General features: G+C 32.4%; 3 protein-coding genes across 4 annotated transcripts in view; all 3 read left to right on the top strand.

The window, feature by feature from the left end:
- The first annotated feature begins 427 nt into the window (after positions 1-427).
- LOC127719002 (tubulin delta chain-like) lies at positions 428-27,041 on the top strand. The gene is made up of 12 exons (XM_052225097.1): positions 428-615; positions 3,001-3,096; positions 6,429-6,481; positions 6,833-6,911; positions 11,375-11,433; positions 12,460-12,601; positions 13,102-13,254; positions 21,077-21,172; positions 22,354-22,426; positions 22,915-23,059; positions 23,980-24,140; positions 26,925-27,041. Exons 1-12 carry the CDS (start codon positions 521-523, stop codon positions 26,991-26,993), a joined length of 1,221 nt encoding a protein of 406 aa, XP_052081057.1. The 5' UTR covers positions 428-520; the 3' UTR covers positions 26,994-27,041.
- A 10,540-nt stretch (positions 27,042-37,581) lies between these two features.
- Positions 37,582-52,334, top strand: LOC127718989 (uncharacterized). Of its 2 annotated transcripts, XM_052225073.1 has the most exons (7): positions 37,582-37,701; positions 45,041-45,225; positions 47,326-47,774; positions 48,472-48,640; positions 49,989-50,185; positions 50,743-50,770; positions 51,476-52,334. In XM_052225073.1, coding segments are annotated over exons 2-7 (939 nt in total). In that variant the 5' UTR covers positions 37,582-37,701; positions 45,041-45,131; the 3' UTR covers positions 51,478-52,334. The 2 variants fall into 2 exon arrangements, with proteins under 2 accessions (XP_052081033.1, XP_052081034.1); XM_052225074.1 differs by lacking the exons at positions 37,582-37,701; positions 45,041-45,225 and adding an exon at positions 45,597-45,637.
- Positions 52,335-113,571: 61,237 nt separating this feature from the next.
- LOC127718976 (uncharacterized) overlaps positions 113,572-114,510 on the top strand; it is a 3,834-nt gene continuing 2,895 nt past the window's right edge. The window contains exons 1-2 of the mRNA XM_052225050.1: positions 113,572-113,880; positions 114,338-114,510. The exon at positions 114,338-114,510 is cut by the window's right edge and continues 1,006 nt beyond it. Of these exons, the coding sequence (XP_052081010.1) occupies positions 114,355-114,510 (156 nt within the window). The 5' untranslated portion in view covers positions 113,572-113,880; positions 114,338-114,354. The remainder of the gene's footprint in view (positions 113,881-114,337) is intronic.

A 114,510-nucleotide genomic window follows, 5' to 3' on the forward strand; every position in this document is an offset into this window, starting at 1 on the left:
ACAAAACAAGTCAAAATCCATGATTTTGAAAAAAAATAAAAACTGTCACTCATGTTTTTCGAAAGCAATTGCAGGATGACGAATTGTAGGATAGTTTTTCGCAAGAGAATAGCAGGATGAGAATTGCTGGATAGCTTGACACTAGTTATTACACTTTACTACAGAGTTCGACTCGTCAGTAACCTGGAAGAAAATAATTCTTTCACATTTTTCATGTCAACAGCCTTTTACGTCCGACTATACAGTTTTTCTCATTGTTGAGGGCCATACGGTGGCATATTATTGCTTCATTTGAACTCATGTGATAGTTGTCTTATTGGCAATAATATCACATCTTTTTTTTATATTTTTTTACTAAAACGCGGAAACTTTTTACCGGTTTCAATTTGAATTTTTTATTTTATGTATAATTTAACTTCCGGTTGAAATTGAGATGTTTTTGATCTGTTTTGATTTAAATGTAAAGTCTGTTTTGCTAGACAACGGCAATGTTATGAACAAATGAAGATTTTAACTGAAGATGTCAGCAGTATTTCTACATGTCGGTCAATGCGGAAACCAAATAGGAAAGGCTTTCTGGAAGAAAACATCACAAGACAAAGCTGTTCATGAGGGGTACACAAAAAATATCAACTATTCTTTGACAAACTGTTTGTTACACATGGACGGGATAATACAGACACTATTCTCATATTAATTAATCCTTATATACTATGTAAAATACTTCCTTTCTGTACATGTAAACAGTATGACACTCCATGCACTCGGTTATAATACACCTTATCGCTATTCCCGGCTGACCCGAAAATCAGTCCCGCTTGACATATTGACGTCATACAACAATCACTTTTCCATTGTGTCGTCAGATATTTTATATTATGAGGTCAAAATTTTACGGGAACCTGTGTGAAGTCCAGTAATGGCAGGCAAATAGCGATAAGGTGTATATAACTTTTGTCAGGGGTCAAAATTAATTTTTTAAGGCCAGTAGCCAGCTGGGCTACTAGACTTGAAAATCAGGTAGCCCAGACAAAAAGTTAGTAGCCCACATTATTTCACTTTCACCAGTGAAGCCCACGAAGCGGGCTGAACTAGGTAGGGGGGTTTGGGGGCATGCCCCCCACCCCAGAAAATTTTGAAATTTTAGACTCAAAACCCTGCATTCTGAGCATACCTGGAGGTGATTTAGAGGCTTGGGAAAATGTAAATGTTGTCTTATTTTTGTTGTTTACTTCAATCAAATTTAATAAAAAAAATATTTACAAAATGGGAATCTTCATGCCCAGTGTACCAATTTTTTTACATATCTATTTAAGACAACTAAAGAATTCTCTGTCCTTGAAAACATGTAGATGATAGATGAAATATTTAATTTTATTTCTATAATAATCTAATTTATTAAATATCTTGGTCGATTTATTTTGCATAACTATGTGCATTTGTAAACAAATGACCCCCCTTTTTTTCTCTCAAAAGACTTGTACACGTATTTCAAAAGCACTGTCATAAAATTGATATTTCCTCTGTTTTTCTATTTTGTGTAAACTGTTCAGTAAGTAGGAAACTAAAATCAATTTGAACTAATGTTATTTATTTGTGGTCGACAATATTCTACTTTCGTTTTTGACCTTCATTCTCTGGACACCACATGGGCTTTGAAAAGGGAACTACAAAAGGTACTGTTTTCCAGATTCTTAACAATATACTTTCTTTTATTTGACTGATATTATTTCATAACATGCTATTGTCATCTTCTCTGACTTTCTTCGCTTCCGACAGGTATTTGATCGCTTCATATTGCCATGGGCAACTGGGCGACCTTTAATTTTTTTCCCTGTATGTATATTTCGGAGCACTCCGACATGTAAGTAAGTAAGTAAGTAAATTTTATTTAGACATGAACTCCAATGTCCAAGACAACATGCATGACATGTATGCAGTATGGGTTTATTTACAAGGTTATTTACAAAGTGGGTAAAGATACTATTAATTTAACCCTCTTGCTGCCAGTAGTTTTTATTAAAGATTGCATTTCATGTGCCAAAAATACGACATCTCTACGTTGTTGACGTCACAAATCCAACAATGGCTTCATTCTTTTAATGACATCATGCCCTAATGACCATTACATTTTGGAGCCATTGAAGAAAAATATTGCAGTGTTTAATTTTCAGTCTTTTATTTGACATGTTTAAATGATGAGAAGCTTGCATAAGTTTAAACATGTATGTGTCGTCCGTGTGGGCACATGTGTACCTCAGGCAGCAAGAGGGTTTAATATTTTAATATCGTATTACTATTACATGAAGCCTGTTGGTAGCAATTGGCAGGCACTTATAATTAGTCATACTAAATTAATCATCACGTCTTGAAAGGCTTTTTTTTTAGCCTTCCTGTCGATAGTCCAAATAATTATCATGATTATGATGTCTTGAAAAGATTTTTTTTTTATTTGCTTTTTCCTGCAACAGGAAGGCGTCAAAGCAAAAAAATAAAACAGTCTTTCAAGACGTCATCATTATTTGGACACACTCAGTCCAACATTCTTCACTTCCAGAGATTTTAACATTTCAAACTCTATTAAATTTTATTGTCCCGAATTTCCAGAACATTCCATTTATATTAACTGAAAATACAGGTTTACCAAATTTTACTGAGTTTGAACTTTGATGTTTAATACTTTCCAGAAGTGATATATATATCTGGGAAAATTACTTAATCGTGGACATCATTTTGAAATCAAAGTAGATCTGGGCACACCTCAAATGGTACATGTATCTTATCTTATTTTACATGTATGATTTCTGTTGGATATTTCTTGAAATATTTTTCACCAATATTAAAGCTCACAAAAATTAAGACTTTTGGTTTTACATTCACCTAACTTTTTTTATGAAATCCCACATGCATGCATTGAGATAAAAGGAGTGAGGCTTTGCTAATTCATTTGTCTTTTTGTTTTACTATCACCTAAGTCTCTTTTTTTTTTTGCTATTTCAGACACACTTTTATACACCCTGATGGAAAACAAAGATCTGTACATGTAGATAGTGAGCCAAAAGTTGTACAAAAGGCTTGTAAAGGTCTCAAAATAAGGTGAGTAAATGAACATAAATAAGTGCAAAAATGAAGGACTAGAAATTCAGAAATGTTTGCTTGCATTTATTATTGTGATTGTTGATCAATAAACACAAATACTGTCTAAGGGGAGATTATTTATTATCGCGAATTTTAAATTAAGTTTTAATTTTTTTTTATATTTAGGACACCTTGATCTTAACACAAGTTTCACAATAATTAAAACATGGCAAAAGAACAAGACACTATAGAAATTAGATGTGATATAATTGCAAATGGGTCAATATCCCTAATGCGCCTCCAATTGAGGAACACAAAAGGTGTGTGTTAACAAAAAATCTCTGTGTAGTGATATTGGACATGTTTCAATTTTTAACAAGTGACTGAGCTTAACCATTTGTGTTTATCTGGAAAGTAGAGGACCATAGAACACTGGTGTCAACGTGATGATCGTAACTGCAATTACGATCATCCCAATATGGCGGACACAAATTTAGGGAAATTTTATAAGGCCGATTTTTCCACTTTAACAGCTTATTTACAGATTGGCATTATGTCAAGAAACAAATTTATAAGCTTTGCCATTGAAGGTTTTTTTCCTACATGATGGAAAAGCAACAAGAAGAACGAAAATCGAGATACAAAAAAACACGATAATGATCGTAACTCTTATTTATTTTTATCAACGATGATCGTAATTTTTACTTAAGATGATCGTAACTGTCTTTTCCAACGAAGCATTTTTTAATAAGTAGAGCTGTATGGTATGCGAAAAAATGTACATAATCAGCTTATATTGTGATAATAATGGGGGACGATTACTGTAGGGGAGGGTTATATTGATTGGTATACGTGTGAGTGCACAATAATGGTTATGATTTTGCGAGATTTCGTACTTTTTTTTATATAGTTTTATATTAAATTGCATTGGGGTAAATAACTTTATAATGATTTGAATATCTTATATCAATAAGGTATTGGAGATTTCATATTAATGACCAGTTTGGTAAAATTTAAGATTTTTTTTCAATGGAACAATTTGTAGGGACAATATTACCTTTCGAGGACCTGATATGTTTTTGGGGAATTCGGACAGATATAGGATTAAGAGGTGTAACCATATCTGTTGAATGAAAAAAAGATTGAAACCATCAATAAAATAGAGGTTGGAAAATATAGCATTACGAAGTGTAACCATATCTGTTGAATGAATAAAAAAATTGAAACCATCAATAAAATAATTCATTGATATTTTTGGCTAAAACAACTTCTTTCTACTAGCTACAAAAACACGTGTCATATAACCGTAAGTGTAAGGATTTAAAGTTTGAAAAACCCGGAAACTTATATGAACGTATATACCATTTATTTTAGCTTTTCCTTCATTACAAAAATAGCCTACCCGTGATAAATATAGGCAACAGTAGTCCAGTGGCGGATCCAGAAATGTTCATAAAGGAGGGGGCACTGACTGCCTATAAGAGGGGGCCCGCTCCAGTCATGCTTCAGTGACTCCCTGTATAATCATCCAAATTTTTCCCACAAAAGGGCGGGGACCCTGGCCGTCCCTCTAAATCCGCCTCTGTATACTACCAATGTTTAATAGCCATAGTTTGATTAAGAAAATACAAAACCAGGCAACACGCTAAAACCGAGGTAAACACATCAAAATAATGTAACTTCATGCCTACCATTACTTATTTCTAAAATACTCAGTAAAAAGTTTTGGCCTGCAATCTTAAACAGTATCATGAGGATGAAATTTATATTTACTTCATATAAACGTATTTCATTTTGAATGTTAACTTAGTTACTCATAAGAAAAAAATATTGATGACATTTGCAAATAAGCCTGTCAATTCCCCCTTATGTCATTTCTTTTTGACATATTGCGGTGCTCATTTTGTTCAGTTTCAAAATAATACTGTTTTCAGTTATACCAATATATCGTGACTGCTAAATAGAATGCTCATTTAACGCATCGTAAATTGTGAGTTACGATCATCTTTATATAATAACAAGTCCGAGTTACGATCATCCATAGCCGAAGTTACGATCATCATCGTGTTATTTTGTATCGCGATTTTCGTTCTTCTGGTTGTTTTTCCATCATTTTGGAAAAACATATTCAATGGCAATGCTGAGAAAGATTTTTCTTGACATAAAACATATCTAAAAATAGACTGTTAAAGTGGAGAAATCGGCCATATAAAAGTTCCCTAAATTTGTGTCCGCCATATTGGGATGATCGTAATTGCAGTTACGATCATCACGTTGACACCAGTGATAGAATAAATATGTAAAAAACTATGGAGTTATTAGATGTATTCAAAGTTTTAAATTTTCAAAGAAATTATTGTGTGCAAAAAGGGATTTTTTACCATGAGGAGCCGCATCACGAAAGGATTTTCGGGGTATGCGAATTTACGGAAAAATGAATCACACTTCGTACCCCAAAAATTTAACCACATATGTGAAAATGTCTCAGCTTCGAAACCAGCCATCATACATATCCAAGTTTACGATATGGACTGAGCTAGAGAAGAAACGTTACCATTACCGCGTATGTAGAAACAATTATGCATATTGCCCCAAATGAGACAACTTTCCACCAGAGACCAAATGACATAAAAGCAGCAATTATAGCTAGGTCACAATACAACCTTCATGAGCAAAACCCACAACTGCATAGCAAGCTATAAAAGGCCTAACATAACAAATGTAAAACAATCCATTCGATAATACTAACAGCCTGATATACCTAGAAAAGAAAAGAAAAACGATATACAGCAACAACTACTAATTTACATATCGGTGGTACCATAATGCTTTAATTTAGACCCCCATCCTTTATAACTTGAAATTTACTAGTACTCTGTATAAGCCATACTGTCCATCAAAAGTCATGACCACTATCCTTTCAGTCGATCCTGATTCTTTAAAATGCTCTTAGGGAAGATATTGCCACTGATGGTCTAGGTTCCTGACTTTGTCAATGGCCCCATCCTTTATAACTTGAAATTTACTAGTACAGTGAAACCTGTTTTAAGAGACAACTTAAGGGAGAACAAAAAAGTGGTATCTTAAATCAGACAGGTGGTCTTTTAATACAGGTTCAATGTACTACAGAGGGATCTAAAATTTATGGTCTTATAATACAGGTTTTTACTTAATACAGGTAATCTAAAGCAGGTTTGACTGTACTTTATATAAGCCATCTCCATCAAAATTCATGAACACTATCCTTTCAGTCAACCCTGATCCTCCAAAATGTTCTAGGGAAGATATTGCCACTGATGGTCTGGGGTTCCTGATTTGTCAAGGGTCATAAATATTTTTTTTTTTTTCAGAGATGGAAATATTGTATCAGGAAAGAGAGGAAGAGGAACAAATTGGGCATTAGGTATATATATATCGCCATGACAATGCAAGAGTTGTCTCCCTCTATTCAATCACTCTTTGAATAACTGTACATGTATGTAAATTCAAAAATATTTGCTTGCATTTATTTGTGTGATAGTTGAATAATAGCTGACTGAAAACTGCTGAACTGAATTCCACCAAATTTATAGTAATTCCTTTGCAGGACATGAAAGCGTACATGTACATCTGCTATTTAATTTGGCACTGGCTACAGTTACATGGAAATGTAACAATAATAAAAAGATTTTACATCATGTATTATTTGGGGATGATCAGCAACACATTTTTTTCCCTAGAAAGACTCACAAAGGTTTCCTTGCATGATTTATAGGTTACCATGGACTTATGAAGAGTGGAGAAGATCACATACTAGAGGATACTGCAAACCAAGTCAGGAAAGAAATTGAGAGGTAACAATATTTTATTGCGAAAATGTGATAACAATACATGTAGTATTGCTATAATTGAAATGTTGATTTTTGTCTTTTGATCTGAGATCGAATGCTGAATAATTTTTCAATTTATAGTAACTTTTTACGTTGCATTGATCAAAGGAGATGTGTGTCATCCACACAGTACACCTAAATACATAAGTAATGGTCCTTTATACGTGTTATACAGCCCTAAAGCCCAACTGACAAGTATTGCACTGTAAAGCAAGGTCTTAATAACTGACTTAATTCTGAATTCCAAACACAAGTAAAAAAAACTACAAAAAAAACTATAAAAAAAAACTATAAAAAAAAGCAATTATGTTGCCAACAAAACTTGTGCCTAATTTTTTTTTTCATTCGCTGTTTGGTTGTTTCGCAAGATGTCGCTTTGATATTTGGTATATGATATCGAACAGTTTATGCGCTTTTGAATCTGACCCTATTAAACTGAACACTTTTTCTTGTTAGAATTATCTCCCCGAACATTGTTTTTCTTGTGTTTGCTACTCCGTCGCAACTGTTAAAGATTACGACAAAATTATTTCACCAAGTCGCTCGTTATATCCTCAGGATGTTGAGATAGGTTTGGACCTAAGCGTTCCGGAGACTCCATATATATGAGAGTTATTTCCCCTTATGCATTGGATATAAGTGATATGCATTTGTAACTGGTAAACCATAAGTGATAGAGACTTAGGGTCTTTTGATTTGAGGTCCTAGGTCCAAAAAAAAGAAAATTAGGTCAAGGTCAAAGGTCAAAGTCATTTTCTAAATTTTGATTTTGGGTTATTTTCACTTCTTTTCAAAAACTGCATAAGATATCGACAATATATTTTTACTAAATTGTAACTTGTGACATGTCATAAACACATACATTTTGGTTGAAAGGGTACACTAAAATCAAATTGGAGTTTTATCCCCTCTTGTATTTAAAATAATGCACATGGTGATATAACTCATTAACCATATATTATTAAGACCTAGGGTCTTTTGATTTGAGGTCTTAGGTTTATGACCTTGAAATTGAGCTCAAGGTCATAGGCAAATTTGACGTTCTAGATTTTGACCTTTGATTTTACCTCATATGTATACATGATAAAGCCATAGGACTTTTTTGCATTAGGTTGCATGCCATTTGACCTTGAAAAAGCCAATCGAAAGTGATCTTGTGTAAACCGGAAGTAGCTATTATATTTTGTACTTATTTCATGTAAAAGTATATAGAACCAGATATTTTTGGAATCAGTGTCATGTAAACTATCAAATAATACCGGAAGTGACATTTTTAAAACCTGAAGTAACAAAATTATCTCCCTTATTTAAGAAAAAATTGTGTAGAAACCATATATTTTGAGAATCAGCTTACAATAAGCAGTCAGGGGACTTATTGAAATAAATGATTTTTAAATCACTTATTTAAGTAGAAAATTCAAAGTTTTGTCACAAATTGTGATTTTGTAGTCTTACCAAAATTTTAAACACATAGGTTTAGATAATATCTTTTCATTAGTAAAATTGGAAAAAAATAACTTTTTGCTTCTTTTAAGCAGCAAGGTTTGTGCCTTTGATGACATCATTTAGCTGCAAATTCTATTTTAGTTGAAAAAATGCTATAAAAATTGCTTTACATAATGAACTGTTACTTTCTTAACAGATTTTTCCCAGCAGTGGGAGTATTTTTCCTGTAAAATTTAAGGTTTCATCTTATAGATTATGTAATTTAATTCTACTGTTCGCTATCAAAATTTCACTGTTCGGGGGTGTTGAAATTAGTGGGGGTTATTAAAATAATGATACTTAAAGAAGTGATTTTTTGGAAGGAAATTGAGGTATGATACTTAAACAAGTGATTTTTATGTCATTATCCTAGATTTAGTACAAGGTCATCACCTGACATGACCCAGTCATCCTATCAACACAGATGTTGGTTCTGATAATTTTAGCAACATAATTAGTCCCTGGATCATTAGTATTCTATATTTAAAGCTACAATAAAATTAAATCACTTAGTCTAGTGATTAATTTGTTTGCTCTTTGAACAATTGGTTTTTATTTTTGTCGAGCCTTGGACTTTAGTCGAAAAAGTGAGACATAGCGATCCTACATTCCGTCGGCGGCGGCGTTGTCGTCAACGGCGTCCACAAATATTCACTCTGTGGTTAAAGTTTTTAAAATTTTAATAACTTTCTTAAACTAACCTGGGTTTCTACCAAACTTGGACAGAAGCTTGTTTATGATCATAAGAGTATCCAGAAGTAAATTTTGTAAAAAAAAAAAATCCATTTTTTCCTTATTTTACTTTTAAATGGACTTATATTTTCTGCCAGGAAACAACACATTCACTCTGTGGTTAAAGTTTTTAAAATTTTAATAACTTTCTTATACTATTTTGGATTTGTACCAAACTTAGACAGAAGCTTGTTTATGATCAAAAGCTAGTATCTAGAAGGAAATTTTATAAAAAAAAATAAATCCATTTTTTCTGTATTTTACTTTTAAATGGACTTAGATTTTCTGCCAGGAAACAACACATTCACTCTGTGGTTAAAGTTTTTAAAATTTTAATAACTTTCTTATACTATTTTGGATTTGTACCAAACTTGGACAGAAGCTTGTTTATGATCAAAAGCTAGTTATCTAGAAGGAAATTTTGTAAAAAAATAAATCCATTTTTTCCGTATTTTACTTTTAAATGGACTTAGATTTTCTGCCAGGAAACAACACATTCACTCTGTGGTTAAAGTTTTTAAAATTTTAATAACTTTCTTATACTATTTTGGATTTGTACCAAACTTGAACAGAAACTTGTTTATGATCAAATGCTAGTATCTAGAAGGAAATTTTGTTTTCTTCCAGTTAACATTACATTCAGTCTGCAGTTAAAGTTTTTAAACATTTATTAGATTCATAAACTATCCTGGATTTTTACCAAACTTGGACAGAAGCTTCTTACAATCAAAAGATAGTATCAAGAGGAATATTTTTATTGATTAACTTCCTCATTTTTGTTGAGCCTGCGATTAACAGAAAAAGTAGGCGAGACACTGGATTCCGCGGAACCCTTACAAATTTTTTTTTTCTTCCGCTTAATTTTTCTTTCGCTGTTTTGTACTTTCAAAAGATGTCGCTGAGATTTTTGGTATGTGATATCAAACAGTTTATACGCTTTTGAAAATGACACTGCTTAATTGAATAATTTATTTTGTAAGAGTTATCTCCCCGAACACTGTTTTTCTTGTGTGTGCTACTCCTTCGCAACCGTAAAAGATTACGACAAATTTATTTTACCAAATTGCTCGCTATATCTTCAGGATGTTGAGTTGGGTTTACATTGAAGCATTCTGGAAACTCCATATGAAAGTTATTTCCCTTTTTGCATTTGATATAAGTGATTTGCATTTCTAATTAGTAAACCATAAGTGATAGAGACAAGGTTTTCAGATTTGAGGTCCTTGTTCCAAAAAAAACAAATTAGGTCAAGGTCAAATGTCAAGGTCAAATTCTAAATTTTGATTTTGGCTTATTCTCACTCCTTTTCATAAACCGTACAAAATATCGACAACATTTTTTTTATTAAATTGACATTTACAACATGTTGTAACTCCTGAATTTTAGTTGAAAGGGTGCGTATACATTAAATGGGAGTTTTTGCCCCTCTTATATGTAGAACTATGTGTATAGTGATATAACTCAATAACCATACATATTAAAGACCTAGGGTCTTTTGATTAAGTGTTCTTGGTTTATGACCTTGAAATTGGGGTCAAGGTCAAAGGTAAATTTGACATTCTAGATTTTGACCTTTGCTTTAAATTCATATTTATGCATTATAAAGCCATATGAGCTTTAAGTTACAAGCCATATGACTTTGAAAAAGCAAACCTGAAATGACCTTGTGTAAACCGGAAGTAGCTACATTTTAGACTCATTTCATACAAAAGTGTGTAGAAACCATATATTTTTGGAATCAGCATCATTTGACACTGGAAATGACATTTTAAACCAAATTTTCATATTTTCATATCAAAATAAATCGTTAAAAGTGGAAAGACCTTCAATTGTTCTCTGAACAATTGGTTTTTAATTATTAATTATTTTGCGTGGGATATACATTTTAGTGGATTTTGTGGGTAAAGACGAACTCATATTTTAAGAGGCTTGGATGCGGACTGACAAAACCATGAAATCAATTTTACGCTAACATTAAATTTTTCAATCCAAGAAAAGTGGTGCTCACGAAAATGAATTAATCTACAGTATTTACTCTTTGATTAATTTATGTATAATTATTTACATCAATATTTCAATATAACCCAACAACACAGAAAATTCAAAGACCTTTTAGAGGTCAACAAAATCTGCAACAGTAAGTAATTAGGCGCATATACAGTATGTCGAAATTACCTTATTTCTCAAGAAGTTTGTTTATTTTTTTATAGATGTGACATGTACAGTGGTTGTATTATGATGCACAGTTTGACAGGTGGTACAGGGTCAGGTTGGTATTTGTTTGTATGTACATTGTAGGTACTACCTCTCATGTAAATGAAGCCACAACATTTTGTTATCTCCCCTTGTACATGTCCTTTGAATGTAATTTTTTCCCAATTCCAAGTTTCATCAATGATGGGATTGATTTTTGGCTGAAACTGGCTTGTAAAATTATAATCTGCATAATGATATATCTACTTTAAAATAAAACACTTGTTTTTTTAAATAATCTACATGGGCATTTAATTGAACATTGAAGTCCATACTTTATTAAAAAAATTAAACGTTTCAGCAACATATATTTCACAACTGTTTTTTTTTTCATTAATTATCATTTAACGATATATTTCATGATGTACAATAAAAGGACAAAGGGAGACATCCCAAACCAATCACACTGCCTTATGATGTTATTTTTGTTGTCTTTTTGTGATTTGTGGAAATATCAAGCACAACTTTATAAAAATCTATATATTCTTAGAATAGAGGCAGTCCAATTATTATTCCTGTACCGTGGGGATCTTTACCAAACAGAACCATACATACATTTGTATATTTTTAGGATTAGGATCTTGTCTGTGTGAGACCATGATGGAGGAATATTCAATGAAACATTTGATTTCCTGTACCGTGGGGATCATTCCCAAATAGAACCTTACATATATTTGAATATTTTATGGAATTAGGAGTTGTCTTTGTGAGGCCATGAAGTAGGAATATCTAATGAACAATCTTATTTCCTGTTCTGTGGGGATCATTCCTAAACAGAACATTACATAGACTATTATATTTGTAGTATTAGGATCTCATCTTTGTGAGGCCATGAGCGAGGAATATCCCATAAATCCCCTGTTTCCTGTTCTGTGCAGCATCATTCCTAAACAGAACCTAACATAGACTTGTATGATTTGTAGGATTAGGATCTCGTCTGTGCGAGGCCATGAGGGAGGAATATCCCATGAACCATCTGATATCCTGTACTGTGTAGCATCATTCAAACACAGAACAGAACATAGACTTGTATATTTTGTAGGATTAGGATCTCGTCTGTGTGAGGCCATGAGGGAGGAATATCCCATGAACCATCTGATTTCCTGTACTGTGGCACCATGTTTGACAGGAGAAAGTCCATTACAGAACTATAATGCTTTGCTAACACTGTCATATCTTCAAAGGTAAAATTACAAATACTATAATGTTGGAAATTTTGTGTTTAACTGAATCTGATCTTAAAGGAAATTAGGAAACAAGAAAACAAAACCTTGGAATAGATTTGGTTCTAGAAATTCCAAAATTTGAATGCACAAAAAAATTAACAGTTTTAAAACATAGATTCTTTTTGTGACCATAATTATGTGGTTTCATCTTCATTTTCATCAGTGTATTTCTTGATAAAATGAAAAAATAAAAAAACATATTGCTGTTAAGGACTATTATAAATCAATATTATTATTTATTAATGCCCCATTTAGCTGATATAAACTGGTGTTATTTTTGTTTTTTATTTATTGGCAGTTTCTTTGTTTCCTACATTTTAATATATATTTTTTCAACTGTTCCTAAATATTTTATCAAAAAATTACAGCCAAACTATAGATATTTAGTAAGTTTCATGATCTTTTACAAATGCAATTTTTATTTCAGAAATATATTTATAAAGACGATTCTATTTCAGGAATACTGACTGTGTTGTTCTGACTTATAACGATGATGTTCTCGGAAAACTGCAGAGAAAGATGGAGAGTGTTTCTTTTGATGCCATGAACACCTCTATAGCATCTACTCTAGGTGGGGTATTCCTGCCAACAGATACCATGACACCAAAAAGGTTAGATTGTCTCCACTTACACAAAGTTAAAGTGCTACATTGATGCCATGAACACCTCTTTAGCCTCTGCTCTAGGTGGGGTATTCCTGCAAATAGATACCATGACACCAAACAGGTTAGATTATCTACCCTTATATGAAGTGAAAAGGTTTCTTTTGATGCCATGAACACCTCTATAGCCTCTGCTCTAGGTGGAGTATTCCTGCCTACAGATACCATGACACCAAAAAGGTTAGATTGTCTCCTCTTACACAAAGTTAAAGTGCTACATTGATGCCATGAACACCTCTTTAGCCTCTGCTCTAGGTGGAGTATTCCTGCCATTAGATAGGCTAACACTAAAACAGTTAGATTATCTCCCCTTACATAAAGTTAAAGTGTTTCTTCTGATGCCATGAACACCTCTATAGGATCTGCTCTAGGAGGAGTATTCCCGCTGACAGATACTATGACACTGAACTGGTTTGATCATCTCCCTTTATGTAAAGTAAAAGTATTTTATTATGCCAGAACATCTCTATAGCATCTGCACTAGATGGAGTATGTTGGCTTAAAAATACCATGACACCAAAAAGGTTTGATTGTCTCCCCTTACATCCATTTGATACCATGAACACCTCTTTAGGCTCTGTTCTAGGTGGAGTGTTCCTGCCAACAGATACCATCACTACAAAAGTCTAAAAGTCTGAAAAGACCAGTTTTTGTCTTAATTTGCATGAACTTTTACTCGACATTCTCCAAAAGTGTGACTTGTGTCTTAATTTTTCTTGACAAATTCTCATTTATATTAAATTTGTATGAAATTTACTCGACATATTCTCGACATTCTGAATATGGTCTTAAAATTTCTTGACAAATTCTTGACATTTGAATACTGTCTTGAAATTTCTCGACATATTCTTGACATTCTTATTTTTTCTCAGTATGGCTTGACATATTCTGAACATTTTGAATCGTGTCTTAAATTTACTTGATAGTTCTGAGTTTTACAAATCATAACCAATATTCATGATATAACTTTAATCTTTATTTCTCTTTATATGATATACTGTTGTTTCAAGTTACACTATTTTACAACAAAAATAAAAGTTGGGCATGTAAAATAATTGAAAATTTGGGTATATAAATATTTTTACAAATGCAAATATGGCTATGAAATCTAAAGTTTAAATAATTCAAATGTGGGTGTGTTGATATAAAACAATTTCAATGTGGGTTTTTAAATACAATTACAAATTTTGATTCCTAAATCTTATAAATTAAATGATTCAAACCAATCATACTGTAGACATATTTCATTCTACATTCATAATATTCAATGTTGATATGGTAAATAATTATTATACCAAAATGTGGTTTATATAAATAGCAAATTATGATGATATACAAATCATTCATTTAACAGAAGAAAAATTTGTTTAATGTCATCTGTTGGAATATATTAAGTATTACACATGGACAGGATGTTCCCCATAAAATTAAGGTATTCCACACCCCAGAGTACACGCAACTGTCAAATAGAAGTTATTGCTTTACCTGTAATCAGACATACAACTTATCAGTTGACCGACCATGCCACTACAATTTAAAAAGTTTGTTGATAGATGAAAATCATCATTTTGATGAATAAAAATTGAATTGAAATGGATTTTCTTCATCAAAATTATGAAGTTAATTATTTTAACATAAAAACAAATTGAATAATTCCCAAAGATTAAAAGAAAATTATTATCTACTCCAGGAATAATAAAAAAAATGTATTTATAATGGGTCCCATCAATGATTTCTATAGAAATCATCGGTCTTATGAAATGGTTCTCAAACAGACATGCATAATATAGATCTAAACATTTTTTTCTTTTCAGGAAGGAGAAAAATGTTTTTGGGTTGTTCTAAAAAATGAACAAGGTTTTTGAATCAAGATGGGAACAAATTCTTTGACCTAAACAAAAGCCCCCCCCCCCCCTCTTTTTTTAGCCACACAAACCCAAAAGATGAATTGTGGGGTCCAAAAGAGATACAAGACACCTATTTTAGTAAAGCAAATTTGACTGGCAGTTTTGCGAACGGCAAAAATCTAAATGCTGTTTGTCAATACCTTCGACTTATATTCCAAGTGAAAACAATTACTTTTAAAAATGTTTAATAAAAATAAATCAAAATTAAACTACATGGGGGATTATTCAGGGTATTCCAACTTAGTTGCACCAAAAGGGTATCTTACTATACCAAATTAATCCTTGATTCTTCAAAGTTTAGTTTAGCCATAATAAAAAGGAGTATATAACAGCAATAGAATGTCATAAACAGTGCAGAATAAGTCTGTTCACATTTCAGGCGAAATTTATACTGTTGAGATAGTGTCAAGACATATTTAAGACTGTCAAGAATGTGTCGAGACATATTCAGACATTATATAGAATGTCAAGAATATGTCGAGACATATTCAGACATTATTAAGAATGTCAAGAATATGTCAAGACAGATCGAGACAAATTTAAGACAGTCAAGAATTGGTCGAGACTAATCCAGACTCTTATCAGATGATACAGGAAGTGTCGAGAAATTTTAAGACAATGTTCATACTGTCAAGACACTTGTCAAGAAAAATCAAGAACCTTATTAGACAAATTCATACTATGTCAAGAATTTTCAAAAATTATTCAGACAAATTAAGAATGTCGAGTAAAAATTCAGGCAAATTCAGACAAAAACTGGTCTTTTCAGACTTTTTTACTTTTGTAGTGCATGACATCAAAAATGTTAGATTATCTCCCCTTACATAAAGTGACCATGTTTCTTTTGATGCCATGAACACCTCTATAGCCTCTGCTCTAGGTGAAGTATTCCTACCAACAGATACCATGACACCAAAAAGGTTAGGTTATCTCCCCTTATATAAAATAAACATGTATCTTTTGATGCCATCAACACCTCTATAGCCTCTGCTCTAGGTGGAGTATTCCTGCCAACAGATACCATGACACCAAAAAGGTTAGATTGTCTCCTCTTACACAAAGTTAAAGTGCTACATTGATGCCATGAACACCTCTTTAGCCTCTCCTCTAGGTGGGGTATTCATGCCCACAGATACCATGACACCAAAAAGGTTTATCTCCCCTTACATAAATTGACCATGTTTCTTTTGATGCCATGAACACTTTTAAAGTTTCTGCTCTAGGTTGAGTATTCCTGCCCACAGATACCATGACACCAAAAAGGTTAGATTATCTCCCCTTATGTAAAACAAAAAGTATTTTTAGATGCCATGAACACCTCACTCCACTGTATTTTGGGAATTTCCAAAAAGGTTAGATTGTATCGATCCCCTAACATCAAGAAAAAAATGTTTCTTTTGATGCCATGAACACCTCTGCTATATTCATAATATTTAGGATATATCTGCCAAAATATCCACAAACACCAAAAAGGTTAGATTGTCTCCCCTTACATAAAGTAAAAATGTTTCTGTTGATGCCATGAACACCTCTATAGCCTCTGCTCTAGGGGGAGTATTCCTGCCCACAGATAACATGACACCAAAAAGGTTAGATTATCTCCCCTTTTACATTAAGATTGTTTGAATATCACTTTTTTACATATTTATATAAACAAACACTTTAATTTCAGTATGTTTACAACTACCTTATGTTAATTTGGTGAAGTACCAAAAGATTGGATTTGTTATCTAAGTAGAAAAGAATTTGTAAAATGTTGACATGAAAAATAGCTTGAATTGTCTCCCCTTACTCACAAATTTTTTGTTTATTGTACTTTCTTTAAAGATTAAAAAATAAACATTTTTCACCATAGAGATTTATTTCATTTCACCTTACATAATACAGTATAACAAAATCACAATAAACACAAATTCTTAAAAATAGTCCCCTCATGTATACTAAGGGGCATACATAGTTTCTACTCCAAATCTATACGACATAGTCATATGCTTACACTTTCAGGTTTGATGCATTCTTCCCTTATATAAAAAAGCAGGTTTGATGCATTCTTCCCTTATATAAAAATGTGTAGCAAATAATAACCCATTAAAAACAAGCTATATACTGTCAGTTCTTTTTAAAACAAGGAATAGATTGCTTTCCCTTATGTTAAAGGATGTAAATAGTCTAAAAACATGTTCACATGCTTACACTAATTAAAAAAAAAATGTTGATTGTATCCCCTGGCACTTAAAATGATAAAAAAATGTTGTCCCTCCTCATAAAAGATTTGATTCCTTTTACAAAAAGTTTTTAAAAAGATTTGATTGACCCTTGTTATCTGACCCATAATGAGGTGTTTAAAGTTTTTTTCTCAAATCTACAATAAAATTATAACATCTTTCCTGAAAAATGTTGATTAACTATGGGACACAAGTTTAAATTCAGATATGAAGGGTCACCTCTTACACGATGTCTCCTAAAACATAAAAAGAGGTAAACACAGTCTGTAGAAACCTATGAAAATAATCACTGCTTCCACTAAATTTTTTTAAATCAACTCCCCTTACATGACAAATTGGGTAAACAGCAAGTTTCCATTTAAAAACTTTCAACCCTTTAACATGTTAAATGACAATAATGTATAACATACATGTCAACTGACCCGTATCCTGCGGGTATGACCCGAGATTTTTAAAAATCTGAGAAGACACCCGGGACACCCGCCGGGTCGTTAAATAACCTGAGAATTCCGAAAATAACCCTTTTTCACCCGGATTCTGGAGCCTTCAGACTCATAGTCCAAATAATTATGACGTCTTGGAAGGCTATTTTAAATTTTTGCTTTGACGCCTTCTGTCAATGTAAGGTGTCAAAGAAAAAAATATAATAGCCTTTCAAGACGTCATAATTATTTGGACTATCAGACTCATCTCTTTTGAAATACCAGCAAATTCGTAATTCTTCCATGAACAGGAAGTTCAACTAGGTGTGTAAACTGTCAGATTAAATGACCCATTAAGTGCATGGCTTCACTTGACAGCTTTGGTGTCAAACACACTGTTAATGAACACCAATTACCTTAAGCTTTATGTCGTAAATAATATGTGTATATCGAAATTGTTTTACAAACAATTTGAGTTACTTCCCGATTTTTGTCACCATTCACAATATACTCCTTAAACTTATGTTTTTTTTTTGTAAAAGGAATAAATCTATGGTGAATAGAATGCAAATGCATATCAAAATAAAGTTTAAAATTACTTAACTATGTGAACATGTTTCGGAAAATGTTTGATTTAGATTATAAGAAAAATGTCACCTAAATACTGAAATTCAGCTCGAAAAAGTTCGTACGGGTTATGACCTGAGATTTCATTCTTCAATGCAGGTCATGACCTGCATTTTCATTGTCATAGGTTGACAGGTATGTGTATAAATTAAACAGTCATGGGTTTCATCAAAGAGTTTTAAATGATCTCCCCTCACACCAAAAAAGTTTTAACTGATCTCCCCTCACACCAAAAAAGTTTTAAATTGTCTCCCATTACTTTAGAATTGTGTACCAACTCTGACATGAAACCATAAAAAATGCATATATTGTCCCACTATGTTTAAAAAAAGCTTTAATATAGTCACTCCCACAACAATTTGAATTGCCTATTATATAATAGCATAAAAGCAGATTATTTTTTATGGCTTTTTGAGCTCACCTGAGCTTTTCTCATCACTTGGCATCCATCCTCCGTCGTCGTCGTTAACATTTTACATTTTGAACTTCTTCTAGAGAACTACTGAATGGAATGAAACCAAACATGGCATGAATGTTCCTTATGAGTTGCTGACCATGTTTTGTTACTTTTTAGCGGATCCATCATCCAAGATGGCCACCAACAGAGGACTTAGTTTAACATAGGACCCTATGGGAAATACATACAAATGTCTTCTTTTAGAGAACCACTGAATGGAATGAAACCAAACAAAGCATGAATGTTCCTTATGAGGTGCTGACCAAGTGTTGTTACTTTGTAGCCGATCCATCATCCAAGATGGTCGCCAGTGGGAGACTTAGTTTAACATAGGACTCTATGGGAAATACAGAAAAATATGTTCTTTTAGAGAACCACTAAATGGAATGAAACTAAATATAGCATGAATGTTCCTTATAATGAGGTGCTAACCAAGTGTTGTTACTTTTTAGCCGATCCATCATCCAAGATGGCCGCCAGCGTGGGACTTAGTTTAACATAGGACCCTATGGGAAATACATACAAATGTCTTCTTTTAGAGAACAACTAAATGGAATGAAACCAAACATAGCATGAATGTTCCTTATGAGGTGCTGACCTTGTTTTGTTACTTTTTAGATATCAATCATCCAAGATGGATGCCAGCGTGGGACTTAGTTTAACAAAGGACCCTATAGGAAATACATACAAATATCTTCTTTTAGAGAACCACTGAAGAATGAAATCAAACATAGCATGAATGTTCCTTATGAAGTGCTGACCATGTGTTGTTACTTTGTTGTTGATCCATCATCCAAGATGGCCGCCAGCGGGAGACTTAGGTTAACATAGGACCCTGTGGGAAATACATACAAATGTCTTCTTTTAGAGAACCACTGCTTGCAATCAATTTGAAACTAATTACTATGTCATAAATGTTCCTTATAATGAGGTGCTGATGAATTGTTATACTTTGTTGCTGATTTACTGTTCAAGATGGCCACCAGAATTTATGAAGTATGGGGCCAATATTAAACCAAATTTGGCCTCAATCATTATTTAAGTATCTGTTATGATTTTTATCTTCTTTTATATGATTTCAAAAACCCAAGTAGAGTCAGGTTAGCGACACAGGCTCTTGAGAGCCTCTAGTTTTGTTATAACTTACTTCCTGTAACATATGATAAACTATGTATCTAGACTGTAGAGGTTACAAGCTTGAGAGGAGGTAATCAATGTATGGGTAACGTTTTTGTATACTGTGAAAGTAGTTTTATTCGCGGGGAACTAATTTTCTTGGTTTTCGTGGATGACTTTATCCACGAATTTAAGTGTCCAACGAAATATAATAAATGTTGTCCAAATCAAAACATGGTTTGACTACATGGATACGGGCATGCCATAAAATCTAGAGAAATTGGAATATCGCCAAATGCACTATGAACTACAACTGCAGGCAGAATTATACCCTAACAAATATATTTAATCTTTAAACTACAAATTTCAATCTTTAAACCTATAAAAATATTTTCGATCGATGAAAGTCAGATTTCCGGTGATGATATGCTTTGATAAAGTGTTCATTTTATATCATAATACTTCTCATGTTGAAAGTAATAATTTCATGCTGGGCTTGCTTTTGATCAGAATTAATTTTACAATTCAAGGTACATTTATAGCATATGTTTAATTAGCTGTTTATTTAAGTGACATGTTTATGACCCAATTAACACCTTTGATGGTCTTTAATCTGTTGATCACTCGATCTCTGGTTAATTAGTGTCATCACTTCTGATTACACGTGTGCAACAATTCAAATGTTTCCTTCAATCAGGACAATTTGTAATCACAGATGAAAGCAGTTATTTTATTTCAAATTTGTTAAATGTTGTCAGTTTTTAAAGGCATCCCAGTAAGTGAACATGAAAACCTTACTTTGAAATGTCCACAAATTATTATGAAACAACATATGGTTATTATAAAGAATCTTCGTTTCTGATGGCTTCAATTCTTCACTCGATTTTTTTTCTTTCAGAAAACTAAAATCCACGAATTTAAAAACCCACGAATATGTAACTTTTGCTCAAACCACGAAAATTGATACCCACGAACTAAGGTACTTTCACAGTATACCTTTATATTTTTATTTTGTAGTGGGCCAAGTATTGGTATGGAACCTTGGGAGATGATAAGATCTGTTTGTCCACTGCCTGCAAATAAATTTGTACAGGTCCATCATATAGCTAAGAGGTAAGTTAGACCATGTATTTGTACAGCTCCATCATATACATGTAGCTAAGAGGTAAGTTAGACCATGTATTTGTACAGCTTCATCATATAGCTAAGAGGTAAGTTAGACCATGTATTTGTACAGCTCCATCATATAGCTAAGAGGTAAATTAGACCATGTATTTGTACAGCTCCATCATATAGCTAAGAGGTAAGTTAGACCATGTATTTGTACAGCTCCATCATATAGCTAAGAGGTAAGTTAGACCATGTATTTGTACAGCTCCATCATATAGCTAAGAGGTATATATGTTGATTAAGTCAAACATTTTCTGTAAATTCAGAAATTAATGAGTGCATTTATTGGTGTGATTTTTAAAGTAGGGACACAAATGCAAGATTATTTGTGCTATTTTAACATGTTAAGGATAATCTGCGTGCAAATATATGTATCTGATATCAAAATGTGAGTTCTTATTATTGTGATTCTCACTCAGTCACATTATTTGCAATGATAAAAAACTCACAATAATTTTTAAATTTACAGTTTATAAAGGCATCCTCTGGACTGAATAAATGTGATGTGATAACAGTTGAAGAAAATTATTTTTGGTCAATCAAAGGATGTCTAAAATTATTGCAAAAGGATCTTTATTTAGTAGTTTTAGGTTCACATATAGTGGTGCTCCAAATTATTGGAGATGTACGTATACTAATCAAATGTGTAGATATAAGAAGATGTGGTATGAGTGCCAATGAGATAACTCTCTATCCAAGTAACAATCTATAAAAGTAAACCATAAAAGGTCAAGGTATGGTCGTCAACACAGAGCCTTGGCTCACACCGTACAGCAAGCTATAAAGGGCCCCAAAAAATTACTAATGTAAAACCATTCAAACGCAAAACTAACGGTCTAATTTAATTAAAACGAGAAACACTTATAAACCACATAAACAAACGACAACTACTGAACATCAGATTCCTGACTTAGGACAGGTGCAAACAATTGCAGCAGGATTAAACGTTTTAATGGTACCAAACTGTCTTCCTTTTCTGAAACAATAGTGTAACATCACTACATAGAAATACACACTATACATGTTATATTTTTGCTATTACAGTAAGCTGTCTTGGGCAGGATTACAGAAACAGATGAGGGTGTATACTAACCAAACATACATTACAATTTTATTTATTACAGTAAGTTGTCTTGGGCAGGATTACAGAAACAGATGAGTCAAGGCATTAGACGGCACGATAGCAAAGGAATTGTAGTATCCTTATATATAATTAGTATCAAGTTCACAATTAGGTTTACAGAAAAGAGAATAATAGCAAAAAAAAGAGGGGAATACAGTAAAATAGGCAGAAAACTAAAAAAGCTGACTATTTGATTGATAGTGCCGAAATTTAAAGAATAGAGAACAAAATATAAAGTGTAAGTGAAATGCCTAAAAAAATTAAAGAAAACAAAAATGAAGGACACATAAAATAGAAGATGTGGTATGATTGCCAATGAGACAACTCTCCACTAGACCAAATAACACAAAAATGTACAACTTTAGGTCACCGTACGGCCTTCAACAATGTGCAAGCCCATACCGCATAGTCAGCTATAAAAGGCCCCAAATTCACAAATTATATGCAGTCTTATGAGACCACTTTTACTCTCCCTTGGGTGGTCTGTTAAAACAGATTTCACTGTATATAGTTAAATGGATTCAAGAGGAGAGGAACATATATTTTCCTTATCAATCATCAGTTTGGTAGTATAGGTAATGTAGTGATAGCACGAGGTGACAGTACAGAGACATTTTATCCTCAGATGACACAGGGGCTGGATAAAAAGTTCCGTAAATCTTTCAACACTGTCAGCTGGAATCCATTCCCTATAGATATCTGGACTGGTATGTGAAAAAGAATATAGATATAAGAAGATGTGGTATGAGTGCCAATGAGACAACACTTCATTCAGGTCACAATGTGTAGAAAAAAAACAATTATAGGTCAAATTTTAATTTTTATTTTAATCTCACGGCTTGTCAAGCAGTTTAAAAGTTAAAAAGTTTTACCCATGAGAGAATAAAAAAAGTATTGTATCTAATGAGAAACATCAAAATAAAAGCCCACAAAATTATTTAGTCCCAAAAAATACATATCATGTAAAAAAGACAATTTTAACAGTATGATTGATAACTGTCTTACAAACTTGTTAAACATTATTTACTTTCACCGGTTCAATTAAAATATAGTAATTAATTGAACTATTTTAGTCTTTTGATATCATAAAGTCATCTATGTCAAAACAGCTACCGGGTACTCCAATTCTTGTGTTGACTTATAATGGAAAACATACACCATTTATCCATTAAACATTTTTGACAAAACAGTTACTGTGGATTCATTTATTTTCGTGGGTACCATTTTTTGTGGATTAAGGAAAACTTGGATGTCCGTGGATATTTAATTTTGTGGTTATGCCGAGCTCTGCGTACTATCCTAAAGAAAATAATTATTTCTTTGAACATTTAATTTCGTGGTTCCCCTGTACCCACAAAATCAATGAAAATTGGTATCCATCGAATAATAATGAATCCACAGTACACTGAAATTTAAGGTGTCTTTTGAAAGAAAACATAAAAAAAATAAATTGCAATTCAGAAATAAACAACAAATGTTCTTGTCTTTTTATAGGAAACCATGTTAATTAGGTATTAAACAAAAATTAATCAACTGTTCAGGAAAATATTTTTAAGAATGAGAGAAGTACATACATTATGTGTCAGTAAAAAATTTATCTTATATCTTCAATAATTTATTGTTTCAGCCAAGACCAACAGTATTGGACCAAAAGACACAGCTTCGATAACAGTAGCATCAAATTCAGAGTCAATAGTAGAATACCTCGAGACAGTCTATGAAAGGTCAAGGGTCAAATTTGCTGCAAAAGCTTATCTCCATTGGTACAACAAATACGGAGTAACCAATGTAAGTAGGATAGTGTTTAGATGGAGTAACCAATGTAAGTAGGATAGTGTTTAGAAGGAGTAACCAATGTAAGTAGGATGGTTTTTAGATGGAGTAACCAATGTAAGTAAGATGGTGTTTAGATGGAATAACCAATGTAAATAGGATAGTGTTTAAACAGAGTAACCAATGTAAATAGGATGTTGTTTAGATGGAGTAACCAATGTAAGTAGGATGGTGTTTAGATGGAGTAACCAATGTAAGTAGGATGCTGTTTAGTTGGAGTAACCAATGTAAGTAGGATGGTGTTTAGACAGAGTAACCAATGTAAATAGGATGGTGTTTAGATGGAGTAACCAATATAAGTAGGATGGTGTTTAGACAGAGTAACCAATGTAAATAGGATGGTGTTTAGACAGAGTAACCAATGTAAGTAGGATGGTGTTTAGACAGAGTAACCAATGTAAGTAGGATAGTGTTTAGATGGAGTAACCAATGTAAGTAGGATGGTGTTTAGATGGAGTAACCAATGTAAGTAGGATGGTGTTTAGACAGAGTAACCAAAGAAAATAGGATGGTGTTTAGACAGAGTAACCAATGTAAGTAGGATGGTGTTTTACTATTCTTTTAAAAAAAAATACTTCCAACACCCAAGTATTGTCATTGATATAGATGTACTAAAAATCAAGGAACATACAAAACTATATAAATTGAAAGGACATGCCAGTAAACAAATTCCAATAAACAATGGTACACACATATCAACCAAGATATCTATTGAAAACAAGAAAAAAAATCAATTATGAACAACTAATGAATGGAATACATACTACAGATAACATGTTTAACGAAACATGTTATTGCACATCACTTTGCAACCATTTGTCAGTAATTTTTTTGGTAAATGCACGTTTTTGAATGATAACTGAAAAGTTTTCAAAATTACTGAAAATTTGATAGATTGTTACTGATTGTGTCAAAAGGAGGTTGGCATCTATGCACTCGTTGAATATTTTTCCCTCATTGAATTTTTCAATTAGTTATTCTATAAATAGTAGTTTATTAATTGTATCGGTTCAAGGTAAAACTGAGAATGGAAATGGGGAATATGCCAAAGTGACAACAACCCGACCAAATGGCAGATAACAGCCAAGGCCACCAATGTGTCTTCAACGCAGGGAGAAAGTGTTTTTATGATCTCACTTTCATCAGGAATGCTCAAAGTCAAATATTTGAAACCAATAGATGTTTTAGTATGGAAACTTGTGTTGAGCTATATGACAAAAAGTTACAATAGTGGATTAACACATGTCTAATGTCTAAAAGGGACCTCGGTGGCTGAGTGTTATAAGTAGTAACTACTGTAATCACTAGCCAGTCAACACTGAGGTTGTGAGTTGGAACTGGTGCACTAGACTCCAATCTTAATTGACTATGATTGTCAGCTTCCCTATTTAAGGTCAGTGGTTTTCTCCAGGCACTACGGCTTCCTCCACAAATAAAAACTGGCCGTCACAAAATAGCCCCATAGCGGTGCTAAAAACGTGTTAAAACGCAAAAAAATCAAAAATCAAATCTAATGTCTAAATATTTAATCAATGGTAACAGATATTCAGCTAATCATCGATGTCAAGGAAAAACAAAGAATAATGAAGTAATTGCTTTTGAAATCCTGGTCTGAAATAATTTTAAGCAGCAAACAAAATTATTTTCATTTACCTGTGTATATAACATGTATTCTATTTGGCGGCATTTTGTTCAAGGTTAACATCATTATATCATGTATATGGCGGCATTTTGTTCAAGGATATATGGTTGACTTTCTGAAATTGTTTATTATCTCACCCCTTATTGATTTTGTATTTACATTGTGTCATAGATCTAATACCGTTCAGTGTATATTCACTTGTTTGTTTTCATATGTCTTTTGATTGAGTTATACCATTTCTATTGATATTTTATAGTGATGTTACACTATTGTTTCAGGTAAGGGTGAATGTTGGTACCTTTTAAAACGTTTAAACCCACTGCATTTGTTTGCACCTGTCCTAAGTAAGGAACCTGATATTCAGTGGTTGTCGTTAGTTGATGTGGTTCATAAATGTTGCTCATTTCTTATTTATAGATAAGACCCTTGGTTTTCCCGTTTGAATGGTTTTACACTATTTTTTGGGCCCTTTATAGCTTGCTGTTCGATGTGAGTCAAGGCTCCGTGTTGAAGACCATACTTTGACCTATAATGGTTCACTTTTTGAAATTATGACTTGGCTTGAGAGTTGTCTCATTTCACTCATACCACATTCTTATATCTATGAACACACTTAAGGATGTACTTAGGTGAAATTAAAAAAATCTAGAATTTAGAATTGATACTATAAGTCAGAAGAGCATTAAGTAAAGGAACAAAATAAGCTAAAAATATTGAAAGGTTATGGATTTCCTTTCAAGATATTTGAGTTTTAAAAAATGGCGGGAAAAGGCTGACTCAGACTTTTATCTTATATTTGCATTGGTATTATTTGGGTCTCAAATCGAAAGAAAAGAAATCTAGAATCTGCTTAATTTTTGGTAAATGACCTTTTCAGAGCTATTGAAGTCTTATTTGAAAAGAAAAATGGGTGTTATGGGGCAAAATATTTTACCCAGTATTGAAGGAAGAATACCAAGGAGTCCGAAGATCTGACACAAATTCCTAAACCTCACCTAAGTACATCCTTAAATGCATTTTGAATTCAACATTCAAAGCTAAAATATGAAATAGCAGAACAGTGTAATTTTTTAAGATTTGATTTTTATCTTTTTCAGGAGGATTTTGAAGAAGCATTTGATGTTGTTGAAGACATTATACAGAATTATAAAAGTGCATTTTCATGAAATATAAATAAAATTTATGATTTTAATATTCATAATCATCAAAACAAATGTGTGTCTTATGTATTTATGTTATTTGTGTTTTTTTTTAAAACCTTCTATATAGGCGTATATGACAAAGTTTCTGTCGTTTTTATGTGCACTGTGGTTTTTAAATGTTTTTTTGGTTTGTAAAAAAGAGAGCCTAAAAATACCAAAGAACATTCAAACTCGCAAATATATCACTTATTATGAGTAAATCTGTCTTTAAGATACTATGTAGACCAATTTTTATACCCCACATTATTTATTGCATCGGGAATAATGTTTTTGACCTGTCCATCTTATGTCTGTCCGTCCGTCCGTCAGTCAGTCCTCATCGCAACTCCTCTGAAACTACACAACAGAATTTCATGAAACTTTGTAGATAATAAGGACATACTATGTAGATGTGCATATCATGGGAAATTATGATTCAATTTTTTTTTCTAGGAGTTATGCCCCTTTGAACTTATTTGCCTCAATATACTACTGCAACAGTTTGTCATCGCAACTGCTCTGAAACCACACAACAAAATTTAATGAAACTTTGTAGATAATAAGGACATACTATGTAGATATGCTGCATAATGCATATCGACAGGAAATTATGATTCAATTTTTGTTCTAGGAGTAACACCCCTTTGAACTATTTTGCCTCAATATATACTACAGCAACAGTTTGTCATCGCAACTCCTCTGAAACCACACAACCGAATTTCTTGAAAGTTTGTAGATAATAAGGACATTCTATGTAGATATGCATATGGACAGGAAATTATGATTTTTTTTCTACGAGTTATATATGCCCTTTGAATTTAGAATTTTGGCCTAAATATACTACTGCAACAGTTTGTAATCGCAACTCCTCTAAAACCACACAACAGAATTTCTTGAAACTTTGTATTTTATGAGGACATAATATGTTAATGAGCATATCCACAAGAACATTTTTATCAGTTGGCTTTTGTAGAGTTATGATAAAATTGAGAATGGAAATGGGGAATGTGTCAAAGAGACAACAACCCGACCATAGATCAGACAACAGCCGAAGGCCACCAATGGGTCTTCAATGCAGCGAGAAACTCCCGCACCAGCAACAAACAAAAGAGCTATGTCAATTGGACATGCTTTGATACTATATCTGCCCTTGAATTTTTACTTGATAACATTTGTGTTCGCTTTGGAGATTCCGTATATCGTCAAGTTGTCGGAATTCCAATGGGGACTAACTGTGCACCACTTATTGCGGACCTGTTTTTGTATTGTTATGAGTTACAATTTATGACTTAAATCAGCAAAGACCCATCGAAACAACATCTGATTGAAAAATTTAACAATACTTTTAGATATTTGGATGATATATTGGCTCTCAATAATGACGACTTCAGTATGTATACTAAAGAAATTTATCCTGTTGAACTTACTTTAAATAAAGCTAATACTAACAATAACCACTGTCCTTTCCTCGATCTTGATATCTATATCATTAACGGGAAGCTTAATACAAAAATTTATGATAAAAGAGATGATTTTTCATTTCCTATCGTTAATTATCCATTTTTAGATGGTGACGTTCCCTTGTCACCATCTTATGGTGTTTATATATCTCAACTTGTACGATTCGCTCGTGTATGTAACAACGTATTAGATTTTAGCGAAAGAAATTTATGTATTACTGAAAAATTATTACACCAGGGTTTTCGATATCATAAACTAGTCAAAACATTTACTAAATTTTATCATCGGTATAAGGACATCATTCGTAAATATAACTCAACATGCAGACATCTTATACGTTCGGGTATTTCACATCCAATCTTTTATGGTAATATTCTTTACAAAGCACAAAAATGTCAGTATTCACCTCAAAAGCTAACAAAACCTTTAAACAGACTTACTAAGAAGGGATATAGTTACGATACTGTTGTCAGGTCATTAAAGATTGGATATTTTGGCTTTAATATTGATTCACTTATAGGGTCTTTGCATCGGAATTAAACATATTTATTCTAAAACCAGTTGTTGGCATGACACGGGTTATGTTTTTCTCATATATTATATGACGGTATAATACTAAACATCTAACAGGAGGGATTGTGCCTGATATTCATATGATGAAGACATAATCTTTCAATCAGTTTAATTGAGGTCTGGAGCTGGCATGTCAGTAACTGATAGTAGTCTATTGTTATTTATGTATTATTGTCATTTTGTTTATTTTCTTTTGTTTCCTATTCTGACATCGGACTCGGACTTCTCGTGAACTGAGTTTTACTGTGCGTACTGTTGTACGTTTGTTTTTTCTACATTGGCTAAAGGTATAGGGGGAGGGTTGAGATCTCAAAAAACATGTTTAACCCCGCCGCATTTTTGCGCCTGTCCCAAGTCAGGAGCCTCTGGCCTTTGTTAGTCTTGTATCATTTTTAATTTTAGTTTCTTGTGTATAATTTGGAGTTTAGTATGGCGTCCATTATCACTGAACTAGTATACATATATGTTTAGGGGCCAGCTGAAGGACGCCTCCGGGTGCGGGAGTTTCTCACTGCATTGAAGACCCATTGGTGGCCTTGTGCTGTTGTCTGATCTATGGTCGGGTTGTTGTCTCTTTGACACATTCCCCATTTCCATTCTCAATTTTATGAGTCTTTCAACTTAGTAATATGTTGTGACTGATCTAAAATGGAGTCCAGTTCGATATTATTGACGATTTTCACTTTTTTCATTGATCAGTGTTGCATGCAAGTAGTTATGTCCTCTTCTTAAATACTATAACCAATAGGTCAACTATATTTGGTCTGTGGAATGATAATTATGTGTACATGTCTGTCTGTCAGGGATCCTTTGACCTTGACATCAAGATCATGGTTCATTAATTAATATTAAAATTTTTCGGTTTGGTCTGTTTCTTTTATACTATGAGTAACTGGTCATTTATGGTGTATGAAATAGTTAAAAAGTATATGTTTATGTCTGACTTGGTTTATCTGACCTTGACCTCATTTCCATGGATACTTGATAATGTTTAGTTTAAATGATACATATAACACTTTATCGTTAGTAATATCAACATACACTCATTCATGGTAAGTAAAACAGGCGACACATTTCATCTTTTCGGCTCTTGTTTTCATATTATGAGTAATAGACCAACTGTGCATTTGGTGCATGGAATGACTGTACTCTGTACTTGTCTGTTGAAGGGCTCATCTGACTTTTACCTATTTTTTATGGTTCAAAAGTCAATCTTTGGTTTTCTTGGATTGATTTGTTTCTCCGTTTCTCAAGTACACTATGAAGTACTATGGAGTAGTATTAGCAAATGTTTAGATGTGTTTTGTGTATGGAAAGACTGTTTCTAGTGCAATTATTTTGTATCAATGGTTCTGATTGGATGACAGTAAGCGTAAAATTCTCTATCTCCTTGTCTGAAACAAAGGAAGCCGACATTTTGAATTGCGGAATGTATTGACATGTAATTTCTACAATAATGAGCAAAATAACTCACATGTTGCACCTAAAAATATTCTTTTTATCAAATTTTATTACATTCTGAAGCGGCCAAGAAGCCAGAAAACGCTCGGTGCATACTTATGACGTCACCTAGTTTAGGGACCAAAGAAGATAACATCTTTTCGCAGAATTTCTGAAATGAAAATTTAATACTGAAATCATGATTGAAATTTAATTATGAATTTGTTTTGCATTATAAAAGAAATGACTGTATCGTATTTGAAGCTTTGCGGACGTCCATAGTTAGTTTTGCTGTCGCAAATACCCGTTTACCTGTCTCCGCTACGCGTCGCCAGGTAAACTAAATGTGCGACAGTAAAACTACCGATGGACGTCCGCAAAGCTTCAAATACGATACAGTTATCTCTTAAATGGTGTACTTGGTCGTCTTGCAGATTTCACCGAAGAAAAACTGACAAAGCCATAGCAAAATACCGAAAGACGACTTACAGAGAAATAATTTCCATAAAACACTACGTAGACAATAAAAGATTGTGAAACAAAATAATAAAAAATACTAGGATGCATGAAATGCTACGGACGGGTAAGATGATCCTGATACACTAGTGGCACCTGTCAAGTTGCTCTGGGAAGTACAAATTATATTACTTGTCGAACTTAGGGTCGAACTTGACTTGATTCTTGACTTACTCAAAACCTTAATTCGAATTTCAACTATCGCTCTAATTCGAACTTGAACTCTAACTCGATTGGTAGTCAGTCTCATCTTGATGTATTAAATTTTCAAAATATTCGAATTAGCTCTCGCCGCGATATAGACTTTTTGCGCTCATGCGGCGTAAAGCAAACACCAATCAATCATATTGATGTATCGTGCAGTGAAGAAAGGTAGGGTTTTATACTTTCATTTTATTTTCAGTTTATTAACATCGAAATTTGCAATTGTATGTCCTTGAAAACTTAAATTATTGGTCATTTAAAAAAGTTTTATTATTGAAATGGTGAACGTTGCACATATGTTACTGGGCATTTTGTATGGATCAACAACAGTCCACAATTGGACATGATCTTTTATTGGTACGAATATTTTATTCTTGCTGTTGTCCTTTTGTCCATTCCATACTTTTCATTTGATAATAATAATTAAATTCATATATATGTCGCCTGCACACATTAACCGTATAACCTTTGCTTGTAATCTAGCAGGATAAATCAAATAGGTTATCAAAATCGTAAGAACAGGTCTGGAGCAAAAGGTTATCAACATAGTAAGAACAGGTCTGGAGCAAAAGGTTATCAACATAGTAAGAACAGGTCTGGAGCAAAAGGTTATCAACATAGTAAGAACAGGTCTGGAGCAAAAGGTTATCAACAAAGTAAGAACAGGTCTGGAGCAAAAGGTTATCAACATAGTAAGAACAGGAGCAAAAGGTTATCAACATAGTAAGAACAGGTCTGGAGCAAAAGGTTATCAACATAGTAAGAACAGGTCTGGAGCAAAAGGTTATCAACATAGTAAGACATGTCTGGAGCAAAAGGTTATCAACATAGTAAGAACAGGTCTGGAGCAAAAGGTTATCAACATATGCCACTTAAACTTAATCCTAACGTCCACAAACATGAGAGTTGACCTTCTGTTATGTTGTCTTACTGGTATGTACGGGCACACAATTTTTTGTCAATATTTGCATTGAGCATGTTGAGGCAGTCTTTTTTTTTAAAGTGTTTAATTATTTGTATGCCCCCGAAAAAAGTCTGGAGGTATATTTAAATCGCCATGTTTGCTTGTCGTTCTGTCTGTCTAATTGCAGAACACAACTTGGAACCGGGTCAACATGTTAAAGGTGGGATATTTGAAATAACATCATCGGCGGCAGCTGTGACATCAACATTTAGCATGTCTGTTGTTAAGTGATTTTTTTTAGAAATCATTAACTTTGTTAAACTTTCCTTCTTTTAAATTTGGAGAAATTTTTTTTTATGACCAACAGACAGTAACAATAGCAAAATTTGAAATTTTTTTTGTCAATTTTTCCGTAATTGAAGGTACCGGTAAATTTAGAAATTTTGAATTGATAAACTGTTTTTTTCTCCTCATTTTACTGTTGAATAGACTTTTGTTAATAGTGACAAAATTAACTAGCTATTTAACAGGATTTACATAAGGAAATGACTGTACCAAGTCAGAAATATGACAGTTGTTTTTAATTCGTTTGGTATATTTGAGCTATTGATTTTGCTATCTGATAAAGGACTTTCCGTTTTGAATTTTTCCTTGGAGTTCGGTATTTTTGTTATTTTACTTTTTATTTATGATACTTCAAACTATGAAAAAAAGTTGAATCTGTTTTATGTAGTTGAATGTCAATTTTTATTATAAAACACGTGTACATGGACTTAATTTTAAAAGAAAATACTTCATATTATCGAAATCTTCACTAATGTACAGCTATCTTTGAGGAGTTGTTTAAATTCATATTTCCACGCATTCATTTTGGTAAATCGGGAGCGCATCCAGATCTAAGATTACTAGTTTAAAATAGTTCTTACATATGATTGATTAGCCTATGGACAATTACAGAGGGACATGTAATATAAATGAATATTTGTAATTGAATTACGTTTGTTAAGGAAGACAACTCTTACAATCACTAATGCTTTTCATTTGACAGATTTAAGATGAAAGGTAGCGGAAAATGCCGAGGTTTGCCGATTGTAAGTCATTTGTGATAGCAAGAATCTTCAGAGTTGTTATGAATTAACGTGAAATCGAATATAATCTGTGTTATTTTGAAGTTAAGAATATGTTGACATAAAGGTACTAGTGATTTATAAAATTTAAATCCGTTCACAAAGTTCTATTTTCAAAATGCCTTGAAAAACAGTTATATTTTACTTTGAACAATTTTAGATGTTTCTAACTTTCAGGGCTATTTGCCAGAGTGACTGGTTTAATAGACTGGGCAGCTGCTATAGCAGCGGCTGGAACGGCTGCCAATGCTGTAAATGCCGGTGCAAGTGTACTTAATGGCCTTTTAGGTGGTTCCGGTTATAGTGTTGCCTGTACGGTGTAAGTAGAAAACTGGACCAAATACCCTTTGATTTACCCCGAATCATACATCAATGGTGTATTATTGAAGCTCCACCGGTGGTAGTGAAACCAGGACAAAGGGAAGCGTTCGTAAGTAGCAGACTCTCAAGACCGGTTTAAATGTTTCTCTTTACTATTAACACAGGGAGATAGATGTAGTATGATTGTCGATGGGGCAACTATCCACCAGAAAGCATCAATGAATCACCGTATGGCCTTCAACAAAGAGTAAAATCCATAAAGTATAGTCAGCTATCGCAGTCTCTGACATAAAAATAATGAAAACATATTCAAACGAGAAATGGTCTGATTTATGACTAAACAATAAACGAAAAACAAATATAACAATCTGCAACCAACGACGTCCACTGAATTGCAGTTTTCTAATTTTGGACAGGCACAAAGAACATTACGGGGTTATTATGTTTTCATCATATTCATTATTCAACCCTCCACTAAAAGTGGTGTAACAAAAAACATCAGAAAAAACTGTTTACATCAATTCTTAACTGTTCATCAAAATCTGGTACCCATTTATAAAGGGAAATAGAAAAATGTGCAAAATGTGATGTAAAATACGGAGAATATGTATGTCTTACATTAAACTATAACTCTCAAGGGTAATTTTTACTGTTTCTTTCATTCTGGATACAGAATTTTTTTCCCCATATACCGTCTTCTTACTCCAACAGTAGACTTAGTGATTCCTTGTCAATCACAGTTAAACATAGATTTTGCAGGAGAAACAACACTAATTGTTTCCAAAAAGCTTCTTTTGCATTTATCATGTTTATATTTACAGAAAATGAGCTTTGGTTTTATTGTGTGACCATGAACAAGTACAGTCACAGAGGGCAAATTTTCCCTATAGGGGTAAATTCCGTTTAAATCTCAGATTGATTTCAATGCAAACTACTTCTTGAATAACATGTATACCTGTTTTACCTAACGAAATCAGAAGCTTTCATATATCATTCATCAAAGTACTAATATAGCCCGATCTTTTACAACTAAAACAACATGCAGCATTTTTGGACCATTCACATGACATTTTTACAAACACTGTAGATTCGCACAAAATACCTACACTGACATCATTACTTTTCAACCATGTAGTAAAAATAATAAGTGCATTCAATATTCAATGATTCAGCTATCAAAAACTATTTACCAACCAGTGGAGCACAGGTCATCTGTTTTATACAGAAAGCCCCACCCCCGCCCATTCATCCCTCCCAAATAGCTGGTCCGTAATGCCGTGTGTTTATTTACTGAATTTACCCCTAATATGATCTTTACGGGGTCAGTAAATTCCATATTGGGTGAGAGCGAGCCCCAATGTGTAGTTTCAGTTCAGTTTTTTTGTTGTTCCGTTGTTTTCCTCTTATAGTTGATGTGTTTCCCTCGGTTTTGGTTTGTGACTCGGATTTGTTTTCGCTAAATCGATTTATGACTTGAACAGCGATATACTACTGTTGCGTTTATTTACTGACCTTGTTTATATCAGATAAGGTCACTAAAACTCTATGTGACGAATTTATCTTACCGACTTCTTTAATATGGAAAGTTTAGACGTAGTTTGATATCACAATTTTCACAAAACATCAAACAGAATTAACATGAGTAATATACAACGAGAAAGTCAGCGTCTCTCAGACATGTTTATGTCTAAAAGCATGAACCCGTCATAATTAAATAGATTTACAATGTATGTTAATTTGAGTTTTTTATAAGAGAAAACTTACTAGCTCTGCTACTTACCAATTATTTGAAATGGACATCGCCCACTGATTGTGTAGCTAAACTATAACACGTCCACTGACCATATATTCAATATCCACGGTTCCCACGTGTTCGCTTTTAACCAATGTTATTTTTAGAAATTTATAGGAGCTAACATAACGAAGGACACATGAACGTAAATGTACACACATCGTAATTATCATTCTTTCTGCATAACACATAAAGTACCAAGCAAATATATGTATTGTTACCCAAAAACTATGCATTTCCTTTCGATCACATGAAAATTAAGGATATTCATTCTACACTTTTCATGGTCTTGAATTCTTAAAGTATGACAGTTGTAAATATAGAGGTGTCCTTTGGGTGTTATACTGCCAAATAATAGAACTTCACATCCGGCTTCATACGACAGAGGGTCGAACAATAATATTCAACTGAATTTGAGAGTGGTAGGAATTTAACCCAGCATTTCATTTCAGGAGAAAAGTCTGAGTCATAAACATATATCTGGGGTGTCTCAAATACATGTAATCATTATTTTTAATTTGGTGTGTCAATAAAATATTTTGGAAACTTGAGGTTACATGGTTACTAAAGCTTTTAAACTGGAAAAAGGGGGTGACAATTTGATTGGTTAACTTCCATTGAGTGGTTTTTATCTTATATGCAATAAAATGTATGTGATATTTTGTCTGTAGTACTGGACAGGATAATACTTTACTAATGCCAAGTATATCCTTATTTAAAACAAATATAAATTCTTCCAATTTTTTGAAAAGTGCGAATTTAACATAGACAAATATCGGAACATCAATGGTAGTGATACTTCTTTATATGGCAGAGAAAACATCTCACATCAACATGTGTTTTTTTCAAATAATTTCCTTTTCGATGCATTTCTTTATACTATATTCTTAATTTTAATGATAAAGTTATACATTGACGGCTTTGGGGATTTCCTGTGCACAATGATATACGATCAGTGTCTTTACTTAGTACACTGGTCATTTTTGGGGCCCTGTATAGCTTGCTGTTAAGCTTGAGCCAAGGCTCCGTGTTGAAGGCCGTACTTTGAGCTATAATGGTTTACTTTTACACATTGTGACTTGGACGGAGAGTTGTCTCATTGGCACTCATACCACATCTTCTTATATCTATCTATGACTAATATCAAAATCATTTGTAAGGCTGCAGGTGAGGCTCACCATTACATGCTAACTGTTTCTTCAAAACGCTAACTGTTATAAAACGCAGTTGTTTGAAAAGTACTTAAAAAGTGTCTGGGAAAATACATGACTTTTAAACCAACATTTATCAAGTGAAAAGTTAGCCTTTCAAGACCGTCATATTCATGATAATTATTTGGACTAGTATTGTGAAAATAATTGTAAATTTTGGATCTCGTTTCATATAATTGTATGAATTTCAAGATTATATATACGTCACAAAAATACATCACTGTTTGCGGTGTGGTGTGCTGTTGTAAAAGGAAGATGTCCGTTGTTATTCTGCGGTTTACATGTTGAAATGTACTATTATATTATTTATTTATGCGTTTATCTATGTTGAGTGTTCGTGCGTTTGTTTGTACTATATTCCTGTCACGTCCTGTTGTCATTTTAGCGATATTTTTTTAATATTGCTTTATAAGCGGGAGGTTTTGCTAGCCATAAAATTAGGTTCAACCCACCATTTTTTTCTTAAAATGTCCTGTACCAAGTCAGGAATATGGCAGTTGTTATCAAATAGTCCGTTTCTATGTATGTTGGCGTTTGATATTGTTGCACTGCAGTGTTTCTGTTGTTTCGTTGTTTTCCTCTTATAGTAGATGTGTTTCCCTCGGTTTTTGTTTGTAACCCGCAGCGGTATAGTACTGTTGCCTTTATTTGACTCCGTACTCACTTCGTATTTTATCGTCTTTTTCCGTAAGTTCACTCTGTCTGATTTATTTTTACCCCAGACAGTTGATTATGATGTGTATTTGATTCTTGATTTGCATTGGCCACAAGTCAATTGTTATGTCAAATTTTACTTCATTTCCTCTGATCTGATGTTACGAAATCGTGAAAACTATATCTCTCCACTCTCTACAGTGAACTAATTTTAGATCTAAACCAGCTGGAGTGAAGACATATCGTATTCTCGAGTATAATCTATATTAAACTAAGTAAAAGCATTGATATAAATATATCACATATCATTTACATTGTACCAAATTATTTAAATATTGAGCTATTAAGATTTACTGAAGTGTGTCAATGCTTGTGATAAGATAAGACCTTTGTAGACGTTTTACATTTAAAAGTGTCATCAGGAAGATTAGTTTTTTTAACAATATCTTGAGAAATTCAATTCTGGAGAGGAGAAATTTTATGGACATCGGTAAGTTATTCTAGCATAAAACAACCTTAATTTCTACATTCAACGTGCATATTTTGAATCTCTTGTGTATATACTCTAATAATATATTAAACACTATCATGTATGGATAATTTGAAGATTAGCAAACTCAATAAACTTGATTTTTTTTTCGAACACTATGATTTATCATTCATTACAAGCTAGCTAATGACCTTTGCAATCCTATGGGAATAAACTGTCCGCCTCTCCTTGCCGACCTCTTTTTATGTTCATATGAGTCGGAATTCCCTCAGACAGTTGTCGAAAAGCAAGAATTCTTTTTATTGGTTTCCATTAATATATCCTCTAGAACTAGAAATTAAAAAAAACAACAGACACGGCTTCCTCTGTCACATTTTTAGACTTATACCTCGAATTTGACATCAGCGGTCATCTCAGTACCAGAATCTATGACAAAAGAAACGATTGTAATTTTGTAATTATCAATTTCCCCCACCATAGTAGCAATATACCAACTGCACTTGCATATTGGATAAACATTTCCCAACTGAATCTGTATTCAAGAGCTTGCAGCTGCTACTCAGACTTTGTAAAATGTCACCAGTGTCTGAGCAGAAAGTTGATGAACAAAGGGTATGTCAAAGAACCTCTCATCCTTTTTCTAAGAAAAGTTCATCGAAAGATACCAAGACCTTGTTGATAAATATTCCGTATCAACTTCACTAATAATGCACGACGGTCTTGAAGTATAAATTATAGGTACTGACGTTGTTTATCATCTTAATAACGTGTTATATTATTCTTTTATTTGTCTATGTATATTAATACTTTTACTGTTTGGTCTATTTTTTTGGTAATATCCATTTGACGTGGCTCGGTACTTATACGTCCCGTCATTGTGTTATTGTGCTATGGTAAATTTTGGTATTCTTGTCTTTCGTTTTTGCTAATGTGCTTTGTCTTAACATGCTATATGCCTTTTTGTTTTTCTTTGTTGACCTATTTGTTTGTTTTTATAGTGATTAAGATTATAACACAATGCTGACTGCAGGACCCCAATTTTTGATATTTTACATATTATGTCTGTTTGTTTTGTTCACATATCGTTGTCAATATAACGGAATTGTATGCAACTGTCATATAAGTGACAGGTTTAGCTAGCTATAAAACCAGGTTTAATCCACCATTTTCTACACAAGAAAATGCCCGTACCATGTAAGGAATATGACAGTTGTTAGGCATTCGTTTGATGTGTTTGAGCTTTTGATTTTGCCATTTGATTAGGGACTTTCCGTTTTGAATTTTCCTCGGAGTATTTTTGTTATTTTACTTTTTGTCGTGTATGTTATCCTTTACATATCTAATAATCAAAATATATTTTAAAAGAAGCGTAAGGCATCGAAGGGATAGTCAAAGTCATAAACCGAAAAGAACTGAAAATGACTTGATATAAAAACGAAAACGACTACACACAAAGAACAGTGTACTTAAACACAACATATAAATCTCAGAAATGATCAACACGAACCGAACCAAAATTGGGATTGACCTCATACGCATTGGAAAAGTAAGCAGATTCTTGATCACACTTGGCGCTTGTCATGTTGGCCTTGCAAGTAGGAACATTTATCTACCTCTTTTGTTGTTTTTGAATTACCTTGCAAAGCGTTCTCTTGCATTTTATATGTATGCACTAGATACTTTAAATAACCTCGAATTTTCTTTTATTGAGATAAAACCTTCTCATGGAAACACTAAAATTTCATATAATTCATCATTATTGCATCATTGCTACCTATAAATATTTGCATTCTATAATAATGCATTAAATTGCTAAAAAAGCAGTTGCCACACAAATTTCTAATGTGTGTCATTATTTCCTGTGCTTGTTTTTGATCGTCTACAATATATAATATTGAAATTGCATGAGCAATATAAATCTTAAGATGTTTCAACATTTTTTTCAACCATATTTGAACAAGTATCCACCAACAAATATAAAGGCAAAGTTAGTATTACTTAGTCAATACAGAAGAAGTGCAAATTTAAACTGTCAACTTGTCACTAAGTTAATCCTTTATTTGAAATCTGCTAAGAGCATACATTATACATGAATGTTTAATGTTTTTCTATACAAACGAAACAAGTTGAAAAAAATGTAGGCCTTTATTACATTTAAACTTGACAAACAATAATGTGTTTGGCAAACACTGATCATATTTCTTTTTAATCATTAGCAGGTCAATTTAAATGAATGGTTTAGGTCTACTACTCGCTCAAATGATCTGATCGTTGAATATGTCACGGTCAAAATGTTATATGTTTTGTCTATTAATTACATAGAAACCATGTTCAAGGACTCTTTAAACATAATATTTTAAAACTTTATCTTGCATTTATTTGCTAAAATGATTGAGAATATTAAACACAATTTTCCATTTTGCTAGAAAAATGTTGTAGTTACAAAATAATTTTAATTTCTGTTAAATGTCATATCATGTGTGTATGCATGTCATCGTTGTCATTGATTATATTTTCTAGTTAAGTTTGAAAAAGTGCTTTACTTTTAAGTCCCGCGTAGACAAAACGCCCGACTGGAGTTATAAATCAGTAATCTGTGATCTATGCTGATATTTCGTCATTTGTACATAAACGGAGTTAAAAAAAACTTTGATTTCGATGCATTTGACCTTGTTCTTGGTTGTGAAAATATATAACAAAACATTCAGTCACCCAAAACCAGAGAGGGCTTGGCACACTTCATATAGACTAAGTCCATTTTAATCTAAAACTTTTTCTAAAGTATTATAATTTGATCAGCCATACATTGTAGGTCTGCTGCAGCGAACACATCTGCCCTATCCAACATGTGGCAGTCTACATTTGTAACTTTCCGTGTCAGTCTAACCACTTTGCAGAACCAACTGTTTTGATTATTTGTTAATTTGGTTTTGTCCCTAATATTCATGAATTGTTTTGCACTAGACGGAAAACAGACAGCCATCAATCAATGTTATCTTATACAAAACAATAACTTTATTAGTATTAGCAATAGTATTAATACATTTGACTTGTCTACACTTTACACAATTATTGCCCATTCCCAACTAAAAGACAAATTCGAAGATTTGGTCATGTTTTGTTTCCAATTGTTATCGAGATGCTTAATTTTCTTGATTGACAACATAATTGTTAAGTGTGGAGGACGTGTTTTTCCAAAAAAAAACAATCATTTCCATGGGAACAAACTGTGCTCCCCTTTTTGCCGATTTATTCCTTTATTCAAATAAGGCTGACTTCTTATAAAGAAGGGAAAAAGTTAAAGTATCCCTATATCACTTTTTTCTATATAGATGATCTCTTACTAAATGATTCAAAATGTGGTGACCTTTGTTGAACGCATCTACCCCATCGAACTTGAGATAAAGGATACAACAGATACAGTTAAATCTGCTTCATATCTTAACTAACATCTAGAAATCGAAAATGAGGGTCGATTAAAATAAAACTTTAGGACAAAAGAGATGAGTTCAGCATCCCAATTGTGAACTTTCCATTTCTATTTAGCAACATCCCAGCAGCGCCTGCATACAGAGTATCTTCCAGTTGATACGATGTTTCTTTGATAAAGGGTAGCTGCTCACAAGGGAACTATTTAACCATGAGTTCCAAGTAGCGAAGTTGAAATCATTCCTTCGTAAATTGTATGGACGCCATTACGAGTTGACCGTTATGGAAAGTCTGTTTCACAGTTGACGACGGATATGTTCCATTGTCGTAATTACAATCTCTTCCACTTTCCCCAAATGCGACCTACCGAATTAGACATATTTGTACTATATGAACAACACTGAGGGTGCCACATGTTGAGCAGGATGTGTTTATCCTTCCGGAGCACCTGAGATCACCCCTTGTTTTTGGTGCGGTTCGTATTGCTCAGTCTTTGGTTTTCCATGTTGTTTTGTATACTGTTGTTTGTCTGTTTGTCTTTTTCGTTTTAGTCATGGCGTTATCAGTTTTATTTCGAGTTTGAATGTGCCTTTGGTATACTTCGCCTCTCGTTGAGAGAACAAAAGGGAAGAAGAGAAAATTTACACAACATGTGTATATCTCTTTCAAAATACCTCTTGAAAAATACCATGAACCGCTCACCTTAATCAAATGGACAGCTGTCATCAAATTTTACTTGAAAATGACCCAAATGCTTGGTATCCATCTGCTCAATAAATAAGAGAAGCTTCTTGTGTTTCCAAATAACCCTTAATCAAACTTCAATTGTAAATTCTTTCTTTTTCGCGCCTTCCGTTTGTCTACGCTCATGTGCGTTGTGACTAAAATAAACCGTAAAATCTTTTCATGGGCAATTTAATCTTTTCCCCTCCAGGGATATTCATTTGTTCATTTGAAGAGATTTGCATGCGATTCTATTCGGACAGGAAACAAATATACGGAAAAAATACTGATGCACAGCGAGTAGGCTATTTGATGTAAGTTCATTTCTGTTTCATATGTGTTCTTTTTCGTGAAAATTGCAAGCATTTACATATTATACAATATTAAATGGAATGCATATTTTAAAATAAATAATTACGGTGAAAATGTGTCCCCCACGGTGCTCGTTATACGCGATTTTTGCTTCAGTGTGCGTTCACCTGAAGACTTCCCTTCACCAAACATGTTAATTTAAAAGATAACTTTCAGAAATTACAAAATCAATTGTCATTAATAGAATGTAGATTGGTCAAAGATCAGGATGAACGTTTTTGCGGAGAATAAGTGTTTCACACGCTACATCTATTATTTAATGTTCAGGGTCTTATAATGTTAACATTAAGTTGCATATTGACAAAAAGTAAAACAAGTATATCTATTGAACTATTTATATAAAATCAATAGACGTGTTACGAAAAAGTATATACTTGACACTGAGATTGACAAATTAGACTTTAAATGTGGGGACTGTGTCAAAACATTGGTTACCGATTACAACAGGTAAAATTCAATTTGCGTGATGTTAACCAGGTATTTACACACTTCTTTCGTTCATTTAAAATTATATTAATTTAGAATGATTATTTTCTGATATCATTGGTTATGTTTATAGGACGGGAAATGTGTAATTGTGTGCGGGGGAGGGGGTTGATCGTTATTCAAGTATGCATTTCTAGATTTGAAATAAAAAATCACATAATAAGCCAGTTTGATTTTTTAAAAATTAATTACTGTTCTTCGGGCATAATTACCAATCTGACACTCAACTACTTAATCTCGTCCTGAAAAATGCATGAAATATTTGTCACTGGACGAACAACAAACAACAAACAACAATCAATCGATCTCTACTAAACCCGTATAAAGCTTCACAGTCTGGTCTGGTTGATTTTGACTTTGAAAGTTTTGAAGCGGCTAATAGCGTGTTCAACATATACCAGAAATCCCGAACGATAATCGCAAGTTCACTTTTTACATTATATTCTTTCTGCTCTTGGTCTACATGTAGCTCTAAGTTTACGACGCATATAGAGGGTACCGAGCGGAGAACGACATGCGATATAATTTATTGCCTAAAATGACAAATTCCAAGGGGAAATCTAATTCCATAACTGGTTTATTGAAGGTAGTAATTAAACTGTTGAGCATCATCCTGTTTTTCTATGAAACTACTGCGTTTGAATTTTACCAAAAAAAATGTACATGATTCTTATATATGTATATATTGTCCACAGAAAAACATGCGTATGTCAGGAGCCTCTGGTTTTTGTTAGTCTTGTATGTTGTTTAATTTTAGTTGATTTATATGTTTCGGAGTTTAGTATGACGTCCATTTTCACTGAACTAGTACACATTTTTGTTTAAGGGCCAGCTGAAACCCTACCTCCGGGTGCGGGATTTTTTCGCTGTGTTGAAGACCCATTGGTGGCTTTGGGCTGTTTTATGCTCTTTGGTCGGGTTGTTGTCGCTTTGACACATTCCCCATTTCCATTCTCAATTTTATTATGTTTAATATGTATGCAATGCCGGTATCTGGAATAAAATTGTACCCGAGGCTCCGTGTGTGGTCTAAATGGCATGACAGTTGCTATCAACTGCCCCCGAAGCGCTGTGGGCATTCAATCCCACCAGCCACGTAGTTGTCGCAATTTTTCTATGGTCGACTAGGAAGTATTTAGTGTATTGATTTCACAAAGAATTGGTATCTAAGCATGTATTTGTGCACTTGAAGCATGAACAGAAATCTCAAATAGAAATATGCTGAAATATGTATTTAGGATGTCAAACAGGCGAAAAACGAGTGACATTTGACATAAAACCCTTTCAAGAGGAATTACAATTTCAGTTTAAACTTTTTTTCCTATGACTTATTTAAGAAACAACATGCCTTAGACTTTTCGGACTGGTTGAAAGGCTTGTTAAACGTGTTAGACTATTTCAGACCTCAAAACTACAATTCGAAATGTTTTAAAACTGTGAATAAATATGATAGGATGTCTTTTTCTAAAGATTCTCATTTCGTTGGGTCGAACCAGCAACATTTTACATGAGAATACTATAAGGGAAATTAAGCTTTTCCTGAGTAGGCATTCTCTATGTGCCTGTCCCAAGTCAGGAGCCTGTAATTCAGTGGTTGTCGTTTGTTGCTGTATATCATATTTATTTTTCGTTTATTTTGTACATAAATCAGTTTTTCTCGTTTGAATAGTTTAACATTTGTCATTTCGGGGCCTATTATAGCTGACTACGCGGTATTGGTTTTGCTCATTGTTGAAGGCCGTACGGTGACCTATAGTTGTTAATTTCTGTGTCATTTGGTCTCTTGTGGAGAGTTGTCTCATTGGCAATCATACCACATCTTCTTATTTTTATATTAACAGATTATTATATTATAAAATCATTCCCACGGTCTAATAAGGGCAAGCGAGGCTATAGAGGTGTCATGTTGGTCATACTCCGAAAAAAGGCAAAGTATATCCAAAATGAATCCATAAAAGTATATCGATCATAGCTTTTTTTTGTATTAATTGAAAAGATCTCTATCATTCAAATACGCTAAATAGTTACATTTGTACATATTAAATGCATTCGGGGCCTAAAATATGTCTGTCACTGATGAGTCTTATGTAGACGAAACGCGCGTCTGGCGTATCAAATTATAAGCCTTGTACCTTTGATAACTATTAGTTGGTCTTAATGTATGATATTTTGGAATATCAGAGATTTCCTCCCGTCAAAAAGGTTTTTGTGAAAAAGGAAAAAGCAGTTTTTGGACTTGGAAGCCCAGCGACACTATGTATAACAAATATGTGTAATATGATAGTTTTTGGGATTGGAATTATAGCTTTTGTATTAATTATATTTGCAGTTCTTGTTTAAAATTGTGAAGGACAGGAATATCTCTTCCAAAGATAAATGTTTAAACGAAAAGAAGAATATGATATATTAAACATTACAGAATGAACGCACAAGCTGCAGGAAGTCCATTAACACGGATAATTACACCTGGTTTACAGGGACAAGACGATCAGAATAAAGTTCCAAGGATTACAGGTACTCAATAGGTTGTGAATAACACGTGTACTCTTATTGTAAAACATGCAAACCTATTTACATTATGATAATTAATTTGCATTGCAAATATTGCATGCATTTCTGCATGAGAAAGAGTTTATCTTATATGAGTATGTTTTGTAACAGAACGACACAAAGAGCAGGAGTTTTAAAGTGCCAGTAAACAAGAAAATGTATAGAAAGACTTGTACAATTGTTTAACACATTCTAATCAGTCTTAGCTGTTTATTCCACAGTGCCGCATGTATAAGAGAAAAACAGAAAATAACAATTTTAATTGTTGGGTTTGATCTAGCTGGGCATCTTAACCACGATCCCAAGACACTAGGCAAAGAGGCAACTCCGAGACTATTGAGTTGGTTTACTTAGTCCAAAATGTATGGTAGCAAAAGTGTGTATAGCTTTAACATGTTTAACATATAGCTGAATACAAAACACTTTTGGATAAGCCTGACTTTAAATCAGTCAAGGATACAGTTATACAATTGTTGTTAACATATTTGAAGATATATGTTATAATAACCTACAAGTTTAAGTAAATCCGTTCCATTTAGATTGTGTGATCAATATTTTTATAATCTCTCCATACAAGTTACTAAATATTGTTACTAGCATTTGTTTTACCAATCCTATAATATGAATGTTTTTGGAAGGCAAAACAACCCTAGAATAATTTTTTCATTGTTTTCGCATCACTTTTAAACAAGTTATTTAAACGTTGATTTTAAGAAAATTATAACAATCGAAACACAGATGATACGTAATTGTGCAAAACCTTAAAAAATTCTTCTGGAGGCTTGTAAATAGGCAATATTTTGAAGAAAAAAAAACATAACAAATATGTTTTCATTGTGCATGGAATGGTATTTTTATGAATTGTAATGGCAGATATTTAAACACTCTATTAGAACAATGCTATTAGGTAAAGTTGTTGAAGAGAAAAAAAAAATTCTGAGTTATTTAAGTGAAGAAAAGTCTATCTAAGGGAGATAACTGTACCTCCGAAATTATGCACTTGTTTTTATAAATAATATGATTCTTGTACAAGAAGTTCCCCTGACTTTCAAACGTTTTTACTGAGAGCTAAAAAAAAAAACACACAGGGATTTTGATATGTGCTAAAAAGTGCGTTTCATATTTTGATTGTCATTGTTGACTCATTCTTTTATGTCAACTGAGTGCTGTATACATCTTGTGCTTTTATCATACACGGGCGGATTTAATATTTTGTGTCATTCTGTTATTTCTAAACTTTAGCAAGGGAAGGATCACATTTTAACATATAAATTTTAAAGGATGATGATAATGGATTTGTGTTTATCGTCGAGTGATTAATAATACATGCATATTAGGACAATATATGTCAAAGGAGAGGCAAAAGATTCAAAAGAGATATTCAATCTTATCGGTCGAAATCAAACTGACAACGCCATGGCAAAAAAAAAAAAGGGTAAAGACGACACGACATACAACAGTACACAAAACACAACATAGAAAAAACTAAAGACAGAGTAACACAAATCCAGCTTGAAAACCAATGGTGACCTCAGGTGCTCTAGAAGGGCAAGCAGAATCTGATCCACATCCCGTCGTGTTGCTCATGTTAAACCCAATTCCATGAGCTAAGCAGAGAGTGCAAACACATATTTTCAAGTAACCAACAACCCACCATGCTCACTCAAAGCTTGCGCGCTACCTGGAAACCATCAAGGCGATTGATTTTAAAGAAAATATGTTTATAATGAAACACTTTTTTTTCAAAAATAAAGGAATTAAAAAAAAATTATTTTGTAAGAAAGTATAAATCTGTTAGTGTAGGATTGGTAACAATGGAATCAATTTGTTTGTTCGCACTAGTTTGCTTTCCTTTGAAAAGACATACGATTAGTCTACTCCTCAATAGTTTTTTTCCTTTCTAAACAAATAATTGTTTTCTGCAAAAACAGAGAAATTATAACCAGAAAAAGGACGATTTTTGTTAACGGAATCGGAAGGATAGATGATATAGTATATAATTGTATTCACTTACATTTTGTCGATTGTGTGAGCTCCACCTCTCTTATGTTGATTAAATTCTAGGTCCACCTGGATATTTGAATGACGAAAAGAAAAGATGGCTGATTGTAGGGATCTGTCTTCACTCCGTTATTTCTCCACTTCTAAGAAACTTTGTTAATCCTATAATTAGTAAATTGTATGACTCACTGGTATCAAGCGACTCTGTCGATACACAGGGGTATAATGGATATATGAAAAAATACCCAGCAACAAACGAACATTTTCTTATTTACAAATCAATCAACAACAACATGAATGTAGCGAAAAAAATGATCAGACACAAATGGGTTAATGATTACCAGAAATATGATTATAAAGTAACAAGCCATGTGGATCTGTCAAAGTTGTTCCTACAGCCTCATATGGTTCATTACTCTGGAATTGATGAGTCATGTGACACATCTGCTCTGCTTGGAATGGTCATCAACATCAGTACATTTTCAACAACTGTACGGACTGATGCTAAAAAGGTATACATTTAAAAAAATATAAAGGACAATTTTCAATTTAAAGTAATGAACTAGCAATGCGAGCTAGCTTCTGTATCGGTTGTTGGTCATCAACATCAATTCCTTCTCTTCGGCTGTACAGACGACGGATACTGACAAGGTAACAATTTTCGAAATAGTTTTATAGACGAGTAATTGCATGACTGTTCGTGTACTTTTGATACTACATGTATCTTCAACCAGCATAGCCACATAACCCATAGTATATAAATATTGTGTCCTTAAAAGCAATGCAATATGTAATTTAGCAAAAACAAATACTTTTTCTAATTGATAAGATTTGGAAATATATTTGGTTTTAGTATAAAAATGAGGCCATGTGGTATGATTGCCAATTGGACAACTATCCTACAGAGTTCAAATGAAATGTAAGAAAGCAATTATAGACCTCCGTACGGCCTTCAACAATGAGGTAAACCCATAACTTATAGTCGGCTATAAAAGGCCTGACATGAAAAATGTGAATCATTTCAAACCAGAAAACTAACGGCTTAATGTATAACAAAACAATTTACAAATAACAAATATGACACATACCAACGACAACCGTCAATTGCTTCCTAAGAAGTTCTTTTTCCTTTGAATTTTCAAATACAGACATTTTGATATCTTCATTTATGGAATTGTTAAACTATTTCACATGTTTTCAATTGTTCAGATGCGAGTAGACATACGTAATCCCTGGGCACATTGTGACTTTAGAGAATGGACTAGAAGAAAATATACAGATTCATTCAAGTTAATGAGCCAACTTGTTAAGGACCTTGATTTGAGTAACGAAGAAGAAAAGAGAATATTGAGTCAACTCAACACATGGGCAACAAATGGTACACAATGACACAAATGTATTGTATGTTCAATGAACTTTTTGTCGCAGCCTACAACATTTTGTCGCGAAAGCGAAAAATAGCCATACTAAATTTCGTCGTTGGCGTTAGTGGTGTCACTTATTTTATTTTTGTTCGTATTTCACTGATATATTGACCTAATTTGCTTGCATTAAACATTAAGATCCAGTATAAGGTTAAACTTTCAGTCATTATAACTATTGTCAAAACGTATATACTTTTATGAAATGGGACAGAAGCTCTGTGTTGATTAGTGCTTTGATACTGACATGCTTTACAACATATTCTGATAGAAAGTTCCTCATTCATAAATTAAGAAATTATCTAGAAACCACGAATCCAATTCCCTGGGGCAAATTGACCTCAAATTGATTTGCTAATTCTGTTTACGTCTTCTTCGGTCATATAGCGGATTAGAGCAGTCCCGGTTAACAGTGTTTTGGTTTAAGCGTTCTTGACGAAGATAAATCCAGTTATGCGCTTCAAATGCAACCATTATTGTTAAAGAACTATATTTTGATCAAAATAGCAGTCATAATATAAGATATTAACGATACATAATGTATTGTTTGGACCCAAATCACAGACAACGTAAAACATAATTATGTGACCAAACAAACACATGACAAAATATATGTGGATGGCATAAAATATATGGTTGTGACCCAAACATAGACAACAGTCATACATATTGCTGTGACCCAAAAAAAGAATCGGCAAACCATTAAGTTTTCTCAACAAAATCAAATACACATTGCAATCTAATTATATCAATTTCAGACACATAAGTATTTTAGTGAGCAAGATCACAGATGACACAAACAATGTTGTAGCTAGCATAATTAAAAATGACACAAACTATATTGAAATGACTTAAGTCACAAATGACACATAATCTATTGTACTGTTTTAAACACAGCTGCCACAAAATCTATTGCATTCACCAAAATTACAGATCACATCAAATACAACTTAGCCACCAAATTTCAGATGTCACAAAATATATTGTAGTGACCAAAATTCCGGAAGACACACTCTATTATCTTGACCTAAATTCCAGATGACACAAAATATATTGATAGTGACCAAAAGTACAGATGCGACAAAAAAATTTGCCATGACTGTCATTACAGATAACACAAAATGAATACCAAACAGCCCAAAATATCATGTACAACACATATCTCTGAGAACACAACATAAATTTCAATGACAAAATCACAGAAAGTTGCAACACAAAACATGCCGTGCTTCAACACATAACAAACCTCTTAAGTTATCAGTATGTTACCGCAACAGTTATTCTACAGCCTTTCTTTTTTGTCAGGTTTGATATTTCTGAGTGGAACACCGCTTGGCTTAGAGGAAGTGTGTGAAATACGCCGACAGACACGTGTTCTCAGTGAATATGTACAGAGTTGTTCGACTGAAAATTACAATCAGAACATCAAAGTGCAGACAGAATTAAAATATTTAGAAAACGATTTACAGGAAACATGGGAAAGGATACGAAATTTAGAAAGTGTATGTAAAAGTTGAAGAAAAAAATATATGTGACCATGGCATAACCAATACACTTCAAACAGTTTCAGTTATATATGTTCTGGACACGTCAATCCGTTTACTTTCTGTATACAAGGACTATAACACACGTATAACTTACTTGTGTATAAAAAAGGGAATTGGCTATTGCCATAATCGGCAGATCAAAGTGGCATTGAATGAAAAATGTAGTACACACATGTGGTCTGTCTTTTAGTACATCATGTTGTCATTAATTTCATTCTTATTTTCTTCTAAACCGCTCGACATAATATAATCAAATTTTAAAGAATGATACTTAAATGATATCTCCCTGCATATTTTATATCGTTTCATTATTGGAATGTTTTTTTTTTTTATTATAAAATCCTCTATGACATGACGACTTTATTTCCAATAATAAGCATGTATTTACAAGGCGGTAGAGACAAAAAAAGAAATTACTATTATAAAGCGCCAGAGTTCACTTTCTTTTTTGATATAGTTAAATATGAATTAAAGCTTCAAGTAAAATGTTCTTATTCAATATTTTCTTTCAGAAAACTGAGGAACAAGATGAAAAAATATGTTAGTATTTCCAATGTTTAAGTAATACAAAATACATTTTCAGAAAATATTAAACATATTTCTTAAGATCACATGCTCTGATTTTAAACGGCTATAGAGAAATTGCTTTTTGGTAATAGATGATAATTTGGGTAAACATGAGCAGACAGCAAACTTGCAACATATTTACCTAAACACTACAAACAAAAGGTCCACATAGTGTCTGAATTTTGTATACGGATTATCCAATCACTAGGACTGTTAAGAACAACTTAATACATATGTACGTCAGGATTGATTGAATAACCTGGAATATTTTTTTGTTGTTTAACATGCAAACTGTGAATTACTAGATAGTGTCAAACCAATAAAATTGGATTAGCTGATAGTAAACAAAAGCTGACATTATTTTTATACTTCGATTTGTTTTAATTTATTCTACAGAAGGTGGAAAAATTTTAGCAGCGTATATTAACAGCTAGTTACTTTTATTCATATATTAGTGGTTCAAAACAAAAGGGGAACAAATCAAACAAAAACATAAGAAAAAAAACCCCACAGAAACAGAGAAAACAATAGGACACATTGATAGAACTTCATATTAAAACATCAAAGATAATCTTATTCAAAACATGTGCGTAGTTAGAACTAAAAACAGACTAATGAAATGCATAATAAATGTTTTGTTTAATGTATTGCAATTGGAGTAACTTATTTTTTTTTCAGAAAAACTAACGGAAGAAGTAATGAAAAAAAATGTTGAAGATCTAAATCCAACACATATTCGAGGAATGTACAATTTAAGTTTACCTAGTCTCTATTGATCATGAACACTTAATAGTTGTCATATATACACTAAAGAGTCATCAGATTTTGATAGAAAAAAAATGTCTTAATATTTTTGGCTTTTGACTTCACATTATAAAAGATTAAATTCCAACACATGTTCTCAATACTGAAATATGTGCAGAGAGCCAAAAAGAAGTTTATTCATCATGATAATACTGATTGTTTGTAATTTCATACTTCATGTACGTTGTGAAATGTAAAAAAAAATGATGGCTTTAGTAATACGAATAAACAATTATCAAAATAATATAACTGTAGTTTCATTTCTGCAAAAATCAGTGTAAATTAGCTATGTATACGGACTCTTTCGGACGGTAACACCTGGCTCATATTAGTTCAAGATTTTCCAAAAGAAACAAAACCGAAGCCTTTCCTAAAATAGGATATCTAACTTTTAAAGATTATAAGCGTGTAATACAGTGTGATAAAACAAATCATAACTTACGTTTCATTCTTTTGTAGACTTACAAGCCAGTGCAGAAGATAAAGAAATTCGAATAGTACTTCTTGGTCGAACAGGAGCTGGGAAAAGTGCAACAGGAAATAGTCTTTTAGGTCGGAATTATTTTCTATCCAAAAATTCCGGTCCTTCAGTAACTGGAAATTGTAAACGCGGAGAATCTGAACGGAAAGGAAAAAACGTAGTTATAGTTGATACCCCGGGTTTATTCGATACGACAACGACGAATGAAACTGTTAATAAGGAGATAGTCAAATGTATCGCTATGACGTCACCGGGACCTCATGCAATGGTCTTTGTTGTAAGTGTCGGTCGATTTACGCAGGAAGAGGAAGATACAGTCAAACATTTTATTAATCATTTTGGTGAAGGTGTGTTTCGCCATATGATTGTTCTTTTCACTATGAAGGATAAACTTATCAAACATAATCAATCGATTGATCAATTCGTTGAAACTGTTCCGAATAAACTAAAAACTATACTGAGTCAGTGCGGAAATAGATTCATTGCGTTTTACAATGATCCTTTTCGACATTCGAAAACGGAGCAAGTTGATGACTTTTTTGAAATGATAGAGGCGATGTGCAGTGAAAATGGGGGATCCTGTTATACAAATGAACTATACAAAGAAGCAGAATATGGCCTACAGAGAAGGATGCTTATTGAAAAGGAAGCATTAGAAGAGCAAAAGGAAAAAGAAAAAAAAACGGTAAGAAATGAAGTAGAAGATAAATACAAGAAAAAACTTGAACAGGAAACGAAAGAGAAAATTAGATTGGAAGATGCCTTAAACTCCAATAAAAAAGAAACAGAGGAAAACAAAGTAAATCTACAGAAACAGCTTCAAGAAGTAAGTGAAAAACTGAAGCGGGAGCAGGAGAACAAAGAGAAAGATTTGCAAGAGCAATTGAAGAAAACTGAAGATGAATTCAAACAAAAAATGACAGAAAATGCGTTAAGAACAAACCAAAGAAATATTGTTGAAAACGAAAAAGACGGATTATTGTCTGATATAATGGGAGGATTAATTTCACTTGTCAAATTAGTGTTTCGTAAATAGATTGATTTTAAACTGAAGAAAACTTTAACTCAAGATTAAAAAGAGATTACGTATTTACGTATTTGGTGTACTTGTTAAAAATTAAAAATACAAACAATGTCTAAACGTTTATGAATACATGTATATAGATACAATGATAGATGCCGATTAATTGTTGGCTTATCACGCCATTCAACTCAAAATAGAAAATGTCCATGAAATCATTAGATGGTATGTTATAAATATGAAATGAAAATGACCGAGAAATGGATGGTTGGGCCATAAACAATGATCAAGGCGTAATCACGGTAATTACTTTTACCGCCAATAGAAATATATATAGAATTTGGAAGGGAAACAAATTTGCTCATAACGATACTTTCGCAGGGGTCTTTTTCTTGCTAACAGTGGGACACTCTTTTAGCTCGAGTGAAATCATTTACGCCCCTTCCCATTGGGATTGGGTCGTGTTACGTAGTGGGAGAAACTGGATTTGAATTATAATCCTCTAGGTTTCATCTGGGAAAGAATAATGAAATGCGGGTATATATTATTGCTATATAAAAACGAAACGAAAGTAACAACACGAAACAATACGTAACAAATCAAAGGATTAATATAATTATAGATACTAATTTATGATCATCAATAGAACAATGTCGTTCACAAAATGTCCAGCAAAGTGTCCGTTGTCTAATAAACTAAATCGATTTAGCTGACAGTATAGTATCTACTACAATGTACCATCAAAATTAATACCAATTTCATAAAGGACACACATATTTAAAATCGTTTACAGACACATGAACATGCGGAGAAATTTAACGAGTTAGTTTTCTTTAGCATTTAGCACCACTGTCCCAATTCAATCTCAATAAGTATATAGGCAAAAGGTACCTTGATGAAACTGTAATAACGTAAGTTCAGAAAATAACAACATATCTCCCAAAGAAGTATAGAGTCCAGCTGATTCGTGCATACTTTTAGAAGAATTGTGGGTTTAATGATAAAAGCACAAAACGTTGCACAATTGTAGATATATATTTGGATGAAAATTCAAGATATGGATCCACTCTGGAAAATATAATATGGCCACTTTTTTCAAGATGTCTGCTCAAAAGTCCATATTTCACAACCATATATAATTTCAAGCAAATAATATTCAAATCGAATCATTTGAAAACATCAAATGTTATCTAACGTTTTTAGTAAGTCACGACATTATATAAGACTTTTCATTTTTTTCATAATAGCCACCAAAAAGTAAAAATAAATAAGATTAAGACAAGGCTTTGCTGAAATAACTTCTATTGAATTGCATTTTGCAATTCATACAATATTATTGAGATTGCTTGAAAGACAATTTAATCAAAGTAATCAAAATGGAAACATTCGAATGTTTTCAGGACGCCATTAGGATTTGTTTGAACGTTTAGCACCATATGAGTCATAAATGATAATGAATATTTTCCACGTTTCCTTGTCGCAATCCTTTCTTTTTCGTTGATTGTGGTAACATCAAATTGATCATCGAATATCTACTTGCAATGAGTAACAACACAAGAGGTGTCAGTTGTCCAGAAACTACGCACCCTTCTGTGACACCTGTAAAAGTCTTGTTTATCCATCGTACAAGCCTTGTTCTGCAATTTGCATGTTGTGTCGACTATTATATTATTTGTTTGTGCGTTTCTCTGTGATGAGTGTTCTTGCGTGTGTTTGTGCTGTATTTCTGTCACGTAGTGTTGTCATTTTAGCGATATTTTTTAACATTGTTATATAAGAGGGAGGTTTGGCTAGCCATAAAACCAGGTTCAACTCATCATTGTTTTTCTTAAAATGTCCTGTACCAAGTCAGGAATATGGCAGTTGTTATCAAATAGTTCGTTTATATGTATGTTGGTGTTTGCTTTTGTTGCACTTCAGTGTTCCTGTTGTTCCTTTGTTTTCCTCTTATAAATGATGTGTTTTCCTCGGTTTTAGTTTGTAACCCGTATTTGTTTTCTCTCAATCGATTAATGAATTTTGAACACAGTTATACTACTGTTGCCTTTATTGGAAACCTTATCTAACTTCAAACGTTCACATTCGGTCACGTTTAAGACCAAAGGTTACATGTTTTAAATTTTGTGATTATAAGGTTTAGAAAAGAGACATTTATAAATCCATCATAATATGATATATACCAAATTACTGGATATGACTCACCAATCTAGTTGATCAGGAGCACCAAGGCAGGTGTCACTGGTTGAACCTGTTGAACTGGAACTGCTGACCCTTCTCCAGCACATTCAGTCACCCTCAGATGAGAGTTGAGTTGGTGCTCCTCAATTGTTAGATTTTTGTGTAGTGATGTCTTGACTGCCGTTAGTCTTATCATGCATTTTCTATCCATTTTCTTATTGTTTTTTTTTACTTATTGTTTTTTAAGTACCTAAATATCTCTTTTTAGTATCATCTTAACACAGGACCGTTTATAACATCATTAGTAAAAGGCCGAAACTTTCCTTGCTTAAAGCTTTAAGAATGTTAACAACATGGCTAAAAATAGAACATATGGAGTAAAATGCAAGTTTTGTCTATTATTTGGAAACCATTATAAAGAGAGAAAATCTGACAAGAGCAAAACTGTTCAAAATGTTGAGCTCTACCAATTGTCCGTACATGTCAAAACTGTCATATGACTTCTTATAGGAATTATTGCCCTAAATGACAAATTTTACCAATTTGTTTCATTTTTGCCTACTATCTTGAAAACTATAATAAATACAGAGAAACTTTAAAATGATCAGCCAGACAAGTTCAATAAAAAGGTCAAGATGGTCGAAATCGTCAATCGACTCCTTATTAGAGTTATTGCCCATTGATGATGATTTTGACCAATTTTTTGCGTTTTAGCCTTTTATCTTAAAATTATAATAGACATATAGAAACTTAGCTAGGCAAAAATGATCAGCAAAACAAAATCTACAATGAAGACAATATGGAGGAAATGGTATTGCCCTTTAAAAACTATTTTTACCTTTTTTTGTATGTTGCCATATATGATAGAAAATTATAATAGATAAATATACACTTTAAATCACATAAATAAACAGCAAGTCAATATCTAGTAACAAGTCAAATTTTGCCGATATAGTTTAGTAGACTGTCACTCTTTATAGGAGTGATTGCCCTTATATGAGGATTTGTTTTATCCTCTTTTGTGTTTTGAGCAAAAACTAAAGAAGATAAAGAGAAACTAAAAAGGCTAAACTATCAGCAAAACAAAATCAACAGAACAGATTTTTGTCATGAATTCTATTCCTGTCTACAATGTTGGAGAGTGTCCTTTGATGAAAATGCACATAGACCAAGGTGAGCGACACAGGCTCTCTAGAGCCTCTAGTTAAATTACGTTTGCAACACTTAAACTGTATAGATCAATGGCATATTATCGCTTACGGGTACTGGGTGACATAAAAAGATCGGAAAATTCAAATAATCAAATGAACAATCAAACTTAAAAATCGAAAATAAACAGAAAACGCCATGGCTAAAAAAGAAACAGACAAACAACAGTACACAAAACACAACACAGAAAACTAAAGACTGAACAACACGAACCAAACCAAAAAACTAGGGATGATCTCAGGTGCCCTGAAAGGCTAAACAGAGTCTGCTACACAAAGGAATGGATATTGCAAAAATGATAGCAATATATGTTTACAGTTTTTACTGAAATAGTCGCAACATTTTGTTCATTCTTAAAAGACACAAAAATAAATGCAAGCAAAAATATCTGAAGTTTTAAAGTTTATGAACTGTAGTGTCCATTGTTAATCTCTCAAACCGATGGAACATGGTAGTTTTTGTGCAACGGTGTTGCAATTTTTACTTTTCGTGTTTTCGTGCTTGAAGCTTTTTGTTCACCATTTTTCGTTTTTAAGTTGGTCAAAAGGAACATTTAGGCTTATTTTAATCTTTCTTTCATCTTGAAATTGATATTTTAATTCGTTCGTCTGTTAACTGTCAAGGCCCCCTCTCCCCTTTTACGATTTTCATTCAAGTTTCTCTCTTACCCACTTATCCAGTAATTTCCTTCATTTTATTAACAAAATTCCCATCCCGCAAAAAAAACAAAACAACAAAAAAACAAAATCTAATACTTTTGTTTCAATATTTACAATATTAATTAGATTTTAGTTCTTTCAAATTCTTTTTATAGACCGCATTGTGGACGTGAAAGAAAGCACTATAAACCACGGTTTTGATAATCATGAACTTCCAAATATTAGTTGGAAATATATTATCAAACATGAATATCAAATTAAGAATATCAGTATAAAGCATGACATAAATAAACGCAACAGTAGTATACCGCTGTTCAATAGTCATAAATCGAGTAAGCGAAACAAAAAAAATCCGGGTCACAAACCAAAACCAAGGAAACACATCAACTATAAGAGGAAAACAACGGAACAACAGAAACACTGAACTCTATATTGTTAAATATTGAACAATTAACCACATACAATAAACACACTGACCAATTACATACACTCCATACATAGACTGACAAATCACTTAAACTCCATGTAATAAAAGCTATACTCTAACAACTTTTATACACTTCATACATATCATGCTAGCATTATTCATCAATCTAAATAGGTTTTTGACTATATTCACTCTAAGATTATATGTGTGTATAATGGATTATTTGGATCGGTATTATTTCTCAATTTTCGTTGCTTACTGATGGCACCCGTAGTACATTTGCACGTCAATGGCTGTTGAGAATAATCTGTTATTCCTGGTGACTCTGCAAGCCTAAAAACGACACTGGTCGGACAGTTAAAGTTGTCACGAAAAGGTTTGATATTTACGTCTTGAAGGACACAGTGTTGTTTGAAATATCAGGTATCCTATAATCAACAGACTGGACAGACGACTCGAATAAGCCACTCTAATAATCATCATCCAAATTAAAATAATCCTCCTACACGGTCGTGTATAGTTAAGCTACTAGACAGTATAGATCTTAATGAATCTTAACAACAATGTATCAGTGTTAAGTTTAATAGAAAAATTGCAAATCCTTTGAAATCTGACAATAATTACCTTTGGAGATTAATATATGTCGGTAGAACGAAATATAGAATAATCGCACGATTGATCGGGCAAATGTCTGACACTAACAACTACGCAAACGACATTCTTTATCAATGGTTTAGTCAGTCTAATCATTCAATCCTTCCTACATAGGTCTAAACAGATTTTCCGAGAAAAAAAAAACAAAGACTATCGGATGCAGGGAAAGGCAACAGCACATGATGATAGTGGCAAAATTGATGACAAAGGTATTATACCGACTCCATCCTTCAGCTCAGTGAATGGAATACAAATTTTTGAATTGACTTTGACGTTGTCACGGTCATCGTCATTATACACCTTCTTTTCGAGTTGTTTCGTTTTATTACCACTAGCCAATGCTACATAGTATGAACCTTGCAAACAAAGCATCTTACATTGTTGTTAACATCACATCTAATTCGTGATAAAGACATTATATATTTGCATTTTTTTTAGAAAACCAACCAAATGAATATGATATGGTTGTGCTATTTGAAGTTCGACCGAAGAAGAATGAGTTATTATTTTTCGAGGTATCGGATAATCAAATAACATAAGTGTAACAGCGTTATATTGCTGGGTCTGCAAATTACGAAAACTATTAACATTTTATCACTTGAAATTAAGGAATATATCTCCCTCATGCATATCTCCGGTTCCTTGTCAAGGTGTGCCAACAGTTTTGGTCCAATTTGATTACATTAATTGGCCTATCGAAGTTTCTATTTAGGGCGTTGAAATAGTTGACATAGTTTTGCAGCAAACATCAATGAAGAGAAACAATTGTCGAAAAGCTTATATCTTGCATATGGCACAGTGAAATTGGTACAGTTTACTGTGGTTATTACTACTGATGATGAAAAATTTCAGTTTCGATAAGATCTTACCTCTCTTTAGAGCTGTTAGAATAATCTGTGGTACCATTAGGCAACATTAGTTTACCTATGTTCAAGTACATCTGTAAAATAAATCTATAAAGAAGACAACTCAATACAACTAGTAAATACTAAGTGAATTGCATGCACCCAAAAGGAGTGACCTCTGGGTGCGTCGGTAGTGTGAGCGTCTCCTACTGTGCATGCAAACACATACACAGTCAATATGTGACAATCGAGGATAGCCCACTACATGTAATAAGAATGAGTCAAATATTCTGGTATCTAAAGTTCTAAGTAGTCCGTGGTTCAAAATTGCCCTTGTAAACATCTTGATGATATCAGTGTTAAAGAATGTTTTGCTGTAACTTTTTATTTGTATTAGTTATCATTTTCGAAAACATAATACTTGGATCTACGTTAGCCATTCGTATTCTGTTTTTGTCTTTCAACCTGCCTTTATGTTTATAATAAAAAATACTTAGGTAAATGGTAGAATATATTTTTATGCTATTCCACTAGGACAGATCATCGTAAAGTTAAGGTCATCCCTTCGAAAGATTAAAGAACGACATCATGCTTTTGTTGTCGTTATAGATGCCCAAACAAAAATTCCATGTGTTGTAGCCACAACGCCGTCCTCTTTTCCGCTATTGCGGCTCGAGTTAATTATTGTCATGAATTACTTGACAGGTGTCACATTTGTAGCAAGAGCTGATTATCTTACGGGAACACCGGTGATAACCGCCGATTGTTGTAGGAGTTCATGTTGCTCAGGCGTTTGTTTGGTGTTTCGAAATTTTTGTTTGCCAATGCGTCGTTTTTATTCTTAGTCATTGTGATTTATGTTTTTATTCAAGACATGATTTTCTATTTGGTCGAGCGCTTGGTCTCTCAAGTTTAGCATAACATTTGTCCAATATAACGTAGCATACTAAACATTATTGCTATTTTGGGTACGCATTTTTTTAATTTTATATTTTGGTGTATTTTTATTCATTTTGGTCTAGAACTGATGCTCCTCACGATATGTAAAATCCTAAAAATAATTACACGTAAGACCTTCAATCAATCATCACCTACCACAGCTACTACATTATTTTCTGTTTGTTTTACTTGCAAACATCAGTATCAACCCTGTCTACATATTTAACATAATGCTAAAAACAGCAAGCAAACTAACAAAAAGCAACAAACATACAAGGAACAAAACAAAACAATAACCTACAGACAATAGAAATGCAATTAGGAACAAAAGCAAATACAACAATACTCACAACACTGTGATCATGATAAGATAGATGTTTACATTGAAGATATAAAGGAAGGTTGGTGAAAAATGAATGTAAAATGATGTACTCTCATCAATAATCTTGACATTTGTTTTATGTAGAGGTGGTTTACGGATTAGATGATAAACTGTTTTTTGGTACTTCATATTTACAAGCCAATTAAAATAGTGTTCTTCTGTTTGTATTATATAATTAGAGGGTCTAAAGAGCCTGTGTCTCTAACCTAGATCTATGTTCATCTCCATCATTGTGGTCTAGAATAGAATTCATGACAACATTGTTTTTTTTTGTTGATCTTGTATTGCTGATATTTTTTTCTGTTTACATTTTCTCTCTGTTATTTACTGTGTGCCCAAAACACAAACAAGGGTAAAAAAAATCGTCATTAAAAGGCAATCACTCCTATAAAGCGTCGACAAACGATTTCAAAATTTGACTTGTATGTAGATCTTGTCTTGCTGATCTTTTTTGCTATTTGTAAATTCTTTCTACCTTTTATAGTTTTTAAGATGATAAGCAAAAACGCAAAACTTTGCTAAAGATCGCCATTAAAGGGCAATACCTCCATATGGACTTGTCTGTCATTTCTGCTATTCAACAATTCTCTTCATTTACAATACATTTTAAAATATTAGGCAAAACACTGGATAACAATTTTCATTAAAGGGCAATAACTCCATTATGTCGTCTTACAGTTTTTATTTATAAAGCAAAAGAAGATTATATCATTCTGAACATTTCATCCCCTGTGGGATTTTTTTCTATTTATAGCGGTTTTCATGATATTAGAAAAAAACTTGCATTTTCCCCCTATGTGTTATGTCATATAGCTCTTCAACTGTTTCGGTTCTGATACATCCTCAGCTCTTAAATATTAGGCATTAACCATTCCTGACAAAGGTAAGTCATAAAAAACGCTTCGGACTGATGGGATTGATAACGTATTATTTTCATGTTTTTACAGCACTAAGTCGATACCTCTGCTGGTAGACTATCAGTTCCCGAGGGGATCATCAGTCAAATAGTAAGTACTTCGGTACTGACATTATTTATAACAAACCTGTCTTACATTGTCCGTTTATAAGCTTTGAAATTATAAAGAAACTAAGGTTTCAACTCCTTCAGGCAAAATTGACCTAAGATGGATTGAGCTATTTATTTATGTACTTTTAGGTCATACAGCTTTCCAACTGTTTCGGTTCTTACACATTCAGCTTTGAGCGTTCCTGATGTAGGTAAATCAAGAAAAGCAATTCGCTAGCATACAATAAATAATGTGTTGTTTTCATTTTTTTCTAACCATGTTAACCATGTTGTATGGCAGGCGGGGTTAACGGAAATATTTTATAACCTACAAACCCTTATGATGGCTGTGGTCAAGATTGTAAAATTTGGCACAGCAGTTTCAGAGGAGATGGTCTTTGTAAAAGTTAACGGACGACGAAAAACAAATAACGCCAATAGTTTGGAAAAGCTTACACTAGCTTGGGCCAAGTGAAGTAAAAAGTGTTAATCTTAACATGCTTAACGTATAAATAAATACTTAGTTTTTAAAGCTTTATTTAAAACTTGTGAATGACAATGCAGTTGAAAATATTATATAAAGTTGAAAATCATTTTGAAAATCAACATTTTTGGTTTTCCGCCACGTGGGCCTAAAGTGAGCTCGAATGAGAGTCTGTTTTCTGTTTTTAATACATGTTGTACTTGTTAAACAGCCACGTCGATTGAAGAAGGTTTTTTTGTAATTATTTGACATTGGAGGAGAGCTTGAACGAGTATTCAAAAATGGCTGAACAGTTGTGATGATCTTGACCTAATTTCTGTTTTTAGTAATGTTTTAACATCTAAGGTGAGCTAGAAGAGGTTTTGTTTTCAGTAACTATTTGACAGCAAAGGTGAGCTTGACTGAGTTTTCAGATTTCCGATATTGTGTAATAGCCAGTGTAAGCTCAATTGATTTTTTTTGTAGTAATGGTTTTGAGTCAAGGGGGTCCGGAAGATTTTTTGTTTTCAGTAATTCTTTGACACCCAAACTGACCTTGAAAGATATTATGATTTTCAATCAAAAAATTAAGAAGATGATGTATGATTGCCAATTAGACAACTATCCACCAAAGCTAAAATGAAGTGGATTTAAGCAATTATAACTAACCGTACGGCCTTCAACAATGAAAAAAAAACATACCGTAAAGTCGGCTATAAAAGGCCCCGACATGAAAAATATGAAACAATTAAAAATTGTTCAACAGCGAAAGTGAGTTTGAATGCGTTTTAGTGGTTGATCGATAGATCAATATTTGGGCTTAATGTCACATTTGTGATACTTGTGTAATGATAAAAGGGAAGAAAACAGACAAGTTCAACACGAAAAGCCGAATACAAACTATAATTAAGTGCATATGCCTTGTTTTTACGGAACCCGTTATGTTTTAATACATACCATTACCGTAATGATGTCATCTAGTTATTTTTTCGAAAGGGAATCCACGTTATTTTTTCTATGTAAAATGTAGTTTTATAGTTATTAGTTTTGTCTGTTTTATTCTAGAGCTAAGTACCTTGGTTTTTTTTTACTTCAAGTTAACTCCAGCAACAGACTTTGGACCAATTTGCTAGCTTTTGTTGGCTTTCAAATTGCTGCAATTTATTATCAAATAATTGATATTTTTGTTTGACTGTTAACCTTTATATAGCAAAATAAATTTTCACATTCACATATTTTCAAAACTGCTTTCGTAGCCTTCGAAATGCTTTATGTCTTACTTTCTTATCCTTTAAAGCTATAACTCAACGTCTTTATGCAATTATTAATGCAACAGTTTTTTTGTTTTTTTTTTCAAAGTAGTTCCAGTGTCTTTACTCACATGTTAAAACTATGTTACCAGTTTGTTATAACTAGGATTTTTGCAATATTTACGCTGACCTATCTTTTATATTCATTGTATTTAACATTTTTGTTCGTGTTATGCCACATTTACTATGAAGTTTCTTAAAAAATATGTCATAGAACGAAAAGTTTATATACACTAAAATATTTTTACGCTGACCTATCTTTAATATTTATTGTATTTTAATATGCTTCAGTGAACCACTAACTTTTGAAACGTGAAGTCGGTCATTTAAATGGATTTTTTTAAATTTTTTGTTCATGTTACTATAAACCTTTATCATGTTTATATATAAATAGAATACACATCATATACTACCTGCTTTAAATGGAGATCTATTCAAAATGGATGAAGTGTGTGAATGATCGTGAAATAATTTTGGAGTAGAACATAGATGACATGCAAAAGATAAATGTGTTTTTTTTAATGAGAACTTACCTCAGGAAATCCAATTCTCAAGAGAACAAATTGTTGGCGATATAGGGTAAGCTACTTTTACATATATTTACCGTCCTTTTTAAACTATGATATACGTAATGTTACTCTCGAATCTATCCAATATATCAATGACAGTCGTGAACCTATCTCATATATCGATAAGAGTCGTACTTGTTTTTCTCTCCAGTTTTACAGCTTCTCAGAATATATTTTTGCTACTCGAGATTGGAGATAGGACGGTTAAGGCTTATTCAACAAGTCCTATTGATTTCTTTTATTTAGCATGTTATCTTTTTGATAAATTTATACTTCACGTTGCTTTTTTCAATTGTTAACTGTTTTCATACTTGTTTATTTGTCTATATGTTTAGCTGCCTCTTCCTTTGATTTTTCATGTAAGCCCTACATCATACTCGTATTATTAATTTTTCTTCTTGTCCGTACAATATTCTCGTTTTTGCCGTAAAGAGAAGAATATAAGAAGACTCATATTGATTTATACTAAATTTTTCCATGAGTTTATATTTGAATAGTTCCTACTAAACGTCAACAAATGGAAATTCTAATTATACATTTCATTGTATAATACAATTACATTTGAAATTCAAATGTTCGTATGGGAACACTTATTTTAAAACTGAAACTGTCAATGGAATATATTGTATTCACACTTTAACTAAATGATCTGTTCTTCCTAATGCACTCTCTATTATAAACACTTACATAAAATATTCCGTGTACGTCGTATAATTTCATTTTTTTATAGGACAAAGAAAAATTTATGACTATTCTATATACAAACGAAACATGATAGCAAAATGAAGGCCAATCTTACAATTTATATTATCACAGATCATATTGTTGTCGTTTTTTAAATAGGGAAATTCTTTTCAATTTCAATGTATTTAATATTATACTGTGCGATGTTTTATAGGCTTTAATGATCCAATCGTTGAAGTCAGTCAAAGTCATATATGGATTACCTGATATGCTCGTTAACCTACTGTTTTGTTTGGTTTTAGTTTCTTTCAAAATTAGATAGCATCAAACAGGTATATTTTATCTTCTCTAGAATGGTGTGCTAGTAACAAAAGAACGACAATTTAATGTCATCATTATATATTCGTTGAAAGCCCTCTGTGACTTTCTCATGATTTGGCCTTTTAAATGGAATTTTCTCGAGTTATATTAATAATTTTAAGTAGACAAAATGCGCGACAGGCACAACAAGAGGTTGAAGATGCCAAAGAACAATACAAAATCACTACTTTAAGATAAGTTGACAGCATATCGACAGAAAACAAAAACGAAAATCGACGAAAAAACATCCAACAGTGTACAAAACATTACATATAAATCGAAAGACTGGACAAACCCCCCCCCCCCCCCCCCCCCCCCCAAAATATAATAAAACGAAACAAAATACAAACCAAAACAAAACAAAAGACAAACAAAAAACCGCGAGGATTTTAGACGATTCGTATGGGAAAGAAAATCCTGATTCACATGTGGTACCTGTTGTTACTAATGGTAAATACCAATTCGGGTATAAGTGTCACAATCGGTATAAAAAAAAAACGGACAGGGCTATGAAAATAAGAACTTGTTTGTGGTCGTTTGTGATACAGATATAAGTCATAAATAATGTATCGTTGATAATTTTGATTATCTGTAAAGAATTTAGCTTTTGTTTCAGTTGAATGAAATTAAACATAAATATATGGCAGTTTGCACTATTTTGGACACACTATTATGACTACCTAACATAAAATATAATAATTGGATACTCAAATCGCATGTCCTACTGATTGAACATGGTTTATAGATTTTATTTTGATTTCTTTAAATCTGAACAACCGTCATTTCAAATAAAGAGATTTGCGTCAGCAAAACAAAACGACAATATTGAAAGCCGCAAAAGACATTTATCACGCCGGTGGCTTTGAACGCTGTGCAGATCTTTGCTTTATATATACAGTTTTTTTCGGCACGATGACCATGACTACAATAAACTAGGATACCTTTCAAGAAAGGTTGGAGTCTTATTAACCTCAATGTACCAACGTGTTAAATGGCAGTAATGTGTTACGTAAATCGTGACTACAAATACTCCGTACATAGCAGTATACCATGATTCCTCTATATATCTTACTAATACAACCCACATTTAAACCTGCCAATTTTCAACTATATATGACGGTTATCAGCACTGGATATCCCCTTATTAAAAAAGATGGAAATAAATCTTTACCAGTAGCTCAGAAGTTCACAGGGTATAACCATGGTAAAGTCGGTCATTAAATTGTGTGAAAATTTTGAATATTCCACTAAATAGTAGTACTAAATCTTCCTTTCCTCTACACAATGCTACATGATATATAATTACAAATTTAAAATTATTTACATCCGTATCCAAACCTACAACGTTATATTTTTTAGGTCATTGAAATAATAAACAAATTTTGTTTCAATACTTTTACCTATACTTATAATACTACTTATATTCCACATCCGTTTATATTCACAACGAAAGCAAGCTTCAGAGCTACATAGAAACTTCATGGTTGTGGGAATAGGATGTTTATTCTGTTAAATTCCGAAAACCTATTAAAGGACATACAATAAAAACCACTCATTTCGTGCAAAAGTATCAAAATATGTAAAGCATTGCTAGTTTTTTTATTAACAGCTTAACAGATAGTTTCCAAAAAAAAGGATAGCAAGAATTAAGAATAAATCATACTTTGTAATGACCTATAACTTAGGTTTTGCTCGTAGAATATAGTAGATATTCAGGTTATTGCATACAAATATATTGTTAAGCAATTATAAAATAGTAAGTAAACAGAAGAAAAATGATTAGAAATATTAGAAACATTCAGTTGATTATGGAGTTACGATGCATAAGTAAATTTACATCTGTCTCAGTATTAAATGTTATAAATTTAATATTCAAATTCTCAACATATATGTTATTATCGATATGTTATAATAAAACAAAACCAATTTTCCAAATTCGAAGTCAAAGCCTAAAGCAGTTTCATCATGTAATTGTAAATTATGGTCTTACGTTTTAATTAAACCTGCAATGAAGAGGGAAACAGTTAGGTATTTTTGTTTTATTTTTTTATTTTAAACCATATTCAACATATATTGAAATAGCAAAAGGTAAAATAAAAAAAAAAAAATACCGACCTCCAAAGAATGTTCAAAACGAAAAATCCTTTATCAAATGTCAAAATCAAAAGCTCAAACACATCAATCGAATGGAAAACAACTGTCATGTTCCTGACTTGGTAAAAACATTTTCTAATATAGAAAAGGGTGGATTAAACCGGGTTTTATAGCTAGCTACACCTTCACTTGTATAACAGTCGCATAGAATTCAATCATATTTGCAACAATGTTTCAGCAAAACAAACAGATATAATAGGTAAAAATGTCAAACATTGGGGTACAACCGTCAACATTTTGTTATAATCTTAATCACTTTAAAAACAAATAACTATTCCCACACAGAAAAACAAAATGGCAAACATATAGGCAAACAGGCTTCTCCTATGCAAGTCCTATACACACGAAAAAGAAAAGAATATATTTCATTTTAACATGGAAACACCTTCAAGTAAATAATGACAACACACATATTTATTCATTATAAACGCTTCATTACAGCTGATTGTAAGAATGCTTAACTCATTTAACTTCAATAGAACAATATCAATAATTTGCTAGACATCAATACATGAGCACATATGTTTTTTTTTTACTTTAAAATGTATCATCGGGACACATTAGTGTAACTATTGCTAATTGAGTTACATAAGTAAGGTATATTATAAGGTATAATGACAACCACTGAACAACAGGCTCCTGACTTGCTTTTTAGGACGAACGTTGTTTTTTTTGTTTTTTGGTTTTGGTTCTGTAATCCTTTTTCAGATTTGTTTCGACTTACTTGTTAAGATTACCATGTTGTAGCGTCATACTTTTTCAAAACTTATTTTGGAAATATAAATATGTAATATTTCACCGGTTTTGAGGGTCTACTTTCATACAATTCGTCCTAATAGCTACCCGGAAAGTTCAAACAACTTTTATTCTCTCAATTTCTTCTTCTTTTGCAAATTTTATGTTAGTGAAGGTTACATAGAGAACCTCTTTTATTAGTTATACATAGACACTCGCCAATACACTGATCATGCTGATAATAAAAGTTCTTTCTATATACATGATAAATTTAAAAACATATATTATCTTTCAAGTTTAAAGGGAATTTGTGTTTTTAACATTTATATTGTTTAAGATTGATATTTTTTCCGATACACCACTACAGATCGGTGCAGTCCTAACCTGTACAGCAAGTTAACTTGCAAACCAGTCATTTTGACTGGTCAAAGTTAACTAGTGACAGGATTTAGGACTGCGCTTACCAGTCCTAGGACCACAATTAAGTTTACATGAAAAGCGGACTTGGTCCTAGGACTGTTTTTATGACTCCCGAAAAAGTTAACTTGGATACAGGTCCGCTACTATTATAAGTTAAATTTGAAACCAGTCCTGCCATACGTTATCTCTGATTTTGACAACTCCGATCGAACCAGACCTGATCTCAAGTTAACATTTGGCTGGTTTGTTCCACACTAAATTAACTTGTAACCAGGACCGCTCTACATCGATTTGTTTATAAAAATGTTGTATTAAATGTCTGTTTCTTGATATAAACAATACAGCTAAAATACATAAGTAAATAAAGAACGCATAAATCTTTGCTTGTTTAAAAACATTTCTCCGTGATCTTCCTTTTTATAAATTTAAAACGATATTGGTTATACTGATAACGTGCATTGAATAATTATTTCAATAAATATCAAATTCCTTAAGTCGAATATACATGTATTTTATATAAAATGTTATAAGTTATGATCCGTTTTTAAATGTAGCATTAATCTTATGAACTTGGTTATCAATTACAATCGATAAACAATGGCAATAACGCATAGCACTTAGATTGTATAAAATAATCATGATAAATGAAAGCAATATTAGTGTACAGTTACTAAAATGTATCATGTTTATGGTAGGCTATAATTCAGAGTGCCCACATTACTAATGTTTCTTTTTCTGCGCCCATTAACAGTGCCAGCATGTCCTCTTTTTATTTAAATAATCGAATCATCACCAAAAAATCAGCAGTTTTCGTATAACAAAATTATTTGACCGCATCAACCAAAATTGACCATATTTGCATTTTATAATGTAAATTAATATAAGGCTGTTTTGTATCACATAATTATTTGACCACATCAACTAAAACTGACCATATTTGTCCACATCAATTTAGAGTGCTAGCATGTCCTCTTTTTATATAAAATATTGAGTCTGTAATTCAGTGGTTGACGTTTGTTGCTGTGTTACATATTGGTTTTTCGTTTATTTTTTTGTACATAAATTAGGCCGTTAGTTTTCTCGTTTGAATTGTTTTACACTTGTCATTTCGGGGCCTTTTATAGCTGACTATGCAGTATGGGCTTTGCTCATTGTTGAAGGCCGTACGGTGACCTATAGTTGTAAATTTCTATGTCATTTGGTCTCTTGTGAAGAGTTGTCGCATTGGCAATCATACCACATCTTCTTTTTTATATTGTAACAAACATTCAGTAGTTTTGATACCTCAGTCTGGCTAGTATAACAAAATTTTTTGACCGTATCAGCCAAAACTGATCATATTTGCACTTTATAATGTAAATTAATATAGTTGCATAATAAATCAGTATTTTTTTTATGCCAGGATGGATTGTATAATTCAAATGACAACAATATTGGAATATAATGACTACACAATTTTGTCCGCATTACTTTAGAGTTCCAGCATGTCCTCTTTTTATTCAAAATATTGACCCGTAACAAAAAATAACTAGTTTTGATACCTCAGGCTGGCTCGTATAACAACATTATTTGACCGCATCAACCAAAGCTGACTATATTTGCACTTTATTATGTAAATTTATATGGCCGCATAATAAATCAGTATTTTTTTATATGTCAGGATAGATTGTATAATACAAATGAAAGCAATATTGGAACACAATGACAACAAAATGTTATCCGCATCAATTTAAAGTGCCCGCATATTCCCTTTCTTTCAAAATATTGAATCATAACAAAAATTTAGTAATTGTAATACCTAAGGCTGGCTCGTATAACAAAATTGTTTGACCGCATCAACCAAAACCGACCATATTTGCACTTCATTATGTAAATTTATATGGCTGCATAATAAATCATTGTTTTTTTTTGTATATCAGGATGGAATTAATAATACAAATGAGAGTAATATTGGAACGCAATGAATACAAAATTTGGTCTGCATCAATTTAGAGTGCCAGTTTGTCTTCTTTTTATTCAAAACATTGACTTGTAACAAAAATTCAGTAGTTTTGAAACCTCAGGCTGCCTCGTATAAACAAAATTATTTGACTGCATTAACCAAAACCGAACATATTTGCACTTTATTATGTTAATTCAGGTGGATCCCTACAGATATAGCAATTTTTTTTTCACCAATGAATTTTTCTTAAAATTTGCATACATATACTATGCAATGGCCTCTATAAAAATTTGAGTAAAAAATATCATGTCACCAGATTCGTTTCCATGGTAACGGCCACCAAAGTTGGCACATCACATGTATGAATAAATACATACCTGAAGTAAACATTCTAGATTTTTTTCAAGCCTTTGAAAGTATTTTGAAAGGTTTGTTCTTCATTTATTACAGAAATAATGTTGAAAATGTAAATAAAACAGGAATAATAGCAGTTTTATACATATTTATTAAATCCCGCCCCAATTTCTTCAACACTAGTGCAAATGAATTTCTAAAAAATTGGTTCTATGAATTTTTTTTTAAATTTGACATAACATGGTCCAAACAATTAACTTTATGTTACATATGGCCAGGTTTTTGAAGTGATTGCAATAATTAGGTCAACTGATGGGTATGCAATTTTAAGTTGCTTCTGCATATGATGTACATCCTTTTTAGTGTTTTATTTATGTGAAATGGAAATTTAGAATGAAATATAAGTGTCAATATAGGGAGCATTATAGTCTCCAATACAAATGCAAATTCAAAGTACATATTTAATAGCTGTGACCTTGACCACTTATATTAAATCAATACATTTGAACTGCTCTTAGTGGTATACATATACATCATGTGAGCAAGTGTGTGATAAACGTAGGTAAACGTACATAGTTAGCTTCATTGTTGCACATAGGAATCAGTGGCAGTCTTGATAATATACTTAATATCTTAATAAAGTACAAATCAAAAGCATTAAAATTTAAATGTGGATCACAGTGACCTTCTTTTACCTGGAAGCTGAGTTACTAACTGAGAGGCATCTATGTATAAGTTTGCATGATCTTACCACTTATATTTGCTGAGATATGAACTTGGACGTTTCAACTTATTTGAGGCAAACTAGAAACTACTAAATCTATTGTCCAGAAACAAATGTTTATGCTAGCAAAACACCCTTATCAGATTGATAAGTCTCTAAAATGTTCTCAAGTTTTTTCTCAAAAGTAACTAGTTATCCTAACATGTATTTACCATTGGCAGCCATGTATATCCTTCATTTTTCTGTAAAACTGCTGCTAATTACCTGCTGTTAAAAGATGATGATCCACCATAAGACCCACAATTGATGAGAAATATAATAAAAATCTTATTGAGAGTAAAATCATATAATTATACGTTTCATAATTAGTGAGACTTTTAGATTACTTGTTGTCAACTTTGGTTATTCAATAACAAAATAATGATAAACAAGCAATTTCAAAAAAAAATTATAATTTAACTCACAAACTGAAAAAAATCAGATTCATTATAACAACAAGAGCAATGCAAAGTATGGTTTCCTCTCACAATAGAAAGCTGTTGTTCCTAAAGTTTTCACAAGGGTGTTGAGAATCTACAATGTCCACATTGACCTTGACATTTGGGAACATCTTTTCTATTAATAAAGTTAAAGCCTAAATTCTTTAAATTTACCTGTATTACTTTCATAGTTCCAACCAGTATCATACATTTGCCTTTCTACAACAAAACTGGCTTCAACATAATGAAAAAAAAGTAGTACAAAATGTATTATTGAAAGTACATGCAGTGTTCAAATACTATAGCTATAAACATAGTACATTTAAAATTAACTGGAAACTCAGGTTTCAACAATGTAATTTGTAATAATAATGTATAAAGGCTTTCAAAACCAAATTTGTTTCATGAAATTTGTTGAAATTATCCATAAATATAGATTTTTATTTAATTTACAAGTGTAACTAATTCTAATTCAATATTTTTGCTGAAACAAATTATGTCATGATCTATACATGCAAGTCTTCAAGTATATGTATCATTGCTTTACCACAAAATCAATTCGAAATATTGACCCTAAACCTGAAATATTACCAAGATCTGTTAATTCATTTTTATGACTGCTAGGGCAAATATGAATATGATATGGTCCTCATTATACTCAATAATTATCTACTTTGGAAAATTATAAAAAAATTACTTTAAAATTATTTAGCTAAAGATTTAATTACCTTCCATTTACTCATTATATTAACCATGTTAACTGTTCCGTCTCCTGATTTAATTTACAGGATTATTTTGCAAAGTTCTGCAAATATTATCTTTCCAGTTTAATTCCTTTTTCTTAATGGTGGATGAATTCACAATTTTGTTGAAAATTGTTAAAATGTGTGGCACCAATTCCTACATGTATCATTCCTGAAAAAAACAAGTATTTTCATTTAAAACCATTGGTTTTGTGCTTGATATCAAATGTCAGTCTGCATTGGTTAATTAGTTCATGATAAAGCTAAACTATAAACTATTTTGAGTTCATAATTTCTTTGGAATACATGTATATATATACATTTGTATTTTTTTATTTATATTTATATAATTTGATTGTAAATTCATATCTGCCTTTATTCTTATAGATCACATACTCATATACATCTCTAATAAAGTGGAGTGAGGGTGGGTGTGGCTTGCCCCTCCCTCATTTTCTGTCTTGTCTTAATGCATTATCCTGCATTCTACATATCATTCTAGTTTTGTTTTTAAATGACTAAATCTCTAAGGTGTCAGACCACTTGGTCCATGATCACATGCAGGAGATGATTAATATGAAAATTCTGATTATAAGATAAAGACAGCTAATAGTTTAAGTTTGTAAAACATTATTTCTGTGAATGAATCATTGTGACTGTATTTGTTTTCTTTTTCAATTGTAATTTCAGTTATGATAAATTGCTACCAAATAATTATTCACAAAATAATTCACCCCTTTTTATTGCAAAATGTAAAGCACCTTATGCTGCTATGTCTTTCTGTTCATTGCAAAATTGATAACTTCCAGGGGTAAAATTGCAGAAAAATAACTCAGTCCAACTTCATAAAAAATTTGGGCAGCACTTCCCCTTAAAATTATCCTTTAACCCTCTAACCATATAAACCCAGACCATTACAGAGGGGATTCAAGAAAGAAAAAGAGAGGTGAGGGGCAGGTTCATTTATACAAGACCTGAAACCATACACCTTCTCCACCTAGTAAAATGTGTCTAGAGAATCTAAACAGAAAATTTTAAACTCTTACCAAGTGCAGCTTTTGAATTGACAACAAATGCACCAGTATCATTTCTTTTCCTCGTTTCTTTGCTGTTACATGCACTGCAACAACTACAAGGTATGGACAAAATGCTCCATTGCCTCCACCTCCTAGGCCGTGTTTCCGTTCGCCGACAGTATCCGCAGGGGACAGCCACACATCTTACAAAACAGATTCTGCACTAGGTGGTGAGCTAGACTAGTCGTCGACCTTCTTTCCATGTTTCGTCAAACGAAAGGTCACTGTGATTGGACACCGATTCTCCAACATCCCTGTCCATGAAAGTGTGGCAACTCACAAAAACTTATATGATCTTATATGTTGAGAATAATTTAAGACTGTGTGATCTTTCAGGCTGACGATATTTATATTCTTCATTTTAAAAGAACGCCTGAATTTATCCTTTTTGACAAACCTTCCTTTCTTCCGTGCGATCAACTGAAGGGAAGTTGTTTACCAACGTAACCAACAGACGACATCGGAACTGTTACCGTGACATAGAAATATAGGGGACATATTTACAGATTAAAACAGGGAACCAGTCTTACATCAGTAAAACGTTGTTATCTCCCTTAGTATCGGAAGCCACCTTAATATAGCTGCATAATAAATCAGTATTTTTTTTAAATCAGGATGGATTTTATAATACAAATGACAGCGGTATTTGAATACAATGACTACACAATTTTGTCCGCATCAATTTAGAATGCCAGCACGCCTCTTTTTATTCAAAATATTAATGCGTCACAAAAAATCAGTACTCTTAATATCTCAGGCTGGCTCGTATATCACAAATATTTAACTGCATCAACCAACACTGAACATAGTCTTTCTTTATTATAAACATGAAACAAGTATGAAATGTATGAGGTGGCATCATCTGGGAATCGTTTACTGACTGACCATAATTTTCATGATCATTTGCAATTGTATAGGCACATCATAAATTATAAATTTGTCAAATCAGGATGGATTGTATAAAACAAATGACAGCAATGTTGGAACACAGTGTCCATGATGACTACAAAATGTTCTCCGCATCAATTTATAGTGTCAGCATTTCCCCTTCGTATTCATAATATTGAACCGTCATTAAAGTCAGTAGTTCAGGATGGTTTGTATAACAAAACTATTTGACCGCAATATCCAACACTAACATGACTGAATTTATCTAAAAGTTCATATCTGGGAATAGTATAGTGACTGACTGTTATATTATGTCGCTTGATTGATTTTGTTGGCATCTAAACGTGCAGGAGCAAATATTTCATTCATGTTCAGATCGAGTATGTTTTTTTTCGGACGTCCCATATATCATTTCTAATCGGTAACGATGAATCTGTCGAAATTGACGAGATGGTTCATAACTATACAACACCTTATATATCCGGATACTATACAATTTTTGTTTTAACATTTTGTCAAAAACAGAATCGTAAATCCTCGGCAAACAAGTGAATTACGATGAATAATCCATGTAATGCAAAGAGTTATATTTAGGAAGAGACTGTAAAATGGGGAACGAAACAACGTAAACAATGATGTTTATATCCCATTATATAAAAATATTTTTCCGATGCATTGGATAACCTTTCTGTCCGCCTTCTAATTAAAAAAAACCTTTCCTTTCTTTTATGATAGCAGCATGTATATTTGTCGGTCAACAAGTGTGAAAATTTGTAGCCATTTTTTAATGTATATATAACAATATGAGTGAAAAAGAAATGTTTTACGTGTATAATATGTATACAGAGTCACTAACGAGTATAGTTATTTGCTATACTGGCAAAAAAAGAACAGTACGATTATTTTTTACATAATAAAAGCTCATGTGTAATATGAAAAGTCTTGAACACGAAAATATGTCATCAGCAGACCTGTCCTAAGGTCTGGTCAGAGGCAGACCTGTCATCAGGACTGGTCCATTGCAGACTTGTCCACATGTCTTGTCTGGAACTGACTTTTCAATATGTCTTCAGCAGTCTTAAAAAATCAGACCTAGATCTGGTCTACCAAAGACAAAGTTAACTTGCTTGTCTGCTTAAAATTTCTCAAGTTAACTTGGAAAGATGTTAAAAAGTCTGCTCCAAGTTAACTTTTGTACAGGTTGGAGCTGCACCCATCACCTGTACCTTAATTTATTGTGTCTTGTAATTACTTAATATCCAAGGTAAAACCACTAACTATTTTCTTAAGTTAACATGCAAATGTGAAAATAAATCATCAGACCAAACATCTGCAGTTTTTTCTGATCTATCTTTGATAGTCATTGTATTATAAATGCTTTAGTGACCGATCACTTTTGAAAAGCGTAGTCGATTGAAATGCACTACAAACTACTTTAAAGGGAACATTTATATTTTCAGGTCACGTTAATTATAACCTTGATTTATAAATAGCACGCACGTCATACACGTGTACCACCTGATTTAAATGGAGATCTATTGAAAATCATTGAAATTTTGTTGCAAATTGATATCGGTGTAGAACATTGTAGAAATTGTACATTTTAAAATATCATGAAGAAGATACGTTATCTTGCTTTTTTTCTAAAGATAACTGTATCTTGGAGGATACATTTCATAAGAAAATGAAATGTTGGAAGATATTTATGGTAATTATATCTAAGTAAGGTTGCTGTCCTTTACTTTATGTTGGTATACACTTTTTACTTTCGAATATATCCCATATATCGATGACCATAGTGTTTGTTTTACAGATTCGTAAAATAAATATTTGCTCCAGACATTGGATACAGACCGATTGAGACATGTATAACAAAACATATTGATTTCTTTTATTCAGCATGTTATATTTAACTGTTTTGATAGTGTATATTCCCCAAGTTGCTTTGCTTTATATCTATAATTGTTCTTCTTCCTGCTAAATTGTAAGTCTGTTCAGCTGCCCCTTCCTTTTATTTTAAATGTAAGTCGTTCAACTTACTTGTGTTATTAATTTGTCTTCTTGTCTGTACAATATTCTCCTTTGTGTCATAGATAAAAGAATATATGAAAAGTCATACTGACTTGGAACTAAATATTTCAATGACTTTATATTTGAACATTTCCTACCAACACTCGACCAGCGCACCAATCAAATTCCGATTCTAAATATGAATTGCATTGTACAATACGATTAAATTTGAAATTTTATTTTCTTATTTATTTTGTTTCTATTAGATAACTTATTTTAAAACTGAAACTGTGAATTGAATTATTATTATAATACTTCATGTCAAAATGCCAGATTTTGATTGGTTAATACGAGGGAGACAATTTACTCTATCCTATGGTAAATACTCTATTACCCTTCACGGAGACGCTTGATCAAGTAGGCGCTTTATTAAATACGGATGGTTGTCATGTACTTTGAATTTGAAATTTAATAGACAGTAATAACAGAACATTCAGTATAATAAATTAAATAACACATATCTGAGAGGGTGATAGAGCAGATTGTTAACCCTCGAAAAGACATTGTCAACCTTGGCTTCGCCTCAGTTGACAATGTTTTCTCGGGGTAACAATCTGCTTTATCACCCTCTCTGCTATGTGTTATTTATATATTGTAAACACTAACATGAAATATTCAGTGTACGTCTTGAAATTCCATTTTTATCAATTATATACAAAGAAAAATGAGTGTCTGACTAATCTTTATACAAACAAAACATGAGACATAAATGAAGGTCAATCTTACAACTTAACTTAATAAAACGCAATTCTGTATGTTGCAAACAAAATCGTAATTGCTTTGATTAATAAATAGGAACATTTTGTTCAATTTAAATGTATATAATATTACACAGGTCGACGTTTTCTACGCTTTAATGATTTAATCATTGGATTTTTTTTAAGATTCAGTCAAAACCATATTTGGAATACTCTTGTAAACTTTCTTTTTGCCTTTTTTTATTTCAAAAATGAATAGTATTAAAGTGGAGTTAATCTAAACTAAAATTATCTTTCAGTTTCAAAATAATTTTAATTTACGGTTAAAATGATATATATTTGTTTAATACTCTGTAACTTTATCATTTATTTGGTCTTCTACATTATTTTTATCACGAGTAATATTGGTAATTCTTTTGTAAACGATGTGATATGCACAAAAGGAGGCGGAAGTAACAAAAGAGACAACAAAAATCATTAATTGAAGTTAAGCCGACAGCGTCGTGGCTGAAAAAAAAATTATAAAAAAAACTGACAGTCTACAAACCATTATAGTCTGGCTCAAGGGGTCCTGTCCGGCTAAAAAACAATACAACTTTTTTACCCCTATGTTTTAAATGATTTGACCAACACATTACATTCGATAACTGCCTGTCCATTCAATTAAGCTTTATTTATTTACTAACCGGTCCATTGATCATCATGTACCGCCCACTTTCCGATCCTTGCGGAGGTTTAACATTGTTATGCCGGCCATTTTCCGTCTCCTTGTAACAACAGGGAGTCGTTATTGTTTTTTTCACTTCGACTATTTCCGCTATTTCCGTGACATTCCGTCAACCAATCAGCGAAACCGTTAACTCCTATCTTCTTCGCGCGGTTTCTGTATCAGACACGCCCATCACAAATCAGAAACAGTATGCATGTGCACATAAAGTTGTCATTCTCTCTCTCTCGTGATGTTTGTGTAGACGAAAAAATCGCTAAATTAATGTAAATCGTCAGACATTAAACTCCCTCTTATGTAACTTTTAGCATTTAAATTTAGTTGCATGAAAAAAAATAAGTATATTATCTAAATTTATTCTCATCACTTTTGCGGATGACCTTAAAAATGTTTACCCATAAAATGAATTTTTTAAAAATTATATATTGTATAAATCGTTCTATATATAGACATTTTAACCCTCTCAGTCCCAAATAATTATCAAAACCCTATTTTTTCGTGGTAAAATGCATATTTTCCGCATATTCTGAATACACATTCCTGACCTAATATGCCTTTACTGATGTCTTTTACTTTGTAAACATTAAGTTTACATAGTTGACATTATAAAAACATTGTTATTTTATTTTCAAACTGTACCGTTAAAGCATAGGACGTCATTAAAAAGAGTGTTAGTTGTGGCGTTTATGTGTAAGACGTCGAAATAAATTAACTTGCAGGTACTTGAAAATACCCTTTTTATATAGTGTTGTAAAGTCAACGGCTTGCAAAACGGTATTGTTTATCGATTGAAATAGTTTAAAGTGTTATTGATTGCTAAAGTTCTTATGCCATCCTATCAGAGTTTCATTTTTTTTAAAAGAAGGTTGCATTTTGGAAACAATATACACATGATACATGTACTAAAAAATATTTACACTTGTGTTGTAAAAAACTCGGAAGTCAGATAGTGTCGAAGTCAACAATATCTCTTGGAACATCGTATCAAAATCATTACATACGCAATTGAACAATATGCCGTGAAATAATAAATCGGCAGCACAATAATTCATTTCTATATATGATTATTTTATCATTTTTGTGGTGTATTATATAATGTGTTCACGTTTCACGTATGCCATCCATGCCATTGGAGTATTCATTTTTTCAATAAAAATCAATCATTTTTACTTTGCTATTACTTGAGATTTGTCAGTTGACGGCGTGGAGAACATTTTCAGGCCGGAGGTCGGAAAAAAATAAACCGACCAATAAAAATAATGAAAACTAATACAAAAAGAAAGAAATTAACCAAATAGCAGATGGGGACGAGAATCTCGGATTTTCTTGTTACAGCCTCAACGTGGAATAACATTTTGCCAACTTAAAACGAGTTCTTTTCTGTTATTATGAAATAGACACTGTAATTTAGACAAAGTTGGGATGTAAAAGATATAAGAAGATGTGGTATGAGTGCCAATGACTGAGACAACTCTCCATCTAAGTCACAATTTATAAAAGTAAACCATTATGATCAAAATACGGTCTTCAACACGGAGACTTGGCTCACACCGAGCAGCAAGCTATAAAGGTCCCCAAAATTGACTAGTGTAAAACCATTCAAACAAGAAAACCAACAGTCTAATCTATATATGATGCATGTTTTCCAATTACTTTTAACATTTACTTAAAAACGAGCACATGTACCCCCCTTTTTTTTAAATTGACAATTGGCTTGAAGATTATTTGTCCTAACTTTTAATGAAGAAAATCGCCGACGGTTTTTTTTTAAACCAGATAAATATGCATTTTTTTAGGTCTTTTTTTTTCTAAAATGAATTTCCTTTATTAAAAATTTGTAGAAATTCATGATAGGTTAAGAAAGTTATTAAGATTTATAAAACTTTAACCACAGAGTTAATGTAATGTTAACTGGCAGAAAAACCAAGTTATTTATGAGTAAAATACGGATAAAAAGATAATTTTTTACAAAATTTACTTCTGGATACTATCTAATGATCATAAACAAGCTTATGTCCAAGCTTTGTAGAAATCCATGATAGTTTAAGAAAGTTATTAGAATTTAAAAAAATTACTAATAGTGGCACAACAATTCCCCGTATTTTCAAACATTATCCTGCGATTCTATAATTTGGATTTCTATTTTGAAAAAAAAAAAAATCATCCGGAAACGGCGTGCATCAGACTTACAAATTCATTGCAAACAGGAAGCTTAACATTTAGTGAAAAATTTATTGAGATTCTTGAAGCAAAAGAAACAACACTTCTATCTCGTGAAAGGACAAGACGGGGACGAGCCATAAAAACAAGACATTTGATTGATTTCTTTTAAAATGAGCTTCCTATACATTAGTTTTTCATTTTTTAGAGTGGCAGACAAGAGAATAGGGGCGGGAGAAAGGAGAAGAGGGGCGGGAGAAAGGAGAGCGGGCGGGAGAAAGGAGAGAAAGGGCGGGAGAAAGGAGAAAGGTACCCCCTGTCCGCCCCCTCCTTATTGCGGATCTTTTTCTGTATTGTTGCGAGTTACAATTTAGGACTAAAATCAGCAAAGACCCATCGAAACAACATCTGATTGAAAAATTTAATAACACTTTTAGATATTTAGATGATATATTGGCTCTCAATAATGACGACCTCAGTATGTACACTAAAGAGATTTATCCTGTCGTACTAACTTTGAATAAAGCTAATACTAACAATGAACACTGCCTTTTCCTGGACCTTGATATATTTATCTTTAACGGGAAGCTTAATAATAAAATTTATGATAAAAAAGATGATTTTTCATTTCCTATTGTTAATTATCCATTTTTGACGTTCCCTTGTCGCCATCTTATGGTGTTTATATATCTCAAATTGTTCGATTCGCTCGAGTATGTAACAACGTATTTGATTTCAACGAAAGAAATCTCTGTATTACTGAAAAATTATTACTCCAGGATTTTCGATATTACAAACTGGTCAAAACATTTACTAAATTTTATCATCGGTACAAGGACATCATTCGTAAATATAAATCAACATGCAGACATCTTATATGTTCAGGTATTTCATATCCAATATTTTATGGTAATATTCTTAAAAGCACAAAAATGTCGGCATTCGCCTCAAAAGCTAACCAAACCTTTAAACAGACTTATTCGGAAAGGATATAGTTACGATACTGTTGTCAAGTCATTAAGGATTGCATATTTTGGTATTAATATTGATTCACTCATAGTGTCTTTGCATCGGAAATAAATACATTTATTCTAACACCAGTTGTTGGCATGATACGGGTTATGTTCTTCTTATATATTTTATGATGGTATGATACTAAACCCCTAACGGGAGGGATTGTACTTGATTTTCATAAGATGAAGTTATAATCTTTCAATCAGTTTAATTGAGGTCAGTAACTACTAGTAGTCCTTTGTTCATTTATGTATCATTGTCATTTTCATTAGTTTCTTTTGTTACCTATTCTTACATCGGACTCGGACTTCTTTTAAACTGAGTTTTACTGTGCGTATTGCTATGTGTTTCTTTATTCTACATTTGCTAGAGGTATAGGGGGAGGGTTGAGATCTCACCGTACATGTTTAACCCCGCCGCATTTTTGCGCCTGTCCCAAGTCAGGAGCCTCTGGTCTTTGTTAGTCTTGTATGTTTTTATATTTTAGTTCATTTATATGTTTTGGAGTTTAGGGTGACGTCCATTTTCACTGAACTAGTACACAATTTTATTTAGGGGCCAGCTGAGGACCATCTCCGGGTGCGGGATTTTCTCGCTGCGTTGAAGACCCATTGGTGGCCTTCGGCTGTTGTTTGCTTTTTGGTCGGGTTGTTGTTTCTATGACATATTCCTCATTTCCATTCTCAATTTTATTTCATTAATTAACAAATTAAATATAAAGTGTTCCGAATTGAATTGAATTTAAAAACCAAAATCATAAATGTACCTAAACAGGCAAAAAATTAACTCCATCCCATTCATTGGTGATAAGGTTGCATAACATATAGTTTTGGTTTGAATTTACAAATTATACACAGTTTTTGCAGCCAGCAAACCATATTTTATCTTATTCATAGGATGACTTGCATTTTCAGGTAGAAAGCATGTTTTGCAATTCACACTGACATTGTGCGCTTCACCAGACAAAATTGCTGTACGAGATTTTTTTTTATCTTGATATAGATGCATACGAAACTTCAATAAATTATTTGTATTTATCAAAATAATTATTATTATATCCGATTAAAATATCAAAAAAATCTATCGGATAAAAACTACCGTTTTATTCAACAAAATATATCCTTTTGGAGTCGCAATTCTCCTATGGATTCGCAAAGGAAAAAAATATCCTCAGTAGCGGAACAAGAAATACCTCCATGTTAAAAAAGAAATCCGTCATTTTTTTAATAATCCTGGAAGGTAAACAAAGTTCTATTGTAAATTACTTTTTCGGAATTAATCTGTTAGACATACATAAAAAACGGTGTGGCGGATTTGCAATTATGAACGTAATGATTAATGCAAGCAAGTTAATCCGAGAAAGTGAGAAATGTTGTTTTCTAGATAAAAAAAAAAAAAAAAAAAGAAATGTTATGATAATCTTCGGGGGGTGGGGGCACTTCATATATACAATGTGATAGTACGTGCCGCTGGAATAGGTCGCATTTTCAAGGTTGGAAATATTTGAATCGGTCGGGAAAACTATCAGAAATATATGATAAGGTCAATAAAGTTCCCATAACTTCTTCTTTCGGTATCTTTCTTGGTGTTCCCAGTTGAGTTTTTTTTTCAACCAATTTTCTCTCTTTTAAAACTTTAGCACCTGTATTACACTGTTACAGTACACACCACATGAAACGCAAACAATATGGGAAAAGGTAACATTTTTACCTACGGAATGTATGAAAAGGTATATGTTTTTAAAATTTAAATTAAATGAAAAGGGTAGGCTAACAGAACCTCAATGGCTCACTTGTTTATTTTTAAAAATTCCTTTTCATACATCTGTTGTTTTTTTATTTTATTTGCCACAACACGTAGTTTATATAGCTGGTTGCAAGTCAAAGTCAGCGTTTTACATAGGAGTTATTTCCCTTTGATTACTATGCGTAACGTCGCGTGAACTTTGATGACGTAAATATATTCTCCCAAACAAAAATCCGGAAAAACATACGCGACCATTGCAATGTTAATTTCCCATAGAGAAGTTTAAAATGCAACTTACACGCATTTAGACGGTTTCTGGATGACACGAGGTACGTGAAACGTGTTGTAATTTTATTTTCTTTCAGAAAATCGCTGTTTGAAACAAATTTTTCCACAAATAAAAAATAATCGCAATTTTTTGATAGACAGCAAAGCTTGAGCCAGACTATAAATATTAATATGAAGACATAAGACTAACATAGATTTAGCTATTTTTAAATTAGTTTTTGATCATAGAGCTTTTCAACTGTTTCGGTTCTAATACATCCTCGACTTTCCAAAATTCGGTTTTGAGCATTCCCGAGGAAGGTTAATCCAGAAAAGCGCATCGGACGGATAAAATTGATAACGTGTTGTTTTCATTTTCCTAGCCATGTTGACCATGTTGGTTGGCAGGCTCTGTTATCGGAAATATTCTATAAACCATACACCCTAATGGTGACTGTGGCCTAGTTTGGTTACATTCGACAAAGCAGTTTCAGAGGAGATGGTCTTTGTAAAAGTTATAGGCCGACGAAACATGAAAAACGCCAATAGATTCGAACAACTCACATTGGCTTTTTGGGCCAGCTGAGCTAAACAGTGGTAATCATTACATATAAATAAATACTTATTTTTTAAGGTTTTATTTAAAACTGATGAATACCAATGCATTTGAAAATACTATTGAAAGTCGATAATTGTTTTGAAGATCAATATGCTTGGTTTTTTGCAACGTGGGCCCAAGGTGATCCTGAAGGAGCTTCTGTTTCCAATATATACTTGTTGTTTAAATGCCACGTGGAGTGAACGAGTTTTTAGTAATTATTTGACAGCAAATAGGAGCTTCGATGAGTTTCTGTTTTCACTAACGACTAAACAGCTGGGATGAGCTCGACTTAATTTCTGTTTTCGGTAATCTTTAAACAACTTCATGTGTAATGTGAGCTGGGAGATGTTTTGTTTTCAGTAACTGTTTGACAGCGAAGGTGAGCTTTAGTGAGTCTTCAGTTTTCAGATATTGTGTAATAGCCGATGTGAGGTCGATTGTTTTTTTTTTTGGAGTAATGGTTTTAAGCCAAGGTGAGTCCGGATGATTTTCTGTTATAAAAATATTTGTTTGACATCCCAACTGACCTTGAATGATATTCTGTTTTCAATAATTGTCTGGCAGTCAAGTGAGTTTGAACGAGTTCAGATATTGCTTGCTAGTTTTATATTCGGGTCTTATTTCACTTGAGTATGTAAGTTATATTTATTGATTAAAGAGAAAACAAGCAAGTTCTGTCTTAATAAATCACAATTAGTAGAACATAGACTACTAGTATACCTATGATCAACTGCCTTGTTGTAATGGAACCCGTTCTGTTTTAAATACATACCAGTACGGTAAGGATGTTATCTAGCTATCTAATTTTAAAAGGAATCCATATTTTTACAGTGATTTCCATGTAAAATATAGTTTAATAGTTATTAGTTTTGTCTGTTTTACTCTACAGCTAACTATCTGCCAGTTTCAGTCAAAATAGACATTGGACGAGTTTGCTGTTTTTTGTTTGCTGACAAGTTACTTCGAATTACTTTCAAATAATTAATATTTTTGTTTGACGGTTATCCTTTAAAAAGCAAAACACATTTTCACATTCATATATTTTCTAAATTGCTTTTCTATCTTTATGTCTTACATTCTTTTTTTTTTTAAAGTTATAATTCAACATTCTAATGCGATTATGTACTTAAAACCTTTGCATGTAAATAGCATACACATCATATACCATCTGATTTAAATAGAGATCTATTCAAAAATTAACGAAGTGTGTGAATGATAGTGAAATAATTTTGGGGTAGAATATTGTCGAAATAGTACATTTTAAAATTACAGACAGAAGATACGTGTGTTTGTTTTTTTTTCTAAAGAGAGTTCATCTCAGGAAATCCATTTCATAGGAGAAAGAATTGTTGACGACAAAGGGTAAATTGTTTTTACATATAATTACCGTCCAGTCCGAATGGGATAACTTTTTTTTTACATCACAGGTGTTCTAGATTGTATCAAAAATATTTACGCTTCATAACATCTAGTTTAGAACGCCACACAACCATAATAATATTATAATATACTGATATATTACTATATAGTATATACCCTTTATGAGCCCCGAACACAATGTTTAAATATTTTAAATTAACTCAAAGTTGATATCCAATCGTCCTGGTATAGGGGTATAAGTCGTGGGTCTATATGCTAAAGGTATATCGTGGGTCTACATGCACCGGTATGACAATATATATTATAAAGTTAGATTCCCAGCATAGACACTAGATTTTTTTCTACATGCATTTTGATAATTCATCTTTTCCGTATAAATATTTCTAAATTGTTACAAAAGGAAATTATGCAGAACAAAGAAACACAAGCTAGGGTGATCTGGTAGGGGTAATCTGACTCAGATCACCTCTGGTAGAACAAAAGAGCCGGGATGTAAAAATAGGGATCTATTCAAAATTACTGACGTGTGCGAATAATCATAGAATAATTTTGGTGTAGAACATTGTCGAAATAGTATTCGGTTATTTTGGTTGTAGTTTTATTTTGGTTTATTTGGCGCCTCCAATAAAATGACAAAAATTTAACACACGAAAATAAAGCAAAAACTTTAACGCCAAAATCGCGTACCGGTATGACAATCATAATGTTAATTATGTTATGCTAATTTCTATCTTCCGTATATTTCCTTAAGTTCTATACATAGCCAAATCTGCCAAAAAATACCGGTTATAATTTCACAACAGCTCTATATAATTTCAACTTTAATAATTCACGGTAGGTTTTTCGAGTGATTTGATCGGGTTTTTTTCGAGTGTGACCACTTTGTTTCGAGTGAATATGATAAAAAATGTAAACAAACAGACATTCTTTCTAGAAAAAAAAAACGTGAACAAGATGCTAGAACCTTATATACAAGATCATAGAGGTTAATTAGTATTTTTGATAATAAGATATTATCAACCCTAAATTATTTTGTTCTGAAAACGTTATATATTAAAGCCATTTTTATACACATACATATACAAATGTCAACGTTGTGCACATGTAAACTATCTATACTTAGATATACAGACACTTTACAAAATATCTTGTTTTTGCATTGAAAATGACATCTTGGAGAGTAAATTCATTTTTATATGCCCGTCTTTTTTCGAGAGCAGTCCGTGTTTTTTCGAGTGTGTCCTTGTTTTATCGAGTGAAAAATCAAACTTCATATGGCTTTAAATGTAATTTCAGTGCATTTTCCCTTAAACAATGAAAATGTTCAAATAAAGTACTTTTCAAAGCACGAAACAATGCATTAAACCTGTTTGATAATGCTGTATCAACACGTACATTTCATCAAAAGTCATCCTTCATTTGCATTCATAAATCTGCATGTTAGTGTACCGATATCGATTTCATACAGTAAATATTTAGTGGTGTAATCTTTAAGTGAGATCAGACATGTTAGACTGAGACGTGCGTACACATAGACATAAGAAGATGTGGTATCAGTGCCAATGAGACCACTCTCCATCCAAGTCAAAATTTATAAAAGTAAACCAATATAGGTCAAAGTACGGTCTTCAACACAGAGTCTTGGCTCACACCGAACAGCAAGCTATAAAGGGCCCCAACAATAACTAGTGTAAAACCATTTAAACGGGAAAACCAACGGTCTAATCTATATAAAAAACGAGAAACGAGAACCACTTATGAAACACATCAACAAATAACTACTGAACATCAGATTCCTGACTTAGGACAGGTGCAAACAATTGCAGCGGGTTTAAACGTTTAAATGGTACCAAACCTTCATCCTTATCTGAAATAATAGTGCAACATCACAACATAGAAAGACACACTATAAAATATTGTGTATTAACATTGAGAATGGAAGTGGGGAATGTGTCATAGAGACAACAACCCGACCAGAGAGCAGAAAACAACCGAAGGCCACCAATGGGTCTTCAACATAGCGAGAAAATCCCGCACCCGGAGGCGTGCTTCAGCTGGCCCCTAAACAAAAATGTGTACTAGTTCAGTGATAATGGACGTCATACTAAACTCAAAAACATATAAATGAACTAAAATTAAAAATCATTCAAGACTAAAAGAAGGCCAGAGGCTCCTGACTTGGGACAGGCGCAAAAATGCGGCGGGGTTTAACAAGTTTTATGAGATCTCAACCCTCCCCCTATACCTCTAGCCAATGTAGAAAAACAAACACACAGCAATACGCACAGTAGAACTCAGTTTAAAAGAAGTCCGAGTCCGATGTCAGAATAGGTAACAAAAGAAACTAAATGACAATGATACATAAGTTAATAAAGAACTACTAGCAGTTACTGAAATGCCAGCTCCAGACCTCAATTCAACTGATTGAAAGATTATGTCTCCATCATATGAAAATCAAGCACAATCCCTCCCGTTAGGGGTTTAGTATCATACCATCATACAATATATGAGAAGAACATTAACCCGTGTCATGCCAACAACTGGTTTTAGAATAAATGTGTTTATTTCCGATGCAAAGACCCTATGAGTGAATTAATATTAAAACCAAAATATGCCATCTTCAATGACCTGACAACAGTATCGTAACTATATCCCTTCTTAATAAGTCTGTTTAAAGGTTCGGTTAGCTTTTGAGGTGAATGTCGACATGTTTGTGCTTTGTAAAGATTTTTACCATAAAAGATTGGATGTGAAATACCCGAACTTATAAGATGTCTGCATGTTGATTTATATTTACGAATGATGTCCTTGTACCGATGATAACATTTAGTAAATGTTTAGACTAGTTTGTGATATCGAAACCCCTGGTGTAATAATTTTTCAGTAATACATAGATTTATTTCATTAAAATCAAATATGTTGTTACATACACGAGCAAATCGAGCAAGTTGAGATATATAAACATTATAAAATGGTGACAAGGGAACGGCACCATCTAAAAATGGATAATTAACAATAGGAAATGAAAAATCATCTCTTTTATCATACATTTTGGTATCAAGCTTCCCGTTAAAGATATAGATATCAAGATCCAGGAAAGGGCAGTGTTCATTGTTAGTATTAGTTTTATTTAAAGTCAGTTCAACAGGATAAATATCTTTAGTGTACATATTGAGGTCGTCATTGTTGAGAGCAGGTAAAGGTGTTTTTTTTACAGAAATTATATCCTTCATGTTTCATTTACTATTTGTCTTGATGGTAATATTAGCTATTTTGGTGTAATAGGAGTGCACAGAAAAGTATGCTCAAATAGCTTGTCTTACTGATTTAATGTGATTCATTTTTTGTATTTTTGTTTCTTTAAACCTAAACAGCCGTAAATTCAAATAAAATTCGCATCAGCAAAACAAAACGAAAACCGCAATGACAATTATCGCGTTCAACTTGGTGGCTTTCAACGTTGTGGAATTCTTACAGACCTTATTGTTTCCCATCTTGCCAAATGACAATAATACTTTCTTGAGTCCTTACTAAAACTATTTTGTACTAAGCAATTAAGCTGATTCTTTTAGATATCTTACTAGTTAAACCACAATTAAATCAATTTCCTTACTGTATATGACGGATAAAAATAAACCCCCATTTAAAACAATGATGGGAATAAATCCTTTACCAGTTCCTCATTAGTTCACGGCGGACAACATTTATAATGCTGGTTATCAAATGCTGTTATCTTCCTTTGAACTAAACTAGATCTTCCATTCATCTACATGATGTATCTCTAACATACATTTAACTTGTTAACACCAGTATCCGTCGAAGCGCATTATATTCTTATGCAACAAGATGATAAACGAAATTTGTCTTCAAACTGTTACTAGTACTGATAATACGACTAATATTCTACATCAATTTTATCTACAGTGCAAACAATGCTTTAGACCTACCTTGACATCCGCAGGTCAAGGCTGCGTGAATCGGTTAATTAGATACTGTTAAATTATAAAGATATGTTAAAGGACATGCAATAAAAATCATTCTTCCCGTCAAATATTTCCAAAATATATACAATTTAACACAAGTATTGCGCAGTCAAAACTTACAGCTTAACAGATTTTTCGCGAAAGGGATATCGGGATAAAACATTATTTCTAATATAATCTTTGAAAAAGGCAATATTAGAACTGACAATATCAAGAGGTTTGACCTCTAGATAGATTGGCACCGCATTTGTTTCTTTTGGAGAATGTCTTTTTCAGAAGACATTCTGTTATTCTATAGGAATTAATTGTGCTTTTCGTATTATTTTATTCATTTCATTATCTGTATCAAAGACCATTCGGGATCTTCTCGCCGGGTCGATACCTCTGTTGGTCGACTGTTAGTTCCTGAGGGATCACCAGCCTTGTGGCCACTGCTTCGGTACTGGTATGAAAAAAACGAATATCGTGTTATAAAAATGTGTATTTTATTTTGATTTAAGGAATATATCTTCCTCATGCAAAGCTCTGATTCCTTGCCAGGCTTCGGTTATATATATTTTTTTATATAATTTCTAAATCTTTTGAAAATTTTGTTATTACCTAAAATCTTGTTAATTCTATAAATTTAATTTGCAACAACACATTTCAGTAGTTTAAATAAGTTACTTTTTCTTTAACTATAGTAAACAGGTACATTGATCATGGTCTGCCAATCTAGTGGTTAATTGTATATTAAAGCAAAATCATCAGCGCATGTTGATGCATAGCAACGTTTATTTCTTTTTTGCCTCAAAGACCTGCTTCTCTAAGGATATCCACAAGAAGATACATGTAGAACTTGTACAGGTCTGTACTGAAAGCTCCACCTTGGTGGACTCTTTGGTCAATACATGTAACACATAATTGATTATAGATTTTTTCGCCCAATTTAATGAGGGTCATGATGAGGTCCCTTATTTCTTTATTCTTTTTTTTTGCCATTTTTATCTATTCTTTATCTTTGTAGGCAATTTTTCTCTATTCTTTATTTATTTTGCTTGATATTCTCTATTCTTTACATTTGTTAACATATTTGTTTCTATTCTTCTTTTAAAGTTTGTTTGGCCCTTTATTCTGCACTTGTTGTGCATTATTCTCTATTATGTATAACCCATTAAAACCTTCTTTAATGAATAAAGTTTTGTTTTCATCTCATTCGTTGACTAATGATATAGACTTATTTGAAAATCTAATTTGAAATATACGTCAAATTAAATTAGCATCAACCACAACATAATATACCGTATAGTGGGTTTTTTTATGCATTCGTTCGGTACATTCTAATAGGTAACGCGTTTGTTAGCGATCTATTTTTTCCGGTTGGCAGGTCAATAACGGTATAGGTTAGTTTTAACAACATAAATGCCAAAGGTCTTTGTACACACATGTATTTTATAAAATGACTGTCAGGTGTGTATACCATTAACAATAAGTGTCAAATAGATTAAGAGTATTAGGTGTTTTATCAGGTAATTACCCTTATTAATTAGTGTCAAATTACATAAGAGTTGTAAGTCACTCTAGATAATGTTATAACCTAATTAGTAAGTACATCAAAGGTCCTGTCAATTTCGTAACTAATCAACCGTAAAATTTAGAAGAAGTATGTATACCAGTGACAAATATCTAAGTAACCGGTATTCTATTGATTAACTGTATCAGAATATAATCAATAAATAAGACGTCATTCAGGGGAAAAAATCAACTAACCATAACAATAGACACTTCCTTCTCAAACTTTTTATCTGCAACAATTTCAGTATCCGCCAAAATATTAAATTGGAATTTAAGAATCCACCAAAATAAAAACCGCCAATTTTTTTCGTAAATATTGTTGCCCCTAAATTGCGCAATTTTGCACCCGCGAAAATAACCTGCTATACGGTAATACCGCATAAATGGTTAATTTGAGATCATTGCTTTCTCTTGCAAATTATTCTATAAATGTCTTCAGACAACCACAATTTCAAATCACGCCATTGAACAGCATTGATTGAAAGGTTCATATGCTGTTAAACTTTTTGAAGCGAATTTCGAGTTTTTATTTATTCAAACTCATCAATAAAACGGCTTAATTTCCCTCTTTACTCTCTTTTATTTTTATCGAATAAGGTATGTCGATAGATATTTGTAGGCGTGATCAATCTTTTCATATCTAGCTTGCATAGTTTTCTAAGATCATAGATGACGACCATTTTATTTGGGAAAAAGAGAATTTTTCAGACTGACTATTTATTTTCATCTGTTGCTACGTATGCTTATTTTTTTCCGCGGTAAAGTCGCGTGAATATTTATTTGCACTATATACACGTTTAGATTTTGCATTTAGTGTTGCAGAATTTTCGTTTTCATACTGTCTTATACAATGCTATGTGTTTTCAATTCTTCATGAGCCAGGATATTCATTTTTAAAATCCTCCATCCCCCCTCGAAAATCAAACGGTCGTCACCTTAATAGAGCTTTTCTTTTCAATGATATATTCATCATTAGGTTACAGTGTACCTTGGTCTCCGAAGTTCTTTCCTAAAGAAGAACCATTTTTCTTTCTTTTTATTGCTTGAAGTATGTCGTCATTCATTATTTAGTTGTTTTTTTCTTCTTACTCATTCATTTCATTGGGGTTACTTTTGATGTTCACTCTGTAATTGTCTGACTTAGATTAAGGAAAGCCTTCTATTTCGCGTGTTTAGTTATTATGGTTCTCTGTAATTTGGAGATGTAGTATGATTTCTGACGACTATCCATCAGAGACCAAAATGACGGAGAGGTTAGCCATTATAGCTCGTCGTACTGGTTTCAACTATGACAAAAAAAAACAACATAGCAAGCTATAAAAGCGCTCCATCCGACAAAATGTAAAAACCGTTCAAACGAGAATACCAACAGCCAGAATTATGTAAAAACAGAAAAAAATGAAGAACAAATACGATAAACAGCACAAAACAACAACCGCTGAATTTCATATTGTTAAAGCATTCATCAACGTCTAGTCCACTTTATTCGACATCGTTTCTTGCACGACATGTGTTCTCCCATATTTTAGAGGATTTATTACATCTGACTGTTAGTAGAAGTGGTATGTGGTACCGGTATATGATTTGAAACATTACTGTGTACATGTCATACCCATTGCGTTCAAGTTTGATATTAACTTTTTCACTTTAGTTGTTCAGAATTCGAGGTTATGGCCCTTCAATGCTATATCAATAACACAAATGAATGTTATAAAATCCTGGTTTGCTATGATTCTGACAGCCTCTTGTTTCCTATTGTGTTTACCTTTATTTTTGCCTTAGTGTTCCATTTATTGTATTTTACCTTCATCTTTATAAGCATTAAAAAATGTTATTTGTACTAATATTTTTTCTTTAATTTTAGATATATGAATAATTAACAGCATGGTATCAAAGGAAGAAGAAAACTTTCTTCGTATTGTTTATCTGAACTACAGAGTAGCTACTGGAGCACTTACACGATTCTTTGATAAACTACACCCACATTTATATGTCGATTTGCATAATCCAGAATACAAGGCTATATTGCAGCATCTGTATAGAAGTCAACGAGTTCTCTATAAAGGACAATGGGATATTCTGTATCCTCCAAATGGTAAGTGAAGCTAAGAAAAATAGTGTTCTATCCAGGCCAATGGAATATTCTGTATCCTCAATCAGGTAGGAGAAAATACTCATCAAATATACCAGATTTTAATTTGATGTGTCAGAAGCGCGTTCTGTCTACACAAGACTCATCAGTTGAATTCATGGATCAAAAAATGTTCGATTACTACAATATTATCGAAAATAAAACAACACCTACCTCAAAATCGCCGTTTTGACGTCATTTTATCCAAATTTGAATCGTAGAAGTAACAAAATAACCTTCAGTTTGTAAATTTCCATTTGTATGACGTCATGTTTAGCCATGACGTCTTTGCGCCAAAATCATTCATGAAATTTTGCGGAATTTTATCAAATTTCAAATTTATACATTTTTTCAAGCTCTAACGTATTATTTTTTTTTGTAATGCATTAGAATCGGAATAACAGTAATGTAGTTGAAGAGTTGCCACCGTCAATTTTTATTTGACGGTGGCAACTCTTCAACTACAGTACAGTTATTCCTTAAGTGTTGATTGCAAATTAACATCAGAGATTTGATTTTGTGATTGCACTGTCACTTATTTCATCAGCAGTTATTTCTGGTGGTACATTGTAACATATCTTCTATTGCAAGATTACTGACATTTACCTCAGCAAATGAAAACCCGATTATGAGTATTTGCTCGCAACAGAATACTACTTCAGTATTCGTGCAATATAGCCATCATCTCATTATTATATATTGATATTACAGGAGCACAAGAAGTCACTTCAGCAGATTTAGACTTGAAATTGATGGTTTGTTTACTTCGTAACTTACCTCCGAAGGTGATAGCTCCTGTGAATGGATTTGACCGCCTACCTCATCCTTATGACATGAGTGACGGAGCAAACATTGCACGCTTGAAATATTATAATTCCTTTCTTGTGTCGCACTGTGGGGATGGTATATTATCAAATGCAGACTATGTCAGTATCTGGAATACATTAGAGCAGGTACTTTCAAAAGTCTTATATATGCATGTTTAAACTATAGAACAATTGCAAAGTTATAACATGCTTTTTACACACTATTTTTAGTGGTTAATAAGCAATTCGGTTTCTTTTATAAATGACATCATAGATGAAAGATGTCAAATCTCATAGACATTTATACTTGCTAAACTGAAAAAAATAAACAGGATTGGATCAGGTAGATATGTTGCATTAAAAATAATACCAAAACATTGGCATAAGTCAAGAACATTCAATTAAAACAGATGTTGATATCTATAAAACTATTAATGGTCTTACAATTATGCTTAACAAAGAAATCGATTCTTAAATGAGTACAAAACAAATCTATAATATCTTTATAAATGACAACATCCCAGATAAACCAATAGGAGTAATACCTCTGAAAAATGTCTGCCAAAAACTTACATTTTAAACTAGAAAGTTGTTTTAATTATATTTGTATTCTACCTACCTTACAATAAACTGAAATTTTTTAAGTGGAAATTAATTCATTTAATCTACCATGCAATGACTTACTAGCAAAATGGAAAATACTGTCACATAACATATACAATCATTGTATTTTAAAGAGGTCTATGAACACTTTTTTCTATCTTGCAGCTACAATATTGATTGTATATAAACAAATATTAGACCTACGTAACTTCTTAAGTTTCAGTAAAAAAAAATTCTAAATATGGAAAATCGTAAAGTAGGATAGAAAATAGATGACGAAGCTTACAATGAAATTAACTACCGTTTGACTGTAATATTTATTTTCATCTACAATCATATAATATCTCTAAATCAAACGGAAAAATAATAGAAATTTTTAAAATATTTAAAGCCGACAAAACAAGTATTGAAGTAAATAATGTTAATGAAAGAAAAAATCGCAAATTAATTACAAAAACTTTCAACTTCATGAAACCATTTTAACTCTAAATATATACTGATATTAATGTATGTATCAACCAACCAACATATATGTCACATGACTCAAGTATGTCAGGTGACTTAAATATATGTACTTTCCAACACCAGACACATATTTAAAAGATATGATATTGTATAATACAGACACTTATTTTCATTTTTTTTGTAATTTTGTGTTGTATATTTTGATGTCTACCTTTATCATAATCCCATTCATTTTTGTAGCACGAGCTAAAATTTGCACTAGAATTGTCTCGTTATTATCTAAACTTTTAGGTATTAAAATTTGTATGTAGAATTCAGATTAAATATACAAAATATCCAGGTATAATATAAATAAGAAGATGTGAAATGAGTGCTAACGAGGCAACTCTCCGTCCAAGTCACAATGTAATAAAAGTTAACAATTATAGGACAAGGCACGGCCTTCAACACGGAGCCTTGGCTCACACCGATCAGCAAGCTATTAGGGCCCCTGACTTAGGAAAGGTGCATACAAATGAAGCGGGTTTAAACGTTTTAACAGGCACCAACCTTCACCCTTACCTGAGATAGTAGTGTAACATTACAACATAAAAAGACACACTATAGAATATCAATTGAAATGGCTTATAACAAATGTTCGATTACTACAATATTATCGAAAATAAACCAACACCTACCTCAAAATCGCCGTTTTGATGTGATTTTATCAAAGTTTGAATCGTAGAGGTAACGTAATACCTTTCAGTTTGTAAGTTTTCATTTGTATGACGTCACGTTTAGCCATGACACCTTTACGCCAAAATCGTTCAGGAAGTTTCGCGGTATTTTATTTTATTTCAAATTTATACATTTTTTCAAGCTCTAACATGTCTAACGTATTATTTCTTTTTGCAATGCATTAGAATCGGAATAACAGTACTGTAGTTTAAGAGTTGCTACCGTTAATATTGATTTGAAGGTTGCAATTTTCCGTTTTACTGTTTCCGCTACGCATCGCCAGTAAAACTGCATTTGTGACCATCAAATCGCCAATTGACGGTGGCAACTCTTTAACTACAGTTCTGTTATTCCTTAACTCTATCATGGGAAAAATGGCGTTAAATAGAATAACGTACACATGTAAATTTAAATATTATTATTTTGTTGTCAGGAGTACTTAACCTTTTAAGTTTAAATAACAAACATTCTAAAGATGGAAAATGTAAAAGTAGGATAGAAAACAAATTATGAAAATTACATTGAAATTAACTACCTTTTGAATGTAATATTCATTCTCATCTACAATCATATTATATCTCAAAACCAAAAGGAAAAATAATAGATATTTTTAAAATACTTAAAGCCGACATAAATAAAAATGTTGAGGTAAACAATGTTTTAAAAGAAAAAATCGCAAGTTAGTTAAAAAACATTTCAACTTCATCAAAACATTTAACTCTAAGTATAGACTGATGTGTATGTATGTATCACCTAACCAACATACATGTCACATGACTCAAGTATGTCAGGTGATTTACATACATGTACTTGCCAACACCAGACACATGTTTAAAATATATAATATTATTATACCTTACATATATTTCAAACATTTCTATTGAGTAAAAAGTTATCACGTGACGTGATAATTCAGTTAATTTTCATTCAATTGCAAGGAAGAACGAATAACCCTAAAAATTTACACCAGCGTTGAAAAACCCTATTATACACCGGCGAATAACCTTTTTAGTTTGTTGATTTGTACTCATGAAAATGACGTCATAGACGTAAATAAACAAAATGGCAACGTTCAAGTTACAGGAAGCCCATTAATCGAGAGAAGAGGAATTAAGGCTTTTGACGTGCATCTTGTGCCGATGATATCTCTAATAACGGTCCTTTTCAGGGCCATCAATATTTTACAAAAAGAATCTACCTTTGTTGTACATACGAGAATTCTAAGACACAAATTACATGTATTTTTGAACGTCAACTTGTGTTTGTTACTTACTCAAGTAAGGGTAAATGCTTTTACAATGATTCAAAATGCCCTTCCACTGTTAGTTCGGTATAATAAAACAATTGTGGCCCCCTAGAAGCGATGAACATCCAAAATTGTCAACCCTTAAAAGTTATTTCACTTCGGGCTGCGCCCTCAGTGAAATAACCTTCTCGTGTTAACAATTTTGGATATTCACCTTTTCAACGGGCCATAATTGTATATTGTATAACACACTCTTATTTCTATTTTTTTGTAATATTATGTTGTGTACTTTGATGTATGTATTACATGTCTACCTTAATCATAATCCCATTCATTTTTGTAGTACGAGCTTAAGTTTGCATTACATTTGTCTCATTATTATCTAAACTTTTAGGTAAAAGAACTTGTATATAAAATTCTGATTAAATATACAAAATATCCAGGTATAATATAAACAAGAAGATGTGGTATCAGTGCCAATGAAACATTTCTCCATCCAAGTCACAATGTATAAAAAGTAAACAAGTATATGTTAAAGTACGGTCTTCCACGTGGAGACTTGGCTCACACCGAACAACAAGTTATAAGGGGCTAGTGTTAAACAATTCAAACAGGAAAAACAAACGGTCTAATCTATATAAAAAACTAGAAATGAGAAACACTTATGAACCACATCAACGAACCACAACCACTGAACAACAGGCTCTTGACTTAGGAAAGGTGCATACAAACTGGCCGGCTTTAGACGTTTTAACAGGCATCAACCTTCACCCTAACCTGAGATAGTAGTGTAACATTACAACATAAAAAGACACACTATAGTATATCAATTGAAATGGCTTATATCGATCAAAAAGACATATAACCCAAAAAACAAGTAAACATACACTGAACCACTAAGTTTGTTCCTTGACACAATATAAATATAATATTAACATAAAAAAAAAAATGTACCAACAGTGTAAAAAAGACAACTCTAACCTGGGACAAAATGGCGTAAAATACAATAACGTACACAGGGAAATTTAAACATAATGAATTTGTTATTAGTAGTTCAGTTCAGTTCAGCTCCATTAATTATTGACCACTACCCATAAGGTATAATTGTAGGAACTATATACACCTTCAAACATAAAGGAACATATAAACCTATGTACAGAGTACGGAAACATTTTTTTCAAAATTAATTAATTTGTTGTTCACAGTTTGAGTACTGAGGTGAAAATTTATCGTCATACTAAATACTTATCAACAATAGTGAGAAATTAAGTAAACATTGAATTACAGAAATACATTACAAATTGTGTCAACAGGTCAAATTGACACGAAAGTACGATTTGTGAGTACTCGCAGTAACTGAAAGCTAGTTAGGATCCAAAAACAATTAATGCAAATAAAAAATCATGCATCAAAGACTAAAATCAATTAAGACAAATCCACGGCATTTAGTGTTTTAACGCCATGAACAGTCAAAGAAGACACAACTTGTGCAATGCCAAAATAAAAGTATCGACAAGTAGTAGGATAGTTAGGACTTAACCTTATAATAAATATGTATCATGTAATATGTAGATAAAGCAATCTCTAAATAGAAAATAAATATATCATCTCTACTTGCCGATCTCATCTTATTTGCATATGAGTCGAAATTATGTCTTACACTTGTCAAAAACAAGAAGATCAAAGAAGCATTATCATTTTATTTCACGTTCAGATATATTGATGCTGTTCTTTCCATTAACAAATCAAACTATTCTGAGTTCTATGAATATATCCTCAGAACTAGAATTTAAAAAACAACAGACACAGCTTCCTCGGCATCATTTTAGACATACACCTCGAATTTGACATAAGCGGTCATCTCTGTACCAGAATATATGACAAACGAGACGATTTTAATTTTGAAATTATCAATTTTCAAAAACAGTACTAATATACCAATTCCACCTGCAAATGGGATATACATTTCCCAACTCACTCGGTATTCAAGAGCTTGCTGCTGCTACTTAAACTTTGTAAAACGTCACTAGTGCCTGAGCAGAAAGTAGATCAACCAGGGTTATGTCAAAGAAGGTCTCGTTGTTTTTCTAAAAACGTTCATCTGAAGATACCAAGACCTTGTTGATAAATATTCCGTACCAACTTCACAAATAATACACGATGGTCTTGAAGTATAGATTCTAGCTAATGACGTAGTTGATCATCTTATTTACATGTTAAAATGTTCTTTAATTTGTCTTTGTAAATTATTACTTTTACTGTTTCGTCTATTTTTGGTAATATCCATTTCAAGTGGATTGGTACTTATACATCCCGTCGTTGTGTTATTGTGCTATGGTAATTTTTTTGTATTCTTGTCGTTTTTGCTAATGTGCTTTGTCTATATGCCTTTTTGTTTTTCTTTGTTGACATATTTGTTTGTTTTTATAGAGATTTAGATTATAACACAATGTTACCTGCTGTACCCCTATTTTTGACATTTTTACCAATTATGTCTGTTTGTTTTGTTCACAAATTGTTGTCAATATAATGAAATTTTATGCGACTGTCATACAAGTGAGAGGGATAGCTAGCTATAAAACCAGGTTCAATCAACCATTTTCTACATAAGAAAAACGCCTTTACCAAGTCACGAATATGAGAGTTGTTATTCATTCGTTTAAGGTATTTAAATTTTGATTTTGCCATTTGATTAGGGTCTTTCGTTTTGAATTTTTCCTTTGAGTTCGGTATTTGTGTTATTTTATTTTTCCTTACCGCAATATTAGCTTCCATAACATCTCCGTAAAACTTGTCTTAGGTTAGCGCATGCAGTGAGGCGGAATTATCAAGTGAGGAGGACTTCTCAACAAATTCTGCCAGCATATTGCCATATATTGTAATAGTAACAAGTCATTTAATCAAATAAATTACACGTATTTTCCGATGAACCATTTTTTTCCCTTAGAATTACTTGAAATTCTGAAACGAGATGTTGATAAAAAGTCTTGAGTCTGCGGGAAGTATCTTTTCAGAACTGAACTATCTGACCTTATTTGAACTGTTGATCTGACCTGTATTGAGATTAATCTATCGATACCAATGTCAATCATGCGGTGGTGGCAATTTAGATAATTACAAAGATTTATAGTGAACATAAAATTCATACTAAAACTAACAATAAAAATTAGTTAATTAAATGCACATGTATTATACACTCTACATTAAACATTTCATATTAAATCATAAAATAGGAAAACGTTGACTACCACAATGCAACAACTTTTTTTCTGACAAGTCTGAAATACCAATTTCATCTGCTAAAACAAAACAAAACAAATTGGCTGCTGACAAAAATAATGCTCTTGAAGAACAATCAAACAGACATTTTTTACTTCAATTCGAGGAAAGTTCAGCAAACGAAAGCTAAAGTCAAAGTGATGATGATGCACTATATGAATCAGAAGGTAATTCTGACAAAAATGAACTCCTAAGTGAAATGAATAGTCCTTGTTGCAATTACGGGGACTTTTCAAAATCTCCATATCTTTCCAATCCAATCAAATTACACAAAAACCACAAATTGTAAACATACACTCAGACAATCAAGTTGAAGATATGGCAATAAATCTAACTAACAAAACATCAACAGACCATAGAAGATTCAGAGATGTGACAGACGCTGATTAAAAATCATTCATAAAGGAACAAAAAAGCATAAATACCTCAAGAAAAACCAAATCTGATCTAAATATCTTCAAATCATATATAAAAACAAAACACAATGAAACAAGAAATATTGATGAAATCCCTCTTTAGGAGTGAGACCGATATTTCGGTTTCTTTTTTCATAAATGAAACAAAAGAAAGACAAACAAAAGATACAATGGATTACGAACCAACATCACTTAACTTTATTCAACAAAGTATCAGTCGGTACATGAAAGATAACAATTACCAATTCAACATCATGACCGAAGATGAATTTTACAAAAGCCGTCAAACATTGAGTGCAAAATTAAAAAAAAATAAAGTCGCTTGGATTAGGAAATAAACCAAAGCCGCTGACCCATTTACAGATGATTATATCAACCTGTTTTACTCTAAATATTTGATGGGTCCAACTAATCCGCGCTCTCTAATAATTACTATATACAAAAATAATAACTACCATTTTTTATCTACGAAGAGTTACAGAACATTACAATTTATTTTGGGGGATATCACATTGAAAGTAGACACTAATGAAGATGAATATCTACAGTATTGCCGTGAACGACAAACAAAAACAAGGTGACAAGGTGAGCAGGACTCATTGCCATGGAGAACAAGAACGATCACACACGATGTCCAGCATTTGCAAACAAACTTTATAGACAGAAAAAAACAGAAACAATGAAAAAAATAGATTCCTCTTTTTACATACAAGCACCAACATTTCAAGATGGATCAAAGTTACTGTGTTACAAAGGTCAAAGACTTGGTACAAATAAAGGCAAAAGTCCTAAATCGATTGAGAAAGAAAACAAATCCGGGTTACAACCTAAAACCGAGGGATACACATCAACTATAAGAGGAAAACAACGGAAAAACAGAAACACTGAAGTGCAACAAAAACAAACGCCAACATACATAGAAACGAACAATTTGATAACAAAAAATCCATCTCTAAAACATTAAAAAGTAATCTGAATCACTGCTTAATGACGACAAGAGGCTCACAGGTCACAGTGTTAGGAAAGGATCAATACAAAACAAAAAGATGCAGGAGTTCAGGACACTGAAATCGTTCAAAAGACAGAATATACAAATGTGAACAGCCTCTTATCATATTCAAAAACTAGCTTAGCGGAAAAAGACATCATTAATGCTATTAACAACAAGAAACCCATTTAGTTATCCAACAAGATCAAATTGTTAAAAAATTCTAAACCTGTAGAAACAATAACTTCAAAACAGTCTCTGTTAACAGAAATTGTTAGTTATAATGAGAGTAATCAGTCGATTTATCATTGGGGTTGTAATTTTCCTGATTGCATCCTGCAATGAGTGGTCTTTAAACGAATGCAACCTTCCATAGTGGAAATTTTAACTTTACTTTCAACAATGGAACATCATCCCATTAGCAACCCTCTAATAACAACATCTTGAACCAGGTGACCAAACGAAAACGTCCTTGCATTACTGACAATGATAGTGATTACTAAAACCTGAACTATTCATAAAAATTGGATTTTTCTATATATTTTATTTCATTTATGCAACAATATAAAAAAAAAAATAACTTAAGATAATTTGTTCAAACCTACTGCAATTGAACTGATATCAATACATTTATTTAATGTATGCCTGGTTTAATTTCTATGATTTTCAATTTGCATGCATAAATTATCAGGTTTCCAGGTTTTCTACATATTGTTATCGTAAAATATCAGCTGCGAGCCCAAATGTGAAACTTTCTGGCGAGTGAATGCAGCGAACGAGCAAAAAAGGTTCACATTGTGTCGAGCGGCTTTAAATATATATTTTTTTATAATTTTTTTGGTGTTTGTTAACAATTGAATGATCTTTTTTAGCATGTTTGCCAATTTGTAATGGGGTAAGGGTATATATTTTTTAATTGTGAGAAGAATTGTGAATAATGAAGCTGATAATATTTTGAAAGCTAGTACTTTGGACTGGCGTTTGAATATGCACTAGACTCTTGTATATTGGTTGACGCCATCAAATGTATGGTGACGTATATCCAATGTTAGCCATCTTTTATTTGGCAGCCAAATTGAATAGTTTTTTTCATGGCGCCATTTCTGAAATTAGTCTATGCCATTCAATATAATTCGGTTTTCATCTATAGTCTTTTTTCAAAAAAGTTAAAATGTAATAATTTTTCACTGAAACATTTGACATTTTTCAAGTGGTGGTTATTGTGTTCTGTTTTTGTGTTTGTGCGTATGTGTATCTTGTGTGTGTTTGTGTATGGGGGTGTTACACTTCATATATGTATTTGTCAGCTAATGCAGATAAATTAAGACAACATGTCTGCCTCGTTTGAATTCTGACATAATTGTATACACCATATTAAAGCAATAAATGCTTTTACAAGTAGCAGGATCAATTCTGTTGGAGATTATATGATGCATACAACAACTTGAAACAGTGCATTCTTGACAGCAGAATGAAACGTGTTATTCACCAGAATATTTTCCCTCAAATTAAAAGTAGACAGAATACTTTTTATAAATAAATTACGATAATACGGCTTTAACAGTCAACATTTTCATGATCAGTTTCAGGCAGATGCACTATCTGTACTCTCACAGAAGATTATCTCACCAGATTAAGGAACTTAATGATGAGGGTGGTTTTGAACGACCTTGTACACCCATGAGGATCGAGCACGGTCTATAGAAATTAAAAAGTTATGTAACTAAATACTATTTATTAAATAATGAAAGGTTCTTTATATTGGTATATAATAACTGTAAACGTTTCAAAACCAATAAGTGAAGTTATAGATATACATAAATGTCTTTAATAAACCAATGATAAATACTAAGATCTAGTTAATTTATAGATTTTTTAATGATTTGCATACAACTGACACATCAATCGAATTAATTATCACAACATTCGGGCTTCAGCTTCAATGAAGATTCAAAATTATCAATATAACCAACAGTTGCAAATCTATAGGATAGTGACTGCTAATGAATGCTAACTCACAATGAAGTATATATGTTTGAATTTTGTTTTAACCTACTCGGAAAAATGCACTAACTACTTGACATTCATAGCTCATAATTTACGTTTTTACACATTAATATGATATGGTTGTTACACATTATATGTCTCTAACATTATGAGACACAATACAGATCGTATGCCTGCATCAACTTACCCAAAAACAGATTTAATTAAAGCCTGAACATTTTTACATTGTTTATTTTTTTTTTATCCCTGTCGGTCTTTTAATATTATCACAACTTCCTGTTAAGGTATGACTAAATACCAACATCCCGATATTGTCAGGTTAATACGCTAAACTAACGGCATAATCTATGTACAAAATATTGAACATGATGAACGAAAAACAAATATGTAACATAGCAACAAACGACAACCACTGAATTACAGGCACATACATACAGATGGTGGCGGGGTTAAATATGTTAAGGGACAATCAACCCTCCCCTAACTCTGGGACAGTGGTACAACAGAACAATACAAGAACTGTACAAAACAATAAACAAGCAACGCATATGATCACCAGCAACAAACAACAATCACTATATTACAGGCTCCTAACTTGGGACAGGCACATATAGAATGAGGCGGGGTTAAACATGTCAGCGGGCGCCTATTCCCCTCTAACAGTGGTATAACAGTACAACATAAGAACAAACTATAAAAATCAGTTGAAAAATGCTTAACTCATCAGATGGATATAAATAGAAATACATCTAACAAAAAGACAGAGTGGACGTGGCCGGATACTTGTACATCCCAACAACAAAAAGACACTAAATACATATCTGAGAATACTAGCAGTTACTGATAGCTAGTTCAAAGCCAATAACAACTAATAAAAAAATCATGCATCTAAGACTAAATTATCAATCAGTTCATATCACACATCCAATGGATTTAGTGTCAAGAGGTCATAAACAGTCAGAGAAAAACATGGCCTTGTGCAATGCCAAGATACAGGTATCGACAGATTGTAGAGCCATGAATGTGCATATGTATATAACAATAATATTTAGTTTGCTTTTAACTTACTGATAACAAAATCAATATTGATACCAATAAAACCAATATTCAAAGATCTAATTACAGTGTTGAATTGGTATCCTTTTAGAATAAGTTTACCTGGATTGTTTATGAATTTCCGGGCACGGTAAACAACATCTCCGTAAAAATGCGGATGTGCTATCCCGTCTGAAATAAGTTTTCTACAGGTACAACAAAACCTCAAAACCAAATTTTTATTCCTATGGAATAATATAGAAAAGGTTATAACTGATTTGTGGTAACGAAATCTCTGACTTAATATTTTACCAATAATACATAGATTACGTTCATAAAAACCAAAACATAACAACAAACACGGGCATAGCAAAAGATTTGTGATATATAAACACCTTAAGATAGTGCCTAAGGAACATCACCATCCAAAAAAGGAAAATTAACAATAGGGAACGAAAAATTGTCCCTTTTGTCGTTAATTATAGTGTGGAGTCTCCCGTATAAAACTGAAATATTTAAATCTAGGAAAGGACAGTTATTACCGTTTGCATTGTTATTATCGTTTAAATTGTTCGTTTCCTTTACGTTTCCGAATGAGTAGCACTAACAAATATTTTTTTTTTTGCTAAATAGGAAAAAATATAAAATCGCAATATCTCTTTGATATACAATGCCTAATATCTGCTCGACATCTTCCAATATCACAATACGAAATCAGAAAAAAGAATATCAGCAAAACAAACTACATTAAAAAGGTCATACCACCGTAAAAGCTACAATACCTTATTATCTCGAATCTAACATCCGACAGCCGCATAGACAGTCAGTCAAGTATGACACATTAGTTAAAACAATAAGCAAGTCATTTGTGTTATATACTGCAATTCAGTTGTAAAGAATTCTTATTTTTTAGGCAATTAAGGGTCTTGACAATTCACAAGCTACTGCTGCAAGTGTAAAGGATGCACAAACAAAGATGCTAGATAACTCAATGGCACAAATGTTGTCAACCCAAATACAACTTGGCACAAAGGTTTCAAGTCTTCAAGATGAGTTAGAACAGATGACAGAGAATCTAGAAGAAAAAGGGAAAATAACAGAAAGTAATTTAGATAGGGATATCAAAGAAAGTAATGCAAGCATGGATAGTTTACATGAACGACTGAATACAAAGAAAGTACAAATGGTTGAAAGAGTTGTGAATATTGAAAAAGATTTAAAAGAATATCAGAATTGCCTACAGCTTCTGGCTTCAAAATTCACTGGTATCGAAACCATTGTCAAGGCAAGTAAAGAGGAGAAAGACGAATTTGAAAAAGATGTGAAGTCATTATGCAGTCAGATTCAAGTTTTTGCCGGCAAAGAAAGAAAAGAGGCACTTGAGAAAAAATCTGACGGTTCTGATGATACACTTCACGAAGTACAGAAAGATGTTGACAGCATTAGAGCGACCACAGGTATCTGCTTTAATGTTCAATTTCAATATTTCAAAAGGATTGGGATTGCGGAATTATACAGATAGTTCATATTATTCTTTTGAAATGCACAATGTATTAGACAGTTAAAAAAATCAAATGGACAAACAGTCGCATTTGACATGTTTAAAGCGTTATGTAAAGGTTTTCATCAGCCGATTTTAGCTTCCTTTATGTTGTTATAAGAAGTCATTGGTCTTTAATTCAATCTAAAGCACCTTAGTTTTTCTGATATTATATATAATAGTTGATTTTCCAGTTCGATTAATGAGGAATGCATTTTGAAAAGGCCCATTTTATGTCTCAATTAAAAATTATTTGCAAGAAATAGTTTTCCACATGATGTGTTTGAGCTATTGATTTTGCTATTTTATAAAGGATTTTCCGTTTTGAATTTCCCTTGGAGTTCGGTATTTTTGTTATTTTACTTTTTACCATATCTATCTAAACACAACTACTTTAATACTGATATTCTACTGCATCGATATTTGTAAAGTGGTAAACATTAAAGGTTTTCTAGTTGCTGAGTATCATATTCGTTTTACATTTGTCATTTCGGGGTCTTTTATAGCTAACTATGTGGTATATATTTTGCACATAGAAGAAGATCGAACGCAGACCTATAGTTGGTAACTTCTTTGTCATTTGGTCTCTTGTGGAGAGTTGTCTCATTGGTAAGCATACCACATATTCTTATTTTTATATCGGAAGTTATTTCAAATGTGTAACAACAGGCATGCGATGTTGTTGAAATGGTGCTGCGTTAATAATATTTGAATTTCTGCCTATCATATACAGATAAAAGAAGATGTGGTATGAGTGCCAATGTGACAACTCTCCATCCAAGTCAAAATTTATAAAAGTAAACTATTATAGGTCAAAAATATGTATCGGTGTTATCGGATAGGATTTATGGTTGGTAAACTTTATTCTTCCCCATTGATTCTCTTTGTTTAAAATGGGGTAATTTGAGCTAACAGTACAGATGGGTGCAGTCCTAACCTGTACAGCAAGTTAACTTGATAACCAGTCATTTTGACTGGTCAAAGTTAACCTGTGACATGATCTAGGACTGCTTTGACCAGTCCTAGGACCACACTCTAATTAAATTGAAAAGCGGACTTGGTCCTAGGACTGTTTTTATGTCTGCCGAAAAAGTTAACTTGGAAACAGGTCCGCTACTAATATAAGTTAACTTCGAAACCAGTCCTTCCATAAGTTAACATAGGTTAACTTTGATTTTGACAACTCCAATCGAACCAGACCTGATCTCAAGTTAACTTTTGGCTGGTCTGCTCAACAATAAGTTAACTTGTTACCAGGACCGGTCTACATCGATTTTTTAAAAATATTTTTGAATGTCTTTGTTTCATGGTATAAACATGATAAACATAGAAAAATAAAGTCAATATAATACTTCCGTGATATGAACAATACAGATTAAATACATGTATTAGTTAATAAAATACGCATAAAACTTTGCTTGTTATACAAATTTATCCGTGATCTGCCTTTCTATAAATTAAAAACGATATTGGTTTCAAATCTAATGGGCATTGGAAATATATTCCAATAAATGTCAAATTCTTTAAATCGTATAAACCAGTATTTTATATAAAATATCGGTTTAAAAATGTAGCGTTAATCTTATAAACTTGGTTTTCAGATAAAAACAATAAACAATGCCAAAATGGAATAGTACTTAGATCATATAAAATAATCATGATAATTGAAAGCTATATTGCGGTACAGTTACTGCTATTTATCATGTTTATGGTCGGCTTACTAATATTTCTTTTTCTGCACCAATCAACAGTGCAAGCATGTCCTTTTTTTATTCAAATAATTGAATCATCACCAAAAATCAGTAGTTTTCACATCTCAGACTGGCTCAAATATAAACAAAATATTTGACTATATCAACCAAAACTGACCATATTTGCACTTTATTATGTAAATCTATATAAATGTAGCCGCATAGAAAATCAGTTATATTTTTATGTCAGTATGGCTTGTATAATACAAATGACAGCACCATTGGAACACAATGACTACAAAATTTGTCCGCATCAATTTAGATTGCCAGCATGTCTTCTTTTTATTAAAAATATTGTCTCGCAACAAAATTTCAGTAGTTTTGATACCTCAGGCTGACTTCTATAACAAAAATATTTTAGCGCATCAACCAAAACTGACCATATTTGCACATTATTATATGTAAATCTATATGGCTGCATTATAAACCAGAAGTGTTTTTTTATGTAAGGATGGATTGTATAATATAAATGAAAGCAATATTGGAAAACAGTGAATGCAAAATCTTGTCCGCAACAATTTAGAGTGCCAGCATTTCATCTCTGTATTCATAATACTTAACTGTCACTGAGGTCAGTAGTTCGAGATGGTTTGTATAATAAACTATTTGACCGCATCATCCAACACTGACATGACTAATTTCATTTGTACTTATAATGAAAAGTATGAGAAGTTCTCTTCTGGATATAGTATACTGTTATTATATTATGTCGGTTGATTGATTTTGTTGGTAGCTAAACGTCAAGTGGCAAATATTTCATTCATGTTCACAATGAGTATATTTTGTCGGACGTCCCAGATATCATTTATAATCGGTAAAGACAAGGCTGACGAAATTGACGAGATTGTTCATAATTATACAACACCTTATGTTTACGGACACTGTACAATTTTCGTTTGAACATTTTGTCGAAAACAGAATCGTAAATTTAAGGCAAACAAGGTGAATTACGATGAAATGTCCATGTATAAACGCATAGAGTTAAATTTAGGAAGACACTGTAAAAAATGGGGAACGAAGCAACGTCAACTATGATGTTGATATCCCATGAAATAAAAATAGTGTTCCGATGCGTTGGATAACCTTTCTATGGGTCTTCTATCCGCATTCTAATTAAAAAAAACTTTCCTTTCTTTTATGATAGCTGCATGTGATCACAAATGTGTAATTTTATAGCCATTGTTTAATGTATGTAAGAATATGAAATAAAAAAAAACCATTTTTTTTAATTTGTATAATATCTAACGAGAAAAGTAATTTGCTATACTGGGAAAACTTGAAGAACAATGCGATTATTATTCACATAATAAAAGCTCAGGTCTAATATGAAAAGTCTTAAACACGGTAATCTGTCATAAGCAGACCTGTCCTCAGGTCTGGTCTGGTCACTGTAGCAGACCTGTTCACAGGTCTGGTCAGTAGCAGACCTGTCCACAGGTCTGGTCAGGAGCAGACCTGTCCATAGGTCTGGTCTGGGGCAGACATGTCCTCAGGACTGGTCAATAGCAGACTTGTCCACAGGTCTGGTCTGGAGCAGACTTGTCAATAGGTCTGCAACAGTCCTAAAAAACCTAGGTCTGGTCTACCAACGACGAAGTTAACTTGCTTGTCTGCTTACAATTTCTCAAGTTCACTTGGAAAGCAGTCAACAAGTCTGCTCTAAGTTAACTTTTGTACAGATTAGGACTGCACCCATCTGTAGGTTAGCGACATTCAAATTGCGTAAATACGTTAAGAAGAAAAAAGAATAAGATAAAAGCTATATAAAGTGAAGTAGGATAAACATTAGTTCAAAATGGTTTGAATAGTAAGAGGACATTGTTTTTGGTTCAAATATACATTCGTTTTACCGTTTACGTTGTCAATAAGCATTGTAAATTGAATATTTATTACAGTTCAATCCTACAAAGGATAAATTACGCACCTTGATATCATTAAATTACCAAATCACCTTGACAGCTTGTTTTTCGAAGAATTAATCAATAATATTTATATTATTGACAATAAATTCTGTTTACAGATTTTCTTAACATTTAATATTAAAGGATATCAAACAACGATTTAAAAAAAAACTGTTTTGTACTGTAACAATAGTTCAGTAAATTGAGCTACGCTATGTCAAAACCTTAAGTATACACTGAAACAAATAATGAACGAAATACAAAGATGAAATTAACTGGAGATTAATTGCAAAAGGATGTACTGATATACTCAAAAGGCGTGTATATGTTATAGGAAATAAGTGTCTTCAGGGATTTCATGCAATTCCTAAATGTGAGGGAAAACATGTTATTCTCCATCAGAATAGTAATTGCATGTAATGCCTGGGTTGTTGAAGTCATGAGTTTTGTATGACTTCAGTGCAAAATTGCATAGACTCATTTTGAAATCTTATCATTAATATTTAGAAAGAGCAACAGCTGCAAGATTTATTTTGCACAGATATGATTAAGTGTTAAATATCTTTTTTGTTTAAGGCTGTTGTGCATACTAATTTGTCCCAAAACTATGTATAAAATGGTAATTTTACGTCAAATGTGTCAATTTCAAAATGTTTATGACATAACAGATACATCAAACGTGACCTTCTGCACTCAAGTATCCAGATTATCTTAACCTGTTCATTTATCAATATAATTAACAAAATTTGGAAAGGCTTGAGTTATTTTACAATGTATTTCTATTTCAGATATAAGGAGTCATACCACCAATACTTATCCCTTATTAGTCTTTTTAAATTGTCACTTTTGAAAAAATTGTGCAAAATTTATCTTTGTTTTGAATAAAGAAATACTTGGCATGAGTAAAGTTTTATCCTGTCTAGTATTACAGACAAACTTTCACATGTCATTTAATTGCATATATGATAATAAACCATCACTGGAACTTAACCGATCAAATTTTCATCCCTTTTTTTTCTCTATTTACAACAAGCTTTAGTAACCATGTAACCTCAAGTTTCCAAAAAATTTGTAGAAACACCAAATATCATTGATGCTTTGAAAAACCCAAGATATATGATGATGACTGCAATGAAATGCATGGTTAACTTCCTACAACTGTCAGCTTCAAGGGAATATTTTTTCGACCCTGTTTCGTTTGAAACCGGATGTTACGTACTATATTTTGGTGGTATTACACTATAAGTAGTAGCCCTAAACATATCTCCCTTTTTAATCAAATAAAGTCTTAGACATTATCTAAAGTGTACTTTTAAATTTATCTAAATAAAACAACTTTAGATTTTAGAAAATTCACAACTAAAATAACACATAATTAAAGTTACTGAAAACACCCTTTTACTGGAAAACAGATATTATAAGATCTATAGAGATCAGTAACTCTTGGAGTTTTGTAACATAGTTCTAAATGTACTTCTAATTTTGTCTAGATCCAGAGATTTTAATTTTGAACAGTTTATATATTTTAATTCAAAATTAGTGGACACAATGGAAAAACAGATATTACAAGATCAAAAGAGATCAAGCTTTACAACATATAAGAAGATGACAACCATTTCTTCTTAAACTTACAAACATGCATAACATAAATTGAGAGAATTAATTCAACAATTTAAAAAAAAAAATACGAGGATCTATCAAATTTTATTGATATGGTCGAAATAAGCAAACTAAAATTAAAACATATATAAACCCCACATCTCAGTCAAATTTGGCAATCATTGATACCTGGGACTTTCTATAATAACAGACAAAGTCAACGGAAATATATTAAAAAAAATTAAGGCATTAAAAGTAAAATTTAAATAATTAAATATGGTTGAAAAAGATAAGAGAGAAGTTCTCGACTTTTTTTTCTTTTTACAAAATAAATTAATTTTACAGTTTTGGAAATTATAAAACGTTAAATTACTGAAGAGTTATAAACTTGTAATGATTTAAAGCATATATTATGAGAATCAGGTGACCAGTAAATTACAACTCACTTTGACAACTTGTTTTTTTTTTTTAAATATTTGATCATTAATAGATTTTTTTTACAACTATTTTTCTGTACTACATAACATTTTAAAAAAAATAAAAAAAACAAATGTAACAAAATTATTATTTATTAAACATTATAAAAAAAAAAATCTCAAAATTAGTTGTGAATAGTTGTATGTATGTAAGTCTATATTACTTATTTATTATTGATTTTTCTTTGAAACAAAAAAACCTTAATTGACCACTTTTGTCAAACAGATTAAATGCTCTTAAGACAAGTCCAACACATGTACAATGTACATGAGACACTACCTGTAAGCTATTTAATTTCGTCACTAGAATTTAATCATCACTATCCTTTATCATTGACTAGTAATTTGATTGCTATGAATACTTTTGTAATAGACAAGCTACAGGCGATATAACGATGAACATAAAGGACCTTCATGGTTGACAGATATTTTACGGCCACCATTAATCAGGGTATGTTCAAGGCTGTTATTTGATTAAACTTCTATGAAAACAACTTAGAACAAACAAAACAAGATGAAAACAAATCCCAAAGAAATCGCATTCCAAGAAATAGGTTACCTTAGCTGTATTTTGCAAAAACCTTTAAGAAATGTTGGTCCTAAATGTTCTTCAACTTCGTACTTTATTTGGCCTTTTTTATTTGTTTTTTTTTTTTGTTGTTTTTGTTTAGAACGTCACTGATTAGTCTTCTGGCGTACACATTTTTAAGCCTGGTATATATGGTAAATTTATTTATTCAAAACATAAGCACGACTGGTCGCAGCGACAAGGTAGGTTCAGATAACAGTAGTTTACCGATGTTCAAATCACTTAAATAGATTAGAAATTGTGTTCTCAGTTTTACAGTTTGAATTTGCGTAGATGGTATATTTTTGATTTATACAGGAACTCAGGATAGAACTACTAGTATTGACAGCTTTACAACATAAACTAGTCCTCCTCCCACATTGTTAATAGCAACCTGGAAGTGGAATAGGTTGGTATGTAAATAGAGCTGTTACTAATTTGTCACGGAAGCTTTTCAGTCTTCCGAAGGCCATGACTGGTTTGGAGGAAACTACTCACTTCAAATCGGATTCATTCTTTATGATTGTCTATGCTTTCGAACAATCGATGACAAATGTTTGAAATCAGGATGGTAAGTGAGTACAAGAGGTGTTATATTGGCCCCTTGAAACTTATCTCTGTACCGCAGAAGGTCTTGGCGGTCAATTAGTTCCTTTTTTTTCAAAAGCTGTATCTATATTGTTGTTAATCGTGTAAATGTATTCTTTAGCAACTAGATATATACGTAGTTGTCAAAGTCTAACATTGGCTTATTTTCAGTTGAGCATATTTTCTTAATTCCCGGTGTTTTCTACGTAGAGAAATCCGTTATCATTGTTCAGTTCACAATCAAGTAAGATTAATGTTACACGACCGTTACTTCAGTGACGGTCATTTTACATTAATCTCACTTGATTGTGACACCCCCGGATGCCAATTATCACCTAATTGTTACTTCCAATGAATAAAACGACAGTTCCCACTAGTGGAGAATGAAAGGCGAAACCTAACGAAGAAATGCGTTGTTTAGTTTTATGTGTCGTTTTCTGTGGACTGTTTCTTGTCTTTTCTTTTTTGGGGGGTCATGGTGTTGTCTACTTTTTAAAAATAACAACTACTTGAATAATAAATAATTCAGTCGGGTTCAGTTTTTCAATCAATTTTCGAGTTGATCCACTGTGGTCAATTTAGTACTGTTCAGACACTTCGCTTGTAGTCAATTCAGAACTGTTCAGTAGCATTTCAGACAATTCAGTCGTATGTTGATGTGTTCAGGTGAATAACAACAACTGAACAGCCTAAACGTAGACTGAACAGATCTTAATTGACCGTAAGCGAACTGTCGAACAGCACTTAATTTACAGCAGTGCATAAGTACTAAAATTGACTGATGTACTTAAAATTACTCTTTTTTTAATGATTTCTTGTTAAGTTTTTTTTAGATCTGTCGATCGAAATGACCGTGTAAGATCAAAATGTATTTTCTAGTGGCTGCAAACGTTTTGTTTGTAAGTTTACTGATGTTTCAAATGCATGTCAACATTTTTGATACATAGAATCATTCAGATAACTACTCTGTTGGTCAATGATTAACATATTTAAACCAAAAAAGTGATGCAATGTCCCATGACCCTCTTGTAACGTAAATAATGGACGTAATTATTATTTTTAGAAAGTAATGACATAAGCAAAACATGGATGCGGTCAACGTTTGTTTAATTTATACATTCTATTTTCACAGAATGGTTCTATAAATGGCCAATTGTATGTGATGGATTCGGGGTTGATTGTATCATTGATAAACGACTACAGTTAAACTATAAAGTATTACAGAAAATAATAAAAAAGAAGAAATTGAGCATCATTTCAGGTAAAAATAAGTTTGAGAAATAACCATATTCAATGGTCATATATAATATATCAGATAATGTTTCTTTCTTATTCAAAACTATTAAAGACTTGAGATTGACCCCTTGGTATGTTCTCCCTATTTTTCCAATTTCTACGGATAACCGTGTTTCTATGTCTCAAATAAATTTTGACATTTGAAATAATTTTTAATCTTACATTTCCACAAACAGGTTTTCATTTGTCCTCACCTGTTATGTTACATTTTTGACTTTGTGGCGCTTACTGTAAAATAATTGACAGGATCCTAATTTTATAATCCTCTATTCACCTTTTTAAACCATAACTTTTGAGTCATCTACTAAAAAATCGTTACCTTTTACACATTATTGAGTCCCATGCAAATAACATAAACGAACAGCTTATCTTGTTATATATATTAACCACACTTAAATACGTTAATGCCATTGGTATTTCAGATAACATTCAATCGGAGATGGATTTAACAATCTTACATCTTTCATCGAGTATTGAATTTGAAAAACTTCTCATCTTCCAAAAAATGGGGACAATACGTCAGGTAAACATAAGAGAAGAACTACACAACTCAATTGAAGCAAATCAGATCAACCTATGTAGATATATACTAATG

The sequence above is a fragment of the Mytilus californianus genome, unplaced genomic scaffold (genome assembly GCF_021869535.1).
Source record: "Mytilus californianus isolate M0D057914Y unplaced genomic scaffold, xbMytCali1.0.p SCAF_10, whole genome shotgun sequence".
Taxonomy (NCBI): Eukaryota; Metazoa; Mollusca; class Bivalvia; order Mytilida; family Mytilidae; genus Mytilus; species Mytilus californianus.

Excerpts from the sequence above, each read along its gene's own strand:
- LOC127719002 (XM_052225097.1), top strand. The coding sequence starts at position 521 with ATGTCAGCAGTATTTCTACATGTCGGTCAATGCGGAAACCAAATAGGA. Across the intron at positions 616-3,000 it reads GACAAAGCTGTTCATGAGGG|ACACACTTTTATACACCCTG; the intron begins GTACACAAAAAA and ends TTGCTATTTCAG. Across the intron at positions 12,602-13,101 it reads ACACTGTCATATCTTCAAAG|GAATACTGACTGTGTTGTTC; the intron begins GTAAAATTACAA and ends ATTCTATTTCAG.
- LOC127718989 (XM_052225073.1), top strand. The coding sequence starts at position 45,132 with ATGAACGCACAAGCTGCAGGAAGTCCATTAACACGGATAATTACACCT. Across the intron at positions 47,775-48,471 it reads TACGGACTGATGCTAAAAAG|ATGCGAGTAGACATACGTAA; the intron begins GTATACATTTAA and ends TCAATTGTTCAG. Across the intron at positions 48,641-49,988 it reads CAACACATGGGCAACAAATG|GTTTGATATTTCTGAGTGGA; the intron begins GTACACAATGAC and ends CTTTTTTGTCAG.